The sequence below is a fragment of the Schistocerca gregaria genome, chromosome 1 (genome assembly GCF_023897955.1).
Source record: "Schistocerca gregaria isolate iqSchGreg1 chromosome 1, iqSchGreg1.2, whole genome shotgun sequence".
NCBI classification, from domain to species: domain Eukaryota; kingdom Metazoa; phylum Arthropoda; class Insecta; order Orthoptera; family Acrididae; genus Schistocerca; species Schistocerca gregaria.
In genome coordinates, this window is record NC_064920.1 from 715,067,342 (window position 1) to 715,211,520 (window position 144,179).

General features: G+C 43.3%; 3 protein-coding genes across 9 annotated transcripts in view; 1 reads left to right on the forward strand and 2 right to left on the reverse strand.

Moving 5' to 3' along the window:
• Positions 1-42,242: 42,242 nt before the first annotated feature.
• On the reverse strand, positions 42,243-117,509 carry LOC126365983 (lipopolysaccharide-induced tumor necrosis factor-alpha factor homolog). 7 transcript variants are annotated; one of them, XR_007566289.1, is made up of 5 exons: positions 117,382-117,509; positions 67,260-67,357; positions 66,937-67,082; positions 65,349-65,493; positions 42,243-42,687 (listed from the first exon to the last, which is right to left on the reverse strand). XR_007566289.1 is itself a non-coding variant. In XM_050008814.1 (4 exons), the coding sequence occupies exons 2-4, from the start codon at positions 67,079-67,081 to the stop codon at positions 42,516-42,518; spliced, it is 462 nt and encodes a 153-aa protein (XP_049864771.1). In that variant the 5' UTR covers position 67,082; positions 117,382-117,496; the 3' UTR covers positions 42,243-42,515. The 7 variants fall into 7 exon arrangements, 3 of the variants coding, with proteins under 3 accessions (XP_049864771.1, XP_049864754.1, XP_049864761.1); XR_007566291.1 differs by lacking the exon at positions 67,260-67,357 and adding an exon at positions 95,516-95,620 and having other exon boundaries at positions 117,382-117,504; XR_007566290.1 differs by lacking the exon at positions 67,260-67,357 and adding an exon at positions 95,516-95,623 and having other exon boundaries at positions 117,382-117,503.
• A 12,510-nt stretch (positions 117,510-130,019) lies between these two features.
• On the forward strand, positions 130,020-132,391 carry LOC126269907 (uncharacterized). Its single transcript, XM_049974032.1, has 2 exons — positions 130,020-130,203; positions 132,060-132,391. Exons 1-2 carry the CDS (start codon positions 130,020-130,022, stop codon positions 132,389-132,391), a joined length of 516 nt encoding a protein of 171 aa, XP_049829989.1.
• Positions 132,392-134,111: 1,720 nt separating this feature from the next.
• The window catches only part of LOC126270063 (lipopolysaccharide-induced tumor necrosis factor-alpha factor homolog), a 20,436-nt gene continuing 10,368 nt past the window's right edge, over positions 134,112-144,179 (reverse strand). Inside the window, exons 3-5 of the mRNA XM_049974045.1 lie at positions 137,513-137,536; positions 137,212-137,333; positions 134,112-134,265 (exon numbers count right to left, since the gene is read on the reverse strand). Coding sequence (XP_049830002.1) covers positions 134,112-134,265; positions 137,212-137,333; positions 137,513-137,536 — 300 coding nt within the window. The remainder of the gene's footprint in view (positions 134,266-137,211; positions 137,334-137,512; positions 137,537-144,179) is intronic.

Here is a 144,179-nt window from a genome sequence, read left to right on the forward strand (position 1 = left end):
AAGTTGTGGTATTCTTTTTGAATCACCCTGTAAATAAATTCCTTCTAGAGAGAGCCTATATGACGTGGCGGGAGAATATATGGAACTACAAAAGTCACCTGTGATTCTAGACCAAATATTAATCTAAAACTACTACTGAATTCTAGCCTAGTTGAACCATAATAATTTTCATTTATCTGCAGGAAGTGGCTGTGTTTTATCGCTTCCAAATGTAAACAACGCTGGAGATAAAAATAACACATTGGAAGTTTGCAAAAGTTTTCTAACGATCGGTAAAGATCAAGTGGAAGATCCCACACCCGTGGAACATAATACGGATACGTAATCTCCAACTGAATTATCCTCCTTATGTTGAATCTAGATCTTTTACGGCGCTCTAGTGAACTCATTCTCCCTGGCCTGGTGTACGAGCAAATCTTAGTCTATCTTGATCCTGTATTTGTGATGCTACGGATAGTGTCTCAGCATCGCAACGGCAAACAGAAGCAGAGCTTGGACGACTCGGCATTCACCTCAAAGGAAACACGTTTCGAAGAAGCGTCTATTACCAATCTCATCTGGCAGCTCACGAAATTAATATTCTCCCTTCGTTAAGCGTGACGGTTACTAGACAATTCATTACAAGTACAAATGCGAAACGTTCACGGGTTACTAATTTCAAATGTACACTAACGTCAATTATAAAAATCTTGACAGGAACACATAACCATCGAAGTCCCAATTAAAGGCTAATTTGTATTGAAATTATCGTTCCATTATCTGACAAGAAACTCCTTACATTTGATTACAATGATTGGTATTACAAAAATACGTATATTGTGTGTACTATGAACATAGTGTCTACCTTTTGGACACCAAAGTATCCCACTTGCAGAAAATACTGAATAAATAGTATGAGTAGTTTGGAATATAAGAAGTTTTTAATCTCTTGTAAAATTATACGAGATAAAAATGGCAGTTTTAGAAATTTGCGTGTTTCATTTGCTGTTCTCCTTTTCCCTTGGTTTGTTGTTGTTGACGTCTTCGGCCCAACGTCTGGTTTGCTGCAGCTCTCCGTGATGGGTCATCCTGCTCACGCCTCTTCATTCGAACCTGCGACCGTAGCAGCCGCGTGGTTCCGGACTGTACTGCCTAGAACCGCTCGGCCACCGCGGCCGGCAGACTATTGTGAACATGTTTTGCTAACAAACTGTGCTAAATAATCTGCACTGTGGAAATAGACCTTTCATGATAGACAACGCCTGATGCCCAAGGTTTTTGTGGTGCTCCGATCAAAAAGGTAGAAAATATGTAAGATAAGGTCAGTATAAGCTTGTACTGAATTTATTATCAAGCTGTAATCCAAAGATTCCAACACTGTAAACTTCTATCTCTTTTCGTCTAATATTAGGCATATAACAGCGGGAAATCACTTACAACTTCTAAAATGGATATAGATTTTTGTTCAGAGTTTAGGGACGAAAAATTGGCTAGGAACAATTTGTTAATGTCCATGTCAATTTCACTAATCGATCTTTCTACTACCTGACTATTTATCGCTATGTCTGTATCATCTGTAAACATTACAATATTCGTATTTTGTTAAGTTACTGATGGAATGTCATTTACATACACAAGAAAAGTTGAGTGCCCTGAAATGGGCCTTGTGGGAGACCAGATGTAATTAGTTCCCACTCTGATTGCTTAATGCACGTGTCAGCCTGTTGACACCCTTTGTTTCCTATACGAGGTACACGATTTGAACCATTTCCTCTTACACCATAACAATGTAATTTACTCAAATGGATACTGTGATTTTCACATTCAGATGGCTTTGTCAGATCACAAAATATACTAGTAGTCTGTAATTTATTGTCTAATTGATTAAGTACGTTCTCGCATGTACAGGTAGACTTCTCAACATGGGAACCCTTCTGAAATCCGAACTGTGTCTTTGATAATAAATTATAATTTTTCGTCAGATGGTTGAGAAGTTAACTGTAAGTTACTTTCTTCTAAAGCTTCCTAGAATGATGGTAAAAGTGAAATTGGGCGGAAATTTGACGGTAGTTGTTTGTCTTTTTTTGTCAACCAATGTTTAACCTCAAAATATTTCAACCATTCATGAAATGTTCCATTGATAAATAACTAGTTTCAGAAATAGCTTAATATGTTACTAGATTCAGATTCACACTTTTCAGCTAATATTTTTTTATATTTTACAATAACCACTAGAATTTTCTTTTAAAGATTTCATGGTTTACATAACTTCTACTGTTGTGGTGAGCATCATATTCATATTACTGAACTTATTTCTAATGACTGGTTTGAGATATTCAAAGGCAGTACCTACTGTACCTAACAACGCAATCGTTTGGCTAACAGTTGTGAAATGCTTGTCAAAAAATTTTGCAACACTCAGACATCTGTTAGCAATTTATCATCCACTCTTAATGCTATCTGCTCTTCTCCATCTCTGTTTCTACGGATCTTCTCCTTCACTAATCCCATATTGTCTTTATTTTGTTAACTGATGCGATTATCGTTTTCTTGTAACTAACTTCGTTTGATATCCATAATACTACATTTAATATTTCAGAGTGTAACTTTTAATGAGCAATAGCATCAGCATCAGAGCTTCTGTTTGATAAAATCAGTTTCGTTCGTGTTTCATAAGATAGATATATTCCCTGAGTACTCCATGGTTTATTTGTGGACTTTGGTCTAATCTGGATTAATTTTGGAAGCAAACAGTATTCAGAGAAGGTAAGGACATTGTTAATGAAAGTACTGTACTACCCATTATTGCTCTGAGCACTGTATACATCACTCTTGTTCTTGTCTTTGAGGAGTTCTAAGATAATTTATTTTTGTCTTACTGACTACTCTCTTTAACTGAGATTTGGTGGCTGTTATATCCTTTTCAGTCTAACATTTAACGAAAGGGACTGTGTGAGAGACCAGTGATTACTGCTTTTCTAAAATTATTTTGTTCATTAGAATTTTCTCTAAAGACATTACTAGTCACTGTGTTTGAGTATTTAGCTATCCTAGATGGGAGTTTATATTTGGAAATTTTACATAATTCTTGACAAATTACGCAGGACAGTGCGCAAATGGCCATTTTCATTCTTTATTACCCGTATCTTGCGAGATTATGGTTTACGTTATGATTCGCTCTCGATATAGCTTTTAACTACATCCTGTCCTATTCTTGTTGGCCCACATTACTTTTTATAAAAATACACTTGTTTAGTTTCTACTGATCAGAGCCAAAGGCCTTGGCAATGGTCATAAACTACAGGTCTTGTGGCAATCGAAAGAATTTCAGGTCAAAGATGTACATGGTAAAAAGAGTTTTGAACATAATGTGACAAAATTGTTGGGAATAGAAAATGTGAATCCTCAGCTTTTGGGCACCAAACGACAGCCTCAAACGTAGAAGAGCTCACACGTACCTGGTTGTGTAGTATATACTCCAAGGACGTTTGCAGTTGGTGCTGCGACGTGTGGTGCTGTTTGTGGCATACTGTCCTTGGGTTCTCCTATTCTGAAACACGTTTCGCGCTTGATTCAGTGAGATGTTTCGTTATTGCTCACTTTGAAAATCATGACACACTTAAAAACGAATTGCAGAAATGAAGGTAGTAAGGTACGAGCATAGAAACATTGCAGGAACAAGCCTGGGTTAAGAAGATGTGTGAAACAATATCGAAGGGTCTTAGAAAGAAGCTACCCGCTTGTTGGTTTGGACTGGCGAAGGATGAAGATAAGCACCTCACAGGCGTAGCCGTATAATATCGTCGCCCCATTATTAATGGCATCTACAGTAAGTTTGGGAGATGTTACTGCCTGTAGCTTTAATTCGAAATGCTAAAGAAACACACAAGGGCTCATACTATATCACACCCAGCTCATGATCACACGCCACGCCAGTACGTTAATATATAAAGGAACTGCTGTGTGGCATCACTATACGGCCGAAAATAGAGGTCCATGAATACAGGTTACGTACTGAAACATTTTTGGCAATTATGCGGAAAGACAGTTTATCTACGTTATTCCACTGTATCCTGACGCCCAACCGACTCCTCAGCCTGTTAGAATATATGTTTACGACATTACGTGTCTGACATTGTATGTAATGTTAAGCACAAAAGTGTTCAGTTGTCATCAAGAGTGTGTTATGAGGACACAGAACATCTCCCGTATATTGTAGTGTAATTTGTTTACCTGTGTATGGGCGTGTGCATAACGATAAAGAGGTCTCAGGGCACAAGGAAACAGCAGAAGATGGCACTGCACAACTTCTTTGAAATATTACTGTCACATCTTCATGGTGACAAGAAAATGAAAGTCATAACTAATTCTCAAATCACAGTATGAATCATATGTGTATTGTGGTGCATACAAGTACTTCCGTATTGTTGTATACTCCTCTGCAGGTCGTCATACACCAAAGAATTGCTCGGGATGATGTGGAGGTCTGTTTCTTTTCACCATACATGCGTACCGTACCAGTTACCCACCACTGTACTCTGTTGCGCGCCAGAGGATTAGGGTAGTCTTATATTCTATCAATACTAATGCTTTGCCTGTTAAACTCAATACTGAAAAAATATTTGTCAGAAAAATAAGACTGCGACTAACTACATCAGCATAGCATTGCGTCGTGTACTCGTACTAAAATTGACATTTACACCATCTATTAGATTATTCTGGATCTAAAGTCTCATACATTTATCTACAAGTAAATAATATGTTTAGCAATACCCTGCTTCTTATAGCACTTCATGGCGCCATTGGAAGTTTTGGTTTCTTTTGGTAATACACTACATTATAGATTGTGGCAAGTTGCCAGCTGGACACGCCCTGTTGTCGAACACGAGTGTTACGAAGTATTCATGATTTATTACAATCCTCAGACCGTTTTTACCCTTTTGAATAAACCATTTACCAGTGTAGAAAAGATGTTAACTTGAATGCTAAATACATTTTGTTTTTAAATCGAAGTACATGTTTACCAGTGTACAGAAACGAGTATCGTCCGGAAGAAATGTATCCAATTATTCTGGAATCCCTAATTTTTAGAGTGAAGTCTGGAATATAAGGACTTACGAAAGAAAATCAGGCGAAAATCAAACTGTATACTTCAAGAAGAATTTAATAGACACTTAATATTACGGTGTTGTACAGTCCAGCGTTCACCCATTGCACATAATCTACCTTGCTCGGGAGAATATCAGAGACTGACGAGATTGTTCTCTTATTTTGCTGTTGTAAAATAATATTAACAGATAGTTCCCACGTCACTCCTCGTACCCAAAAAATAATTCACTTTGGTTTGCCTGATCAGCAGTATTCCGCAGTGGATGTGGACTATTAACTGCTGTACACTATTTCTCGCCCTTCATACAAATGTGCACCTATCGTCGCGATAGCTTATCATTATTGACGCTGAAGCTGTGTATCTCAACGATTTGCGCAAGTTTTGCTGGAGTACCTGTCACTAACGCGGAAAAACGATACTTGTGGAAGAACATACGATCCTGTTATCGATACTTCTATAACAGCAAAGTAGATGGCTAATTATTATTTCCAAGAACTACAAGGATTTAACTAATTTCCACAAGGTCAGTCGCATTTTTCATTCATAATTTTCGTAAAATTACAGCTCTCCTAGTGCCTCTCGTGCAGCGTGGGGCAAATAAAAGTGGCCCGCATGGGTGGATACGAATGGACGTGAATGTATGCATATAACCACACCCTGTGACGCGCCCACCACGTGTACGTTCGCCTTGGGAGCCACGACCGTTGAGAGCGTAGCGCGAGCCCTGTCAGTGTGAGCGCTGCAATGCAAAGGGGACGATGGCACACACAGTGGAGGAGCAGGTGTTCGTTGTCGAAAATTACGCTATAACAAAGTGATGGAAACGGTGAGGGTGGTTGTTAGTTGAAAAGTTTAATGGTGTCAGAGCAACAGCAGGTAGTGCCATGGAACGCTTCGTCCGAAAGTGGCGTCAGGCAGGATCCGTCTCGAACAAGACAAAAAATATTCGGAAACGTGCCCACGCAGCAGAAAATGTGGTTGCCGTTCACTGGAAAATACTTCAGAGTCCTACCAAATCGGTGTGACGCCTGTCACAAGAGACCGGCATATCACATCGATCATGCGGACGAATACACCACACCTGGACGTATACGTGCATCCCTACCTAGTGTCTGTTGTTCATGCATTAAAACCAGCAGATGCTCCTCACCGCTGCCGTTTTGTGAGTGGCCGTTCACTGAGATAACACTCAATCGCTTGTACATGGATCTGTTACTTTTGTCTAATGAAACCTGGTTTCACCTGAGTGTCAGCTCAAAGATTCGCAGGTTCTGGACAGAGAAGAATCCGCATGGCTTCCACAAAAGACCATTACATGATCACAAGGTAGGTGTTTTGTGTGCAGTGTCTGCACGCCGCATCATCGTTCCTATCTACTTTCGTGACTTCGACGCTTTACATTGCCAACATTTTGAAAACATTTATGGAAGCATTAACGAAGGAGGAAAAGTCCTACAGATGCTTCCAACACGATGGAGCTACTGCCCATACGGCCGGCCGAAACTTGGAGAACGTTTACATAATAGTCATGCCTGACAGTTGTTAGCAGAGGTCGCCCTAGCTGGCCACCCAGGTCACCTTATCTGTCAGTGTGCGGCTGTTTTGTGTGCGGAGTCGTCAAGTCTAAGGCGTATCACAACAACCCTCGTAGTCTTCAAGAACTGCAGCAGAACATTTGGGATGAGACTGCAGCAAATCAAGTAGTCCAGCTCCGACCCACCTTCAACAACTTGCTGAACAAGGTCCTAAAGTCCTAACAGGTGAATGGCAGTCACTTTCAACATCTTCAATAGTCAGTTTAGTACTGTATTTTGTTTCCTTGCTGTGTTTCTTTGTACACTGGAACTCTGCTCTCCGGATCGCTTCTATCTGTCCCATTCTGTGAAAAGTATTGGTCGAGGTGGAAGAGACACTAAGTGGCAGTATGTTCTTCAGTTTTCTATACGGTTCAAACAAATTTTTAACACGTCTTCTATTATTCTCGATAAAATACCATGTATGAGTAATGATGTCAAAAATAACCACCAGGAGTTTCTGTGTGAATAAAAAATGCATCATTTATGTTGCCACCCTGAGATCAAGACATCACTTACACAAGTCAAGACATAAAATCTACGAGTCAGGTACTTGAAAATCGATATTTGTTGTTATGATCTTTCGACATTCCATCCAATATATGGTCGAATAGAGATTTTTCTTGATTGGGGAGGGGTTCAGGGGTAAGTTAAGGGCATAAACATATTCTCTCTGACTATGCCACCTTTAACGCTTTAGGAACATCCAACTGACGATAACCTCATATTCTGGACAATCGAAATACAAATCCACGGCCTCTCATCCTCGTCTAATTTTATTTCCTTTCAACATAAACGTTTATGGCGAATATCGGGCGCCACCTGATGCAAAAATCCACGGTTGGATCCAAATTCATTCCTCTTTCTTTACCGATAGTCCCTATGTTGCGTAACACTTTGTAGCATAAAACAGAGGTTTTCAAGTCCTGGAACTGCCACTAAGTTTCTTTTACACAAGCTGTTTTAATTTCAAAATTTTCCAAGTCTGCCTTTGAGAAACAAATCTTTTTACGGACGTTCGCTTCTCATTATCTGATTAATGACTGAAATTTATGGAAATGGAACATCTCCGTTCAGACATGACCTTGATACTGTGGCTCTCATGTCGTGGATGAACGCTAATATATCTGAGACATGACACCGGAATGTTTTCAAAATACCAAATTACTCGCTTCTGAGCGTTTCGTGCATTTCTGCTTCTCATAATTTCTTTTTTAAAATTTTATTTTACATCTTCAATTGTTTTTAAAATTGCTGTTTCAACTGTTTTATGGAAGAATGAAGGAAATGTTACGAACGTCAATACCTCCGTTCTTAGAGGCAACCACAATTTGCTGATTATGGATGGTGCAAAACAAGTACTCCAGACATTTTAGACTGGTACCAACTTCCAAAGGGACAGATGTGCGCTTTTAAGGCAGATCACAAGGATTTTTTCGGGCGAGTTCACGTTCACAATTGCGTTAAAGCAGATTAACACATTGATGAGATGTCTGCCATCTTATCTCAAAACAGAGTTCAGATAAACGTTGTGCAATATTCACAATGGCGACTGTTAGTCCATGTAATCAGTATTACACATCACCTGACAGCAAAAGTCAAGCACCCACACGGCCAGCTGATCGAATTATGTGGCGCATTCAGAACTGACAGTCAGATGTTGGACAGCTTAGGGACGTGAACATTACCACACGTCTCGTAGACGTTCCGGCCGACGAGGCCCGACAACCACAAGAGAGGCTCGCCGTTTTGCGCACCAAGCACATCGTAACCCCTTCACATCTGCGCTCAGCTATCCGATGACAGTTAACGGACTCCCTGCATTATGCTGAGTCTTCCTGCACAATTGCTCGGAGAATCGCAGTAGCCAGACTAGGGAATTACCGTCCAAAGCGTAGCCTGCTGTTAGTGCCACACGGAAATACGTTAAACTTCCAGTCACCCGAAAAATACAAAAAATGTGGGGTTTGGTTCACTTTTACACTGAATGCACAGGAGGCCAATATCGTCTACGACTTTCGAGTGCGAATATGACGTCATCCGAGGCACAGTCCTTTCACACTGTTACAACGACAACTACGTCAATAATATCAACAACGAAATATTAAAAAATACAATAATCCCTCTCTTCTCCACGACTTTGACACCGGAAAACACTAACATCAATAAAGTTACATGCCTACGGATAATCTGTTACGGTAATTCATCAGGAAACGTAGGCAAACAGCTTAAAAAGAAAAATACTGTACCGGCCTTTTTGATACCTCAAAACTTGGGCGTCTAGTGTAGTCATAGATGGGTTTCAATCGGTACAAGTGAACAGGGGTATATGTACCGATGTAGGCCTAGTTTCCAAACAACATCTTAGCTTACGGCAGAGAAATGAGCCTCTGGCCACTGGAGGTATTCTATACTGAAGCGCCAAAGAAACTGGTACAGGCATGCGTGTTGAAATACAGAGCTATATAAACAGGCAGAATACGGCGCTGCGGTCGGCATCACCTATACAAGACAACAAGTGTGTCTGTTGCAGTTGTTAGATCGGTTACTAGTGCTACAATGGTAGGTTATCAAGATTTAACTGAGTTTTAGCGTGGTGCTATAGTCGGTGCACGAGCGATGGGACACAGCATCTCCGAGGCAGCGATGGAGATTTTCCCGTACGACGATTTCACGCGTGTACCAGTAATATCAGGAATTCGTTAAAAAAATAAAATCTACGACATCGCTGCGGTCGGAAAAAGAACCTGGAAGAACGGGACCAACGACAACTGAAGAGAATCGTTCAAGGTGACAGTAGCGCAAACCTTCCGCAAACTGCTGCAGACTTCAGTGCTCGCCCATCAATAAGTGTCTGCGTGCGAACGATTCAACGAAATGTCATTGATATGGGCTTTCGGAGTCGAACGCCCTCTCGTGTACCCATGATGACTGCACGACATAAAGCTTTACACCTCACCAGGGCCCGTCAACACCGACATTGGAGTGTTTATGACTGGAAACATGATGTCTAGTCGGACGAGTCTTGTTTAAAATTAAATCGTGTGGATGGTTGGGCATAGGTATCGAGACAACTTCATGAATCCATGGACCTTACATGTCAGCAGGGGACTTTTCAAGCTGGTGGAGGATCTGTAATGGTGTGTGGGGCGTGTGCAGTTGGAGTGATACGAGACCCCTGGTACGTCTAGATATGGCTCTGCCAGGTGACATGTACGTAAGCATCCTGTCTGATCACCTGTCTCCATTCGTGTCCATTATACATTACGACCGACTTGGGCAATTCCAACAGGACAATGCGACACCCCACACGTCCACAATTGCTACAGAGTGGCTCCAAGAACACTCTTCTGAGTTTAAACACTTCCACTCGCCACCAAACTCCCCATACATGAACATTATTGAGCACATCTGGGATGCCTTGGAGCCTACTGTTCAGAAATCTTCACCCCCTCGTACTCTTAGGGATTTATGGACAGCCGTGCACGATTCATGGTGTCAATTCCTTCCAGCACTACTTCAGACATTAGTCGAGTTCATGCCACGTCGTGCTGCGGCACTTCTGCGTGCTCGTGGGGGCCCTCCACGATATTAGGCAGGTGTACCAGTTTCTTTGGCTCTTCAGTGTATTTTAGTTGTTTAATTTTAAACTCACATAAACGTTCAGTTTTTAGTCACAGACTTCTACGGTGCTATTTTCTGAAATAGTGCTATGTTTCTCCAATAGACAGTGCCACAAGGTACACCAAAGTCACTACTGAGATTGGCTGAAAGCAAAGAGAAAGTACATCCGTAATTTTTCCCGAGAGCATGCAGCTTAGTGTATGGTTAAATGATGATGTTGTTCTCTTGTGTAAAATATTCCAGAGGTAAAATAGTCCCCCATTCGGATCTCCAGGCGGGGACTACTCAGGAGAACGTCGTTCAAAAATGTTTCAAATGGCTCTGAGCACTGTGGGACTCAACTTCTGAGGTCATCAGTCCCCTACAACTTAGAACTACTTAAACCTAACTAACCTAAGAACATCACACACGTCAATACCCGAGGCAGCATTCGAACCTGCAACCGTAGCAGTCGCACGGTTCCGGACTGAGCGCCTAGAACCGCTAGACCACCGCGGCCGGCTTAGTCTTTACGTTGCAGCCTCCTCACAGACCTCTAAGACATCTAAATTAATCAGGCAAAGTGGAATACAAACGTCTCAAAAATGAGATCGACAGAAAGTATAAAATGGCTAAACAGTGTTAGGTAGAGAACAAATGTAAGGATGTAGAGGCGTATATCACTAGGGGTATGATAGATACTGCCTACAGAAAACTTAAAGAGACCTTTGGAGAAGAGAACCCCTTGTATGAATATCGAGAGCTCAGATGGAAAACCAGTTCTAAGCAAAGACATTTAAGCAGACAGGTGGAAGCAGTATGTAGAGGGTCTGTACAAGGGCGATGTACTTGAGGGCGATATTAAGGAAATGGGAGAGGACGTAGATGAAGATGAGATGGGAGATATGATACTGCGTGAAGAATTTGACAGATTACTGGAAGACCTAAGTCGAAAAAAGGCATCAGGTGTAGACAACATTCCATTAGAACTACTGATAGCCTTGGGAAATCCAGCTCTGACAAAACTACCCTCTTGTGAGCAAGATGCATGAGACAGGCAAAAACACTTTCAGACTTCAAAAAGAATATAATAATTCCAATCTCAAATATCGAATTTAATTTATGAAAGGAGAAAATATAATTTCAATCCCAGGTGTGAAAATTACCGAACTATTTTTTTAATAAGTCACGTCTGCAAAATACTAACACGAATTCCTTACAGATGAATGGAAAAATTGGTAGAAGCCGACCTCGAGGAACATCAGTTTGGATTCCGTAGAAATGTTGGAACACGTGAGGCAATACTGACCCTACCAATTATCTTAGAAGATAGAGTAAGGAAAGGCAAACCTATGTTTCTAACAGTTGTAGACTTAGAGAAAGCATTTGACAATGTTGACTTGAATACTCTCTTTCAGATTCTGAAGGTGGCAGGGGTAAAATATAGGGACACCAGATGGTAGTTAAAAGAGAGAAAGAGCATGAAAGGGAAGCAGTTGTTAGGAAGGGAGTGAGACGAGGTTGTAGCTTATCCCCGATGTTATTCCGTATGTATATAGAGCTAGCAGTAAAGGAAACAAAAGAATAATTTGGAGAAGGAATTAAAATCCATGAAGAAGAAATAAACATTGTGATTCTGTCGGAGGCGACAAAGGGCGTGGAAGAGCAGTGGGATGGCATGGACAGTGTCTTGAATGGAGGATATAAGATGAACATCAACAAAAGAAAAACGAGGATAATGGAATGTTGTCAAATTAAATCAGGTGACGCTGTGGGAATTAGATTAGGAAATGAACACTTAAAGTAATAAATGAGCTATGCTATTTGGGGAGCAAAACAACTGATGATGGTTTAAGTGGAGAGGATATAAAATGTAGACTGGCAATGGCATGGAAAGCGTTTCTGAAGAAGAGAAATTTGTTAACATCGAGTATCGATTTAAATGTCAGAAAGTCTTTTCTGAATGTATTTGTGTGAAGTGTAGCCATGTATGGAAGTGCAACATATACGATAAATAGTTTACACAAGAACAGAATAGAAGACTTCGAAATTTGCTACAGAAGAATTCTGAAGATTAGATGGGTAGATCACGTAACTAATGAGGAGGTTCTGAACAGAATTACAGAATTGGGGAGAAGAGGAATTTGTGAGACAGCTTGACTAGAAGAAGGGATCGGTTGGTAGGGCATGTTCTGAGGCATCAAGCTATCACAAATTTAGTATTGGAGGACAGCGTGGAGGGTAAAAACCGTAGAGGGAGACCAAGAGGTGAATACACTAAGCAGATTCAGAGAGGTTGTAGGTACAGTAGTTACTTGGAGATGAAGAAGTTTGCACAGGACAGTAGCATGGAGAGCTGCACAAACCAGTCTCTGGACAGAAGACCATGACAAGTGTCATTGTGGGAAGAGACGGGACACTAACTATCTAACTCCCTGAAATTTCCTACTAAAGGGTGTATTAATCTAAATGTTCGTGACTGAAGTGAACCACTATTTCCAATGTCACTTTCTACATCTACATCTACACGACTACTCTGCAATTCACATTTAAGTGCTTGGCAGAGGGTTCATCGAACCACAATCATACTATCTCTCTACTATTCCACTCCCGAACAGCGAGCGGGAAAAACGAACACCTAAACCTTTCTGTTCGAGCTCTGATTTCTCTTATTTTATTTTGATGATCATTCCTACCTATGTAGGTTGGGCTCAACAAAATATTTTCGCATTCGGAAGAGAACGTTGGTGACTGAAATTTCGTAAAAAGGTCTCGCCGCGACGAAAAACGTCTATGCTGTAATGACTTCCATCCCAACTCGCGTATCATATCTGCCACACTCTCTCCCCTATAACGCGATAATACAAAACGAGCTGCCCTTCTTTGCACCCTCTCGATGTCCTCCGTCAATCCCACCTGGTAAGGATCCCACACCGCGCAGCAATATTCTAACAGAGGACGAACGAGTGTAGTGTAAGCTGTCTCTTTAGTGGACTTGTTGCATCTTCTAAGTGTCCTGCCAATGAAACGCAACCTTTGGCTCGCCTTCCCGACAATATTATCTATGTGGTCCTTCCAACTGAAGTTGTTCGTAATTTTAACACCCAGGTACTTAGTTGAATTGACAGCCTTGAGAATTGTACTATTTATCAAGTAATCGAATTCCAACGGATTGCTTTTGGAACTCATGTGGATCATCTCACACTTTTCGTTATTTAGCGTCAACTGCCACCTGACACACCATACAGCAATCTTTTCTAAATCGCTTTGCAGCTGATACTGGTCTTCGGATGACCTTACTAGACGGTAAATTACAGCATCATCTGCGAACAGTCTAAGAGAACTGCTCAGATTGTCACCCAGGTCATTTATATAGATCAGGAACAGTAGAGGTCCCAGGACGCTTCCCTGGGGAACACCTGATATCACTTCAGTTTTACTCGATGATTTGCCGTCTATTACTACGAACTGCGACCTTCCTGACAGGAAATCACGAATCCAGTCGCACAACTGAGACGATACCCCATAGCTCTGCAGCTTGATTAGAAGTCGCTTGTGAGGAACGGTGTCAAAGGCTTTCCGGAAATCTAAAAATACAGAATCAACTTGAGATCCCCTGTCGATAGCGGCCATTACTTCGTGCGAATAAAGAGCTAGCTGCGTTGCACAAGAGCGATGTTTTCTGAAGCCATGCTGATTACGTGTCAATAGATCGTTCCCTTCGAGGTGATTCATAATGTTTGAATACAGTATATGCTCCAAAACCCTACTGCAAACCGACGTCAATGATATAGGTCTGTAGTTAAATGGATTACTCCTACTACCCTTCTTGAACACTGGTGCGACCTGCGCAATTTTCCAATCTGTAGGTACAGATCTATCGGTGAGCGAGCGGTTGTATATGAGTGCTAAGTAGGGAGCTATAGTATCAGCGTAATCTGAAAGGAACCTAATCGGTATACAATCTGGACCTGAAGACTTGCCCGTATCAAGCGATTTGAGTTGCTTCGCAACCCCTAAGGTATCTACTTCTAAGAAACTCATGCTAGCAGATGTTCGTGTTTGAAATTCTGGAATATTCCATTCGTCTTCCCTGGTGAAGGAATTTCGGAAAACTGCGTTCAATAACTCCGCTTTAGCGGCACAGTCGTCGATAACAGTACCATCGGCACTGCGCAGCGAAGCTATTGACTGCGTCTTGCCGCTGGTGTACTTTACATACAACCAGAATTTCTTCGGATTTTCTACCAAATTTCGAGACAATGTTTCGTTGTGGAACCTATTAAAGGCATCTCGCATCGAAGTACGTGCCAAATTTCGCTCGTCTGTAAATTTTAGCCCATCTTCAGGATTTCGCGTTCTTCTGAACTTCGCATGCTTTTTCCGTTGCCTCTGCCACAGCGTTCGGACCTTTTTTGTGTACCACGGGGGATCCGTTTCCCCTAGAAAGCTATCAACGGTCTCTACGCAACAAGACAATAAGAAAGCAACGTGTTTAACCCACTATTCTTCATACCGACGTCAAGGGTTCGTTCTGAACACATTCCACGAAGGGATTTACTGCGTTCTGCCGTGCGGCGCGATGGACACCACACAATGTGCATAGAAGAATAGGAATTTCACCAAAGTTTGTTCAGTTGATCTTGTAGTATAACGTAAAAGCTCATTCTACAGTCATTCTCTTCGCACTTTGTTTTCATTAGCAAAACGAAGGAATGTTATTTTACCAGCATGTGTCGATGGTCCACTTCAAGGTCGAAGCAACCGTTGCACAGTTTCTCAGTTGATAATAGGAGCAAACCTGCTACAAACTGCTTCATGGAGATTCAAATATTCCTTAACTTTTGAACAGAGAACTCCCTAAACGTTGCTGAAAAGATGTTAATCGTTGTTAGGTAAGACTGTGAGGAGGGGCTTATTACATTTGTCAACAACCTAAGAAACGTGGTAAGAGGGTAACAGCGCCATTAACGACTTGGTAGTTGATTGCGGGAAGAGCTTTCTGTGCGGGATTCAATCTAACTCATTTCCTAAGAACAAAACATGATTTGTGTTTCCGTGTGCATCTGTAATCCAGTAATCTGTAATGACTAAAGAAAGCGCATAGTCGGGCAGATGTTCTTCACCGTTATTGACTAAATTTTGAAGCTCACATACTAACACTGCCTGACATAAAATATCAAGGTATCAGAAGGGGATGATAGGGCATGCGATGTTATTACACTGATTACAAAGTCGAGCAAAATGTACAAAGAACTTGGCCCTATTGGCCCACTTTTCTGTGTAAGACTGCACTCTCTCTGGGCTGGATGCGTAAAATGATTCGGTTGGGAGGGGTATCATAAAACCATTCGATCCTCCCCTGAAGCAACATGGCACTCCTGGTAATGTTGCCGATGACAGTTCATCTAAACCGGAGTTCCCACACGGGTTATTCGAAATTCTTTCACGAAAGAAGACGAAGTAAATAGGGTACAGAGGGGCTATTTCGCCAATTTTAACTGTAATCCCCGTTTAGTATGACATGATGCTTGTTAAAAAAAATCGATCAATGTGATACAATTATCGTACGTTAATTGTGAATACATTCCAGTATATGAAAGATCGCCTGCCTGGGTGGCCGAGCGGTTCTAGGCGCTACAGTCTGGAACCGCGCGACCGCTGCGGTCGCAGGTTCGAATCCTGTCTCGGGCATGGATGTGTGTGATGTCCTTAGGTTAGTTATGTTTACGTAGTTCTAAGTTCTAGGGGACTGATAACCTCAGAAGTTAGATCCCATAGTGCTCAGAGCCATTTGAACCAATATATGAAAGATCGGAATTCTTTTACACGAAGAAATTATTAAACAACTGAAGGCAATATTTAAAATTGTGGGGCTATTCCACCAGTCAAGAAGTATTCACAAGTAATCGTTTTCGTCCTTTTGCATCCACACCCATTTCGTGGCACTTTATCCAGAGAAGTTCCCTATAGCTCTTGTCACTACTTGTTTCATATCTTCCTCGGACCATGAAGCACTCGGCTTTTCCTTTTGCATGTAAACATCATCTGAAAAGTAACCAAGCAAGCGTGTTCTCTAGAATTTCGTAGTAAAAGGTCAATGAAACTATATGAGAGGGCAGGTTTTCTCGGCAAATCTCGATGATATAATCTTTTCGGGTGGACAGTTGAGTCAATGCGTAGTTCTCCGTCAACGTTTAAGCAAGTTTCTTACTTGCAATCTTCAGTTCAAGAGTCGGGTTCACGTCTAGCCCAGGCCCTTGTAGCAGCTGGACCACGGGCTTCTCTTACAGAGGTACAGCACTCGTAATATTTGGAGACCCTCTGCGTAGCTAACGGTCAGTATAGACGGCTGCCAGGTAGCAGACTATTGTTCGATTCCCGGTACTGCCAAGTATTTTCCATTGTTGGGAGCACAGGTACGGGGTACGTACAATCAGCCTCGTCATGCCAATTGAGGAGCTGCTTGAATGATAAGTAGCGGCTCCAAGGTCTGGCAAGTTAGCAAAACGCCTGGGAGAACGGCGTACTTACAACACGATCCTTCATATCGCATCTGCATGGTGCCGAATCGCGTCGGATAACATTACGGCCGGTCAACATTCTTTGGGCGTTTAAGGCCTGGATGAGGAGCTCAGTAATATTTGGAAGTAACACAGTATGATCCCTTAATAGAAAGATAAAACTCTTAATTGTTAAAAACCGCTCAAAAGCCAATATTGCAAAAAATATTTTTTTATTCAGGATAACCGGTTTCAACACTCTTAGCTGTCATCTTCAGGTTTTAAACATTTTTAGTAGTAAAACGCGTTCATTTTATGATGGATAAAACTCAACACATTGTAAACGTTTGTCATCGCTAAAATATTTAAAAACACACAACGTGCTGAGTTTTACCCACTTGAAACGTTTTGCAGTGAGTTTCAGCGTAAAATGAACTAGTTTCACTGCCAATAATGTTTAAGGCCTGAAGATGACAGCTAAGACTGTTGAAACCGGTTGTCTTGAATAAAAAAATGTTTCGTGCGATCTTGGCTTTTGAATGGTTATCAACAAATAAAACAGATCGCACTTCAGTACTCTCATAGTGAGAAAATCCAATCTCGAGCATTCACAGAACTTCACATGGCACGCGGTAATGTGAATGTAACGAAGTTATGGAGCACTACACTTAACGTCGATTACCAACTCATTAACCTCTAGACTAATGACAAAACGCAAAGTGCTAAATTACGACACGTGTAGAAAGACAGATCTGTTAACGTGGAATATAAACTTAAATTTTAGACAGTCTTTGTGATGGTATGTGTCTGGACGGCTCAGATGAGAAGAGTACAGATACATTTGAAATTTCCTGCTACAGAAAATGCTAATGATAAGATGGTACATCGAATAACTAATGAGGACCTACTGAACCGTAGAGGGGAAAAAAGAAATTTATGGAACAACTTGAGTAAAAGAAGTGATCTACTGACACAACACATCCTAAGCCATCAAAGAATCGGCAGTTTTGTAATGGTGGGAAACATGGGGAGGGGGAAGGGGGAATTGTAAACGTATACCGACGCAAAACAACTATACGCAGGTTCAAAGGGAGTGCAGATGTTATGGAGAGATGGAGGCTGTACACAGCAGATTAGCTTGAAACTTGTTTTCGAGCTGCAGATCACAAAAACGACACATAGACGTTACCCAGGAGTGCTCCTCCCACGAGATTCATTCCAACTCCTTCAACTGTATACACCTCAGTAACGTACACTTCACAGCACAAAAAATGAACATGGTTGAAGTTTGAATTACGCGCCATATTACGCAGAAGCCAATAACACTACGGTGTGTACGGCACTGCTCATAAAAGCAAATAACTCTTGCACCTGTGAGAGCAGCAGAAAGATTAATACCTTTTTGGTATTTAGCATTAGAGCTCATTTCTAAAAACAAGCAAGGAAACAGCGTCGTGTCGTTGTTAGCAGACCTAAAAGATACAACATTTTGCGACGGGGAGCGGTAAGAATATCTAAATGACAGCAGCCGTAACATAACGCATTCACATCTCTTCGCCATAGTGGCAGTTAGTGGAGAACTACCTGGCGACAAGGTCTGGTTCTTGTCCGGTTTAGTGCAAGTTTTTTGCGTTACTCCGTTAATTTATTTAACCAATAGAGATCACGAAATTAATACATCAGTTCATGGTTCTTATTAAGATATTATCAGCCCTCAAAAGGGTACAGCATGAGCCTTCTTTATCACTTAACATCCCGTCCAAAGGCCTACAGTGGCTGTTTGCACTCTGAGAGCAAGGAAGTTTATGAGGTGAAAAAATAAATCTCATTTTCTGCCACCTCCTCCCACCCAGCTAGGGTGATGTTCCAAAATTCGTCACGTGTTCTTGGCGCGGATAAGGCCAATTTTCTGACATGTCCGTTTCGTCTCTGCCCATTCTTTTTTCAATAGGGTTTATATCTTGAGCAGAAGGAGACCATTTGAGGAGAGAAGTAAAATTTTGTTCTCCATATCACTGCTCCACCACTGCTGACATACAAGATTACTCCCTCAGTAAATAGCGGACCAAAATATTACTGATAATATGAGTATACTAGGCAGCATCAAGTCGAGCTTCTCAACAGTGAAGCATTCCAAGTCCACGGGAACACGTCTGGCCATAAACTGCCCGACAACGGACGGCCACTGCAAGATAACTGATGAATTAATTTGGGGTAGAAGCGGCACCTTGTGGCCTGTATACTCGTACTGTACCATCATTCGCTGACGCCGATACCGATACGTCAGAGAATATCACGTTCTGCCATCACGGCTGACACTTCAAACGCTTATCAGTAGAGTCGATGGTCACCAGGGAGCGCGGGATTAGCCGAGCGGTCTTGGGGCTGCAGTCTTGGACTGTGCGGCTGGTCCCGGCGGAGGTTCGAGTCCTCCCTCGGGCATGGGTGTGTGTGTGTGTGTGTCTGTCCTTAGGATAATTTAGGTTAAGTATTGTGTAAGCACAGTTGAACATTACCAGGGAGCCTCTTCCTGAAGAGCACCTGTCTGCTAAGCCTCTGTATGTTTATCATTTCAGAGATGGTTGCGGGACCTCGGCAGTTCTGCTAAGCAGTCCGGCCTTCCTAAACCGGTGACGAGCCGTATCTACCGAATCGAAAAGTAGAAGTACGTTTCAGTTGCAACGCTTTGGTGCGACGTGACGTCGAGTTAATAATTTTGAGCAGATGTTGCTACACAGCGAAGTCCAGTTCCCGCATGCCTACTGGATTCTGCACCATGCTCATAACATTTTATCCATCCAGCGCACTAAGAAATGCTACGTTGTGTTCCGGCCTCTGACCTATAAAATTCTTTTTCTCCACAAGAGTAATTACGCGAGGTCGGATAGCCTGTTGACGACGTGGTAAGCCCCAGGAATTCGACTTTGCACGTGTCCTGACATTGGCTACTAGGGTTATTCGGAAAATAAGGAACGATCGGTCGCGAAATGGAAAAGACAGTGAAAATCAGATGAAGCTCTGCACAGATGCGTTGGGCACTGTGTCTAGTACGCCTGTCGATCGCATCATGTCGCTCCTTACAGGTCTGAGCTCACAGTGAGAACGTAAAGATGGCTAGAAGTTAGCGTCATCCGCCAAGTATGAGGGCCTGGCGAAAGATTTCGCCTGAAGCTATGCAATCCACATAGCATAACTGTCTTGCGGTTCGTTCTACACGACAATTCTCGGCCGCACTCTGCAAGGGCAATGAAGATGCTCCTGCAGCATTTTCGATGGGAAGTGTTCGATCACCCACAATACAGCCCGTAATTGGCTACCCCTGAGGTTCATCTCTGCTCAAATGAACCGCTGGCTATCAAGACAATATTTTGACACAGACAACGAGTTTCAGCACTGGCAGCTGTCTTGTATAGCGAGGGAATTGAAAAGGTGGTACAGCGCTACAACAGATGTCTAAGTCTGAGCAACGACTGTGTAGAGAAGTAGCCGGAAGCTGTAGATAACCGTTGCTAATAAAATAGTTTTGATTTTCACTGTGGTTTCCATTTCGCCATCTATCGTTTTTTACTTTCTGAATAACCCTCGTATTATAGAATGAATCTACATCTACACACATAGTAAACAAGCAATCTTATGGTGTAAGGCGAAGGGTATTACGTACGATGCATCACTGTAAAATTCGTTTGTTGGTTGGTTGGTTCATTTTGGAGCAAGGGACCAGAAGCGAGGTCATCGGGCCCATCAGATGAGGGGAGGGTGGGGAAGGAGGACGGCGGTGCCCTTTCAAAAGAACCATCCCGGAATTTGCCTGAAGCGATTTAGGGAAATCACGGAAAAACTAAATCAGGAGCCGTCGTCCTCCTGAATGCGAGTCCAGTGTACTACCTACTGCTCCACCTCGGTCTGTGCTCATTTGTTGATCGAACATAAGGGTAACAAATCTGATAGCAAGCTTCTGAACTGCTTCGGTGTCGTCCTTCAACGCGAGCTAGTGGGGATCCCAGACGCACAAACAGTACTCAAAAATGGGGAGGGGCAGTCTTTTATGCACATTCTCTTTTGTAGAAAGGCTAAAACTCTACCAGTAAAACGAAGTCGAATATTCACCTTCCCCACTACCGTACTTACGTGTTCGTACCATTTTAAATCGCTTTCAACATTGTGCCTAGATATTTAATCGACGTGAATGCGTCAAACAATACATCACTGGTACTGTACTTGTACAATACAGATTTATTTTTCCTACTGATCAGAATTTTTATGTTTAGAGAAATACGACATTCTTCGTACCAAAGGGAATTTATAAGTACCACACCGTCATCAGCAAAAGTACAGATTGCTGTTCATCCTGTTCATCAGATCATTTATGTACACTCTACGACAAAAAAAGGGCCAACGGCTCAAGAAGGAAATATCCAAACGGGATGGAAATAAGCAGGTGTGATGTACATGCACAGAGAAACCTCTGGCCCTTATGCAAGCCGTTATTCGGCTTGTAATTGATTGAGTTGTCGGATGTCCTCCTGAAGGATATCGTGATAAATTTTGTCCAATTGGCGCGCTAGATCGTCAAAATTCCGTGTTGTTTGGAGGGCCCTGGCCAATATTCATTATAGTCCAAACGCTCTCAATTATATAGAGGTAACTAGCCAAGAAAGGGTTTGGAAGCAAGAAGACAAGCAGTAGAAACTTTCGCTGTGTCCGGGTGGGCGTTATCTTGCTGAAATGTAAGCCCAGGGTGGCTTGCCAAGAAGGGCAACAAAACGAGGCGTAGAATATCGTCGACGAACCGTTGTGCTCTAAAGATGCCACAGATGACAACCACAGGGGTTCTGCTGTGAAAAGACGACAAGACAAGCAGTAGAAACTTTCGCCGTATCCAGGTGGGTGTTATCTTACTGAAATGTAAGCCTGTGATGGCTTGCCAAGAAGGGCAACAAAACGAGGCGTAGAATATCGTCAACGTACCGTTGTGCTCTAAAGATGCCACAGACGACAACCAAAGGAATTCTGCTATGAAAAAAAATTGCACCCCAGTTGGTTGTCGAGCCATGCTGCGGGCAACAGACGGAAGGAGTCTTACACTACTGCTGACTGGGGCATCTAGCCAACCGCAAGTCTGAGAACTATTCATGTGCTCTGACCTCCGTTAGAAGTCTACACTAGGGCACAGAAACGCTTTCCGCAAATGTGGGAATAAGGTTTTTGTCTCAAAAAATTTATTATATTCTATCTTAGGTCAGCGTGCTGAAAAGTAAGGCTTCCAATTATTTGTATGAAAATTCTTGAAGTTTTTCAAATTAAACGAATACTATTCACAAATTACATTTTTATTTCTCTCGTCTACATATTTTTTTCTCAACGTAGTCGACCTGGTGACGAACCCATTTCTCCCAACGAGAGATAAAAAAAATGGTTCAAATGGCTCTGAGCACTATGGGACTCAACTGCTGTGGTCATTAGTCCCCTAGAACTTAGAACTACTTAAACCTAACTAACCTAAGGACATCATACATATCCATGCCCGAGGTAGGATTCGAACCAGCGACCGTAGCAGTCGCACTGTTCCGGACTGCGCGCCTAGAACCGCGAGACCACCGCGGCCGGCAACGAGAGATCACTTTGTTGATACCGTCACTGTAGAATGTCTGACTTTGTTGATGGAGCCACAAACTCACCTCTGCTTGCAACGCTACATCATTATCAAATTGAAGTTCTCAAAGGCGTTCTTTAAGTTCTGAAAACAGATGAAAATCCGATGGGGCCAAGTCGGGACAGTATGGAGGATGATCGATGACAGTGAATTCAAGGCGTAGTATTGTTGTGGATGTCGCAGAACTCGTGTGTGGTCTGGAATTGTCATTCTGAAGGAGAGGCTGTTCCAAGTGTGGACGAAGTCTAATTCGAAACTCGATTGCAGCACTCTGTTTCTCACGCGCCTAAATAGCTACGTTTCACACCGCCAAGATACAAGGTTCAGTTCGAAGTACTGTAGTAGCAGGAGGCTGCAAATATGTAGATATGAAAAATAAATACGTAGAATGTCAATTACACGTGTTTTATTTCAAAAGCTTAAAGAGTTTTCACAAAAAAAAAAAATCGGAGGCATTACTTTTCACCACGCACTCGTAGATCGTGTTCAAGCATTCTGTAGCATACCCATGTTAAGGATATGGATCTGTAATTTTGGGTCACGTTCTTTTGCCCTTCTTATATACGGGAGTCATCTACGTATTTTTCCACTCGCATACGACTTTGCACTAGGCGAGGGATTCGCGATAAATGCAAGCTAAATAAGGGCCAACGCTGTAGAGTACTGTCTGTAAAGCCAAACTGGGTTTTCTGTCGGGTTCTGGCAACTTATTTGATTTCACCTTTTTCAGCTGATTCTCTTTCTTAAACGCGATATTTAAGACTGGAGCTTTGGTCTTCAGTTCTAGTTTTGCTGTCTTCTGTTGCCATACCAGACCGGTGCGCTTGCAGACATAATTCACTGCAAAATACTGTCAGTCTGTTACTGTGTAGTATCAACGACTCACTTAGTAAGTCAAACAGTAAATTTAAGTTTTCGGCACCATGGAGGTCATTCTCCGGAAAAAGTAACTCTAACTGACTTGTAACTAAATCCCGTCGCATCTTCTAAGGAAAATCATATGACAGAGGAGAGTTCCATTCACTACAGACCGTTGGTCCAGAGAAATGGGTCGGCGAAGAAAGTTAATACAGATTCGAATATGAGACACTTTTCACGTAAAAATGGGCGTTATTTATTCAGCTACTGCCACCATTTAAGGACATAGCTACACAGCTAACGTGCACTATATCTATAGATAATACCAGCATATCTTATTTGCAATTTTTTTGTCTTTCTAGCATCTATCTAGAATACTGACAATATTAGTTTCCTATAACTTTTGAAGTGTCATTTCCTCGTCTGCGCGCCCGCAGCTCGTGGTCGTGCGGTAGCGTTCTCGCTTCCCACGCCCGGGTTCGATTCCCGGCGGGGTCAGGGATTTTCCCTGCCTCGTGATGACTGGGTGTTGTGTGATGTCCTTAGGTTAGGTTAGGTTTAAGTAGTTCTAAGTTCTAGGGGACTGATGACCATAGATGTTAAGTCCCATAGTGCTCAGAGCCATAGTGCTCAGAGCCGTCCTCGTCTGCGTGCTCCCTCGGTAAACAGAAGAAACTGACATGCAGTATTTCATTCACGTCAGTGCTACACCGGCATTTAACTCCGGCTGAGGTTCCCGCTGACCAATTTTTGTGCTATCAAGTGTACAGTTTCAAAAATCATTAGACAACTGCAACTGGAGTGTCTTTCAATTAGTCGACGTTTTAATAGCGGCATGTAAAAAATCTCAGCTATGCACTCTACAGCAGTAACAATTGCCCTGTATATTAGGGTAATGTCTTCAGTTGCAAAAAAAAGGATTATGTATGGTAAGAGAGGATTGCATTTTAGCTGACGATTTATGTTTAAATTTAATAAACTTTAAATGCTTTTGGTACTGACCCATGAGTGATTTGTTGAAGGTTGCCTGCTCGATAAAGATTGGAGGTAAATGGTCCGAGCAGCCTCTAAAGACTGACAGGGGCTTTTTAACGTGACAATCACCAGTTTCCTGTCTCTCCTCCATCAGAGATTTGGTGGTGTTGCACCTGTAACAACCTTACTCGTGGCAAGAAAACCTCTCGCATTATTAATATAACATCCAACGTTCCCTTACGAACCTATGTGGAAGCCTTCATTGTGGACTGACAACCATCGTTGTAAATGAAACGTTCTCTTTGTAGTTCTCCTCTAGCCAGTCCTGCTTTGCCATTTTGATGTTTCTGTCAATTCAGTTTTTAGACGTCTGTATTTCCGTTTGCTTACATAATTTCCTACATTTTCACGTATTGTCTTTTCATCAGTTAAATGCAGTATTACGTATTTCATGGAAGGCCTTCTACTAGGCCTTGTCGTTTTGCGTATTTCAACATCTGCTGCCTTCCCTATTTCATCTTGCAAAGCTATCCATTTGTCTTCAGTTGCATTCCTTTCCCATGTATGTCAGACTTGTCTAATACTCTTTTTGCAACTCTCAACAACCGGTTGTTCATTCTATTCCTCCAGGTCCGATAACCTTAATTCCAAGCCTTCCTGCAGTTTGTTGTTGTTGTTGTTGTTGTTGTTGTTGTTGTTGTTGTGGTCTTCAGTCCTGAGACTGGTTTGATGCAGCTCTCAATGCTACTCCATCCTGTGCTCGCTTCTTCATCTCCCAGTACCTACTGCAATCTACATCCTTCTGAATCTGTTTAGTGTATTCATCTCTTGGTCTCCCTCTACGATTTTTACCCTCCACGCTGCCCTCCAATACTAAATTGGTGATCCCTTGATGCCTCAGAACATGTCCTACCAACCGATCCCTTCTTCTGGTCTAGTTGTGCCACAAACTTCTCTTCTCCCCAATCCTATTCATTACTTCCTCATTAGTTATGTGATCTACCCATCTAATCTTCAGCATTCTTCTGTAGCACCACATTTCGAAAGCTTCTATTCTCTTCTTGTCCAAACTATTTATCGTCCATGTTTCAGTTCCATACATGGCTACACTCCATACAAATACTTTCAGAAATGTCTTCCTGACACTTAAATCTATACTCGATGTTAACAAATTTCTCTTCTTCAGAAACGCTTTCCTTGTCATTGCCAGTCTCCATTTTATATCTTCTGTACTTCGACCATCATCAGTTATTTTGCTCCCCAAATAGCAAAACTCCTTTACTACTTTAAGTGTCTCATTTCCTAATCTAATTCCCTCAGCATCACCTGACTTAATACGACTACATTCCATTATCCTCGTTTTGCTTTTGTTGATGTTCATCTTATATCCTCCTTTCAAGACATTGTCCATTCCGTTCAACTGCTCTTCCAAGTCCTTTGCTGTCTCTGACCGAATTGCGATGTCATCGGCGAACCTCAGTTTTTATTTCTTTTCAATGGATTTTAATACCCACACCGAACTTTTCTTTTGATTCCTTCACTGCTTGCTCAATATACAGATTGAATAACATCGGGGAGAGACTACAACCCTGTCTCACTCCCTTCCCAACCACTGCTTCCCTTTCATGTCCTTCGACTCTTATAACTGCCATCTGGTTTCTGTACAAATTGTAAATAGCCTTTCTCTCCCTGAATTTTACCCCTGCCACCTTCAGAATTTGAAAGAGAGTATTCCAGTCAACATTTTCAAAAGCTTTCTCTAAGTCTACAAATGCTAGAAACGTAGGTTTGCCTTTCCTTAATTTAGCTTCTAAGATAAGTCGTACGGTCAGTATTGCCTCATTTGTTCCAACATTTCTACGGAATCCAAACTGATCTTCCCCGAGTTTTTCCATTCGTCTGTAAAGAATTCGCGTTAGTATTTTGCAGCTGTGACGTATTAAACTGATAGTTCGGTAATTTTCACATCTATCAACACCTTCTTTCTTTGGGATTGGGATTATTATATTCTGCAGTTTATATAGTTTTAATATAGTTAATATAGTTTTTATAGTTTTAATATAGTTTTTAATATAGTTTTAATCCATAGTTCATTGCATGCAGCACTATACATGCAGTAGCTGTTACATTTATTGCACAATTCATTTGCACTCATTAGAGCGGCAGAACACTATCTTTACAGGCATAGTTATGGCAGTACATTTTATAGACTTCATTCATTGCAAGAACGACCGTTATCTTTACCGTACGTATACATTAACACAAGAAACAAGTGTTTAGTAATATCCTAGTAAGCAAATATTGTAACAGATGTTGGACTGCAGATAGAACCGTAAGCACTTCAGCTCTCAGGGTCATCAGTGCGATTGCTTAATAGCGTGCTTCCACATTTTCAGCCGAGTTGTTGTTTCTGTTTTGTGCAGAATGTTTCGACTACCGACCCAGCCGCACTCTTCCGCTGCTGGGAGTTGTGGTTTTACGTGTACTCTTAGCCTGGACCCCAACTTCTTCTGCTGCTTCTGGTCCATAAAACGAAAACAACAACTCGGATCAACACCCATCCTAATATAAATTCACGATGTAAACTGAAAACAATTCAGCATTCCATGAAAGTTGACGCTGACGCACTTCTCCGAGACACCTGAGATGACTTGACTGAAAGTCATTGAATTCACCATCCATTGTTTTCTGGTTTTTAGGCAATTTAAGTAAGAGATGACAAATTTTTCTCTGTGCAGAAATAAGGCGCAATTCATTATATTTTGAAGCTGCTCAGTAAGCGGTTTGCGATTCATGAACATGTTCACTGTTCAAATGTGTCCCTTTTGAGTAATTTTCTCGCTCCCATTGCGCTTTTAATGAGGTTTGCCATCTAGTATTGCTAGTCGAAAGTCAGATCGCATTATAACGGGATCGTTTACAATATCTGGGCATAAATCGTGTTCGTAGCATTGTATGAACACTGGTGTATAGTTTCAAATGGAGTGGCAGCTTGCAACTTGCTAGATGAAACAGACAGTAAAGGAATCCACAAGTAGCAAACGAAGTCTATGGTAATTGTGGAAATGGGTTACTAAACTACTGTTTAGTAGGTACACGTAGTCCGTTCTTGGCTGAGTTCTTTTCCAGTAAACCAGACCAAGTACAAAATTCATAGTTGTTTAACTATGAATTTTGTACAAAAGTGAAGCGTCATATCCCATTTTTTATAAGTCCATATGGGTTGCGACTAGCAAAAAAGCTCACTGTGGGAAACAAGATGGAAAGGCTGGATAAATATGGAATAGCAGAGAGATGTAAGAGAGAATAAAACAATCCCTTGGTCGTAGTTGGAAAGCAGGATGGCTCAAATTAGTATTAGATATTATGCGACTGAATAAAATAACAAGAGAAACGGACTATCCTGAAAACATAGACGGACTGCTTCATAAGTATGAGATTACTTGGTTCATGTTATAGTCGATCTTATATGTGGATTCTGTCAAGTGTTACTGGCGGTTGGTTCTAGGATGTACATTGCGTTCCTCTATAGTGGTAGATGCTACCGCCAAAGAGTTGTTCCTTTTGGATCAAATATTTCTGTAGCTCAATTTATTCGAGCCTTAGGCTTTGTGTTAAGGGCATGGACCAATGTCAGTCTATTCATCTTTCTGAAGACAGTCATGCTTAAACACACCTTTCATTATTTACTTCATATACTGGGTGATCAAAAAGTCAGCATAAATTTGAAAACTGAATAAATCACGGAATATTGTAGATAGAGAGGTACAAATTGACACACATGCTTGGAATGACATGGGGTTTTATTAGAATCAAAAAATACAAAATTTCAAAAAATGTCCGACAGATGGCGTTTCATCTGATCAGAATAGCAATAATTAGCATAACAAATTAAGACAGGAAATCCTCAATATGTCCACCACCATCCCTCAACAGTAGCTGTAGTCGAGGAATAATGTTGTGAACAGAACTGTAAAGCATGTCCGGAGTTATGGTGAGGCAATCGCATGGATTGAGGTCTGGGGACCTGGGAGGCCAAGCATGACGAAAGTGGCGGCTGAGCACACGATCATCACCAAACGGCGCTCATCTGTCGGACATTTTGTGAACTTTTTTTTGGTTCTAATAAAATCCCATGTCATTCCAAGTATGTGTGTCAATTTTTACCTCTCTATCTACATTATTCCGTGGTTTATTAAGTTTTCAAATTTATACTGACTTTTTGATCAGCCAGTACTATAACATATTTACAGATTTTCTTCAGTGGGTTATCTCGTCGTATCCGCTTTTCGAGAATACGGTTGATATGTTTGTGTTTCATAATTACTTAATATCTATAATAATACATCTGCTTGGATATCAATCAAAAAAATCACTCCAGCTCCAAGTTGTAAATTACAGTAAATTTTCGGTGTGTGATGGAGTAGAGGCGTTTCACCGTTCGAAAATGAAACAAAGACACAGATGTTTGGTCGAGTGTTTCGTGTTTAGTACTGCTTTCGATCTGTAAGGGCGAGTCAAATGAAAATTGTGCAGGTGGAACAAAGTAAGTAAACTGTTTATTATTTCAAAAGAAATCGCTTTTACTGTTGATACATTTATACCATTGTAAGGAAAGACGGGCAGTGCTGTGGTACCGATAGCAACGATGCCACAACGCAGGTTCGCTCTGCTAGGTTGGCACTACGAGAGACACCGACGACAGCGCCCTCTAGCCGGTGCTGTCGAACTCTACGAGCTCCGCGACTGCTTCGGCCCATTTGATCAGGTGCAGCCAGCCAGGACACTTCGCTTTAGCACCGCGCCTTCGTACAAAGTTATGTAATATGTTTACATATGTTAATCCACTAGTAAAGATGCTTTAACTGTATTGGCAGTATCGGCGTAATTTTCCTGTTCCTATCCACGCGCCGCCTCCCAGCGGGATACAAATAGTGCCGTCATGGAAAAGTCTCTGCAGGTGTCTACAGAAGTAAACGTGCAGGTCGTCGTCCGAAGCAAATCGACGGCCACGAATTTCTTCCTTCAGTGCTCCAAAAATATGGAAATCGCACTGAAGAGATCCAGACTGTATGCAGGATGTGTAATGACTTCGCAGCGAATCTTCTGCAAAGTAGTCCATACAACCTATCAGTAAATAGTCCATCCACATCTTGACAAGTCTGTCTCGACTACGCTGTAGAGCTTTCACCAGGAAGCCTTTACACATCCTACGTACACTACCTATCTCTGCTCATCTTTTTGGAGAACTGAAGGAAAATGCATGGCTGTCGATTTACTTCGAGTGTATATATGCACGCCTGGGCAGAGTCATTGTTCCGTAGGCAAATTTTTACACGAAGGCGCAGACCGTGTTGTCTCATAAGGGGGAAATGTAGTAACAGCTGTGACAATGACTTTTGAAGTAATAAACAGTTTACATACATCTTTCCCATTTGTCTTGTTTTCATTTGACTACAACTTATATGTAGAGTATTTGTAATTGTAATGCGATTTTTGAGCTGTTATTTTCCCAAAATTAGCATTTTGTATAACTATTAACTGTGGGGATGCAGGAATACTATGATTAAGTTAAAGGATGTCGTTTTTTTATTTAAGAGTGACCTCACCTTTTTTTATTATTAATTTGGTAGTGAGTAATTACAGTTACGCCAAACAGAGTTAGGTTTCAGTTTGATTTTTTTATGCGATCATGGCTAAAGTAAGTCTCTCTCTCTCTCCTAATAATCTGATTACAAACCATTAGGAACACAGTCAGGCATCTTGAAATTACGGGGGGTGAGAGCTTGCAGTGCTTGACCTCATTGCGTGAACTGCCCCACTAACATCTGGCGTCAGAGGAGCATGAAGTAGGATTCCTGATATTTTTAAAAATATAAGAAAGTATCATTATCGGCCCTCGATACATCGAAAACAAGTATCGACATATTAGTATACTGACGGCAAAAATACTGACGTACCTGCCTATAAAAATATTGGCTGCACATTCTAAATATACTGCCAGCTCTAGAGCTGTATATTTAAGTATTGTTTTATTATTAGATATTCTGTGCATCAGAAAGCCAGCAGCCTCCTGTCCCCCTTAGAGCAAGAACTGAAAGGAAAACGATGCACGTTCACGCTTGCCGATAAGCACTTTGCTATCAATGGTTCAAATGGCTCTGAGCACTGTGGGACTTAACATCTGAGGTCATCATTCCCCTAGAACTTAGAACTACGTAAACCTAACTAACGTAAGGGCATCACACACACATCCATGCCCGAGGTAGGATTCGAACCTGCGACCGTTACGGTCTCGCGGCTCCAGGCTGTAGCGCCTAGAACCACTCGGCCACTTCGGCCGGCGCTATCAATGGTAACTGTATGTATGTGGCACAGTAAAATGTGTCCGATGGGTCCATCGTTCGGTTTCGTCACATATCGGATTTTTCCGGAACACTTGATGTCGACTTCCCTATTTTTTTCATTTCTGCCAACGCCAGTGACCTAGCAGTTGTAGTGCCAAAATCACATGGTGAAGCTAAACGTTGCAGTTTCTGTTGGCAGCGCCGAGCGGTGTTTACGTCAGCAATTCCCCTCACACGTGTCCGCCCAACGCAAAGACCAATCTTGTCATTCATATTTTTATTGATTATTTTCAGCAACTGTTTTTGAAGAATGCCGACGTGAAGAAAAAGCACGCTAGTTACGTTTAGAATCGATTCTTAACGCCACTGGTGAGCTGCTTCTTCACATCGGAAATCTTGTTATTGCATTAATCCCCCTCCCCATCCCTCCCTCCCTCCCTCCCTCCCTGCACCGCCCCGGTGCAGTCTGACTGCTTCTTCTTTCTTCTTTTGTGCCACATATACTTGCTTCACATAGTCGACGTAAAAGATTGGACGTGATGAAAGTTCAAAAAGTCGGAATTAAAATTATGTTCATATATATAGTCAAGGCTCACCGGCCATTTGACCATCTTCTTCTGTGCGGATGCACAAACAGTGCCCGAACTCTTAAGTGAATCGGCGGTAAAGCCGCGAATAATGAGTATGGTGGACAGGGGCGCTAAGAATATAGTGCGGGACAATAAGTTGTGAATGTGGGTCCCACGGGAGGCGTGCCAGAGATATGTCCCTGCAGTCGCACTATTCTCTGTATCCTCGGTGTCTCAGATGGATAGTGCTTCTGACATGTAAGCAGGAGATCCCGGCTTCAAGTCCCGATCGGGGCACACATTTTCAACTGTCCCCGTTGACTCATATGCTTGCAACTACGCGTATTCATTTCACTGTAAAATTATGCTCAATTCCAATTCCAAAAGGTCAACTTCAAATACAACCTCTGACAATAAAGTTCGCTGAATCAAGTCAGAACGGTCGATCGGGGCCGGCCGGAGTGGCCGTGCGGTTCTAGGCGCTACAGTCTGGAACCGAGCGACCGCTACGGTCGCAGGTTCGAATCCTGCCTCGGGCATGGATGTGCGTGATGTCCTTAGGTTAGTTAGGTTTAATTAGTTGTAAGTTCTAAGCGACTGATGACCTCAGAAGTTAAGTCGCATAGTGCTCAGAGTCATTTGAAGCATTTCTTATGGGACCAAACTAATCAGGTCATCGGTCCCTAAGCTTACACATTACTTAATCTAACTTACACTATGGACCACACACCCATCCATGCTCGAGGGAGGAGTCGAACCTCCGACGAGGGGAGCCGCAGGGACCGTGACAGCGCGCCCTAGACCATGTGGCTACCCCGTGCGGCCCACCGTAGTTCACTTGAATATCGAGTGAGTTCCGTGTTACCACCTGTTCGACGAAGTGCTTGGTTAGTGCGTTGGTTCTCAACTGAGAACAGGAGAACGAACGAGCAAAGGATCAATTTAATTTTTTGTTTTAAGCTTGGCAAGCCACCAAAAGAAACGCATGCAATGCTGGTACGTGTTTATGGGAATCAAGCACTGCCAAAAAATGGTTCAAATGGCTCTCAGCACTATGGGACTTAACATCTGAGGTCATCAGTCCCCTAGAACTTAGAACTACTTAAACCTAACTAACCTAAGGACATCACACACATCCACGCCCGAGGCAGGATTCGAACCTGCTACCGTAGAGGTCGCGCGGTTCCAGACTGAAGCGCCTAGAACCGCTCGGTCACACCGGCCGGCCAAGCACTGTCCATGAAGTGCGTGTATGAGTGATTGGCCCGTTTTCGAGGAGACCGGGAAAGCGTTTCTGACAATCCCTGTAGCGGACGATCGGCGGCTGCCGTCAGTGACGAAAACATTGGGAGAGTGAGGGCATTAATCACGAACGACCGTCGATTAACTGTGTGCATGACAGCGGATGAACTGCAGATGAATCGTGAATCGGTGCGACAAATCCTTGCCCAGGAGTTAGAGGAGAGGAAAATTTGTTGTTGTCTTGTGCCACATCACTTTACTGACGATCAGAAACAGGCACATTTTTAGACGCTTCAGAGGATTTTGTCGAAACGATGGTTGCGACACCCAACTTCTTGAATTTTGTGACTGAGTATGAAACTTGGTGTCTACGGTACGACCCTGAAACGAAATGGCGAAGCATGGAATGGCGTTCTCCAACTCAAAATCACGCATCGAAACGATGCTCATCACCTTCTTCGATAGTCAAGGCATTATCCACGAGGAATTTCTACCTGCGGCAACGACGCTGAACGCTGCGCGTTACGTTGAACTTTTGACCCGTTTCATGCAATGTATACGCAGGGTACGACCCCCGGTATGCTCAACAAGGTTCCTGGTTGTTAGTTCACGACAACCTCGCCCACAGACAGCCACTATCGGCAAACAGTTCCTGGCAAAAGAAGGGTGTGGTGCAACTTGAACATCCACCATACTCGCCGAATCTCAATCCTCCAGACTTCTTCCCATTTGTATTCCCTCGACTCAAACTCGCTTTGAAAGGAAAGAGATCTGAGGACGTTCCTGACATACAACGGGCCATGAGGCGCCTTTTGAACACCATCCCAAAGGAAGACTTCGTGCAAAGTTTCCGAGACATGTATCGGATAGTTATGGGAGGTGAATATTTGGAAGGAGAGTGAGGTAACTGTAGTTCATCGTTCATCTACGTTAATGTTACAGGACTTTTCACCGAACTGTATTGTCAGAGGTTGTATTCACGAAAATTGTAGAAAAATATAAACTAAAAATATTGTCACTTGATATTGCCATTTTGATATCGATATATTGATATTATCAGGGGAAAAATATTGCCGATATATATATACACTCCTGGAAATTGAAATAAGAACACCGTGAATTCATTGTCCCAGGAAGGGGAAACTTTATTGACACATTCCTGGGGTCAGATACGTCACATGATCACACTGACAGAACCACAGGCACATAAACACAGGCAACAGAGCATGCACAATGTCGGCACTAGTACAGTGTATATCCACCTTTCGCAGCAATGCAGGCTGCTATTCTCCCATGGAGACGAACGTAGAGATGCTGGATGTAGTCCTGTGGAACGGCTTGCCATGCCATTTCCACCTGGCGCCTCAGTTGGACCAGCGTTCGTGCTGGACGTGCAGACCGCGTGAGACGACGCTTCATCCAGTCCCAAAAATGCTCAATGGGGGACAGATCCGGAGATCTTGCTGGCCAGGGTAGTTGACTTACACCTATTAGAGCACGTTGCGTGGCACGGGATACATGCGAACGTGCATTGTCCTGTTGGAACATCAAGTTCCCTTGCCGGTCTAGTAATGGTAGAACGCTGGGTTCGATGACGGTTTGGATGTACCGTGAACTATCCAGTGTCCCCTCGACGATCACCAGAGGTGTACGGCCAGTGTAGGAGATCGCTCCCCACACCATGATGCCGGGTGTTGGCCCTGTGTGCCTCGGTCGTATGCAGTCCTGATTGTGGCGCTCACCTGCACGGCGCCAAACACGCATACGACCATCATTGGCACCAAGGCAGAAGCGACTGTCATCGCTGAAGACGACACGTCTCCATTCGTCCCTCCATTCACGCCTGTCGCGACACCACTGGAGGCGGGCTGCACGATGTTGGGGCGTGAGCGGAATACGGCCTAACGGTGTGCGGGACCGTGGCCCAGCTTCATGGAGACGGTTGCGAATGGTCCTCGCCGATACCCCAGGAGCAACAGTGTCCCTAATTTGCTAGGAAGTGGCGGTGCGGTCCCCTATGGCACTGCGTAGGATCATACGGTCTTGGCGTGCATCCGTGCGTCGCTGCGGTCCGGTCCCAGGTCGACGGGCACGTGCACCTTCCGCCGACCACTGGCGACAACATCGAGACCTCACGCCCCACGTGTTGAGCAATTCGGCGGTACGTCCACCCGGCCTCCCGCATGCCCACTATATGCCCTCGCTCAAAGTCCGTCAACTGCACATACGGTTCTCGTCCACGCTGTCGCGGCATGCTACCAGTGTTAAAGACTGCGATGGAGCTCCGTATGCCACCGCAAACTGGCTGACACTGACGGCGGCGGTGCACAAATGCTGCGCAGCTAGCGCCATTCGACGGCCAACACCGCGGTTCCTGGTGTGTCCGCTGTGCCGTGCGTGTGATCATTGCTTGTACAGCCCTCTCGCAGTGTCCGGAGCAAGTATGGTGGGTCTGACACACCGGTGTCAATGTGTTCTTTTTTCCATTTCCAGGAGTGTAGATACTTTTTCTGGGAAAACTATCGATGTACCGATATTTTATCAACAGCCGTCGCATGAAGACGATCGGCTGCCTTGCTGTGGTGGCCACCTCTGCTGTGGATGACAGCGTCCCAGTGGTCCTTAGTGCGAAGCGCGATATTGCGCCCACCTTGCTGGTAGAAGACGGCTGCAGTGCATCGGATGCGACACGCCCTCTCCTGGGCAAGACTGTAGCTGCTACTGCAGTGATCCCAGAAGATCCGCTGCACTGTGGCACTAAGTCCGGAGGGTGGACTTAGTACTGCGAGCTGATACTGCGACGGAGATTCGAACTCGTCACTGCTGCTGGCGGCTCTGCGTGGTCCTCTAGTCTGGCATCGCCCCCTCCCCCCCTGCCCCACACCCACATTCTGGTAGACTACTTGGACGAAAATCAATCTGCTACGAAAATGCGAGCTATTTATACTCGGTAGCAGCGCACCTGTTATGCCACTCCGCCACCCCCTAGTCATGTTCACGGCAACATCACTAATACCTATGGAAGTGTCATTATACTGGGGAGGCCTTTATGCTAAATTTGAACAGTTCTTTGCGAATTGAAACAGCCAGGAAGAGCCAGAAAAGCGGTACTGGTCATTACAGCAAGTCAGTCTCTGGCAAGTTAACGAAACCAAGTAGCCTGCCAAAAACCGTGAAAATGAGCGCAGTTAGGTTGGCTACGAGCAATGGGACTCTGTGCTCAGTTGGCTGGTTTCTTCCAAACCTGAAGTTTCAATTAGCCGCCACAACAAAGAATTCTAGCTCGGGGTGGAGACTGTGAAACTGATTGCTACAGCCAACACAAGATCAGTAAAAGATTGGCAGTTAACTGGGCGAACAAAAATAATATTGAATAAAATGCTCTCGGGTTACCAACCGCGTCAATTGCTTAAAACCATAATCTTTTTGCTGGCTAGTTGGGAAAATGAGATCATCCGGAATTACGATAGCTATTCGTAAATAAGATAGTATTTGCAGCACTGACCTCGTCCCCCCTTCCCCCCCCCCCCCCCCCCCACTCATCCTCCGTGCTGTGCAGCGCTCAGCGCTAAGTTAATAGGCAAACCATGTTCCAACAGTAGACATTATTTCTCTTTTTTTCGCGCTCACTCGTGTGTTTCATTTCTTCATTTTGAAGGTGTATTCGGATTATTTGTATGTGTGGTTTTTATCATTGTCTGAGCAGTGTCTTCCTATCCAGTAACAATTGTGTTCTATCCAAACATTTTTGCCATGTAGTTCTTCGCCTCATTGTTCAATCATCTGAGCTTCATTATAAATGTACTTTTGGATCTGTAACTGAGTTTGCAGTAGACTATTACTTAAGTAGAGTTGTGCTATTCCCTTCTGTCCTTACTCGAACATCACATTTGATCTACTCCACCGTTATTGTGAACACAAGGTCATAACATATCTGTAGTAGGAGCTGACTTTGATGCTTTAGGCAACATCAGACAGTGAGTTGTGCAGCGACGCCTTGTCTGCAAGCTTCACGGAAAGGAATCCAGTTTCACCTTTTAATGACGTGAAGTAGCCACAAACCGATAAACTCAATATAGTAGCATTATATATTTATATACTGGGTGATCAAAAATTCAGTATAAATTTAAAAACTCAATAAATCACGGAATAATGTAGATAGAGAGGTACAAATTGACACGCATGCTTGGAATAACATGGGGTTTTACTAGAACAAAAAAAAATTTAAAAAAAGTCTGACAGAAGCCGCTTCATCTGATCAGAATAGCAATAATTAGCATAACAAAGTAAGACGAAGCAAAGATGATGTTCTTGACAGAAAATGCTCAATATGTCCACCATAATTCCTCAACAATAGCTATAGTCGAGGAATAATGTCGTGAACAGCACTGTAAAGCATGTCCGGAGTTATGGTGAGGCATTGGCGTCGGATGCTGTCCTTCAGCATCCCTAGAGATGTCGGTCGATCACGATACATTGGCGACTTCAGGTAACCCCAAAGCCAATAATAGCACAGACTGAGGTCTGAGGACCTCGGAGGCCAAGCATGACGAAAGTGGCGGCTGAGCACACGATCATCACCAAACGACTCACGCGTCTAGCAACATTGGGTGGAGCGCCATCCTGCGTTTTGGATCTAATAAAACCCCATGTCATTTCGAGAATGAGTGTCAATTTTTACCTCTCTATCTACATTATTCCGTGCTTTATTAAGTTTTCAAATTTATACTGACTTTTTGATCACCCGGTATATACAGGGTGGTCCACTAATAGTGACTGCACCAAATATCTCACGAAATAAGCATCAAACGAAAAAACTACAAAGAACGATAGTTGTCTAGCTTGAAGGGGGAAACAAGATGGCGCTTTGGTTGGCCCAGTAGATGGTGCTGTCATAGGTCAAACAGATATCAGTTGCGTTTCTTAAATAGGAACCCCCATTTTTTATTACATGTTCGTGTAGTACGTAAAGAATTATTAATGTTTTAGTTGGGCCACTTTCTTCGCTTTGTGATAGATGCGGCTGTAATAGTCACAAATGTATAAGCACGTATCACGTAACATTTCGCCAGTGCGGACGGCATTTGCTTCATGATACATTACCCGTGTTAAAGTCGACCGTTTACCAATTGCCGAAAAGGTCGATATCGTGTTGATGTATGGCTATTGTGATCAAAAAGCCCAACGGGCGTGTGCTATGGAAGCTGCTCGGTATCCTGGACGACATTATCCAAGTTTCCGGACCGTTCGCCGGATAATTACGTTATTTAAGGAACAGAAATTGTTCATCCACATGTGAAACGTCAACCACGACCTGAAACAAATGATGATGGCCAATTAGGAGTTTTAGCTGCTGTCGTGGCTAATCCGCACATCAGTAGCAGACAAATTGCGCGAGAATCGGGAATCTCAAAAACGCCGGTGTTGAGAATGCTACATCAACATCGATTGCAGCCGTACCATATTTCTATGCACCAGGAATTGCAAAGCGACGACTTTGAACGTCGTGTACAGTTCTGTCACTGGGCACAAGAGAAATTTCGGGACGATGACAGATTTTTTGCACGCGTTCTACTTAGCGACGAAGCGTCATTCACCAACAGCTGTAACATCAACCGGCATAATATGCACTATTCGGCAACGTAAAATCCACGATGGCTGCGACAAGTGGAACATCAGTGACCTTGGCCTGATAATGTATGTTGCGGCATTATGGGAGGAAGGATTTTAGCGATGGCAATCTAAATGGTGCAATGTATGCTGATTTCCTACATAATGTTCTACCGATGTTACTACAAGATGTTTCACCGCATGACAGAATGGCGATGCACTCCCAACATGATGGATGTCCAGCACATAGCTCGCGTGCGGTTGAAGCGGTACTGAATAGCATACTTCATGACAGGTGGATTGGTCGTCGAAGCCCCGCACGTTCACCGGATCTGACGTCCCCGGAATTCTTTCTGCGGGGAAAGTTGAAGGATATTTGTTATCGTGATCCAACAACGCTGGAGAACATGCGTCAGCGCGTTGTCAGTGCCTGTGCGAACATTACGGAAGGCGAACTACTCGCTACTGATAGGAATGTCGTTACACGTACTGCCAAATGCATTGAGGTTGACGCACATCATTTTGAGCATTTATTGCATTAATGTGGTATTTACAGGTAATAACGCTGTAACAGCATGCGTTCTGAGATATGATAAGTTTACAAAGGTACATGTATCACATTGGAACAACCGAAATAAAATGTTCAAACGTACCTACGTTCTGTATTTTAATTTAAGAAACCTACCTGTTACCAACTGTTCGTCTAAAATTGTCAGCCATATATGTTTGTGACTATTACCGCGCCAACTTTCACAAAGCGAAAAAAGTGGTGCAACTAAAACATTGGTATTTCTTTAAGTGCTAAACGAATATGTAATAAAAATGGGGGTTCCTATTTAAACGCAGTTGATATCCGTTTGACCTATGGGAGCGCCATCTAGCAGGCCAACCATAGCGCGATCTGGTTTCCCCTTTCAAGCTAGACAAGTTTCGGTCTTTGTAGTTTTTTCGTTTGACGCTTAATTCGTGAGATATTTGGCCCAGTCACGATGAATGGACCACCCTGTATGTGTGTGTGTGTGTGTGTGTGTGTGTGTGTGTCTGTGTCTGTGTGTGTGTGTACGTGCACGTGTATGTTTATTCTACTTGCAGCGAAAATATTTTAGGACAATAGTGTAATCTTTGTCGATAATACCAATAAAGATCTGTACCTTAGTTAATAAACAACTGTAGGGTACACGAAGAGAATTTTTCACTTATTTTGTTGGAAAATACGATCTGCAAATTACAGTCCACAAAATGACGTAAAATACTTGGTTCTGTTAAAATCATGCAAAAATCACACGACCATTGACTCAGGCAGCTTGTCCAGGAACTGCAGCCTGCTTTGATGGAGCCGTCTTCGATGAGTTGTTGTTCTGTAGCTGCTGGGTGACGTTTGATGACGACTCGCCGCCGGCCTGCTTCACATGACGTAGTCTGGCGAAGGGGGCCAACGAAGGTTTATATGTGCTTGGTTAAAATTTATGGAATGGAACAGAGTTTCAGGGACAGCTTTCAATACGTTCACTTGGTACTTGATTTGTAGTCTGGGATAATTACACTACTGACCATTAAAATTGTTACACCAAGAAGAAATGCAAATGATAACGGGTATTGACTGCACAAATATATTATACTAGAAGTGACATGTGATTACATTTTCATGCAAATTTGGGTGCATAGATCCAGAGAAATCAGTACCCACAACAACCACCTCTGGCCCTAATAACGGCCTTGATACGCCTGGACATTGAGTCAAACAGAGCTTGGATGGCGTGTGCAGGTACAGCAGCCCATGCAGCTTCAATACGATACCACAGTTCATCAAGGGTAGTGACTGCCGTATTGTGACGAGCAAGTTGCTCGGCTACCATTGACCAGTCTTTTTCATTTAGTGAGATATCTGGAGAATGGGCTGGCCAGGGCAGCAGGCGAACATTTTCTGTATCCAGAAAGGCCCCGTACAGGACCTTCAACATGCAGTCGTGCATTATCGTGCTGAAATGTAGGGTTTCGCAGGCAATGAATGAAAGGTAGAGCCACGGGTCGTAACACATCTGAAATGTAACGTACACTGTTCAAAGTGCCGTCGGTGCGAACAAGAGGTGAACGAGACGTGTAACCAATGGCACCCCATACCATCACCACGGGTGATACGCCAGTATGGCGAAGACGAATACACGCTTCCAATGTGCGTTCACCGCAATGTCGCCAAACACGGAGGCGACCATCATGATGCTGTAAACAGAACCTGAATTCATCCGAAAAAACGACGTTTTGCCTTTCGCGCACCCAGGTTCGTCGTTGAGTACACCATCGCAGGCGCTCCTGTCAGTGATGCAGCGTCAAGGGTAACCGCAGCCATGGACTCCGAGCTCATAGTCCATCCTGCTGCAAACGTCGTCGAACTGTTCGTACAGATGGTTGTTGTCTTGCAAACGTCCCCATCTGTTGACTCAGGGATCGAGACGTGGCTACACGATCCGTTACAGCCACGCGGATAAGATGCCTGTCATCTCGACTGCTAGTGATACTAGGCCGTTTGGATCCAGCACGGCGTTTTCTATTACACTCCTAAACCCACCGATTCCATATTCTGCCAGCAGTCATTGGATCTCGACCAACGCGAGCAGCAACGTCGCGATACGGTAAACCGCAATCGCGATACGCTACAGTCCGACCTTTATCGAAGTCGGAAACGTGATGGTACGCATTTCTCCTCCTTACACGAGGCATCACAACAACGTTTCACCAGACAACACCGGTCAACTGCTGTTTGTGTGTGAGATATCGGAAACTTTCCTCATATCTGCACGTTGTGGGTGTCGCCACCGGCGCCAAACTTCTGTGAATGCTTTGCTTATCACAGCATCCTCTTCCTGTCGGTTAAATTTCGCGTCTGTAGCACGTCATCTTCGTGGTGTAGCAATTTTAATGGCCAGTAGTGTAAAACCATTTCCAAGGGGTATGTGCAACAGATACCATTTTCTTTTGATGAATGACGATTACGAAAACGGGGACGTATTGTATGAGAAAATGATTAATAAAAAGAATAAATTCACCTAAAATTTAGCATTTTACTTAAACCTGAGCAGCTGTTTACAAAAGTTGCAAAACATATCACAGTCTTGAAACAGACTGTCGTTCGAACTGTACCAAGCAAGGTGCAGTGAGGACGATCTGTTCACGCTCATATGCGAAATAAAACATTATTCACAGAGACATATTTACTATTCACAAAAACAGAATTGCCTTCGCAGGGCGCTGGTTGCTCAGTCAGCCTTGTGGAGTGTGCGCCCTGTCACCAGTAGCAGCAGGCACACACCTACCCATCAAGTGGAGAAGTAGAGTCATAAGCAGATTTACCAAAGTGTTTATTAGCAAGTTCAAACATATGGTAGGTACGATAAGCAATTATATCACTATCATTAAAACTTTCAAGTCCAGTTACACTAGAAACTCCGCTACCACCCCTCACAATGGCGACAGTGAATCATTCATTTCCATGTGAGAATGTGTAGTTAATATCCAAACTAAAATTAAGTGAACATCCAAGGAATACATTAGGTCCATCGAGGAGAGCGTGGGCTGCCACACTCTTCACTGGAATACCATTGTTCTTGTCACCAGATGTTGTAGTAAGTTCTATGTTTTCTATATTTTTGTAAACTGTTGCACGACGACGACGTCGATATCTCCTGTAAGGCATATTGGCGGCGTTCAATGCAGTTGCCTGTGCAGCAGCAAGACGCAGAGTGAGCGTAGCGCGAGGGTGCGATCGCTTATATACTGTGCCAGTGGCCAGCGGGAGCGTTATCCCGCGCACGACTCGTGTGACAGCCTTCATCTCATGACCGGTCGGTGCCTTCCAGGTGTCGTGGTCGGCGCGGCCTATAGCCAGCCAGTAGCTCTGCAGGCTGATCTAAGAAGTCCTCTCCTTGACGGCGAACACATGCACCCAGGTGACTGGCCCTCCAGCCCAGTCTGAGGTATTCGTTGTCGTGCAGATGTCGACCTGTGGTCCCAATTAGGCGACGGGGGCCGGTGGCATCAGTGTCCACTGCTGTAATTGGGCAAGCAGCAACAGTGGCTCCCCCTCGTGACAGCAGATGGTGAACAGCTTCTTGGGTCCACTGGTGAAGCCTTAAGTAGGCTAGCAGGTTTGAGGCAGTCTCTGCATCCCACAGCTCACCAAGCGATAGAAAAGTACGTAAATATTCAAACATTGTAACTCAAATGACATTTTCCATCTTTTATTTCTTGTCTTGCATTACACAGTGGAACATGTATTGGTAAACTTAGAAAAAGAAAATCTGCAACTGTACTAACATAACACTTTTGGTACTTCGGCGATTTGATGGTTATAAATCGAAGTAAATCTTCACTGTTAGTTCAAAGCATCAAATAGATGGAGTGTATTTTTTGTGGGTGCCGTGGACGGAGTTTATACTCGAGCTGGTTCGTTCAGCTCACAGCAACAGAGTATTGAACAAGTGGACTCATTGGACAGCTATTTCTCGTAAGCCCCAATGAAAGCTTTACAGTTGGGGCAGTAGTGTTGCCTCACTTCATGGGTATCCGTATAGCTGTCCTCACAATCAGGGCAACAGCAGGAGTCGACAGAGTGGTCATGATGGTCGTCTTCAAACCATAGAAACAGCATACAGCAACAGCAGCAGCACCTAAGATAAAAGAAAAACCTTTAATTGTGAGGTGAAATGTCATGAGGGATAACTCCCTGCTGTTTGTGGCATGCATTCTGGTTAGGCAGTCACTCGCCAGGATATACAGCGATTATTACAAGACAGTATTGGGGAAGGGTGGTTCTACGGCAAAGTACCGTTATCCAAGATGGCGAGATGACGTCATCCAAGTTGACAACGAACACGTCATCCAAGATGGCGGCTTTTGGCGGGAAGTTTGAATTTTGGTGGGAAGATAGGTCATTTCGGCTACCTTCTCTAACCTACCCCCCCCCCTCCCCACCTCCCATCTCCACCCCTAGAAAAATGGCGGGACGTTCAAATTCCAACAGGATAATGCTTCACACTACGGTTACCTCTACTAACGTAAGAAAATCGCGAGACGATAGGTCACATGGGCTACCCCCACTAACCTAAGTCACCCCGACCGCCACCTCCTTCTAGCAACTGGCACCAAGATTGAATTTTGGAGGAAAAGAAAGGTCAATTCACGTATCTCTACTAAGATAAGAAAATAGTGCGAAATATAGGACACTTGGGCTACCTCCACTAACCTACGTCACCTGACTGTCACCTTGTCCTAGGAACTGGCGCCAAGTTTGAATTTTAGTGGCAAAGAAAGGTCACTTGGGGTTTCTCTACCAACCTAAGAATATTGCAGGAAACAAATCTCACCTTCACTAACCAAGTCACCCAACTGCCACCTCTTCCTAGGGACTGGTGAGAAAAGGTCTCAGCCTGCACTGGGCTGGAGAGAGGAAGGAGTGTACTTTATTTATTTGGAACAACTTATTTAGGGATGGAGTATATTTATCACAGTGATAAAGAACACACGCTCTGACATGCCACACAGCACACAGACCTGCAAACTACTCCTAAATAACTCATGTATAATGCTCTACACACGTCCTTGATAATTGTAAACTGTCACAATAACGCATTGCACAATCTACAGACATGCAAACCAATCGTAAATAATGCAATACATTTGCATCCAGAGAGCCAAACAACTCGTAAATTGTCAAAATAATAATCCATCTAAAAGACTTTGCAAACATGCCTGCTAATCGTCAGCTGTCAAAATAAAAAAATGTTCAGATGTGTGCGAAAATCTTATGGGACTTAACTGCCAATGTCATCAGTTCCTAAGCTTACACACTACTTAACCTAAATTATCCTAAGGACAAACACACACACAGCCATGCCCGAGGGAGGACTCGAACCTCCACCGGGACCAGCTGCACAGTCCATGTCTGCAGCGCCTTAGACCTTCTTGGCTAATCCTGTGCAGCAATTGTCAAAGTCATGCACCAGTCTTCATTTAAACAATTTGAGGCACTACCACCACAAGGTCCACACTCCAACTGACCTAGTACACAGTACCGCCAAAAGAGGACACTGTCGTCCATTCCGTGACGTAATTAAAGATGGCAGCCATGTCGTCAGCTGATGACACAAGTACCACTATCCAAGATGGCGACAAACAATGTGTTCACCACGAGATCTACACCTAGTAAACAGTACCATCACCAGAGAGAACTGTCGTCCGTTTCGTGATGTAATCCAAGGTGATTTTGGGGGGGGGGGGGAGAATGGCGGGAAAAAGGACTCTGCCTGTGCTGGACACTGGACATGAGTCTTTATTTTGCAGGCAGTCTCTCCACCACGAAATCTAGAGTCCAACTGACCTGGTATACAGTATTTCCCACCGGAAGGGAACGGTCATCCCTCCCATGACATAATCCAAGATAGTGGTCTGAAGGGGGAAAATGGTGCTGAAATGATGAACCTTCGCTGGGCTGCTGGGAAGAGTAAGGAAGGAGTGTACTCTATTTATTTTGAAACATTTTATTTACGGATGGAGTATATTTATCACACTGACGCAAAACACTCGCCCTGATGTTCTTGGTGTCATATACAGTCTGCAGATCTGTAACCTACTTCTAAATAACGGTCATAAGACACATAAACAACGCCTAATTTACCGAAGTAATCTCAGCACAGACATTCAAACTACTGCTAAATAATGCAGTACACTAATGTGTAGAAACGAAATCAACTCGTGAACTGTCCAAATAATGCATAGCACAGCCTACAGATCCGCTCACAAAATAATGCAACAGACACACAATCAACATGCACAAGCACCCTCCGCCACCCCCAGTACACTAGACCACACAGGAGGCTACAGGCAGCCCCATCAAATTGACGCACCTGTCAGCTGTCAAACCACGCAGAGTTGCCCTCAAGCTTGAGGCGGTGACATCCCTTTCATACTTGATACTTGGGAAATTCCTCTCAAAATGTGTTCACATGGGCACCGTTGCTGACGTGAGCTGGCGGGAGCGCAGACGCAGCAGGGGCGCGCGCGCCGTCAAAGACAGACGCGACGCGCCCAGAAGATGCAGGTGACAGTTATTTCTATTTTCAAGTATACAGTCAGAGTTACACCAATGTCATGGAACTCCAAGGCACGGTCATGCCAGTCACATACGCAAGATGCCTCTGGGCAGCAAGTGTCTTTACGATTGATGACAGAGTAGCACAGAGTGCATCGTTACTAGCTCAACATGAGAGGTGCATCTAACCATGCTTAACTGCCCAGCGTGACTAATGCAATGCCACGAAGTGCGCGCGTGTAGCTACAAACCCTCGCAAGTGCATCTAACAAGGTTCTCAATCTTATACTGATATCACATGACTATGTAAAACTAAGAATCGAGTCGACCTCATGGAAATTGTATAGTGGCCCCGAAATAGTTAACACTCGCTTTCTTGATGGCTTAGATTGTATGCACGGAAATTCTTGCCCTAACAGAAACTGTTTACAAAAATAGCGCACAATAACTTCGAATACAATCTTCCTCGTGGACGTAATGTGGTATACTGTCCATCACGTGTTTCCCTTCCTGCTTTCAACACACACAAACGCTCCCTCTGCTATGTAGAGGCTCCTATATCCCAGCACAAAGGGTGTGAATGAATCGAGCATTATGATTGGCTCTTATCGAATTTACCCGCCGAATTACTGATGCTGCTGGTTTGGAAGCACCATCCACCTTTTTTCCTTCTGCAGACGAGACTTCCAGCGGTTATTTTACACAGATCGTCATATTGCACTGGCAATTAAATCTTACAAACTACCATACATATTGTCAAACAGAGAAAGACTGCTCTCCCACTGAGGAGATGAGCTTGAATATTAGAACGTGAAACATATCTCTGGCCGAGCAATACATCACTGTATACCATGTCGGTGTAGTAATCACACAATTCGTATCCTGCACCAAACAACATCATACCTTTTACAGCATTCATACATATACCACGAAGATGGACAGTACAATATATATACTCCTCTTAGCACTACATATTTTCCCGCAGCCGATGATCACAAATCATCCCCCCCCCCCCCCCCCCCATGTGCGACCAGCACACGCACAGCGGACTGAAGTCGCTCTCAGAACTGTTCTACAAATTCGGGATTGTTTCCCCTCGGCACAAACATGTTACTGTTTTTGCTCCTTGCTTGCTCGATTTTCTATACACATCGCCAAACTCGGGGATTATAAGAACACATGTATTTTTTCGCTTGGTTCACCACAATATTATATCATTTTTGCGGTACTTCTCGATATCAAGCACTAGGCAGCATCCTACCGATCACTAGTGCAACATGATTCCCAAGATATAGACTGGAAATTAGTTCTCTACAAACCCAAAACCTTAGCTAGGTGGGGCACGCTATACACCACTGAATAACAAGAAACTTGTCAGGTCTGCAAAGACATTTATTCGCCAACTCGAAACTAGAGGAAACTGATATTTCCACTGTCGAATACCGATGTTGGTGATGTAGTAGATTCCAAATCATCGCCATAATGTACTAGGTCAAGTAAAATGTTTCTAATGTCTAGAGAACAGGCAGAATGTTGTAGCCTTAGGAACGTGTGTGTTTATGTTATCTCTTGAATACCTTTCAGATACCGATCCTAGACTCTAGAACAATACTTTATAATTGATAGCTTGGTTGATTTACGTAAAAATGCATCGAACTACACCTGTCTGAGGATCCATTGTGCATAAAAATCATTCATTTCCTATTCTTCTTAACCGTCTGCTGCTACATCACAACTCTTTGAAATCTGTTACTATACATCGATAAGGAGTGCTAAGGTCCTCGACATGGGCGCATTTCGATAAATGTCGTGCACTTGGATGGGTTAGGACTCACAAAGCTAGATTCATTCATGAGACGTGGAGTGTAGCGGCCTTCTTGTGAGCGGTTGCATATTAATTTGGTAACGCTGTTGCAGGGCGGGTTGGTCAATGACAGTGAGGATGCTCTGTGACTCTCATACTCGGAGAGATAGATTGTAAATTAAGCACTTTGATCGAGGTGTTAGAAATATGTAGAGTGCTTTCTGGTATACTTTGATGGTTTGTGTGTTCGAGAATTAAAAGTGAATGGGCATACTGAGCAGTCACCTACCTACATTCGCAGTGATACTCGCAAAATAGAGATGGGGCGGTTTAGCTATGATAATGAAACTGATGAAACATGCTGTCACATCACTGGCCGTTGATGAAGTTGCTGTAAAATTGCTAAGATTGTTTGAGCTGTCAGTTGTGTTGCTTATTATTACAGTACAGTGGTGGTGTCTTTTCCATCCCATCCGTGCATTGGTGCGCTGTTTGTTACCACATAATGATTGACTGACAATGCTTGTTTGAGTTGGGGTTGAGTTTTGTGGATGGGTGACAATTTCTGGGGGTTGCTATCAGCGAAACAGAGAGAAGTTTGCCTAGCGACCCACAGGTGCAGTTAAAAGATTGTCACTTTTATACTGACGTCTCACGTCTATGTAAATCTCCCTCTGGACATCCTATAGAAATCTGCTGCAATGCATTCAGAAAATGTTTACGAAAATGTCCCTGAATAACAGAATGCGTCCTTCTTTGTAATCCTAATGGGACAGCCCATCCGTCACATGTTACTCTTCCTGGAACTTGTAAAGCCCTGCTTTCAGCATACGTCTCAGAAACGGTAAACATTCGCTCCTATTCTCACCGCCAAAAGCCTTCATCACATCTGTGCATGCTTGCGAAAACACCGTTAATCAAAAAAGCATGATTGTTATTTGGAAAGAGAGCACTGTCTAAGCACAGACGGAAAAAACCAGAACAATTACGCAAACAGAATTCAAAGCACTGTCCTACAGAAGAAAAAAAAATAGCTGGAATTTTCGGTGTCCTACAGCTGCTCGTCTGGAGATGTCCTAATGCGGATGAGGGACAGCAGCCCACCATAGATGGAAAGTCTGTTTCAACTTGTTTTAGAACACTTGTACAAAGAAGACATCACGTTACTCTCAAAATGTTCCATAGATACTATTCCCCCATCTTGTTCTAACCAGCCTGTAGAGGCTCCGATGGCTTTGCATAAAGGAAGTGTAGCGAACAAATGGAATATTCTGATTGACTCTTACTGAATTTACCCAACAAATTGCTGTTGCTACCGGTATGGGAGCACTGTCTGTAGTTTTCTTTCTCGAGACAAGACTTTCAGCAGCAAAACTATTTTGTGCTGATCACCATATGGCACTGGCAGTTGAAGCCTGCAAAAGTGATCTGCAGATCATTAAATTTAGAAAGACACTTCCTCAATTACACTGCTCTGCTATTGTCATTTTTTCCCAGAAAAGCATCAGAGCCAGCAGTCAACTCGTGTGTACCACTATTACCTCAAAATACATACAGCAGAATGCTGCCAAAACGAAAAAAATGACTCTCTCTCTCGTTCCCGGTGCTTCCATGTCAACGTTTTCCCGTTTTCCTTTTCCTGTCGCATGTACAAGAGTTGTTCTGCGCCAACAGAAAGTCATGCAAGTACTTCCTCAACTACCCGCATTTTAATGTGTTTTTCGTCAATTTACGCATATTTGCCGTACTTTTTCGTAATTCTGTCGATTTTATGTCACTTCTAACCACGCGATCGTGACATCATTTTTCGTTCCGACGGAAAATACATACCATCAGGCTTATGATGTATGTGTGTTCCGACCTGTGCAAAGGAAATGGATATACCCTGTCGAAAGGGAAGGTATGGACTTGACGTGGAATACTGCGATAGCCGAAAGGGAATGAAAGATTTTGTTTTTCCACTTGGATAATTATGTCAAGTCATATGACTGGTACAGATATTTCCGTTTCCAGAGCCACAGTCGTCTAGAGGGGATATTTCCAATACTTCACGCGTTGTTGAAAGTCATCCGATTGAGACTGCAATCGCAATACTTAATTGTAAGTACAGCGATCAAATATCCACTACTGGTCATTGAAATTGCTACACCATGAAAAATGCAGATGATAAACGGGTCTTAATTGGACAACTATATTCTACTAGAACTGACATATGATTACACTTTCACGCAATTTGGGTGCATACATCCTGAGAAATCAGTACCCACAACAACCACCTCTGACCGTAATAACGGCTTGATACTCTTGGGCATTAAGTCAAACATACCTTGGATGGCGTGTACAGGTACAGCTACCCTTGCAGCTTCAACACAACACCACAGTTCATCAAGACTAGTGACTGGCGTATTGTGATGAGCCAGTTGCTCGGCCACCATTGACCAGACATTTTCAATTGGTAAGAGATCTGGAGAATGTGCTGGCCAGGGCAGCAGTAGAACATTTTCTGTAAGCAGAAAGGCCCGTACAGGACCTGCAACATGCAGTCGTGCATTATCGTGCTGAAATGTAGGGTTTCGCAGGCATTGAATAAAAGGTAGAGCCATGGGTCTTAACACATCTGAAATGTAACGTCCACTGTTCAAAGTGCCGTCGGTGCGAACAAGAGGTGACCGAGACGTGTAACCAATGGCACCCCATACCATCACCCCGCGAGATACGCCGGTATGGCGATGACGAATACACGCTTCCAATGTACGTTCACCGCAATGTCGCCAAACACGGAGGCGACCATCATGACGCTGTAAACAGAACCTGAATTCATCCGAAAAAATGACGTTTTACCATTTATGCCCCCAGGTTCATTATTGAGTACACCATCGCAGGCGCTCCTGTCTGTGATGCAGCGTCAAAGGTAACCGCAGCCATGGTCTCTGAGCTGATAGTGCATGCTGCTGCCAACGTCGTCGAACTGTTCGTGCAGATGATTGTTGTCTTGCAAATGTCCCTATCTGTTGACTCAAGGATCGAGACGTGGCTGCACGATCCGTTACAGCCACGCGGATAAGATGCCTGTCATCTCGACTGCTAGTGATACTAGGCCGTTTGGATCCAGCACGGCGTTTTCTATTACACTCCTAAACCCACCGATTCCATATTCTGCCAGCAGTCATTGGATCTCGACCAACGCGAGCAGCAATGTCGCGATACGGTAAACCGCAATCGCGATACGCTACAGTCCGACCTTTATCAAAGTCGGAAACGTGATGGTACGCATTTCTCCTCCTTACACGAGGCGTCACAACAACGTTTCACCAGGCAACGCCGGTCAACTGCTGTTTCTGTATGAGAAATCGTTTGGAAACTTTACTCATGTCAGCACGTTGTGTGAATGCTCTGAAAAGCTAATCATTTGCTTATCACAGCATCTTCTTCCTGTCGGTTAAATTCGCGTCTGTAGCACGTCATCTTCGTGGTATAGCAATTTTAATGGCCAGTAGTGTTTATTTCGTCAGTTTCCTAGGACGATTCTGTCTGGGGGTGTTAGGCACGCAGCGGCGGTGGCTGTGGCGATAACGAATCACGTTTCTGGCTTACGGCAGGAGCAGGCCAAATGGAGAGGGCGAGTGGGGTACAGGAATGTAGCTGACCTAACCATGTCGCCCTCTAGACGGCTGAATAACGAATTCATACTCAGTTTGTGTTGGAGAGCCTTCGCTGTTGCGTGTGCACTCTATGGAAATTTTAGAAGATTCAGTATGGACGTCTGTTTGCTCTGGAGCATTATTCCCTCCTATGTAAATTGCCCAGCTGGCTGCTACTGCACATTTCCCGTCTTTATTTGGCTGAAAAACATCAACTGTGGTGTGTGTTGTGTGCATCTAGCAGGTGAAGGACGGGTGAAAGACAAGTTTGCTGGTTCTATAGGCATGTGAAACACCTTTGTTGACTTTGTACATTATGAGGATGGCTTGGAATTTGTTATATCACCGTCATCGGTATTTGTGAGAGGTATTATTAGTTTTCACAATTTTTTTTCAAGTTTTCACGTAAAGCTCTTAGAAGAGGAGACATGTTCTCGTTCTCCATGTCTTACAACAGGTCCCTCCTTGCTACACCTCGTAAGGTTTCAGGTTTCTAGAGAAATAATTTGCAGTCTGTAACTTCGGAATTATACTGTGAAAGCGATACTGCTGTGCAAGTGATATTTCTGTGTGCTAGATATCGAGAAGTATCGCTTAAATGGTATGATATTGTGGTAAACTACATGTAAATACATATGTTCTTATAATCCCAGGGTCTGGAGATGGGTATAAAAAGTAAGCAAGTAAGCAGGTGGGGGTCAGAAAAAGTAACGCCTTTGTGCCAACGAGAATTGACCCACCTTTTGTACAACAGTTCGGAGAGTAACCTTGGTCTGCTAAGGGTGCTCTGGTCATGCATTGGACATGTGTCTGTTTGGGGGGCAGTTGACTTGGGACCGTTGGCTGCACTGGATGACCATCCAACCTCGCGGGAAATATATACTGCTGCGAAGAGTATATATGGTTCTTGTGCTTACGCTGTCTGACTTCATGGTATATATACGACTGGCTGTAGGTCGATAGCTATAAGCAGGATGCAGAAATGGTGATTTGGTATGGAGCTAGATAAGAGTTGTGTCCGTACTAGGCACTTCAGTCCGGAACCCTGCGACTGCTACAGTCGCAGGTTCGAATCCTGCCTCGGGCATGGATGTGTGTAATGTCTTTAGGTTAGTCGGGTTTAAGCAGTTCTAAGTCCTAGGGGACTGATGACGTCAGAAGTACCATAGTGCTCAGAGCCATTTGAACCTTTTTTTTGTGTACTGCATCGATATTACATGTGGTGATACCGCTAGGTTGGAGATCAGCTACAAGCTGAAATATTCAAGCTTTCCTCGGCAGTAGCAGAGTAGTGTAATTGACGAAGTGTCTTTCCATATTTAATGATCTGTAGACCACTTTTGCAGCCTTTAACTGTCAGTGCAATATGGCGATCAGCACAAAATAGTTTTGCTGCTGAAAGTCTTGTCTCAAGAAATATAAAAAAAATGCAGACAGTGCTCCCATACTGGCAGCAGCAGCAGTAGCAGCAGTTTGGTGGGTAAATTCAGTAATAGTCTATCATTATGATCCATTAGTTCACAAGACATTCTTTGTGCTGGAACAAAGGATCTTTCAGAGATTGATTCTACAAGATTGGGGAAGATGCCCATGGAAAGTTCTGAGACTAACCAGATATCTTCTTTGTTCAAGTGTTCAATGACACGTTGAAACAGATTATCCATCTCTGGTGGGATGCTGTCCCTCGCCTGCCACTGTGGCATTAGGACATCTCCAGACCGGCACCTGTAGGACACCAAAAATTCCAACTTTTTTTTTTACGCATGCTGTTTGCATTATTGTCCCGATTTTTTTGTCTGTGCCTAGAGAGAGCTCTCTTTCCAAATAACAAGAATGCTTTTATGATTAACGGCGTTTTCACAAGTATACACAGACATAATGAAGTGTTTTACAGGTAAAAACAGGAGCGAACGTTTACCGTTTCTGAGATATATGTTGAAAGCAGCACTTTACAATTTAAAAGTTCAAATGGCCCTGAGCACTATGGGACTTAAAAGCTGAGGTCGTCAGTCCCCTTGCACTTACAACTACTTAAACCTATGGAACCTAAGGATATCACACACATCCATGCCCTAGGCAGGATTCGAACCTGCGACCGTAGCAGTCGCGCGCTTGCGGACTGAGCGCCTAGAACCGCTAGACCACCGCGGCCGGCCTCTAGGCAAACATTCCGCTTGGCAATTAGACTGGCGCTGGACCCACAGGTAAAAAGGCGATGTGCCAGCACACCAGTGACAGTGGCTAGGTAAACACATGCATGCCCAGAGGCGTTTCGCACATGGGACATGTTGGACCGGCACGCGCCCCCGACACATCTGGTCATCATTTCGCGAAGGACTCGAGTCCAGGAAGTGAGGCGTTTTCACAACGAACAATGGCTAGGGTAAACCAACCACTACCAGAATTTCCAGTAGCGACATCCAGAGTAAAATTAACCCTGCAGCCTCGGAAGAATATAGGTCCATTTAAGATTACTGCTTGAGCTATTCCGTTGCCTCCAAGTTTATTGTCGAGGCTTATAATATGTTTGTAGACTGGCATGCGGTGGCGGCGTTGACGATACACACGTCGACGAGGCATAGTGGTTCAATGCTGTTGCAGACAGAGCTCCCAGCGGAATGGTTCCGCTGGCGTGCACTGCCCGCTTGTATAGAGTGAGTGGGTGACCCTGATTACGTAACGCGCTGATAACGGACTTAGACTCTGCAGGCAGCAGCAGGCGGGAGTTATCCCGTGAGTCACTCGCTAGGCGCTCAGCGGGCAGAGCAGCACTATGTTTTAGAATTTTTTCAAACTTTTGCATCCTTGAGCCCCCTTTTCTGGATGTACGTCCAGCGGTTACAGACGTCAAGGATCACACTTTATTAATATAGTACAAAGCAATGTCTACAGTTACTGTTACATTCTCAGCAAGTACACCAAGCACTACAGCGCGCGTTCGGTATAACACCAGTCGGCTGCTGCCTGCAGAGTAAGTCCGTTATCAGCGCGTTACGCAATCAAGGACCCATGTAGGGAATAGATCCTTATTACATTTTTATATGCAATGAGCGTTAGTGCAATGCATTATTTCGGCTGTTTAATCGTTGTTAACGTGTTTGCAGAGCGTTACGCATGCATTATTTTGCCAGTTTTACGCGTAGTGAACGTGTCTGTACATCAGCGTCCCCAAATTGTATAAATAAACAATGCATGCAAAATTCAGCAGTCCAGCATAGACAGTCCTTTTCCCACCAATTCCTAGGAAGAGATGGTCGTTGGATGACTTAGGTTAGTGGAGGTAGCCCAACTGACCTTTTTACCCGCCGTTATTTCACGTCAAAATTTTCCCACCATTTTCTTGGCGAGTTGAGGGGTGGGGAGGAGGGACTTAGGTTAGTGGAGAGAGCCCAGTTGACCTATTGTCCCGCGAATATTTGAACTTATCGCCATTACGACGTTGCTGCATCTATCACTGCCATCTTGGATCCACCATCTTGAATAAATTTGGCAACAATGTCACGTACTTCGTCATACTACTTTCGGCTGATTCATTATGCTCTGAGGAACATTCATAAGGGCATCTATGGATCCAATGGAGCTCATGCAAGGCACCATGATGGCCAAAGACTTTCGAAAACTGTTTGCAGACTACGTACACCTCCTCCTCTGGATCACATTTGCCAAAGGCAGTGACATTTTTCAGCAAGATAATGCGTTATGTCACAAGATCAGGAGTGTGATGGAGTGGTTCGAGGAATGCATTGGAGAGTTTCAATAGATGTTCTGACCCCTCCAAATCACCCGAATTGAACCGGATCAAATACGAACACATACGAAAGGCGATTGAACGTGGTATGAGATCTTATCGCCCCCTCAGAGGGGGCGTTTTGCGTGCAGATGTGCACCCAGTTCTCTCCAAGGCCTCATTTCTTCCATGCCATGAAGTGACGCTGCTGTTATCCATTCAAAAGTTGGACATAATGGTTATTATGTACGTTGTCATAATGTTCTGGTTGACCAGTGCATGTGCAAATGTGCATCAACGTCTTTTCCCAATTTTTTGTTAAACGAAATAAGGTACATACAGGTAATTACAAACATATATACCATTTAGCAGGTCTTTGGAAGAATAATACTTTGTTGAAAAACCTGAGTTTGTCTGGCCCTGGATGATAGTTCCCAGTAAAGAGACATGCCTGGGAGGGTGACAAATGAAGGGAATCAACGTCTTGTATGGCGGAAGGAGGTGATAATCCCAAAGGCAGATAAGAGGCTTTAACTTCAGACTGAAACTGAAACTAAAATCCATACATTGTATCTAGTGTCGAGGCTGTGACAGGAACAAACGTGATGTGTCTGTGTTTCAGAAGAGTCCCAGAAGAGTCAGAGATGTTCACCTTTGCAAGACTGACCTCTATATATCCTATAGAGCACACTACCTCAGTTGTAATCCCACTACTGCAACTGTAGTAGCTCAATTAATGCTTTGATTTTGGAAGGAGCCATGGAGTACATAATGAACAGTAATTTACCCCAAGGGTACTTAATCCTGCATAGACTCTGGGTGGCACAAACAGGCTGTCTTATTCTAGGGAGCCAGCCTCACCATGATAGAGAGAGACTGAATTCCCGAGTAGCACTGCATCCAGAATGAATCAGATGTTAGAGATAAGCCCAAAAAGGGATCTTTAAATTAAAAACCATTTACATACCATGACGAAGGCTAGCAAACTAAAACAAGTCCCTGATATAACACTTAAAATTTACAGGCCTACATCACATATAAGATGGCCCTCATCCAGTTCCACAAGACAAAAAATAATATGAAATTGAACAGAAGTTGTGAACAATAGCAAGTGCTTTCAAATTGCATTAATGTCATGATTTTCAAGCAGGATAAAAATCCAAGTTAACAGCACAACACACACACACACACACACACACACACACACACACACACACACACACACCAATCACAAATAAGGATAAGGGAGAATTTCCTACAAAAGTAATACTGCAGTCTTCATGGATAAATAGGAATACATCAATAACAAAAAGAGCTATTACAAAAAAAGTACTGGAGAATGAAAATCTAATTGAAATTTTAAAACAAGTATGAAAAACATATTGAAAGATGTCAAAAAACATACAATAACCCGAAAAAACTTTGTACAAAAGGTCCACGAGCACCAGTGCTGACAACCAGCCAGAAAATACGTAGGGATGATATTCGTTTCGCATTACAGAATTTGACAAATAAACTAACTACAAAACTAAATAACATATACCACCCTGGTATATGTTGGACAATATACACTCCTGGAAATGGAAAAAAGAACACATTGACACCGGTGTGTCAGACCCACCATACTTGCTCCGGACATTGCGAGAGGGCTGTACAAGCAATGATCACACGCACGGCACAGCGGACACACCAGGAACCACGGTGTTGGCCGTCGAATGGAGCTAGCTGCGCAGCATTTGTGCACCGCCGCCGTCAGTGTCAGCCAGTTTGCCGTGGCATACGGAGCTCCATCGCAGTCTTTAACACTGGTAGCATGCCGCGACAGCGTGGACGTGAACCGTATGTGCAGTTGACGGACTTTGAGCGAGGGCGTATAGTGGGCATGCGGGAGGCCGGGTGGACGTACCGCCGAATTGCTCAACACGTGGGGCGTGAGGTCTCCACAGTACATCGATGTTGTCGCCAGTGGTCGGCGGAAGGTGCACGTGCCCGTCGACCTGGGACCGGACTGCAGCGACGCACGGATGCACGCCAAGACCGTAGGATCCTACGCAGTGCCGTAGGGGACCGCACCGCCACTTCCCAGCAAATTAGGGACACTGTTGCTTCTGGGGTATCGGCGAGGACCATTCGCAACCGTCTCCATGAAGCTGGCCTACGGTCCCGCACACCGTTAGGCCGTCTTCCGCTCACGCCCCAACATCGTGCAGCCCGCCTCCAGTGGTGTCGCGACAGGCGTGAATGGAGGGACGAATGGAGACGTGTCGACTTCAGCGATGACAGTCGCTTCTGCCTTGGTGCCAATGATGGTCGTATGCGTGTTTGGCGCCGTGCAGGTGAGCGCCACAATCGGGACTGCATACGACCGAGGCACACAGGGCCAACACCCGGCATCATGGTGTGGGGAGCGATCTCCTACACTGGCCGTACACCTCTGGTGATCGTCGAGGGGACACTGAATAGTGCACGGTACATCCAAACCGTCATCGAACCCATCGTTCTACCATTCCTAGACCGGCAAGGGAACTTGCTGTTCCAACAGGACAATGCACGTCCGCACGTATCCCGTGCCACCCAACGTGCTCTAGAAGGTGTAAGTCAACTACCCTGGCCAGCAAGATCTCCGGATCTGTCCCCCATTGAACGTGTTTGGGACTGGATGAAGCGTCGTCTCACGCGGTCTGCACGTCCAGCGCGAACGCTGGTCCAACTGAGGCGCCAGGTGGAAATGGCGTGGCAAGCCATTCCACAGAACTACATCCAGCATCTCTACGATCGTCTCCATGGGAGAATAGCACCCTGGATTGCTGCGAAAGGTGGATATACACTGTACTAGTGCCGACATTGTGCATGCTCTGTTGCCTGTGTTTATGTGCCTGTGGTTCTGTCAGTGTGATCATGTGATGTATCTGACCCCAGGAATGTGTCAATAAAGTTCCCTTTCCTGGGACAATGAATTCACGGTGTTCTTATTTCAATTTCCAGGAGTGTAGTTCCTTGACCTCAAAATTACAAAATATAACAGCAGACACAGCTTCATAAAGGATGCAAACTCGGCAGAATACCTCTGAGCAAAAAGAAGAATCAAGAACAACTAATAATATTCATCAACATAACACAAAACAATAGATACAACAGAAACATAGTAGACAAAGTATGTAAATCCATTAAAAGGGAAGTACAGACAGAAGACAGCAGAACTGAAAACAGTACAGATATGGCAACACATAACAATAACAGAATGCACTTTCACACCAGAAAACAGGTCCCTCAACACAAAAGGCACATAACACAACCGTCTCACTGTGAAGATTAGTAACATCTTCAAAAAAAATTAAATTAACCAACTTTAGAGATAAATATATCAATACAAAAGAAAGTAAACACTGTGAAAATAGAGAAAGATAAATTCAACTGTTCATAACTATATGCATTAATATGTAACAGCTGCAACTCTAAATATATTGGGCTGCACAAAGAACATACAAGGGCACTGAAGCCAAATGCAGCCTCTCCCCATATTCAGAGCATCTAATAAAGGAAAATAACCAACACACTGGGATAAAAGAGTCATGGCAATCTTATGGTATATGAGAGAGAGAGAGAGAGAGAGAGAGAGAGAGAGAGAGAGAGAGAGAGAGAGAGAGAGAGAGAGAGAGAGAGAGCATGAAGGACAATAAATTGAGGCATGAATGGGAGATAAACAAATGTAACTATAAAAAACATAGCCATAGAGTTGCAAACAGCAATAGATCAAATTGGGCTACTCAGACTCACTACAGATCTCATATCAAAAATGTATATGTAAATTATTTTCTTTGTATTATAGACCACTGAAGACGCAAAGCATGAATAGCTGAAAAATGATTGGTACACACAAACAGAATTTTTCATATCGAAATGGCAAAGCGTGAAAGACCTGGACAGCATAAAGGAGTATGAAATCGGTGTCCCGACATTGCCAGAAACAAGATTCAAGGATGGGAACACACTGGAGTCAGAAAAATGTACAATATTAAAGGTAACACTATATTATAGGGTTAAGCAACAGGCTTTTATATCTGGCACAGCACTTTTGGTATACATATACAGCTTGGCTAATGTTACTGAGTGGGAGGGTGAGACGGAGATGACGATGAAGACAGGAGACAATACTGATACAGAGGCAACTGCAAATGCACCCACAAACAATAAAAGCAGAACAGACAAAGCGGAAATGAACCAATTCTGGAACACGCTGGATTATGTAGTGACACAAGGAGATAAAAGAGCAGTAACTGTTCTCTTGGGTGATTTCAGTAAACACAGAGAAGAGGTTCAGAGGCCCTGAAGTAGAATACATGACGCAGTGGAAGTCAGGGTAGTAGGTCTGTGCAAGAGGCTCATGATGTGTGTGATTCTTGAGCAGAGTATTCACTATTAGTAGCTGAAATTTATTGCAGAACTCTCTTAGTATTTCTCCTCTCTCAATCTTGCGAGCAAGCCCATGTCCTCCCGTAAACCTTTCTTCTACTCCTTCCCTTACAACCGCATTCCAGTCCCCTGTGACGATTAGATTTTCATCTCCCTTTACCTACTGAATTACCCATTCAATATCGTCATACACATTCTCTACCTCCTCATCCTCCGCTCGAACTTTTGTTGTTGGTGTTGGTTCGCTATCGATTCTGATAAGAAGAACCATATCACTGAACTGTTCATGGTAACTCACTCTCTGTCCTATCTTCCTATTCATACCGAATCCTACTTTCGTTATACCATTTTGAGCTATTGTTGTTTTTACCTCATACTCATCTGCACAGGAATCCTTGTCTTCTTTCGATTTAACGTCACTGTCGCCTACTATATCTAGCATTCCCTGTTTCAGATGTTATAGCTTCCCTATCCCGTTCTAACTTCTGACGTTCCATAGCCGACACCTAGATCGTTATCCTTTCGTTGGTTACTCAGTCTTTTTCTTGTGGTCGCCTCCCCCTTGGCAGTTCCCTCCCGGAGAAGCGAAAGGGGGCTATTCCGGAATCTTTTGCCAATGTAAAGATTATCATGACATCTTTCTCAGTTACAGACCACAAGTCCTGCGGATACACATTATGTGTCTTTAATTCAGTGGTTTCCATTGCTTTCTTCATCCTCACGCAGTTGATCATTGCTGATACTTCCACCTGTAGGTGCAGTTTCCTACCCCAAAGATAGCCGAGTGTCCTGAACCTCTGTCTGCCGTCTCTGACAAAGCCGTTGGCGGGATGAGGGTGAATTCTTAAGCCAACACTCTTCTGCCATTACTGATGATTTTTATTCAAAATTTAAGCACAGAGAGTTCGAACACTCGACCAAGCTCATTTTGATTTTTAACGAAAGACTGTATCCATAGACCTCGGGTACCTCATAATGTATCTTGTAACGAACAGACCTGGAATGAGGTAATTTGTTATAAACACATAGAGATAACCTCTCGCTATTCTACAGAGTGTTTCCGGTTATAAAATAGGAAAATGGGAGAAAAATACTTAAAACTGGGGAAACTACGAAAAATATGGGAAAATACACAAAAATGAGAGTACTTACATACATGTCTGGGCCTGGACGTGGCCTCTGGTGGTGTCATGTAATACTGGTATTTACAAATACGGCTGTGTTGTGTCTTATTAAAGTCGTGTTATACTTAATTTCGGCCGTGAGCCATTATCAAGCACATTTCCTGTGTCATGGTTCAAATGGCTCTGAGCACTATGGGACTTAACATCTGAGGTCACCAGTCCTCTAGAACTTAGAACTACTTAAACCTAACTAACCTAAGGACACGACACACATCCATGCCCGAGGCAGGATTCGAACCTGCGACCGTAACAGTCGTGTGGTTCCAGACTGTAGGGCCTAGAACCGCTCGGCCACCGCGGCCGGCCCTGTGTCATGTATCGTGCTCATCACATTCTTTTATCTAACATACATAAAATCAGAAGTCGTACTCCATCGCAACAGGCCCTATATGCAGCAGCCTGACATAAAAGAACGTGACGAGCAATATATGTAATTTAGAAAATGAGCTTGATAATGGCACACGGCCGAAATTACCCACCATCATGAGTTTGATAAAGTACAATACAACGGACAAGGTAGTCTTTTACGTAATTTGTTGTTAACAAATAGATACAGCATGATCCCCTAGCTATGCTGGCCAGCTGCAGAGTAACCCCTATCACACATACGTCCCAGTTACAAAAGATAAAGATGTGGAGGGTATTCATGATCCTCACTGGTCCATAGGGGAGGAGAGGCGGTTGCCGACATTTTTATGTTACGTGATCTTGAATATAAGTAGCACAATTGCCTGAGTGCTTCCTCTGGGTAACCTTGATCAGTTTCCGGTGGTTACCTGCGGGAAAGCGAGTGGAGGAAGCAAGGAGCCTAAATGTGTAACCCGATATTGGATTTCTGGCATGACAACGGATGCGATAAGGTCGTTATCAGGGCCCATGTATACCCTCCTTGCCTACTGTGGGAGACTACAGTACAGAGGAATTGTGAGACTCTTATGAAATTCGCTAAAGATGTGGATATTGCGATAGTGAATAGCTCAGTAGGCAGTAGAGTTGAAGAAAAGTGAACGACTCTAAAAAGAGCAATCACTGATGCTGGGCAGTCTGATATCGGTACAAGAAAGGTAACTGCGAAGAAACCGTAGGTAACGGAAGAAATACTCTAAATGATCGTCGAAAGGAGGAAGTACGAAAATGATCAGGGGAAGATAGGAATATAGCAATATCAATTCCCTAGGAATGAAATAAATAAGAAGTTCAGGGCAGCAAAGGCGAAATAGTTGCAGGGAAAATGTGAAGAAATCGAAAAAGAAATGACCGTTGGGAGGAATGACTCAGCACATAGAAAAGCAAAACAGTCTTCGGTGAAACTAAAAACTAGATCGCTAATGAAATGGGAGTTCCACTGTTAAACGCAAAGGAGAGAGCAGATAGGTGCAAAGAGTACATTAAAGGCCTCGTCTGATAACTGAGATAGGAAAAGAAATTGGACTCGATAAGGAAGACATAGGGCATCCAGTACTAGAATTTAAATTTCTCTTGAAGACATGAGAAAGCAGAATGGACAGCTGACGTCCCATTGTAATTTCTAAAATCATGGGAGGAAATGATAGCCTAACGACGTGATCTGCAGAATATAAGTGACAGACTTTCGGAAAAATATCAGGCACACAATTTCGAACATACCAAGGGCAAATAGACATGCGAACTATCATACAATCAGCTTAACAACTCATGCATTTAAAATGTTGACGAGAAATGTACAGAAAAATGGAAAAGAAAATCGAGGGCCTGTTAGATGATGATTACAATGCCTTTAGTAAAGGTAAAGGCGCCAGAGAGGCAGTGGAGTAAAAATGAAGAAGAATTACAAGAAATATTGAATGGAATGAACAGTCTAATGAGTACAAAATGTGGATGGAGGGTAAATCAAAGAAAGACGAAAATAATGAGGAGTTGAGAAACGAGAACAGTGATAAACGTAAGACCAAAATTAGTGATCGTGAAGTTGACGAAAGTGGGGAATTATTCTACCTTGGAAGCAAAACAGGCCATTACGGACGAAGCGAGGATGACATAAAAAGCAGACTAGAACAGGCAAAGAGTGCATTTATGGACAAGAGAACTTCACTGGTATCAAACATAGGTCATAGTTTTAGGAAGAAATTTCTGTGCATCTATGGTTGGAGCAGAGAATTTTATGGTAGTGAATCATGGACAGTGGGAAACGAGAGAATCGACGCGTTTGAGATGTGGTGCTCCAGAAGATGATTGAAAATCAGGTGAACTTACATGATAAGGAATGAAGTGGTTCTCCGCAGAATCGTCGAAGAAAGGAACTGAGCCGTGGTAAAAGTTGCTGTTTTGAAGAGAGCGCCGCAGCGCGTTGTGTGAAGCAGTCGCCCTCTATTCCTGGCGGTGGCGCCGCTGTGGCAATCGAAGCTTTGGTGTCTCCCTCTGGTGGGAAAGGGGAAAGGTTGCCTGTTCACATGCATTTAAGGGGCGCTATGAGCTCGCCAGTTGGTCAGTCTGGTTGTGTCTGGATTCAGTCTGGGTGAGTGTCTCGTCCCCAGCTTGCTATTCTGTGTCTCGTCCGAATTTGTGGCGCAGTGAGAGAACTCAACAAGTCGTCGCCCGGTCGGGGGCTTAGTTCCTGCATCTGAGTCTGCCACCAGTCTGCTCGAGTTGCTCAGGCAGCGATCATTGGCCGTTGGATAGATCGGTTGGTCGGTCGCGCACTGGGACACAAGATGAGTTGTCCGCCTTGAGCGTCGGCGCATGTGAGGTCGCCACGTAAGTCCAGTGGGCCGTATAGCGAGGGGTAGTGGCTTCGCGGCCGACACGAGAGCAACAGGAGTCAACCTACGACATCGGTCTGGCCGGTGCGAGCTGCGACGCCGTGAGACGGGAGATCGGCGCGCCTTCCTGCGTCAGTTGAAGCGGCTGGCAGCGGACGGTTCGGGAGAGCGTTTTGGGAGTGCTGCGCCAGGTCTTCGCCAGAAATCGCAGTTTGTTAGAAGTTAAGTGATTGGTGATATGTTGTTTCATTTACTTGTTAAATTCAATTTGTTTTCTTGGTGAGGTCACCAGCCTCTTTGCTTTGGGGTCGTCCCACCATTCTTCTCCGTTTGCCCACCCGTGGGAAGGTGGTTATTTATGAATTGAGTGGTTCGTTTTTTCCCTTGAAGAGTAGGGGCGGGTTAGAGCAACCTGCGGTTCGATTTGTTCGGTAATCTCCCTATCAATCTGCCGTACGTTAATAGCTGCTTCTGCCATGTTTGTCGGATTCGGTGTGTTAGCAAATTTATTGCTTTAAGTGTAACGGCCTAATTTCTGAAATATACTTTATCTTGGCTATCATCTTGAGAGGCGGTATATGTGTACTGTAGAGCATGTTTGGCTAACCTTTGTAAGTAGGCTGTTTAGGTTTTTTTATTGGCAACGCCGCCGCCACGTAGGGCTCTATATGAAAATCACTGGCTATGCTGTGTGCAGTCTGTGGCTGGTTTGCATTGTTGTCTGCCATTGTAGAGTTGGGCAGTTGGCTGTTAGCGGCGCGTAGCGTTGCGCTGTTGGAGGTGAGCCGCCACTAGTGGTGGACGTGGGGAGAGAGATGGTGGAGTTTTGAAATTTGTAAGACTGGATGTCATGAACTGCAGTATATATTATGACCTTTGATGATGTTAAGGTAAATACAGTGTTTGTTCTCTATTAAAATCTTTCATTTGCTAACTATCCCTATCAGTAGTTAGTGCCTTCCGTAGTTTGAATCTTTTATTTAGCTGGCAGTAGTGGCGCTCGCTGTATTCGAGTAAAGAAGATTTTTGGTGAGGTAAGTGATTTGTGAATGGTATAGGTTAATGTTAGTCAGGGCCATTCTTTTGTAGGGATTATTGAAAGTCAGATTGCGTTGCGCTAAAAATATTGTGTGGCAGTTTAAGCACAGTCATGTATAATTTTTCTGAGGGGACGTTTCACCTTGTATAATTTTATGTAAGATTGCATTTCATGGGCTTTTATTTAAATGGTTATTTTAGTATATAAAGTTGCCAACCTTCCACCGTAAGACTTTTCTTACAAGTTAAAATCAAGTTGCACCTTCGGTGGCAAGTTAATCTTTTAGTTTTAGTGTTTTGTACCATTTCCATCCCTCCTACGGGGTGCATAGTTTGTTTACTTGTGTGAATTGTGAAAACTTTTACTTTAAGGTAATCTGGTGTGTCGCAGATTTGCATCTGCGTAGTCTTTCAGAGGTTCTTGTCAGCGATCGTGACTACGGCCGTGTCAAAATGAAGCGGCAAGGTTCTCAACCCGAAAGCTCATACACTCAAAAAATTATTTATTTCTCCCTCTGAATAAATTTTAAGTTGATGTTTAGGGAGTGCGTTCTGCTTCTAATTTTAAATCAGTTTCTTAAAAAAAGTTTTTAGGGATAAAATTCCCATTTGTTAAAAGCAATTTCATTTTGATTTCATCAGTTACTCCCTGGCAACTACTTCCACGCTCACATAGTGTGATTAAATGTGTTAATGTTGTTGATGAATCGCTAGTAAATAAAGTAAATTCGTAATAGAAACTTTTGAAAGTAAATTCGCGGTTAAGAAACATATGGAAAACATGGACAAGGAAAAAAGGACAGGTTGATAGGACATGTATTACGGCGGCAGGGAATAATTTCCATGGCACTAGAGAGAACTGTAGAGAGTAAAAACTGTAGAGGTGGCCAGAGTTTGGGATACATCCAGAAAATAGCTGAGGACTCACGGTGCAGGTACTGCTCTGAGATGAAAAGGTTAACGCAGGAGAGGAATTCACAGTGGGTCGCCACTCCTCAGAAAGCTGAGGCTAAAAAAAAAATTATTTTGCACGCTCAAATGAAAGAGGAGTGACTGGATATGCTCGAGTAGTCAACATTGTAGTAGTTATGCACTGCAGTTCATACTTATTTTCTGGAGTTTTTTTATGACGTCCAACGACTCTAAGGCAGCACCTAGCTTTTTAATTAGTATTGCAATGTCTTTGTGTTGTCTGTGCCCTGAGAAAGCAGAAAAAGAGAAGGAGGAAGCCAGTGCCGCAATGTATCGGTTATTTTAGGGTGATGTCAAGGAAACAGGCCGAGCTTAAGATAATGACTATAGTAAAGTATAGGATAGGTTCTATGGCTGTTGCTCGTGATGACGTCATGAGAAACTGGGGAGCAGTTTCAAAATTTGTTACACCAATACGGTCACCAGAAGATATTAAAGTTTTAATTAATGCCATACTAAAGTAAAGTAACAGTAAAAAACATCACGGCAAGAAATAAAGTACTAACGAGAAGCTATTGGTAATTCAGTACAGTTGATCTTGTTGACAGAAACAGATGCAAACTCAGTATTACATTATTCAGTAGGTAGAAGATACGGAATACTCTAGATATAAATGTCGAGAATGGATGTTGAAATGGGAGCGTTTAGATCCAGCATTGCACTTAGGCCATAAATTAACTGAATCACGTTATTTACCTGTTAATGAGAATTAAATCATACTCACGAAATGAGATCGCATAGGATAGAAAGTACGTTTGTCTCGGATGTTGTTTTGACCTCCACGTGTGTCTGGATGGTTTGGTAACACGCTGGACATACGACGGTGCACGACTCAGGCCCCAGCGTCAGTGGGACCTTCATCATGCCGCCTGCACAGGAAATACAGAACAGTCACTCTGTGGTCTTCCAAAACTGACATAAAAGGTAGTCCAAGGACATAGAAAACATAATTTCATCATACACCCATGCTCATAAATTAAGAACAATGCTAATATATGGTCAAAGGAGTGGTGGGCGGTTGGAGGGTTAAACCACCTCGGGGTACAACTATGCGGTGCATCTGACCTGTGGTCGTCGCACGGTGGCGCTGGCAGCGGTCCACATACACAGAGGTGTGTTGGTGCATGTCAGAGTACGTTGCAGCGAGTAAGTGTGCAGGCGTTTTCAGACCTGCTAATGGTGACTGTGTGTTAAAATGGCTCAAAGAACACATATTGATGACGTTTTGACGGGTAGAATACTACGGCGACTGGAGGCTGGTCAAACGTAGCAGGTCGTAGCAAGGGCCCACCGTGTGCCACAAAGAGTGATTTCAAGATTATGGCGACGGTTCCAGCAGACAGTAACCGTGTCCTGGCGCTTCAGTATAGGACGTCCACAGTGTACACCACCACAAGAACACCGATATCTCACCATCAGTGAGCACAGACAGCCATGGAACACTGCAGGTAGCCACTGGAAGCGTTGTCTCAGGACACACAGTCTGCAGACGACTGAACAGACATGGTTTATTTGCCCACGAAAGGCAAAGGTCCCGAAATCGTGTCTCGGTCTAGCACACAGTTTTAAACTGCCAGGAAGTTTAATATCAGCGCACACTCCGCTGCAGAGTGAAAGTTTCATTCTGAAGATTAGTATTAATTGTATAAAGTATCTCATACTATTTCAGCCAATAAAAATAAGATGAAAAGACGCTAGACAGATGCGTAAGAAAGTGAAGAAATGCCAGTTTGAGTTTGTATGCAAATGGTAAACATGATGTCTGGGAATAAAAGTCTACAGCACACGAAGTTCGTCATCTCAGTTACTGCTCACTGAAAGTGAGGGGACCAAGGCTTTGAATTATAAGGGCACAAAATGGTTCAAATGGCTCTGAGCACTATGGGACTCAACATCTGAGGTCATCAATCCCCTAGAACTTAGAACTGCTTAAACCTAACTAACCTAAGGACATCACACACATCCATGCCCGAGGTAGGATTCGAACCTGCGACCGTAGTGGTCGCGCGGTTCCAGACTGAAGCGCCTAGAACCGCTCGGCCACATCGGCCGGCTATAAGGCCACAAATCATCACATAGATGAATCTCGCAACACGTACATTATTCACCAGAGCCGATAGCTTTGAGTGGTAGTCAAAGAATTACAGTTCTTGTGATAATCCAAAGAAATTCAAAACGAAAGATATGCATGACACAGAATTTTTAACATAATGTTACAATTGCATTGGGAATGAGTAATGTGCATCTTCTTACGTTAGGATACCAAACAGACTTGGCCTATTAGCGACAAATACAGAGTAGCTCAGTCGTACCGGGTATTAGAGGATCTTCTGCAGTGACGTTTCCAGTTGGTGCCTCACTGTGTGGCTTTCTAACTGGATCCCCTGCCGCATCATAACCAGTTCCTGCTGTGTCCTTTGATGCTGGCTGTGGCATACTGTCCTCGGATTTTCCCATTCTGAAACAAATGTTTACTTGAATTATGGTATATACGTCTCATGGCACATGGTAACGGCAGAAGTTGGGGCTGCAGAACTTCGTCGAAATACTAGCATAATATGTTTATGATAATAGTAACGTAAGAGATTGTGGGTAGTCACAAATCCTGATCCTCAAATCATAGTAAGAAACAAACCCGAAGTGCGATGCTTGCAGGTCTCTTCCGTATTATGGTACTCTTCACTGCACGTCGTTACGCTGAATGATGTGGAGGCCAGCTTTGTTCTCCCACACCTGCGCACCATATGTTATCCACGATTAGATTATTACACAACGAAAGAGTAGGGTTTTTTTCTACTTCTCCAGTATTAACGTTTTGCCTGTCAGGTTCAATACTGAACAAATATTTGTCAGAAAAAATAGCACTATATGATTAACTACCTCACATCCTAAGAATAGCTTTCACAGCCCCTGTTTCAAATAAATGACATCACTATAGCATTGCATCGTGTATTCGCACACTCGTATCGAAGTAGTCATTTGCACTGTACGTTGGATGCTTCTGGGATCTCAGTTCTTACGTGTAAGCATTTACCCAGTGGCACTCATGTAGATTTCAAATGGTTTAAATGGCTGTGAGCACCATGGGACTCAACATCTGAGGGCACCAGTCCCTTAGAAATTAGAACTACTTAAACCTAACCTAAGAACATCACACACATCCATGCTCGATGCAGGATTCGAACCTGCGACCGTAGCGGTCGCGTCGTTCCAGACTGAAGCGCCTACAACCGCTCGGCCACTCCGGCCGGCCATGTAGATTTGTATCAAAATGCTATAATGTGGTGGCTTATAGACATTTGACTAACTGAATTAATTATATAAATTTTATTTAGCTAAGTTAACGGTTTAAATATATTAAAATTTTTTCACTAAATCGTTTAACATTATGAGGAAAGAAATAAGGTGAAGAAAACCAAGGCGCAGGTATCGGACCAAAGCCAATGAACTGGCGGTTGGTGCACTTGACTACTAGGCTATGGGACTCATGAACGGCTGCTAAAAGATCCTACACACCCCATCTGGATATCTTTAGAGAACTTACGTGCTATTGATTGTGCTGACCCTTTCACTGCTGCGGACGATTTACTTCCATATCTCACTGAATAAAAAAGTTTCGAGTGTTTATCATATTATTTGCGTATTATCATTTGTAAATACCACGTTTCAGTATCTTGAACCGTTTATGAAATGTGACGATTGTTTGACCACATGATTCCCGATGCACAGGGATGCAAATGCACAGTCGACTGTCGAACATGAAGCCCAATAGCTGGAGAACGAAATTAGACATCGTTCTGTTCTCAATTCCATACATTCCATACACAGCAATGTGCAGGCTAAATTCAACCATAAGAAAAGTTTGCACAATGCGTTCGTTTTTATTAAACTTCTAAAGTACCGTTTTCTAAATCAATAATTTTTATCTTTAGGAAAGTACACAAAACAACCTAAATTGCTCTTGATCTGTGAATGTGCAAAGACATCTGTACTCTTCACCAACACCAGCCATGTAAATAAACAATTCTCCACCTGAAGCTAATAGTGTGAACATTCGAATTGCGTAGTGGCAAAATAAACAAGTGACCGAAGCAGAAACTGTTTTATTTGTATTGATCAACAGCCACAGCCCTCATAGTGCCGTCCCTTATGGACGAAATATTTAGCTGTCTAGCATTATCTTGTTTCTTATCCTACAGTATTTCATAGCACCAGAAGTAGTTTCTTTTCCTAATCATAGTACACTATATTGTAGTTTGTGCAGTCAGACATTTTACCAATCAGACATGCTATCTTATGACACACTAGTATTGTGAAGTATTCATGAATTATTATAATCCTCAAACCATGCTGTTTGGTCCTTTGAGCAAACCAATTATCACCATGTTTAATGATAAAATTTAATACAAAACAATTTAGTTTTTTAAGTCAAAATACATTTTTTATAATTCTTTATAGCTCAGCATCCCCCAAATATTGTACTCATTGATCCTCGAATCTTTAAACTTTTTTGAAGGCAGAAATAATAAATAAAGGCATTACGAAAGAAAATCTCTACGAAAACAAACTTTTAAACTTAGGGAACCATTTAACAGAAATTTAATATAATGATGTATGTTGCACAACTACTTTATAAGATGTCATTTAGTCCTAATATAGTAAGACTTTTGTCTTACGAGGGTTTTTGTTGACTTTGTTACACCTTTCACGTTTCGGCGTTAAGACATTTTAAAAGGATCAAATATGTAACGTACAATGTCTTATGGACCAAACAGTATCAAAATTGGATCTGCCCAACAATGTTAAGAGATGTAAATGGAAAGCCTCTATCTGCATGTCACAACATTATAAGAGCGACAAGACGCTGTATCTGTATACGTTGGACAGATTCATGTTTGCTATATGTTGCTCAGTAAGTACTGTGTTACGTATCTAATCCTTTGAGGATGACGTAACACTGGAACGCGTAAGGTGTAACAAAGTTAGTGATAGGTTACACTCACAAGGGAACCTCCCCGTCCCAACCCCCTCAGATTTACTTATAAGTTGGCACAGTGGATAGACTTTGAAAAACTGAACACAGATCAATCGAGAAAAGAGGAAGGAGTTGTGTGGAACTATGAAAAAAAAAGCAAAATATGCAAACTGAGTTGTCCATGCCCAAGATAGGCAACATCATCGATAATATGAGCGCAGGAGCGTCGTGGTCCCGAGGTTAGCGTGAGCAGATGCGGGAACGAGAGGTCCTTGGTTCAAGTGTTCCCTCGAATGAAAATTTTACTTTCTTTATTTTCGCAAAATTATGATCTGTCCGTTCGTTCATTGACGTCTCTGTTTACTGTAATAAGTTTAGTGTCTGTGTTTTGCGACCGCACCGCAAAACCGTGCGATTACTAGACGAAAGGACGTGCCTCTCCAATGGGAACCGAAAACATTTGATCGCAAGGTCATAGGTCAACCGAATCCTCCACAGGAAAACACGTCTCATATATTCTATACGACACTGGTGACAGCATGTGCGTCACATGACAGGAATATGTTGTCGACCCACCTAACTTCTACACTTGGCGAATGGGTAAAAAGATTCTTCTACCTTGCCCGACTTAGGTTTTCACTCCCAAAAAAGTGATGAAAACGTAATAGACGGACAGATAATAATTGTCTGAAAATAAAAATTAAACTTTTGAGTCGAGGGAACACTTGAACCAAGGACCTGACGTTCCGCAGCTGCTCACGCTAACCACGCGACCGCGGCGCTCCTGAGCTCACACTATCCTTGATGTTGCTTATCTTCCACATGGACTACTCAGTTTCTATATTTGTCTTATTTTTTCATAGTTCCACACAACTTCTTCCTGTTTTCTCGATTGATCTGTGTTCCGTTTTTCAATGCCTATCCACTGTGCCAACTTATAACTAAATCTGAGGGGAGTGCGATGGGGAGGTTCCCTTGTCAGAGACGATCTGCGCCATTGTAGCAGCAATCGCCTGGAGCTGGTGTCGAAACCCGCACCACTTATTTGAGCAGGCGAGTAACGACACCCGAGGGTTAATATGGATACCCATTTAAACGAATAGAATAACATGAAAAAAAAAGAAAGTTTTATTCTAGTGCAAAAAATACATGAAAGCGTACATTAACCCTTAAAAATACTACCAAGGGATACCATAAATCTATTTTAAGTACCAAAACTGGTTTTTGACAAATTTTCAAATTTTCAAAATATTAGACTAATACATGCAAAGTTTCCGTAATTATTCCTAATAATAATAATAATAATAATAATAAACGTTATTAATAGCACTGAGTTTCACTTTTCTTCTTCTTTTCTGCTTTCTCTTCAGCTTCCAAATAACTTCTTATGGAGAGGAGGTCAGTTTTACTGTTTTGTCCTTCCGGTATTGGTGATTTTCTTTGTACTTGCCACGAAATCAATCTTTGGAGCACGCATTAGAAGATGTCGTGATACACACAATGGCGGTGGCTTACGAGAAGTTAAATCAGTCGCAACCAATACGTCTGTCATTCCTGAAATCCCAAGACCAGCAACCAATTAATCTTGTGGATATTGAAATTTTTCTGTTGTAGAAGATTGATAAACTTTGTCCTGGAGCACAGTGGCTTGAGGTACGTCATCTTGAAGTGCTACTTCCTCTTGTGGTGTTCCGCCTTGCGGTTCTTTTCTTTTCTTGATCGACCCAGTTTTGGCCTACCTGGTGTACCCGGTTTGACCCATAGCGCAAAACTGAAAAACCTTGGCGTTGGAAAGTTAGCATTCACATTATGATTATCATACAAACATTGAAATACGCTGATAAACTTATTAACAGACTTAATTACTTACCTGCATCTTATAGGCTAATGTTTTTTAGTAAAACACTCCTCCAAGAAATGTCAATATCAAAGAAAATTTCAACAAAAACATTAAAAAAGTCTAGAAGGTAAGCAAACAGAGATCCGCTAATGCCGATTATATACAACTCCATGAAATGGTGGTTGCTAGCAGTTCCGAACGTTATCAGATCAATGGCATAGCTAGTTACAGTGATCTGAAGGTATCTGGTTTGATTCACATACCCCCTTTCATCCCCCTCTCTCCTACTACACTCACTTAATAGGGTAATATCCTGTAAAACCCGATCGAAGAACGCTATAAAATAACCAAGTACATCCACAGGAAGGGGACACAATACGAATCGGTATATGTAAAAGTGCCCTCCAGCAGACCAGTAGTTTCTGAGTTATTTCTTAACTAAGTTTTGTAAATAAAATGAATACCTTCCGATCTTCTTGGGTAGTTATGGCAAACTATGTGTCAACAAATAGAGGTCGAGGAACTTCATCGGAACATAGAAATGGAGGTTTTGTAAATATTATACACTGATCAGCCAAAATATTATGACCACCGCCCACAACGATGTTGGTTGCCCCCTGGTGGCGCTGGGGGCACGTGAAGCGGTAGCAATAATATGTAAGCGGAGCAGACACGGACAGGGAACCACAGTAGCGAAGATCTGGGCACGTGCAATCCATGGAGATAAGTGACTTTGACAAAGGGCAGATTATTATTACGCAGAACCTATGAACGACGGTCTCGAAACCGGCAGCTGTCATCGAATGTTCACGAGCTACTGTCGTGAATATCTACGGAAAGAGACAAAAGAATAATGCACGGAGCGCTCTGTATGAAAATCACTGACTGTGCTGTGTGCAATCTGTGGCTGGTTGGACTCATTGTTGGAATATTCGCTTGTGTAGTGTTGGGCAGTTGGATGTGAACAGCGCGTAGCGTTGCGCAGTTGGTGAGCCGTCAACAGTGGTGGATGTGGGGATAGAGATGGTACGGTTTTGAGAACGGACGATTTGGACGTGTGTCCGTCAGAAAAAGGAAATTTGTAAGACTGGATGTCATGAACTGATATATATGTTATAATATAATATAACATTTGAACACTATTATGGTAAATACATTGTTTGTTCTCTATCAAAATCTTTCATTTGCTAACTATGCCTATCAGTAGTTAGTGCCTTCAGTAGTTAGAATCTTTTATTTAGCTGGCAGTATTGGCGTTCGCTGTATTGCAGTAGTTACAGTAACGAAGATTTTTGTGAGGTAAGTGATTCATGAAAGGTATAGGTTATTGTTAGTCAGGACCATTCTTTTGTAGGGATTATTCAAAGTCAGATTGCGGGGATTATTCAAAGTCAGATTGCGCTGCGCAAAAAAAAAAAAAGTATTGTGTGTCAGTTAAGTGATAATGAGAATAAGTAAAAGAGAGAAATGTCTGAGTACGCTCAGTTTTGCTCAGCTGTTTGAAAATCAAATAACGTAAGAGGTTTACCAGCACAGTCAATTACAATTTTTCTAAAGGGACGTTACAAACTACCATTAGGCTATAAATGATTGGACGCCCACGACTCTTCACAGAACATGGAAGTTCGGAGGCTTATCTGCTCTGCAAAATAGGATCACTATCTAGTTGTCTGTGGCATCTCTACCGAAAGAGCACAATGCTGGTCCACGCACAAATGTGTCGGAGCAGCACATCGTTCATCGTACATCACTGAGCTCAGCAGCAAACGACCCCTACGTTTTGACTTATTGACACAACGAAATCATCAGTTACGTTCGCAGAGGGCACGGGACCATTGGGATTCGACCGTCGATCAGTGGAAACGTGTAGTGAATCACATTTTAACTATTCTAGGTCGATAGTCGTCTCCACAAACTCCGTCGTCGAGAACAACGGCTCGAAACATGAAGCACGCCACGGATGCAGGCCGGTGGGATTAGTATTATGCTATGGAAAACATTCTCCTGCGCTTCCGTGGGACCTGTGGTAGTAATTGAAGACACTCTGAAAGCTGCGAACCACCTGCATCCCTTCATGCTTGATGTCTTCACCGATGGCGATGTCATCTTCCGTGTCTTGGAGCCAGAACTGTGCTACAGAGATTTAAGGAGCATTGTAGTGAACTCGCGCTAATGTCTCAGCGACCAAATTCGCCTGATGTAAATCCTACGGAACCCAAAATCGGGCGCCATCACCGCGTACGCAAATCAGCGGCCTGTTACATGACCTGTGCGTAGAAATAGATCTACCAACATAGTCTCAGATCCCTAACACGCAGAATCATAGATGTATGTCGTTCCCCAAGGACGGACAAATAAGCTATTAAGCAGGTGGTCATAATGTTTGGCTAATCAGTGTATAATTTTAACAGCACGCCAAAAAACATATTCTGAGCTATAAAAACGTGAAGTACTCACAAAAATAAAAATGAACTGATACATGCAGTAGCGGCATCATAATTAATGAATCTAAGATATTTATCTACAACAGAAACGATTTCTACATATTCGTTATTATTAAACAGCATAATACCTTAAATTAACTTTTGTACTGACAAAACCACAATTTACAAGAAAACCAAAAAACTAAGCATAAAACTGCGGACGTTATAGAAAAGTGAAAATTTCTGTCTGATTTGGTGTGTTCTATATATGTTTAATACAAAGCGTGTGTCAAGAAGTATAGGAACTATTGTGTGAGAATTTTGGCAGCGGCAGACCGAGGGCTTATATAGTCGTGAGCAGTCGTGGCCTCATGGGCTGGAGCAGAGAAGACGAACGTATCTATGAGGTGCGAGAAAGCCGCAGTCTGAAGTGTTCGCAATTTTTTTTTACGGACGAGTTAGTTTACTTCAGAAAATCTCGTTCGCTTGTGGCGAAAGCCTTACAAGATTTTTGGGGAAAATTGGTAGAATATTTTAGTAAGTCTTCGGTCTTTTAATAATTCCTTGCTGGTTATCTGGTGCGAAAAGTTGATTCTGAATCCAAGCGCTTGGCCTTCTAATAATGTTTGTTATGTTACTGGAACTACTGAATTGTAATGGTGTGTCTAGTTGCTCATATCTATAAATTCGTTGTGATAATTCAACACCAAGAGACATTCAGTAAACCACATTAATGTTTATATTGAGAACATTACTTGCATTTTGCGACAGATGCGTTCGTTTTTCCCTAGCCGATCAACGAATCCAGATAACTTAAAAGCAACCACACATCCGGAAACCCTCTAAACAACAATTGTACATTATATACCGTACACTTGCTAGTTGAAGATGTATATCTCAAAGATTCGCTGAACTTTGAATGGAGTACCTATCACTAACGCAAAAAAAGGATACGCAGTCCTGATACCACTGACTCTATTATAGCAGCATGGACAACACATTATTTCTGAGCACCATTCGGATTTAGTTAATTTCCACAAGCCCATTTGCAATATACTTTCATTCGTGCAACGTTGAGTATCGACAATGACTTTAAGACTGCGCTACCTACTGCAGTGACGTTAAATTTCTGCTGAATGGTAGCTGTAGCCTGTAATGCCGTTCACTACTTTTTCTCTTGAGTCGTGTGTCGGCTCTCAACATATATCGCGCTGTTAAGATTGATCTGAGCCATTCCATCGTTAATTGTTTCTTTCATATTTATCGTTATGCTTCTTACGATTCTGTTGGAATTCCTCTGTGGCGGCGTGTCTGGTCTTATCGATCTTCGAGTCGTTGCTTCCTGTTAGCCTTGTGTAAGGAAATAAGATCTTTGGTGGGATGGCCGGTTGGTTGCCTAGCGGTGACGAGTCGGTCGGTCGGTTTTTAAAATCGGGAATTAGAGAATGTCGTACGATGAGACCGCGGCGTGGCGTGGTGGCGGAGAGTTGGCTGTTGTTCCGAGAAGCCGCGTGGTCTATCCTGGCGGTGCGAGACATGTGGGACGAGTTGACGGGACAAGGCTGTAAGCTCTTTCTGTGAACACCCGTGGGGCCACGGCAGTGGTTCCGAGTCACTATTCGGTGGGAGCGGCAACGGATGTCTGAATTTTCCGTCTGGAGGCGGGAATGATGGACAAGTAACTCGCCAAACCTGAGGAGTGGTATTTCGCCGCCGTGGGTGCAGAGAAGACGAGGGCTCCGGTGACAGAGTGCGTGGCTGCGCTACTGTGCCCAGTTGGATACGCTGGCGACGTGGACACTGTCGGGTGTGAGGAACCTTGCATCGGAGTTCACCTGCTGTTTCTCTGATAAACTGCAAGTTAAGTTGGTTAAAGGTTTAGATGTTAATTGAAGAATTTTGGTTTGTGCAACCAGCGTCTTTTCTGCCCTGTGGCCTCCTGCGTTCGGGTTTCCTGTCCTTGTCGCCGGCGTATTTATGGACAGTGATATTTTCCGCTTCTTATTAGTACTGTCCGGTAGGAAGTGTATTTTTGGGCAGAGATTATTGATTTAGATTAGTTTTTCTCCCTTGTGGCCTCCTGCGTTCGGATTTCCTGTCCCTGTCACCGGTGTAATTATAGACAGTGATCTTTTGTCTTCTTATTAGTACTGCCTGGGAGGGTGTGTTTTTGGGCAGGGATTATGAGTCCTGATTTGATTCCTCCTCCTCCTCCTCCTCTCCTGGCGTCGCGTGAGGTCGATGTGACTGCTGAATGTGAGGCGTTGTGGGTCTGTTAGTCCGCTTCTAGCGTGAGGATCCTTCGGGAGACAATTGTGGTCGCCGTTACACCCGGTCGGTTAAGAATTTCTATCCCAGGACATTTAGGTGGCAGGACATGGTATTAAAGTTGTTGGTTATTGTAAAAGTTAAATAGTTGAATTTTACTCTGTTTTTGGCCACTGTTTAAAGGGGTTAAATTCGCCATTCATTGGTGAGTTTTTTAAAATTACGTAGCTTTAAAATTGTTAGTTTTTGTAAAAGGTTAAGGACCTTACCTTTACTTTGATTGTTTTAATCTATTTGGCATCCTTTAAAATGCTAGTTCTGCCTCCCTGTTAGCGAGCCCTTATAATTTAATATCTTGTGCCAAAATTTAAAAGAAGTGGTTCCCTACATGTTCGGTAGCGAAATTGTATGCAAATTGGTGTTTCATTTCATTACTTAGAAAGTTTTAAGTTTGTTATTAATGCTTCATCAAAGTCTTTTTTAAGTAAGATGGCTTGGCTATGAACGGTAAAGTAAAGTTTTTAAATTCATTACTTGGAAAATTTTGATTTGTTATCAAATGTTTTATCAAAGCAGGTTTTAAGTGAAAATGGCTTGGCCGTAAACTGTAAAGTAAATTGTTTTGAAAAGGCACTCATGCCTGCTAGCTTTTTGGGTCGATTCCTGGTCAAGTGGTAAAGAAATGACTTTTAATGGTTGAAGTAATCAATAAAGAAATTGTAAATTGCAACTCGACAGTAACCAACTAATTTTGGCTCCGTTTCCCAACTGAAGGTTTTCCTTGATTAATCGTAACATCCGTCTCATCTCTGTTTTTATTTATTCAATGGAAACTCATGATTCATGAGCGTGTTAGTTGGTCACGGTTAAGTGACTAAACAGCAAGGTCATTAATCCCCCACTCAAGGGTTCGTTGATCTGGAGGTGGTGGTGTCCACTAGGAATGTTAAGCTGACAAAGCTTCCAATGGTTTCATTTTCCTGCACAGCGGCGCCCCGCCTCACTTTCACCATGAGGTGCGGCGTTATCTTAACACCACCAGCCTGCATGCAAGTTGTGCCACAAACTCCCCTGCTCTCCAGTTCTATTCAATACCTCCTCTTTAGTTACGTGTTCTACCCATCTAATCTTCAGCATTCTTCTGTAGCACCATATTTAGAAAGCTTCTATTCTCTTCTAGTCCGAATTATTTATCGTCCATGTTTCACTTCCATACATAGCGCGCCGGCCGCGATAGCCCATCGGTTCTAGGCGCTACAGTCTGGAACCGCGCGACCGCTACGGTCGCAGGTTCGAATCCTGCCTCGGGAGTGGATGTGTGTGATGTCCTTAGGTTTAAGTACTTCTACGTTCTAGGGAACTGATGACCTCAGAAGTTAAGTCCCATAGTGCTCAGAACCATTTGAACATGGCGCACTCCGCACAAATACTTTCAGAAACGACTTCCTGACACAAAAAGACTCGATGCTAACAAATTTCTATTTTTCAGAAACGCTTTCCTTGCCATTGCCAGTCTACATTTTATATCCTCTCTACTTCGACCATCATCAGTTATTTTACTTCCTAAATAGCAAAACTACTTTACCACTTTAAGTGTTTCATTTCCTAATCTAATTCCCTCAGCATCACCCGACTTAATTCGACTACATTCCATTATCCTCGTTTTGGTTTTGTGGATATTAATCTTATATCCTCTTTTCAAGACACAGTCCATTCCGTTCAACTGCTCTTCCAAGTCGTTTGCTGTCTCTGACAGAATTACAATGTCATCGGTGAAACCTCAATTTTTTTATTTCTTCTCCACGTATTTTAGTACCTACTCCGAATTTTTTCTTTTGTTTCCTTTACTGCTTGCTCAGTATACAGATGGAATAACATCGGGGATAGGCTACAACCCTGTCTCACTCCCTCCCCCTTTCATGTCCCTCAACTCTTATAACTGCCATCTGGTTTCTGTACAAATTGTAAATAGCCTTTCGCTCCCTGTATTTTACCCCTGCCACCTTCAGAATTTGAAAGAGGAGCATTCCAGTCAACAATGTCAGAAGCTTTGTCTAAGTCTACAAATGCTAGAAACGTAGCTTTGCCTTTCCTTAATCTATTTTCTAAGATAAGTCGTAGTGTCAGTATTGCCTCACGTGTTCCAACATTTCTACGGAATCCAAACTTCCCCGAGGTCGGCTTGTACCAGTTTATCCATTCGTCTGTAAAGAATTCTGTTATCGTGTTAGTATTTTGCAGCCGTCTGTAATAATCAACTGAAATTCGTTCTTTTTTTTTTTTTAAATCACCCTATATATCGATAGGTTAGAGAGCAGAAGTGCTCACGCAGGGCTCAGTTCCACCGGCATCTGGTGCCCGCCAACCCTTAGGGGTGAAGAAACTACAGAATAAAGAACGCATTCGAGTCAAGAGGTGGAGGAAAGTAAAAGGGAAAGGCTAAACATGAAATGGAAGTTAGTTGGACCGTCAGTAATGAAACTACATGAGACAGTTGAGGCAGCACTTGGGCGTCCTCGAGGATATGCATGTGAAGGGGGGTAAGCACTCCCATCGCCGTCCCATCCGCGATCCATCACAGGCAAAGCTGTAAAGAAGTGGATAGCGCTCACTAAGCAACAGAGTGCTACTCCTAAAAGGGAAAACAGAGGCGCAGCACGTAAAACAATTAAAAGAAGGAAAGAAGGAAACACAAAGGGGCAGGCAAAGGACGCACGATCGAGGGTCCGTCTGACCCGGTACGTTGCAGGAGATGTCCCAAAAACCGAACCATGCCGTTCCCCGCCCCCAAACAACGCTGGTGTCCAAATTTAAGAAACAAACAGAAATTTCGCAACGTTGTGTAGGTTGTGTTTATTTTGCCATAAAACAGTACAAACATCCGATAGTAAACTAGAAACAATATAAAGCATACAGGACGTAAACAACTGCAACACGCATAACGGTAGGCAAAAATGTTCTTCGTTTTTTTATTACTTCATGGATTTGCACACTCAGTCCGACAACTGCTTAATGTGCTCAGTTTGGAGTATAACCACCTCTGGCACCAATACAAATCTGACAACGGGCCACGCTGTGAATGATGTCATCAATCTCTTGTTGAGACGACAACTCCCATTATTCCCGCAGAGCTGCTCACAGTCTTGGAGACGGCCTGGTGGGTTCTGACGTGATGCAAAAAGTCTCCCTAATGCATGACAAAGAAGCTCTATGGGATTAAAATCGGGAGAACGAGCAGGCGACGCCATGCGTGCAATATCTTCCAGGAAAATATCAACCATCCGTGCTCTCTGAGGCCAGCATTATCGTCCATCAGTACGAAGTCTGGACTCACAGCACCTCGCAACAACCGCAAATGAGGTCCCAAGATCTCGTCTTGTACCTGACAGCAGCTAAACCTTGCTGATTCACCCGTACAGTTTCATGAAGAGGTGTTCGATTGGTAAGCCTAATCCCTGTCGACACCATCAGGGATCGTCCTCTGTTTCGGTTTCTTTCCACAATGTTTGTGTACCGAGATCATGTTGCACTTTCCATTCATCGAGAATCACTCTCCAGAGTAAATCGGGACTCATCTGTGAGAACAACATTGGCCTACTCTTTGACCATCCAGGTAGCATGTCGATGACTTCAATCTAGACGTTCCCTTCTGTGAAGACGCGTCGGAGACAGACATACAGCAGGTCTCCGACAATGGAGACCACTCTGCCAAAGCCGTCTGGGCACCATTTGTATCGATACAACACGTCCAGTGGATGCTGCGATCTCACATGCCAGTTGCCGTGTAGTACTAAGACGGTATTGTCGTGTCGGTACAGCCGAATAACGGTCTCAGTTCTGAAGTCACACATGGTAGGAAATGGCGTGGCCTTTGGGATACAAAATGGTTCAAATGGCTCTGCGACTTAACTTCTGAGGTCATCAGTCGCCTAGAACTTACTACTAATTAGACGTAACTAACCGAAGGACATGACACACATCCATGCCCGAGGCAGGATTCGAACCTGCGACCGTAGCGGTCGCTCGGTTCCAGACTGCAGCGCCTAGAACCGCACGGACTCTCCGGCCGGCTTTGGAATACAGTTTCGGTCTCTATAAACTCTCGCCACATCCGAGAAACAACAGAACGAATCACATTAAGCCATCGGGGCTAATCAGTTTGCGACTGTCCCGCTTCCTTTCTTTCTATTGTCCTCCACTGCAGAAAATCTGGTACGTGTCTTCTCTGCGCCACTGTGCACCGTCTGCGTCTATGTACGCAGTGATTGCGGATGTCGAGCTACCCAGCAAACAGTATCTGTTTCATACGTACCCTGACGTCATGATTGGCATGGTTGTCCGTTGACCAGAATGGCATCTTACATGCATGACACATTCGTACGGACATCTGGTTGACAGTTGGTATGATTATATCGTTAATTAGACACAAGATAGGGAAATAGCAGTTTGTTGCTTTAATTTTAGATTACAGTGTAGTTGACCTTAGATGCACCAGCAAATCCGCACCAGGGGGCGTAAGTAATCGCTTCTCTAGCCAAGTGGTTGGCCAGTTCATTGCCTGGGATATCTACATGACTTGGCGACTTGGGAACTGAGAAAGACAACTGAGCAGTCAGTCTTTCAGCGAGAAGATCACGAATAGTAGATATCACAGGGTGAAGAGTAACGTCGGTCAGTGACCTGGAGAGTGCTCAAACAATAACTACATATTAAAATGCGGTCAGTACAGGCCTGTTTAATATGACGGAGGGCTCTTAATGGGCGTCAGCTCTGCCGTAAAGGCACTAATGCCGCTTGCAATGAATAGTGTTTCTGCCTGGCAGATGTAAAAGCACAGTCCGCCAGTGGTTTTAGAGCCGTCAGTGTAAAAGACGGCAGTATACTGGAACTCCGAAATAAATGAGAGGAACAGACGCCGACAGGTCATGCGACTACTGACATTTTAGGTAAATATCAAACACCTTTCAGCCGTCTATTTTCGACCTTATTTTGCTAGGCAACCAGTTTCAGCGCTTTATTACGCCATCTTCAGGCCCCTGACCGACGTGTGGGAATAATCTACCTTGCTTGTGATCGAAGCAGCGGCCAGCAACATTGGTCTTAGAACAAGACTACTTGCTATAGCGACCACTTCAAACATCATAAACCGCTGAAATTGGTTGCCTAATAAAATAAGGTTGCAAATTGACGGCTGAAAGGTATTTCATTTGACATCCTCAGTCGAACAGACGAGTCCTGCCATCATCGCAAAAAACATGAACATACAGAGACTTTTACGTCAATGGTCGTCAAACTTTTTTGCTCAAGAGCGAATATTGACACTGTGGGGCGGCACTTCGGGCAGCATATCTACCGACCTACCGATCATATCTGCGATTGGTAACGTACACAAAATAGTACGTTATGAGCTTCGAACAGACTGCCTATAGTAAGGAGGCAAAAAGTTGGCCGCCGGTCCCCAAGTACTGATCGTTAAAATTCTGCACCATTCACAACACTTCCTATCGACTGTTCTGTATTCCAGATTACTGCTGCCACCGGCGATCCCAAAGTTTTGACGCTATAAGCCTGACGAAGCGTTGTCTGTGTGAGCGGATGAATGATTAATAACAGTATTTGTATATACATTTCAGTGCTTTATACAATGTGATACAGATCACAAAATCTTACTAAACGTTTAGAATGTCATTTGTCTTCTGCTAATTACATTGTATTACAAAAGACGTAATTTAACTTCATATTCCTTGCCACAAATACGAACCGCATTTGAAGATGACCGTCTCTGCAACGCGCTTTCATGAATCCATCTTACTTTCATTTGAAATTTATTCCATAGCAGTTGATCAGTACGAGGCACGCACGCCTGTGAGTCATCAGTACAGGAAAACAAACAGCAAAACATTCCCACTGCCACGTACTCCAACCCTGCACTGGGCGCACTACTTACTCCTCTGTCGCTGAGGTAAGCAGCTTACTGTGTTCTTAGCTCACCACCAAACTCGTCGACGTCAACTACAACTGAGCACATCTTAATATATTACTGTCTCCGTATTTGTTTGTTACTGAGCAGGAAATCTACTCTCTTAAGAATCTCTTAACGTTAGTAGACACTGAATTCCTCTGGTGGTTACTAGGTTTATATTACTGTACAAGGTGCGTCTGAAGAGTTCGGTTAAATGATCTCGGAAAATAAAGGAAACCGTTACTAAAAAATAACGTTGCTGGCCTTCAAAGTGACCACCAGAACAAACTTCTGGTATCAGTTGTAAAGCTGTTGTAAACTGTCAGCAAACGATTCTCGTGGAATCACGTGTAGCACCGTGGTCACCACGTCTGTGTGCTCAACTTTCTCGCCCAATGAGATGTGACTGTTCTTTTCATTTCTGCACCTTAAATTAGCTGTGAAAGACTTACACTTCCCATATGCTGTCCGTTATCACGATATTCCGAGCGATTCCACAAGAAGCGTTTCCTAATGGTTTCCAAGAGCTTTACAGCCGATGCCAGAACTGTGTTCCAGCTAATGGCGATAACTCTGACGGCCAGTAAAAGTATCTTGTTTGTAACTCTTGTTTCTTGATCCGCAGTTTGACCACCGCTGCCTTAGGTCCTTTAAAAAGATCGTTACTAAAACTTCCTGGCAGATTAAAACTGTGTGCCGGACCGAGACTCTAACTTGGGACCTTTGCCTTTTGCGGGCAAGTGCTCTACCAACTGATCTACCCAAGCACGACTCACGCCCCGTCCTCACAGCTTTACTTCTGCCAGTACCTCGCCCCCCTCCCTTCCAAACTTTACAGAAGCTCTCCTGCGAGTAAAAGTCTCATTCTGGAAACATCCTCAAGGCTGTGGCTAAGCCATGTCTCCGCAGTATCCTTTCTTTCAGGAGTGCTAGTTCTGCAAGGTTCGCAGGAGAGCTTCTGTAACGTTTGGAAGGTAGGAGACGAGATACTGGCAGAAGTAAAGCTATGAGGACGGGGCGTGAGTCGTGCTTCGATAGCTCAGATGGTAGAGCACTTGCCCGCGAAAGGCAAAGGTCCCGAGTTCGCGTCTCGGTCCGGCACACAGTTTTAATCTGCCAGGAAGTTTCACATCAACGAACACTCCGCTGCAGAGTGAAAATCTCAGTCTGAGATCGTTACTAATTTGTGGCATGGGTACCAACCCTGGCGGAGGTCCTGGCAGACGGCTGCGAGTCACATTGCAACTGGTAATCCCGCCCGATGGTGCGTGTCAGCAGGTCAGCGCCCATCTTACCCAGAAAGGATAGGATACGTTGGATGATGATAGAATTGTGGAATGACGATCACATAGGACATCAAATATTGGTACCGTCGGAACTGAAAAGGGGAAATCCCCGCTTCGGCAGGAGAATGTTTGACTGGTCTTATTTTTGTCATCTTAATCCATTGGTGCAGTAGTTGAATTTACGATAAGTACGTTGAATATTCATGGTATTGCTGCTTATACGGGATTATTCGAAAATCTTGTAGAGCACCAATGGAGAAGAGATGAACTGTAATCATGCTTCGAGCAACAAAGATGAACAGGTGGCGCGACAGCAGTAGCAGTTTGAGCAGCAAATATCTCGCAAATAGTAGCAACCGGCCGCGAGAAGAAGAATCGACGGCATCTGAAATAATGAATTAATTATTAAAAGTAATGGTATCGCTTTACGTTTGTTTGTGCAACTGGTGCGTAAACGGTTTAACGTTGGTCTTACAGTATTTATTCTGCCCGAATTGTCCTGGGCAGTCAAGTTTACACAAGGGCATTCTCAGTGTTGGTGAGATGCTGACAGCGAGTGCCGCACTAAGAAAAATCACTTGTTATGGATATGTACACTCCTGGAAATGGAAAAAAGAACACATTGACACCGGTGTGTCAGACCCACCATACTTGCTCCGGACACTGCGAGAGGGCTGTACAAGCAATGATCACACGCAAGGCACAGCGGACACACCAGGAACCGCGGTGTTGGCCGTCGAATGGCGCTAGCTGCGCAGCATTTGTGCACCGCCGCCGTCAGTGTCAGCCAGTTTGCCGTGGCATACGGAGCTCCATCGCAGTCTTTAACACTGGTAGCATGCCGCGACAGCGTGGACGTGAACCGTATGTGCAGTTGACGGACTTTGAGCGAGGGCGTATAGGGGCATGCGGGAGGCCGGATGGACGTACCGCCGAATTGCTCAACACGTGGGGCGTGAGGTCTCCACAGTACATCGATGTTGTCGCCAGTGGTCGGCGGAAGGTGCACGTGCCCGTGGACCTGGGACCGGACCGCAGCGACGCACAGATGCACGCCAAGACCGTAGGATCCTACGCAGTGCCGTAGGGGACCGCACCGCCACTTCCCAGCAAATTAGGGACACTGTTGCTCCTGGGGTATCGGCGAGGACCATTCGCAACCGTCTCCATGAAGCTGGGCTACGGTCCCGCACACCGTTAGGCCGTCTTCCGCTCACGCCCCAACATCGTGCAGCCCGCCTCCAGTGGTGTCGCGACAGGCGTGAATGGAGGGACGAATGAAGTCATGTCGACTTCAGCGATGAGAGTCGCTTCTGCCTTGGTGCCAATGATGGTCGTATGCGTGTTTGGCGACGTGTAGGTGAGCGCCACAATCGGGACTGCATACGACCGAGGCACACAGGGCCAACACCCGGCATCATGGTGTGGGGAGCGATCTCCTACACTGGCCGTACACCTCTGGTGATCGTCGATGGGACACTGAATAGTGCATGGTACATCCAAACCGTCATCGAATCCATCGTTCTGCCATTCCTAGACCGGCAAGGGAACTTGCTGTTCCAACAGGACAATGCACGTCGGCATGTATCCCGTGCCACCAAACGTGCTCTAGAAGGTGTAAGTCAACTATCCTGGCCAGCAAGATCTCCGGATCTGTCCCCCATTGAGCATGTTTGGGACTGGACGAAGCGTCGTCTCACGCGGTCTGCACGCCCAGCACGACCGCTGGTCCAACTGAGGCGCCAGGTGGAAATGGCATGGCAAGCCGTTCCACAGGACTACATCCAGCATCTCTACGATCGTCTCCATGGGAGAATAGCAGCCTGCATTGCTGCGAAAGGTGGATATACACTGTACTAGTGCCGACATTGTGCATGCTCTGTTGCCTGTGTCTATGTGCCTGTGGTTCTGTCAGTGTGATCATGTGATGTATCTGACCCCAGGAATGTGTCAATAATGTTTCCCCTTCCTGGGACAATGAATTCACGGTGTTCTTATTTCAATTTCCAGGAGTGTAATTTGATTTAAGGTTCTGTGTTTTCTAGCTAGTGTTCCTGTTTGGCAAGTTCAAATGCAACTAAGTACTGCTGAAATTTTGTGTATGTGGTGCCACTGTTGTAGAGAAAGGATGCGTTGTTGCATTGGCCAACAGTGACTGAATTTGTAACGTACTTTGTTCCACACGCAGTGGGGAATTTTTGAACGAAACTACATATTGGTCGTACAGTGTTGATCGCCCTTGAACTGCCAAGATCTTCCCCGTAATGTTAAGCAGTAACCCATTTAAATCACTTACGCAGGCACGTCACAGTATTAGCATTCGTTACAGATTTGAAGTGACGAGTGACAACTACAACAGATGAAGATAGTTGGACGTGATTTGCGAACACCAGAAGAAACTTAAATTTTGTTTGAATTGTATAACTTCAGGGTTCAAAGTGGTGGTGGCCCGTAGGTTTTTTGTTTGCATTTTTCTTCATGGGTCTTAAGTGGTTGTACTGGGGAATAGAGAATTTTGGCTCTCGTTCACTGTGGTCGACTTATGATGTGCAAGAAAGAATAAAGTTCGGTGGGTCGATCAAAAATTAAGAAGTCCCCAATATTATTTGAAAATAAATGCATTCTTTCCAGAAGTAGCATGAGGTCAATTAAAAAATTGAATCAGTAATAGAATTAATTTAAGAAGAGGAATCTTTGTTAATTTCATAAAAGAGATTTAAATATTAAAATATTATTGGTTTATTACTAATTCTGGAACAAAAATCCGGGTAACCCTCGTTTCACAAACTCTCCGCAAACGTGACGTCATTATGACTTTACACGCAGTATCGACAACTGCATGATCTACTATTTTAGCGTTCGATACGGGACACTCACAAGAGTTCATGCGCGCGTACCGGAGGTTTACAAAAACACGTCATTCTTGAAATGATTTGTTACAATTATTGCTATAATAACATGTTATATAATGATTTATCGACGGTTAATACCTTCACGTAACAGTGGTCTCTCAGAAGTGAATTATTATTGTCAGTAATTTACAAATTAATCACGAAACACGCTTGCTTTAAAACCTGCAGTACACAGTTTCAAGGCAATGGAGCACTGAAAATTTATTACAAACACGTCACCGTTATCACTAAATATCACTTAATAAGGCATCAACGATGTAGACCTTCAATAATCAAAACAGGAGGCTACCACCATATAATTAAATGCTATTATAATGGATAATGTCGTGGTTATGAGATTCGAAAGTTGTGCGTTCGCGTCCTGTCACATGCAAATATTTTTTATTTACATATTAGAGTTGTTAACACGTTCTGAAAATTTTTTGTGAACGTAATACAATGTATCTTCTGCAATAAACGATGTTATTTACATACCGTCTGATTTGAGAACGAAGGATGAAATAAATATTTAGCGTTTTCCGAATGGATGGTTAGGCAGGAGCCTAAGAGGACAGCTTAAATTGCTGCGAGAGAAACGAGGAGCATTAACATTCACATTCTTCCTTCTAACAAAGTCGATAGCCGATCATGCGGTCGTCGATATTGCGTGTGACATCAAAATAACGTCACGTTTGCAGAAAGTGTTGTGGAAAGAGTGTTACCCGAGAGAAACGTAACTCAAAAAATATTTCATGGAAAAATCTAGTAGGTATTAAATAAGAAAGAAAATACTTATACCGAAACGAAACAAGAGATTAACGGTGTCGATAAGAATTGTATGGCTTGCATAGTTTTCAGTTATCTCTTAAGTTTAAAGTGGTCGCTATTAATTCAAAAGCTAAGGACAAACTGTGCCATTACGTATATAAGTAAAGGAAACTCGTTAAGCGGTAGATCAGCTCGGTATTAATAAACTTTGAGTGATATATGTTTGCTGGATTTTATATTTAATTAGATAGATATCTACGTTCGTGATGCGAGGTTCACGAAAGGCAAAGTTATAAGGACTGTTGAATTGTGAATTAAGACGCACCTGTTTGTTACAGTTTCATTCAAAGAAATAAAATCAGTATTAATAATAATAAATTTTAATCGATTATTACTCTAAATGAATAACGTAAGGCTACGTATTCTTACAACATCATAGAGCTCATTCTTGAATAATTATGTTGAATACAAATAATTCTAACACACATACATGTATTGTGTAGCATCCTATTATATCTGCAGATTGCTTATCACTATATGCTGTTTCGTAGAACAAGAAATCAAAGGTTTTACGTCATTCAGTAAAGCATTTAATAGTAATGAATGTCATCTACTCCTTATTTAAACGTGAATCTACAACTACATAGACTACTTGCAGCTAACTAACGATACCTTGTGCTAATGATTAATAGACGGTTCAGATGTTCAATTGTCAAAATGCGATATTACGCACAGTTGCTTGTACGAAATTTAAATTAAATAAAAACTAAACTTGTGTTAAAATGTAATAACATCAAATTTACGAGAAGCATATATATATATATATATCATAAGGCGTTGCTTTCGGTTCAGCTTGTGAAGCATCGTTCGCTACTGGGATATACTCGCTGTAAAGCACTGCAAGAACTGTTGACTGCGGCCTGGATTGTGCAATTAGCCACATTTCAAGAAGTGGTGATCCTGAGTTTCCAGTGCATAAAATAACAATCATCTGGAACGTAATTACGTAAGTATTCTTCCGTCACAGTGCAAGACGGGCCGACCCAGGGTTTCCAGATTATGTTCAGATATAAGCATGTCCTGAAGCTGTAATTGTGAATTTTGAGTGGAGTACATTCCAGCCAGTTAAGCGAACGTAGAATCATATTTTCATGAAAATATCTATTTTTTTACTGTCTTAAACTATTCTACGGGACTTCTTCCTCAAATTGATGCAGTTCACGTTGTAGTACTGAAACTCTAACCAATTCATCATTTTTCCGAAATGATGCGCTCAGTTTTTTTCCCAGTCATGGTCGACTGCAGATCTGTCAGTCTTCCACTGTGATTTTAAGACTGCTAGTTTCTAGTGATTAATTTGTGTTACGTGACGTATTCTACTATTTGCCAGTGTGGAAAAGATGCTCCCTTGTTATGTCTTTGACTTCAGTGTTTGTTTAAGTGTCGTGAATACACGATGAATATGCTCGAGTATTGTTTGAATTTTTGTGTGAAGATGGCAGGGGCTAGTGGAAAGGTGTTAAAAAAACGCGTGAAATGTCAGAAGAAAACTAATAACAGGCAACACTCAATAGAAAAACTTTATTTCAATGTCTTCAACGGTGGAAGAACCAAGATGTGCCAATACAGCTAATCCACAGAACCCCAGCGAATATTTGTAGTAGTAGTAGTAGTACTAGTAGTAGTAGTAGCTTTATTCATCCGTAGATCTTTTTCTACAAGGATATAGAACATGTCAAAGTATTTACAAGTTTTGACCAATTTAATATAAGCTAATTCGTATACACATACATTTACTGAATTCCAGTTAGAGACAATCATTGGATTTACTGCTGGTATACAACGCTTCTGTCACAAATAACTTATTAAATAATGTAATGCCACACTGTTCACTCACATCTCACTATCAGTCACTGCACACACTGTACACACATTGTTTCGTATCACTCATTACACACACAAACACACACACTGGCCATTTTCCGTATCGCAGCTTTCCATTTGCTATCCTGAAAAACTGAGTGAGCATACCTCTATAATGAGTGAGATATTGAGTGGAGAAATAGGAATAGGTGTCAGCAATGTGCTATGCACCTTCGTCAGCTACTAGTGCGTAGGAAACTCAAAAATGCTGAAAATATGTATAAAAGGCTTGAAGATGTCAATGAAGTTTTTCAGATTATCGTCATCAGTAAATTGTCTGTAGTTCTTGAACAGAATCTGTGTTGCAAAAAGTATTATAGGGGAAACGTTCCTCTACATGTTGAACGCCATATCGGTCTGGCTGCTAAGTTTGTACTAATCTGCAGTGAATGTAATGACAGTTGCAAGTTTTCCAGTTCAGATTCAGTAAAATCAATGACGATGAAGTTTATAAAGTGAATATTAGATTAGTGTGTGGGCTGCGAGCTATCGGTACAGGAAGAACAGCAGGAGCTATGCTGTGTGGTGTAACGAATCTTCCTCCACCACCTTCAAAATTTGACATGTACAACTATGCATAAGGCTCTGCAGCTGAAGATGCAGGCAAAAAAACTATGGTTGAAGCTGCAGAAGAAGTAGTCAAAGAAAATGAAAATTCCCGTGACCTCACAGTATCTTCGGGTGGCACATGGTAGAAACGGGGCAATATCTCCAACAATGTCTTGTTATGGTACAGCTAGAAGTGTTGACACTGGAAAGTTGATTGACGAGGCTGTTATGTGAAAATACCATCACTGTGCTATTAAACTGAATAACGAACATAGTGATAAGTGTGCAGCAAATTACTCATGCAACAGTGGTGGTATGGAGGTTGATTCATTGATCACCCTTCTCAGTGGTATAAAGTAGGTTATATGTATTACTTGGAGGAAGGTGATTCAAAAGCCTTGAAACATATTATGGAAAGAAAATGTTGAGATACAGAAGGTCAAACGTGTTGACCACGTTCACAAAAGAATGAGAGCTAGGATTAGAGGTCTGAAGACGACAATGAAAAGTAAAATGCTAGGTGATGGGAAAAAATTAGATGGTAAATGGAGGCTGACTGATGCTGCGATAGACTGTATTCAGAACTGTTATGGTCTGGCTATCAGACAAAATACAAAGCTGTATGGACACTGTTTTTCCAGATTGCCCCTACAAACGAGCACACTAGTCACAGGTTATGTCCCGATGATCAAAACAGTTGATGTAAATAAATACAGGAAAAACAACAGGAGAGAATCACAATTATCACCACAGTTTACCTGCAGCAGTAATGGAGGAAATTAAGTCAGTCTTCAGAGATATTTTTGATGTAAACGTATTGAAGAAATGTCTTCACGGGAGAACTCATAAGCCAAATGAAAGTACGAACAGTGTGATATGGCTTCGTCTCCCAAAATCAGTGTTTATGGGTATCAACATGCTCCGTTTTGGTGTATATGATACCGTGGAATCATTTAACCAAGTTAACATCACAAATTGCTAGGTTCTTGAGCTACTAGGAATTCCTGTTGGCCCCCATATAGTGAGTGCGTTGTTGGCCTTAGATCAGGCTACGACACGAGATGCAGACATCTCAAAAGTTTAGTAAAGAAAAAACGGAAGATCAGAAGAGATGCTGTGAAAAGACTTCAGGATGCATTGAAAGATGAAGATGAAGACTGTAGCTATGCGCCAAGGCTGATTTAACTTCTAAGCCAATTCCTGAAGTTTCATTTCTCCACATTTAATGTACATCTTCTCATCTTTTACTGAAAACAGAACCATCAAATTTTCTGTGAGTTGTTAGACAGCTAATGTGTATGTACTGAAACAGTATTGTGTCCCTTACTCGTAAAATAAAAACTTACGGGCAATAACATGAAAAATCTTTTTTTTGAAAAGTGTAGCTCAGAGACAAAAAACATTAATATTCGAGTCTTCGAACAAGATTTTACATTGTCATTGTTTTAAAATTGACAGGATACATATGACTACAAACTTAAAAAAATTAACCCTCTAGCTAATATATATTCCGAGAAAAGGTATCTCATATCGCATATAATTTTACGTTGAGAAGCTGTCGATTCCGTGACTCTTTAATAACTGAGTAAAATGATGAACTCCTTTCCAACACATTGTTACGATCGTTATTCAAGAGAAATAGCGTGCAGTAGAGTGTTAAACCCTGTGTCTCATAAACTTAGTACTAAACCTCAACTGTGATACCGAGACGGTATTGTGGATAATACCCTAATTTAAGCATATTGTAAGGTCTGTATAGGTCAATGCAGATTATAAGGAGCGGCGGCCTTCCTGAGCGTGCTGATCTATGAAAGTTCAAATGGTTCAAATGGCTCTGAGCACTATGCGACTTAACTTCTGAGGTCATCAGTCGCCTAGAACTTAGAACTAATTAAACCTAACTAACCTAAGGACATCACACACATCAATGCCCGAGGCAGGATTCGAACCTGTGACCGTGGCGGTCGCTCAGTTCCAGGCTGAAGCGCCTAGAACCGCACGGCCACTCCGGCCGGCGATCTATGAAAGGCAGCACACACACTTGCTTCAGCAACGGCATCATTACAGTAAGGAGGAGTCATATTAAGATAAAACCTATAAATACTGAGAGCCCTCAGTTTTTAAACTACTGTGTTGTGTTATAGCGGGTGCTATACTTTGTGAGGAGTGTACCGTAGTTAATGTACTAATAATTCCAGGGACCACGAAAGGCTCTTTGTCTGTAGTGTTTACTGGATGAGACTGATTTTAACTATCCTGTTAGTTACATGATTATTGGGTAGAAGAAAGTTAAACTGGGACTTCGCAACAGATATCTATTACATATACAGGGTGTTCCAAAAAGGTACGGCCAAACTTTAAGGAAACATTCCTCACACACAAGTAAAGAAAAGATGTTATGTGGACATATGTCCGGAAACGCTTAATTTCCATGTTACAGCTCATTTTAGTTTTGTCCACCTACGCTCAATGGAGCACGTTATCATGATTTCATACGGAATAATCTACCTTTGCTGCTAGAGCATGTGCCTTTACCAGTACGACACAACATGTGGTTCATGCACAATGGAGCTCCTGCACATTTCAGTCGAAGTGTTCGTACGCTTCTCAACAAGACATTCGGTGACCAATGGATTTGTAGAGGCGGACCAATTCCATGGCCTCCACGATCTCCTGACCTCAACCTTCTTGACTTTCATTTATGGGGGCATTTGAAAGCTCCTGTCTACGCAACTCAGGTACCAAATGTAGAGACTCTTCGTGCTCGTATTGTGGACGGCTGTGATACATTCTCCAGGGCTGCATCAGCGCAACAGGGATTCCATGCGACGGAGGGTGGATGCATGTATCCTCGCTAACGGAGGACATTTTCAACATTTCCTGTAACAAAGTGTTTGAAGTCACGCTGGTACGTTCTGTTGCTGTGTGTTTCCATTCCATGATTAATGTGATTTGAAGAGAAGTAATACAATGAGCTCTAACATGGAAAGTAAGCGTTTCCAGACAAATGTCCACATAACATATTTTCTTTCTTTGTGTGTGAGGAATGTTTCCTGGAACTTTCGCCGTACGTTTTTGTAACACCCTGTATAGTGAGCTACAAAATGGATGAAACTGTAAAAGCCTTATTTGGCCCAGCTATTAGAGGGACGAAAAGACATAAGAAACGGGTAGGATGATCTAGATAAAGAAAGAATTTAAAGATGGTAAGGAAGATTTAAAGAAGGAGATACTTACTCTGTTCAAAAGGAGAAAGATGATAAAAATCTAATAATCGAACTGGAGGATGCGGGACAGGAGCAAGAAATAATCCGTTCTGGGGATGCCTTATCAGGTGTTAATGTTAGTGCTGACTTAGCAGTAGCAGAGACGGATAACTCATGTATGTTGAAAAGTGTGTGAATCGGTGGGTCACAATATAGCATTAGAGGAAGCTGTTAGCAAGGAGGTATTAACAAGTGAAGATGAAAAAGTAGCAGAGGACGAGGCTATCATGGTATGTGAAACTGGTAGCTATGAAGTAGTTTTATGTAAGACAGAAGTGGAGAATAGAAATTCTAAAGAATAGGCTGTGGTTAAGACTGACCAGAAAATTGCTTACCCTAAACTTCAGACAGAGGATCATGTTCTGATTAGAGATAATGTTAGAAGTTCTAGAGGCAGCACGTAGAAAAATTATTCCATCTTCATGTAGGTCCATTTGCAACACTATATGTTCCACATCCTACTACATTCACGTTAAAGGAAGTGCTTTCAAATATCATGATAGGGAACTTCCATTTAGGAAACTATGTAACTGTTCGTTTTCAATCTCAGTCCTTAGATGAGGAAGTCCAAAGTGTAACTAAATGTGAAAGGATAGATTACTCTGTCAACACCTTTGATGTGCACTATAAACCGAAAGAAATATGTGCAGAGATATAAGCAATATTGAGTCTAGTAATACTGGTTATGATAATAAAGAGACAGAAACGGAAAGTGTACCGAATGTATTTGAGGACTGTGTGAATAGCTTTTTAGTAAATTATGTGTATTTTATGTCGACAGAGAGAGAAATAATTTAGAGAAGAGATTAGTAGATTTTACAAAATACAAAATTAATTACTGTGCTGCTATGGAAATGACAGATCTCGTTGTGTTACTTGTGATTAGAATACAGAGACGAAAATAGGAGGAATTTGAAATAGAAGGAAGGAGGCCAAAAATCTACAAAAAATTGTAGATTTTATTTTGTGTCAGTAAGTGGCTACTGATATTACTGAAGCCAGGGGACTCAATGAAGCGCAGTTAAAATGCCCGTCCTAAAAGTGTAAGCTTTTTCCATAATTTTAGGAAATTTACCCTGATTTAGATTTTCAAAGCGGGAAATTTTTGGATTTAATCTGTCGAATGCTTGGAGAGTACTTATTTACTGATAATGGTGTTTATTCATAAATTCCGTAAGGTTATGGAGAGTAAAAAGTTAGGACTACTACACTCCTGGAAATGGAAAAAAGAACACATTGACACCGGTGTGTCAGACCCACCATACTTGCTCCGGACACTGCGAGAGGGCTGTACAAGCAATGATCACACGCACGGCACAGCGGACACACCAGGAACCGCGGTGTTGGCCGTCGAATGGCGCTAGCTGCGCAGCATTTGTGCACCGGCGCCGTCAGTGTCAGCCAGTTTGCCGTGGCATACGGAGCTCCATCAAAGTCTTTAACACTGGTAGCATGCCGCGACAGCATGGACGTGAACCGTATGTGCAGTTGAGGGACTTTGAGCGAGGGCGTATAGTGGGCATGCGGGAGGCCGGGTGGACGTACCGCCGAATTGCTCAACACTTGGGGCGTGAGGTCTCCACAGTACATCGATGTTGTCGCCAGTGGTCGGCGGAAGGTGCATGTGCCCGTCGACCTGGGACCGGACCGCAGAGACGCACGGATTCACGCCAAGACCGTAGGATCCTACGCAGTGCCGTAGGGGACCGCACCACCACTTCCCAGCAAATTAGGGACACTGTTGCTCCTGGGGTATCGGCGAGAACCATTCGCAACCGTCTCCATGAAGCTGGGCTACGGTCCCGCACACCGTTAGGCCGTCTTCCGGTCACGCCCCAACATCGTGCAGCCCGCCTCCAGTGGTGTCGCGACAGGCGTGAATGGAGGGACGAATGGAGACGTGTCGTCTTCAGCGATGAGAGTCGCTTCTGCCTTGGTGCCAATGATGGTCGTATGCGTGTTTGGCGCCGTGCAGGTGAGCGCCACAATCAGGACTGCATACGACCGAGGCACACAGGGCCAGCACCCAGCATCATGGTGTGGGGAGCAATCTCCTACACTGACCGTACCCCTCTGGTGATCGTCGAGGGGACACTGAATAGTGCACGGTACATCCAAACCGTCATCGAACCCATCGTTCTACCATTCCTAGACCGGCAAAGGAACTTGCTGTTCCAACAGGACAATGCACGTCCGCTCTAGAAGGTGTAAGTCAACTACCGTGGCCAGCAAGATCTCCGGATCTGTCCCCCATTGAGCATGTTTGGGACTGGATGAAGCGTCGTCTCACGCGGTCTGCACGTCCAGCACGAACGCTGGTCCAACTGAGGCGCCAGGTGGAAATGGCATGGCAAGCCGTTCCACAGGACTACATCCAGCATCTCTACGATAGTCTCCATGGGAGAATAGCAGCCTGCATTGCTGCGAAAGGTGGATATACACTGTACTAGTGCCGACATTGTGCATGCTCTGTTGCCTGTGTCTATGTGCCTGTGGTTCTGTCAGTGTGATCATGTGATGTATCTGACCCCAGGAATGTGTCAATAGTTTCCCCTTCCTGGGACAATGAATTCACGGTGTACTTATTTCAATTTCCAGGACTGTATAAAGATGCAGGGCGTTACAAGTACAGGGACAGATATTGTGATAATTGGTACCTTAAATATGTACCCAAGTCAGTGTGTTAGTTGTTTTTCTGTGGGTCTATGTCCTTTCGAAAACATACTGCATAATTTGTTACCTGATATTGTTTGTGCAGTTGCAACTGCGAAGCAGAGTGGGCTACACCTGTCAGCGTGGACTATCCAGTTTGCGTCCACGTATCCACACGCCAGGTCCTGATCTGCTGCTAAGGGTAAAATAAACATTAATGGCTTGCTTGTGCCATTTATAATTAGAAGTATTAACGACGCTAAAAACATACTACTCGTAGTAGTTGCAATTATTAGTACGCAAATGGATTTTTCAGTACACTGTCCTCAGTCATCAGTAGAAATATCTGTACTTATTCCCCAACACCCTGCATATTTAAAGATATGTCGGTTTGATACACATATGAATGCAAAAACACAGGAGGTGGGCTATAGTCTGAGTTGAAATATATTTACGTACTTTGCCTGGTATTCAGTTGTTAGTGGATGTAACAATAGTGAGGGATCAGGGTTAATTTTTGGGAGCCAGTACTAAGAACCTGGGATAAACTTTATACAGGACTGACGACCAGCACTATCCTGATTCCCAGTGAAAAATTGTCTGAGACAGACTTTTTCTTTCTTTCTTCGGCTCTGATCTCTTTTACTACGTTCTTTCTTTCTCACTCCCTCTCATTCTAGAAGTTCCGGACTGCACCTCCCTCTTTCCACTATGCAAACTCTTACTGAGACACTCTTTTCATTCTCGCCAGTATATGCTACACAAGTTTTCTTTGAAACTGAGAAACTGTTACGACGTAAAGAGCTATTGTAAAGTCAGTCAATAAGCACTCGTTTCCAAATCTAAGGAAGTGATTAAAAGTTCCGGTTTAGTGGAAGTGTAACACAGTTATTACTGTCGTTGGAAACTGGAGAAAGCTGCATTAAATAAAAATAAAATTAGAAGACTTTTTTTCTATAACAAGAAGAAAATCTTGTGTTTTGAGATGGGAAATTGAATCCGTCTGAAGAAATGAAGTACGGTTTTTCAAGCATCTTCGAAAATTAATTGGTATTTCGTCTCCTCTGCACGAAGAATAAGTGTCTATGTTTTCATGTGGAGGTAATTATTCCAAAAAATGAATAATGAAAACAGAAAAAAACTATCTCTGCTCGTAGAGAAAATTACAGAAAGAGAATAATCAAATTAAATGTCACTTCTTCAGTGGTTATCTAGTGAGTTATGTTTCTGAAGTACAATGAAACTAAAAAGCTTTCTGAATTACAACTATAACAACAAACCTTGAGGCACACAGAACAAAATTAAATTCGTGCTGGTTACTGGTTTAATCGTTGGAATTTAGTTGCCACTATTAGAATACGCCCATTACTGAGTGACATTCAGAAAGTTCGCTAACATCTGCACAGTTACGATGTTGTTGAGCGATGGAGTTTCCAGTCCATATGAGCACTAGATACTGCTGATGCTCTGATGCATAGCTCGACCAAGGCATGCACCATGTGGGCGATAATGTACGTAGTCGCCAGATGTTTTGTGGGTGGACACCGGTAATCTGTCAGTAGGGCTGCATCCGAGCTGAAACGTCAGGGAATCGTCTGATTAACCATAACAAACACGCCCACTGTGTGGTGTCCAATACCAGCTTCTGCTCTTAAGTGTCATCCTCCTGGCGTAAATACTACGACCTGGTAGATGTGAGACTGACTCGGTGCAACTTTGCTTTCGTTGGTTTGGTTTGATAGATACTTCTATACCAGGTCATCCTTATGTCGAAAGGTAAAATCGGGGATGTTTATTGTGTCCTCGAGTCGGAAATTTCTTTTCTATTCCCCTTAACCATTGTTAGAGGAACTCAAAGAAGGGGGGGGGCGACATTTAACATTATACCATTTTTTATAAGCTAGTGAACATAAAAAAACATTGTCAAAGGTATGAAAAAACACTACGTACTGTAACCTAAAGCACCTTGCTTGAAAATCACAAAAAAATGTATGTTGCGTCTTTTTTAAGTTTTTTAAAAGAAATGCTTACATATTTCCCGTTCTGCCCTACACACGGAGCGGAATGCGATAAGATACATTTCGTGATATTATTGAATAAACGTTGAAATTATTAGGGATATCCTCTTAAAACAAAGAATTAATTAATATGAAATCTTCATCAAAATCATATCGAGCGAGGTGGTGCAGTGGTTAGCACACTGGACCTGCATTCTAGAGGATGACGGTTCAAATCCCCGTCCGGCCACCCAAATTTAAGTTTTCCGTGATTTTCCTAAATGTCTCCAGGAAAATTTCGGGATGGTTCCTTTGAAAACCCTTTCCCCACCACCGGTAATTCAAGCTACTGTTACGTCTCTAATGATCTCACTGTCTACGGGACGTTAAACTCGAATCGCCTACTCCTCTCCCCCTCCAAAAATATCATTAACGACAAGAAAATATTTTAATGCCATTTTGGAAAATGTGCAGTTAATTTTAATACTTAATATGCAATTAATGTTAGTGCTACTTTATCGACTCTCGTCACTCGTGAACCGGGCATAATTTCTGGCTTGCGAACAGACACTGTAGTATGCCTACAGATAAATTCTATAACACTATCTTAGTCATCTAGACAAGTTTCTTTGTCAAAAATGTGTTGTAAGCCATTTCTATCTTTTGGTTGATAGACTAATGATCTGACAATGAGATGTTTCATCGTTGAATTAAAGACTCTGCTCTAGATATACGTTTAGCAGTTATTTTACAGTCACCGCTTAGGAGTGTAATGACTCGTATGTTAGACATCGTAGGTAAGTGCTCCCGTCGTTTCGGAACTAAAACAAAAGGCAGGAGGGATTGCGCCATCATTTTTAATTACGTTTGATATGTCGTGTTATATTACCTGTAACATCCAAGTAGGTGTGATAAAATTCGTCTGGCAACTCTCATTACCCGGCGATTTGTCACTTGAAAACGTTTTTAAGATGTCTTTCACGTCATCTGGAGTAGAGAGATCACTAACATGCTGTCGGTCGTTTCTCGTAAGAAGCTGCGAGATAATTTGTGAAAACTCTGATATCGCGATGTCGTCAGCGTCAGCCTTCTAGTATAATTGTGAAAAATGGCAGCGCATCTCGGCCTGAATCTCCCACACATACCAGCACCCGTTTCAGCATCGATAGTAGTCCTCGGCTGGGCTGCTTTGTACTAGGGACAGGGGTTGTCGCCAAAGCAACCAATTTCCGTTAACATAGATTTTTTTCATTTCAATTTTAAACTACTTTCATGCTCAGTCAGTCTAGTAGTTATAGCTCTACCTGACTGAGCTACACGTAATTTGCCTCACAGATCGCAGGAAATTCTATAAATTCTACCAGCAGGTGGGCAACCGTATTCCTGAATGAGATTTTCACTCTGCAGCGGAGTGTGCGCTGATATGAAACTTCCTGGCAGATTAAAACTGTGTGCCCGACCGAGACTCGAACTCGGGACCTTTGCCTTTCGCGGGCAAGTGCTCTACCAACTGAGCTACCGAAGCACGACTCACGTCCGGTACTCACAGCTTTACTTCTGCCAGTATCCGTCTCCTACCTTCCAAACTTTACAGAAGCTCTTCTGCGAAACTTGCAGAACTAGCACTCCTGAAAGAAAGGATATTGCGGAGACATGGCTTAGCCACAGCCTGGGGGATGTTTCCAGAATGAGATTTTCACTCTGCAGCGGAGTGTGCGCTGATATGAAACTTCCTGGCAGATTAAAACTGTGTGCCCGACCGAGACTCGAACTCGGGACCTTTGCCTTTCGCGGGCAAGTGCTCTACCAACTGAGCTACCGAAGCACGACTCACGTCCGGTACTCACAGCTTTACTTCTGCCAGTATCCGTCTCCTACCTTCCAAACTTTACAGAAGCTCTTCTGCGAAACTTGCAGAACTAGCACTCCTGAAAGAAAGGATATTGCGGAGACATGGCTTAGCCACAGCCTGGGGGATGTTTCCAGAATGAGATTTTCACTCTGCAGCGGAGTGTGCGCTGATATGAAACTTCCTGGCAGATTAAAACTGTGTGCCCGACCGAGACTCGAACTCGGGACCTTTGCCTTTCGCGGGCAAGTGCTCTACCAACTGAGCTACCGAAGCACGACTCACGTCCGGTACTCACAGCTTTACTTCTGCCAGTATCCGTCTCCTACCTTCCAAACTTTACAGAAGCTCTTCTGCGAAACTTGCAGAACTAGCACTCCTGAAAGAAAGGATATTGCGGAGACATGGCTTAGCCACAGCCTGGGGGATGTTTCCAGAATGAGATTTTCACTCTGCAGCGGAGTGTGCGCTGATATGAAACTTCCTGGCAGATTAAAACTGTGTGCCCGACCGAGACTCGAACTCGGGACCTTTGCCTTTCGCGGGCAAGTGCTCTACCAACTGAGCTACCGAAGCACGACTCACGTCCGGTACTCACAGCTTTACTTCTGCCAGTATCCGTCTCCTACCTTCCAAACTTTACAGAAGCTCTTCTGCGAAACTTGCAGAACTAGCACTCCTGAAAGAAAGGATATTGCGGAGACATGGCTTAGCCACAGCCTGGGGGATGTTTCCAGAATGAGATTTTCACTCTGCAGCGGAGTGTGCGCTGATATGAAACTTCCTGGCAGATTAAAACTGTGTGCCCGACCGAGACTCGAACTCGGGACCTTTGCCTTTCGCGGGCAAGTGCTCTACCAACTGAGCTACCGAAGCACGACTCACGTCCGGTACTCACAGCTTTACTTCTGCCAGTATCCGTCTCCTACCTTCCAAACTTTACAGAAGCTCTTCTGCGAAACTTGCAGAACTAGCACTCCTGAAAGAAAGGATATTGCGGAGACATGGCTTAGCCACAGCCTGGGGGATGTTTCCAGAATGAGATTTTCACTCTGCAGCGGAGTGTGCGCTGATATGAAACTTCCTGGCAGATTAAAACTGTGTGCCCGACCGAGACTCGAACTCGGGACCTTTGCCTTTCGCGGGCAAGTGCTCTACCAACTGAGCTACCGAAGCACGACTCACGTCCGGTACTCACAGCTTTACTTCTGCCAGTATCCGTCTCCTACCTTCCAAACTTTACAGAAGCTCTTCTGCGAAACTTGCAGAACTAGCACTCCTGAAAGAAAGGATATTGCGGAGACATGGCTTAGCCACAGCCTGGGGGATGTTTCCAGAATGAGATTTTCACTCTGCAGCGGAGTGTGCGCTGATATGAAACTTCCTGGCAGATTAAAACTGTGTGCCCGACCGAGACTCGAACTCGGGACCTTTGCCTTTCGCGGGCAAGTGCTCTACCAACTGAGCTACCGAAGCACGACTCACGTCCGGTACTCACAGCTTTACTTCTGCCAGTATCCGTCTCCTACCTTCCAAACTTTACAGAAACTCTTCTGCGAAACTTGCAGAACTAGCACTCCTGAAAGAAAGGATATTGCGGAGACATGGCTTAGCCACAGCCTGGGGGATGTTTCCAGAATGAGATTTTCACTCTGCAGCGGAGTGTGCGCTGATATGAAACTTCCTGGCAGATTAAAACTGTGTGCCCGACCGAGACTCGAACTCGGGACCTTTGCCTGCCAGGAAGTTTCATATCAGCGCACACTCCGCTGCAGAGTGAAAATCTCATTCTGGAAACATCCCCCAGGCTGTGGCTAAGCCATGTCTCCGCAATATCCTTTCTTTCAGGAGTGCTAGTTCTGCAAGTTTCGCAGAAGAGCTTCTGTAAAGTTTGGAAGGTAGGAGACGGATACTGGCAGAAGTAAAGCTGTGAGTACCGGACGTGAGTCGTGCTTCGGTAGCTCAGTTGGTAGAGCACTTGCCCGCGAAAGGCAAAGGTCCCGAGTTCGAGTCTCGGTCGGGCACACAGTTTTAATCTGCCAGGAAGTTTCATATCAGCGCACACTCCGCTGCAGAGTGAAAATCTCATTCTGGAAACATCCCCCAGGCTGTGGCTAAGCCATGTCTCCGCAATATCCTTTCTTTCAGGAGTGCTAGTTCTGCAAGTTTCGCAGAAGAGCTTCTGTAAAGTTTGGAAGGTAGGAGACGGATACTGGCAGAAGTAAAGCTGTGAGTACCGGACGTGAGTCGTGCTTCGGTAGCTCAGTTGGTAGAGCACTTGCCCGCGAAAGGCAAAGGTCCCGAGTTCGAGTCTCGGTCGGGCACACAGTTTTAATCTGCCAGGAAGTTTCATATCAGCGCACACTCCGCTGCAGAGTGAAAATCTCATTCTGGAAACATCCCCCAGGCTGTGGCTAAGCCATGTCTCCGCAATATCCTTTCTTTCAGGAGTGCTAGTTCTGCAAGTTTCGCAGAAGAGCTTCTGTAAAGTTTGGAAGGTAGGAGACGGATACTGGCAGAAGTAAAGCTGTGAGTACCGGACGTGAGTCGTGCTTCGGTAGCTCAGTTGGTAGAGCACTTGCCCGCGAAAGGCAAAGGTCCCGAGTTCGAGTCTCGGTCGGGCACACAGTTTTAATCTGCCAGGAAGTTTCATATCAGCGCACACTCCGCTGCAGAGTGAAAATCTCATTCTGGAAACATCCCCCAGGCTGTGGCTAAGCCATGTCTCCGCAATATCCTTTCTTTCAGGAGTGCTAGTTCTGCAAGTTTCGCAGAAGAGCTTCTGTAAAGTTTGGAAGGTAGGAGACGGATACTGGCAGAAGTAAAGCTGTGAGTACCGGACGTGAGTCGTGCTTCGGTAGCTCAGTTGGTAGAGCACTTGCCCGCGAAAGGCAAAGGTCCCGAGTTCGAGTCTCGGTCGGGCACACAGTTTTAATCTGCCAGGAAGTTTCATATCAGCGCACACTCCGCTGCAGAGTGAAAATCTCATTCTGGAAACATCCCCCAGGCTGTGGCTAAGCCATGTCTCCGCAATATCCTTTCTTTCAGGAGTGCTAGTTCTGCAAGTTTCGCAGAAGAGCTTCTGTAAAGTTTGGAAGGTAGGAGACGGATACTGGCAGAAGTAAAGCTGTGAGTACCGGACGTGAGTCGTGCTTCGGTAGCTCAGTTGGTAGAGCACTTGCCCGCGAAAGGCAAAGGTCCCGAGTTCGAGTCTCGGTCGGGCACACAGTTTTAATCTGCCAGGAAGTTTCAACCGTATTCCTAGTCTAAAAAGCTGGAGTATATTTCCTGGAGTTTAGTTTCCTACATTTAGGGTGGGGGGGGGGGGCATTTGTTATCGGCATGATTTTGTGCTGTCTGAGGTGGATGTAGGAATTCTGTTATCTTCTGTCTCTTCTTTCTGCTGAACATGTTACATAAAACCAGAAAAAATCCAGGGGAGACATAAAATATAAGGACGGCAACAGAAACATGATAAAGCAAAATTATTTCCATTTTCAACAGGCTCTGTACAATCATCCAAAAGTGTTAGTAATGGGGCCCCCATTAAGTCCCTTATAAGCTGAATCTTTTGTGGATAATTTTGAGCAAACATTTCTATATAAAGAGGCTCTAAGCTCTAAAATACAGTACAAGAATAGGTATGTGAATGATGTGTGGTGCTTGTGGACATGTACCACAAGAGAATTAAGTAAATTTTTTCAACATTTGAATTCAAACCACCGTAAAATCAAATTTACAATGGGGCTGGGAGGAGATTCCATTAACTTTTCAGACCCCACCATTGAAATCATTAAGTAACAGCATTTATTTAAAATGTACAGGAAAGTAACTTCAACAGACAACGTAATAACAGCCAGTTCCCAGCATCCCATAACACAAACAGCCTTCCACTCCATGGTGCACCACCTACTATCTACACCACAAACCAAACCAGGTTTTTGAAAAAAAAAACAGTTGAAAATAATTAAAGAAATAGCATACAGCAATGGTTATAGTCCTACCCTAATGGACAACATACTTCGCAAAGAGAAGAGACACAAGAACCTGCACTCCTTTATCCACCTTAGACAGCAAAAAACCACAACGATAACCAATGGGCCCGTGTATTATATGGGCGTAGGACTTCACAGGTTCTTGGCAGCTTTTTACGCTAAGAATAATGTTCCCATCTTTGGAACAGAGTGGAATTTACAGAATTTCCTGTAATCTGTGTGACAAATTATATGCATCTCATTTAGGCAGGGCATTAACTATTAAACTGACTGAGAATGAAAGGAGTTGGAGACTAAAGAAGGATTCTACATTTGCTGAACATGTTTAGAATGAACGTCAATCATATAATGTGAAACGTGATGTTCCCCATCAAGGAACTAAATGCAGAAAACTTAATTATTAGACATTATAGCCATTAATAAACGCCAGTCAAAGAATCCTGACCTGATCGTTAATGACCAAACACAGTTCCGTTACTCACCCTCATCAGAGTAACACCAGCCAGTTGTTATTACTCTTCCCATTAGACAATAAGCTTGTTATAACTTCCACACACACAATCTATAGACTTTTTTCTCGCCCCTCAAACCTCACCCTCCTTTTTTCGTTCTGTTCCTCACATACACCAGTTTATCCGTAAGACATAGTATCCTGGGCCTTTTTCACTTGAATAACATTGTTAGCTATTGCGTTCATGTAGTTTTAATACTTGAATATACTGTAATGTGAGATCTATTTCTGCAGAACCTCTTCAGGTATTACATTACACACGTGTTTTGTATCGATATAGTCATAGAATATCACATGTTTTTGTTCAACAATCTTTCTACAGGTATGAATTCTTACTGAAGTCGTGTGGACTATCTGTTTAGTATTAAGTTATGTGACAATGGCATACGAAGCCGAAAGCCAGTTGATAACGAAATGTTAAATAAATAACTCTGGAACACTAATATGGTATATTGAAGTTATTAATACGTCTACGATCCTCCAAGAACCAAGGGAATATTCTACAAATATTAAAAAAGAACTGTCATAACTGACACCAAACTATGACCGAATAGTACCGGATATTCAGAACTAAAACACTGGTGTCGGTTCTAGCCGCAGGTTTTTTCCCATCCCTCTTTTGCACTCCCGCATCTGATGGAACAGGGAGGGTTCCTCACCTGCCATGTGACCAAAGGTCTGACCGCCCCCGATATACCTTCTTAATTCTACTCTTCTTGCTGCCAGCAGGCTACTTTTCACTTTTTTGATTTGAAGAAGATGGGTAGAGTAGCTGTGACATGACTGAATCGTCCAAACAACGCTGGAAAATTTTTTGCACAGAGCTTGCCCAGAATGTGTCTGGTTGCTGTAATCTTGCAGTGTTTTGCGCAGCACAGACTACGCGTATTCTGTCCACCAAGACAACGTCGTCATACACTGACCCCATTTCTGAAAAGTTAATTACCAGCGGTTTCAAACTGAGGTCGCAAAGTTGACGCGTATTATTTTTCCACGGATTCGTGTTACTGCTGTTTTCTAAGCCAAATTGAAATGAGAGGCATTGGCAAAATGATCAGAGAAAACTCCTGGGTAGACATCAGTCGTGCTGACCCAGTTCTTGTAATATTTGATGACATAGATCCAATCTCTTCTACTCTTGGCATCTGCATGAAAGTAAATAAGTCGCGAGGTATAGGTGGAATCCAAGTTCGGTTTTACAGGGAGTTCCCTGCGGCCTCACCTTCTTACTTAGCTTGAATTTATAGCGCATCTCTCACCCAGTGCTAAGTCGCAAGCGACTGGAAAGAAGCGCAGGTGACTCCTGTACATCAGGAAGGTAAAAGAAGGGACATGCAAAATTACAGATCAATATCCTTCATATCGGTTTGCTGCAAAACTCTTGAACACATTCTGAGCTCGAATATAATAAATTTCGTTGAGACGGAGAAGCTTCTGTCCACAAATCATCATGGATTTAGAAAGCATCGCTCTTGCGAAATTCAGCTTGCGGTTTTCTCATATGGTACTCTCTTTCAAATTCTGAAGGTAGCAGGGATAAAATACAGGGAGCGAAAGGCTATTTACAATTTGTACAGAAACCAGATGGCAGTTATAAGAGTCGAGGGGTATGAAAGGGAAGCAAGGGTTGGGAAAGGAGTGAGACAGGGTTGTAGCCTCTCCCCGATGTTATTCAATCTGTATATTGAGCAAGCAGTAAACGAAACAAAAGAAAAATTTGGGGTAGGTATTAAAACCCTTGGAGAAGAAATAAAAACTTTCAGGTTCGCTGATGACACTGTAATTCTGTCAGAGACAGCAAAGGACTTGGAAGAGCAGTTGAACGGAATGGACAGTGTCTTGAAAGGAGGGTATAAGATGAATATCAACAAAAGCAAAACGAGGATAATGGAATGTGGTCGAATTAAGTCAGGTGATGCTGAGGGAATTAGATTAGGAAATGAGACACTTAAAGTAGTAAATGAGTTTTGCTATTTGGGGAGCAAAATCACTGATGATGGTCGAAGTACAGAAGATATAAAATGTAGACTGGCAATGGCAAGGAAAGCGTTTCTGAAGAAGAAAAATTTGTTAACATCGAGTATAGATTTAAACGTCAGGAAGTTGTTTCTGAAAGAATTTTTATGGAGTGTAGCCATGTATTGAAGTGAAACGTGGACGATAAATAGTTTAGACAAGAAGAGAATAGAAGCTTTAGAAATGTGGTGCTAGAGAAGAATGCTGAAGATTAGATGGGTAGATCACATAACTAATGAGGTATTGAATAGAATTGGGGAGAAGGGGAGCTTGTGGCACAACCTGACTAGAAGAAGGGATCGGTTGATAGGACATGTTCTGAGACATCGAGGGATCACCAATTTAGTATTGGAAGGCAGCGTGGAGGGTAAAAATCGTAGAGGAAGACCAAGAGATGAATACACTAAGCAGATTCAGAAGGATGTAGGTTGCAGTAGGTACTGGAAGATGAAGAATCTTGCACAGGATAGAGTAGCATGGAGAGCTGCATCAAACCAGTCTCCGGACTGAAGACAACCACAACAGCCTACAAACCATGTTTGCAGGGCAACAGGAGATTCCATATTCTTAGATTTCCGGAAACCGTTCGACACTGTGCCCCACTGCAGACTGTTGATGTGGGTCCCAGCAAACAGTTTTCTTTTCCAGATGTGTGACTGCCTCGAAGACTTTTAAAGTAGTATCAACGAGTGATCAACAGGAATATATATATCGTCCAGAATGTCCAGAGAGGTGTGACAGGACCACTCTTACTTTCTACACTCCTGGAAATGGAAAAAAGAACACATTGACACCGGTGTGTCAGACCCACCATACTTGCTCCGGACACTGCGACAGGGCTGTACAAGCAATGATCACACGCACGGCACAGCTGACACCCCAGGAACCGCGGTGTTGGCCGTCGAATGGCGCTGGCTGCGCAGCATTTGTGCACCGCCGCCGTCAGTGTCAGACAGTTTGCCGTGGCATACGGAGCTCCATCGCAGTCTTTAACACTGGTAGCATGCCGCGACAGCGTGGACGTGAACCGTATGTGCAGTTGACGGACTTTGAGCGAGGGCGTATAGTGGGCATGCGGGAGGCCGGGTGGACGTACCGCCGAATTGCTCAACACGTGGGGCGTGAGGTCTCCACAGTACATCGATGTTGTCGCCAGTGGTCGGCAGAAGGTGCACGTGCCCGTCGACCTGGGACCGGACCGCAGCGACGCACGGATGCACGCCAAGACCGTAGGATCCTACGCAGTGCCGTAGGGGACCGCACAGCCACTTCCCAGCAAATTAGGGACACTGTTGCTCTTGGGGTATCGGCGAGGACCATTTGCAACCGTCTCCATGAAGCTGGGCTACGGTCCCGCACACCGTTAGGCCGTGTTCAGCTCACGCCCCAACATCGTGTAGAACGCCTCCAGTGATGTCGCGACAGGCGTGAATGGAGGGACGAATGGAGACGTGTCGTCTTCAGCGATGAGAGTCGCTTCTGCCTTGGTGCCAATGATGGTCGTAAGCGTGTTTGGCGCCGTGCAGGTGAGCGCCACAATCAGGACTGCATACGACCGAGGCACACAGGGCCAACACACGGCATCATGGTGTGGGGAGCGATCTCCTACACTGGCCGTACACCTCCGGTGATCGTCGAGGGGACACTGAATAGTGTACAGTACATCCAAACCGTCATGAACCCATCGTTCTACCATTCCTAGACCGGCAAGGGAACTTGCTGTTCCAACAGGACAATGCACGTCCACATGTATCCCGTGCCACCCAACGTGCTCTAGAAGGTGTAAGTCAACTACCCTGGCCAGCAAGATGTCCGGATCTGTCCCCCATTGAGCATGTTTGGGACTGGATGAAGCGTCGTCTCACGCGGTCTGCACGTCCAGCACGAACGCTGGTCAAACTGAGGCGCCAGGTGGAAATGGCACGGCAAGCCGTTCCACAGGACTACATCCAGTATCTCTACTATCGTCTCCATGGGAGAATAGCAGCCTGCATTGCTCGGAAAAGTGGATATACACTGTACTAGTGCCGACATTGTGCATGCTCTGTTGCCTGTGTCTATGTGCCTGTGGTTCTGTCAGTGTGATCATGTGATGTATCTGATCCCAGGAATGTGTCAATAAAGTTTCCCCTTCCTGGGACAATGAATTCACGGTGTTCTTATTTCTATTTCCAGGAGTGTATATAGTACACTGCGGATGAGAAAGGATAATTTTTTCGAAACCCAGTTATTGTATCCCATTCGGACGAATAAGTTTTAAATTTCACTCAGATGTGCCTAGAACGTTCCTCTGTAATTATGCAAAAGTGTGACGCCCTGCGACGCCACTCTCAGACTGGACGACATTTCAATGATCAAGATATCGATACTGGTGAAAAAAGGCCACTCCTCAAGAGTTCATGTGATGTGTAAAGTGAAATATTATATCGGATTGCCACCAAATTTCAAACAATGATGTAAAAACGCCACCGTCTTCATGTCGCCCAACGGGAAGGTCATCACAGTTCCTCTTACCCACATTTCACCTCTTCTTTTGGTGCCTCTGTGAAGAATAACGCAGTGACGGAGTGGCCTAGGAAAAAAGTCCAGACAAACTGCCGCCGGGAACCGGTACGGAAAGATCTCATGTGATGGCATAAAGCGCGTCAATGAAGCTACTCTTTTCTCTCATGCACTGATTCCCACACATTTCGGGGACGAAAACGACAGTTGGCAGTGCAATGAGCAACAGGGCGATGCTCTTGACAACTTTTGACACTCCTGCCACATTCGCACGTTTCAATACCCTAAGGACATTGCGTGGCTCCATCCCCATTGAAAGTCATCGAACCCCTCTGGTGCGCAACATGATTGCAATTTCGTGCACAGGCTGGAACCACTACAGATAGTTCAAAACCATTCGCCGAAATTTGAACGTAATCAGAAGCAGCAACGGACGCTTGTGCTATTTCAGCCCTTCTATTTCGCGTCCTCCTCCGAATAATAGAAAAGAATCATTAATGATATGGAATGTTGCGCTGTTCTTCGCGAAATATTCATAGTGCCTTGTCATGTCGTGACTACTAGTTTTGCCACAGACATCAAAACGGCACTGAGTATCTTTTCCATTGATTTAGAAAAGGCGTTTGACGGGCTGAACCGTATTTATCTACGGGAATTTATGCAAAAATTGGATTTTCCTACAAAATTTACGGGTACAATCTTCTATATATTGCGCAACTCAAGCTCACGGGTATCAATGAGCAGCCTCTTCTCTGAACCGATACCTCTTAAAAGCGTGTCCTCTCTCCATGACGCTTTCTCTCAACCCCATGGAGCCTCTCATATAAGCATGAGTTGTTTGCAAATCGCAGAGACACGACGCTTCTGTCGGGCATATGCTGACGACCTCGCCATTTTCTTGTCCACACTCATCCACGATCGGGTGCCTCCATCAATCCTCGGAAAACGGTGCTCTTTCCAGTCATCAGCGCACATCAGAAAGTGACATAGGATGGTCCTTGGCTCTCCAAGTAGAACGAACGGAAGACACTTTGTGTTCGCATTCCAGCAAATTTAATGCAAACACCGGTTACAGACTGACGTCTTCATTAATTTCGAACTGGCGTCCTACTTTGTGTGAGATGATTTAAATCCTCGCTAAGGATAAGAAGTTGATCGTATCCAAGAAGCACGTGACAAAGTTTACAGTGAAAAGAAACGCTTCTAAAGCGCTTTTCAGGAGTGTCAGATGAAGAGTGGACATTGATAAACCGATCGTTCACAGTGCATGCCACGCCGATCCCACTGGGTTTGGTAGAGACGTAACAAATCTCTTATTTCTTTTGTCCGCAGCTCGTGGTCGTGCGGTAGCGATCTCGCGTCCCACGCCCGGGTTCCCGGGTTCGATTCCCGGCGGGGTCAGGGATTTTCTCTGCCTCGTGATGACTGGGTGTTGTGTGATGTCCTTAGGTTAGTTAGGTTTAAGTAGTTCTAAGTTCTAGGGGACTGATGACCATAGATGTTAAGTCCCATAGTGCTCATAACCATCTTATTTCTTCTTAATTGTGTAAGTAGGCTGTTCAGGTTTTTATGTTGGTAACGTACGTAGTGCCTTGTATGAAAATCGCTGACTGCTCTGTGTGCGGTCTGTGGCTGGTTGGACTCACTGTTGGAATATTCGCTTGCGTAGTGTTGGGTAGATGGATGTGAACAGCGCGTAGCGTTGGGCAGTTCGAGGTGAGCCGCCAGCAGTGGGGAGAGCGATGCCAGGGTTTGGGACGTTGCTCTGTGCAGACGATCTGGACGTGTGTCCGTCAGAAAAAGGAAATTTGTTTACTTGGATATCATAAAATTATATATATATATATATATATATATATATATATATATATATATATATATATATATATATATATATATAATGACTTTTGAACGCTGGTAAGGTAAATACATCTTTCATTTGCTAACTATGCCTTCCGTAGTTAGAAACTTTTATTTAGCTGGCAGTATTGGCGCTCGCTGTATTGTAGTAGTTCGAGTCACGAAGATATTTGTGAAGTAGATGATTCACGAAAGGTATAAGTTATTGTTAGTCAGAGCCATTCTCTTGTAGGGATTATTGAAAGTCAGATTGCGTTGCGCTAAACTATTCTGTGTCAGATTTGTCATGATCAGAATAAGTAAAGAGAAAAGTATCTGAGTACGTTGAGTTTTACTCAGCTGTTTGAAAAACAAATAACGTCAAAGTTTACCAGCACAGTCATTATTAATTTTTCAAACGAGTTTCAATTGAAACAGATGTGCCACACTTGGATTCTACATCGACGTTTAAAATTGACAGTGCCTGATGAGTAGACAGAGAGGTACAAATTGACACACATGATTGGAATAACATGGGGTTTTATTAGAACCCAAACAATACAAAAGTTCAAAAAATGTCCGAGAGATGGCTCTTCATCTGATCAGAATAGCAATAATTAGCATCACAAAGTAAGACAAAGCAAAGAGGATGTTCTTTACAGGAAATGCTCAATACGTCCACCATCATTTCTCAACAATAGCTGTATTGGAGGAATAATGTTGTGAAGAGCACTGTAAAGCATGTCCGGAGTTATAGTTGAGGCATTGGCGTCGGATGTTGTCTTTCAGCATCCCTAGAGATGTCGGTCGATCACGATACACTTGAGACTTCAGGTAACTCCAAAGCCAATAATCGCATGTACTGAGGTCTGGGGACCTGGGAGGCCAAGCGTGACGAAAGTGGTGGCTCAGCACTCGATCATCACCAAACGACGCGCATCTGTCGGCCATTTTGTTATTTTTTGGTTCTAATAAAACCCCGTGTCATTCCAAGCATGTATGTCAATTTTTACCTCTCTATCTACGTTATTCCGTGGTTTACTAAGTTTTCAAATTTATACTGACTTTTTGATCACCCGGTATATTGCACATCCTTGGTAGAAACCTCTTGGAGAAACAGTATCAGACTGAACATAGTGTAAAAAAAATTAAAACAGTTTTATCCTCGAAGTGATCCAATTTATGTTAATCGTTGTTAGTGAGGCGCTGGGCGCCTGCTCGCAATTGGAGAGAATGGTGCAGTGACATCAAAAATTTGAACGAAGTAATTTTACGTTTTCAAATCCTACAGGCAATCGCTCGATGGGATGGTCTGTGGCGTCCGTTCTTCCATCCTTATGCCTGTCTATGCAACCGACTGTGCGTCCACCTGAATTTCACAGTCAGCGGTGAGGAGGGGGGAGGGATGTGGGAAGTGTCAGTTTCCAGTGCTTGGATCATGAGGTGAGCGGTGTGCTCATGTGTGAGCCGCCGGTGGCGCCTGATATCAATTCTGGTACTAGTTGAACCCCTCTGACTGCGTTGCTAAGTAACGGATTATCGGGTATCTCCTGTGGTGAAGTTTTTGCAGCAACGCGAGGACGATGTACGTGTAAGTTGTCACACATCTCGCTGCATGGGGAAGGGTCTGCTCATGGGGCCGTTGGCAGGAGGTCGCCGGGGCTTGGCCGTTGGACGGAGTCGACCCTAGAATCGTGACTTGTGCCGAAGTGTCGTAGTGGGCTACTCCACTGGTTGGAATCGCTGGAGTTTACCTCACGATCCGCACCTTCACCCTCTGGAGAACCAACGCCTTGCTCTGTCTGCGAGATGACGAGGCCATACGCTTCAGTTCGTTTTGGGGAGTTCCCTAGTGCCTTGGCTGGTGGGCGTGGTACTGTTCGTCATACATGATTGGCTTCGATCTAATGCAGGAGCTGTGGTATGGTGTGTTCCACATTTGGCGGGCGTTGTCTTGTTTTTTGACAGCGAGACTAACTTCTGCAGGAGCCATGGTACGATTTGCTCCATATTTGGACGGTTAGCGAGAATAACTTCAACTCTGTAACCATTAAGTGTCGTTTGCTGTTCTTTCCCGATCATTCTAGTGGCCTTGGATCAGCAGGCTGAACGTAATTTAGCGTAATGCTCATTTAAATGTAATTCTCGCGTTGCAGTTATGGTGCGTTCATTTTTAAAGTTAAATATTTTGCATTTCTGAAGTTATACACTTCCACTCAAATTTAACACTTGTGTTCATTTTTCCGTGGTGGTTTCTTTTTTTTGGATGGGGGGCGAGGGGGGGGGGGGGCGGAGGGGAAGGCTGAACGGTCTTCCTCTTGCTATCTGATATGCGTTCCTAGTGTAAGTTTTAGTATAAATACTGGTCCCTTACTGTGCTCAAGAAATCAGGCGGTAACGAATTTTCGTAATTTGCAAGTTCGTCGCCTAGCGTAACGGTCTTTTCTGGCTACTTGCAAACAAGTCCATTTTTTTAAAAAAAAACTGTAATTTGGGCTACTAGCGCGTTTATTTTCTAATCTAGAAAAAGATTCACTCAGTTAAAGTACTTCCTTTGGTTCAGTATTTGTGGCCCAAAAATGACGTGTTGCATGTTCTCATGCCAGTGTTGTGTTTAAGAGACTAGTCGAATTGTGTGTGAATCTAATTTGTATTCCCTATGTTCTAGAATCTGTTGTGAATCTAGCAGCCGCTTGAAATTCTAAAAGATAAGCTGTTGTTAGTAACCGAAAAGTGTAAGTGCTATTACAGAATTCTGCTTCGTTGCTTCACGGGCAGGCTTCATTTACTTTCGTTTAAAACATTTTTTTTAACATCCTGCACTCTCTTCTTAACAAACGTGTTTGTTTCTTTTTCAAACTTTTGATTGCTTTACCAGTTCGGTTCAGTATTGGTCGTACCACATTCTACCTTGTCTTTTTCACAGACGTGTATAAAATGTTCTCTTTTAAATACTTTGAATTAATGTTTCACTGTCTGCTTCACAGACGTGTCAGCTACCTGTTACTGTTTGTGCTGATAACGTTTTGTGCATTTACCAGAAGACTGCTACTGTCGCAGGTTCGAATCCTGCCTCGGGCATGGACGTGTGTGATGTCCTTAGATTAGTTAGGTTTAAGTAGTTCTAAGTTCTAGGGGACTGATGACCACAGATGTTAAGTCCCATAGTGCTCAGAGCCATTTACCAGAATCTAAACATTTGTTTTCAGTTTGCTGTTCCTTGTAAACGTAAGTTTTCCCGTTGCAGCGAATCAGTTTTACTTGTTTTGGTGCTTGCAAGATAGTCCTATGTATTTCTTGAAATTAATTTATTCACGCTCAGCACGTTGCTACTACCAGATCCCAGCTCCTTACTAGTTCAACGTTATACCATTAATTATCTTTTTTCCGCGAAAGAGTGATTTTGGGAGCTGTTCCTTTTCCTGTTGTCTCAGAACTTCCTTCAGCTTTCGGACCATTGCGGTGCTTCGGGGCAATGCACTTGCTGAGCCTTTCTCTACAGATAATTTCAAACTGGTGAAACCACAGCTAAAATAGTATACATGACTGATTGAAAATTCATGCTGTGAACAATTTTTTAATAGAGGAGTTAAAATTATTAAATATGAAACTGAATGAAAAGTCTAATAGTCCGCTGTAGCTGTATTTAGTCAAATCAATTATAGACCACACAACTGGTTTCTCAATTTTTAACTTGCACCTTCTGATGTACAACTGTAAGGAAATTTTTTTAAAAATTAATCCTTTGATAATGAGGAACTGAAGTTAACTGAGATGTCTTAAAATACTGAATGACTAGACTTAAACATAGAAGAAAATATTATGTATCAAGTGTGGAAATCAGGTGTGGATCACTTACGCCCCACAAAGAATGGGCTTATACATATCTAATAAACACGATTTGTAATATCCGAACATGATGCGTAATATTTTCTTCCATGATTAGATATAATCATTTGGTACATTAAAATATATCAGATAACTTTAATTCCTCATTAGAAAAGGATTAATTTAAAGAACTTTTCTCAACAGATAAACGCCAGAAGATGCGACTCAAAAGTTAGGAAACCAGTTGGATGGTCTATAACTGATTTGAATAAATACAGCTACAGGTGACTACTGGACTTTTCATTAAGTTCTGTATCATGTACTTCTCCACGGAAGCAGTAGTCGAGGAGCTTGGTTGTTCTCTCCGGCAGTGCGCGCCAGCACTCCGACACCAGTGTTTTCAAAGAACGTTGTTTCAGTGTCTGACAACGTGACGGACAGCGATTTCTGAGAAAGCTGGCAGGAAGCTGAAACTACCGAGCCGCTGGCCCTGTGCCAACCTCACGGACTGCAAGAGATGTCAGGTCTGATTACAAGCCGGTTGCGAGACTCCGACTGAACTACGCCAACATTTTCCGCATCTACAGCCATGCTATTGTACATCATCTCGCAGAGGAGCGGCAGTTGCAATTTCAGTGGGGACAGCGGTTTCAGGGCGTTCGCCCTTTGCCCTGGAGACCGTTGTTTGCGCTTCCTCGACTGTGGCAGCTGCCGCGTTTGTGCCTCAGGGTCACACAACGCCGGTATGCTGACGACGTGACGCAACTCCAAGAATAGGCTGCACAGGGCACCGTCATTTCGGACAATTTTTCCTCAAATCGTCCTCGCTTTGCACAAAGAGCATGCCTCAGGTTGGCCGTAGTACGAAACAAATGCACTGTAACCGCCAATGACAAGGGACGGAATATGTCATTTCAACTCGAGGTAACACTTCCGTGTTGTAAACTTGCAGTTTAAAGCCACTAACCGATGTAATAGAAAATACTGTTTCATAAGAAACCAGGGCGCGAATATTCATTCCATTCCGAATTCCGAGAATAGTTGAAAGTCGTACGTCTGTGATTCTGCTGTGTACATGTGAAAACTCTGAGCCTGAGATATTATTATCGCGAGTAATAGACAGCGGACAGTTGTCGAGGGGAATCGAAAGTGAATTTCTGTGTATACAAATATGGCAGTAGTTTCTACAATTAGTCCATACATTGCACTTTGCATCGATCGTAGCATTGATTTTGAAATACTTTAGCTTGTTGCTGATCACGCAGTTGTAGCGGCAACACGAGGTAAGTTGTCTGTTGCATACAGGAACATTGCGGAACAGTTGTCATAAGATGTGGGAGAGTGTTTTTAAGTTGAGTACCCGTGGTCTAGGGGTAGCGTCTCTGATTCATAATCAAAACGTCTTCGGTCCCAGGTTCGATCCCCGCCACTGCCTAAACTTTGCCGGCCGCGGTGGCCGTGCGGTTCTGGCACTGCAGTCCGGAACCGCGGGACTGCTACGGTCGCAGGTTCGAATCCTGCCTCGGGCATGGGTGTGTGTGATGTCCTTAGGTTAGTTAGGTTTGAGAAGTTCTAGGGGACTTATGACCTAAGATGTTGAGTCCCATAGTGCTCAGAGCCATTTGAACCATTTTTTTTGAAGTGTTTTAAAACGCGCAGTCAGGTAGTTGAGAATTGATTTCTAGTGCGTAAGCAACCAACAACGTTCAGCAAAAAGGCAATTTACCACAAGTTTCGAACCGTCCAAACAAGGGTGACTAGAACAAATGGAAGGATTTATATGTTCAGTTAATTGGATAAAGAGGCAATAGTGTAGCATTTCAGTATTTCTATAAAGAACTAGGGCATTTAGCTGTGCAGATATGCATGTAAAAGAATTTTGGATCTGGTTTAGAAGAGTAGTTGACCATGCTCTTAATAGGTACGAGGGCGCCCTGAAAAGTAATTCCTACGAATTTTTTTATTCTGTTCTCTAGGTCGATTAAGGTATTACACGTCACTCATATTGCTCAGTCGACTTTCCCGCCTCGGTGTCGCAAGTTGCAACCCTCTGCTGCTAAAGGGCTCCGAATTCTAGCGTGTAACGTGGTCGTTGGTAACGTAAATCTATTGATTAGTGACTCCATGGAATGTTCTGTGCACCACGACCAGATAAAGGATATAAATGGAAGGAGAAACAGTATTGGTCGTATTTTTTTGTTTTATTACCCGCAAAATCGATTTTCGGTCACTTAGTGACCATCCTCAGTGCTGTAAGATACAATTAAAATTGTAAATACCAGTGCCTAACAATTTTAATTGTATCTTACAGCATTGAGGATGGTCACTAAGTGACCGAAAATCGATTTTGCGGATAATAAAAAAAAAAAAATACGACCAATGCTGTTTCTCCTTCCATTTATAACGTAGATCTGTCGATGTACTGCGAGACACTTAGAAAACTGAAAGCAGGAATTCGAAGAGTTATTCGTCACATGGGCAAATAAGCACTTTCTCCTTCAGCACAACAACACTAGAAGTCACACAAGCACTGCGACAACTGTAGCAATCCGACGCCTTGGGTTCACCGTCACCGATCATCCTCCACACAGTCCCGAATTGGCGACCGTCCGATTTTCTACATCTGTTTTCAACAGTTAAAGACCACCTTTGGGACTTCACTTTGTTAATGATGAAGTGATGCAAGCAGCCATGAAGTTGTGGCTCCGTCAACTATGCCAAACATTAACTAAACAAACGCCGTTTTTGACTTGTTTCGCAAATTTTATTATGGTTACCGCACAACCTAGGTTTCGGACTATAAGCTCTTTTTCAAATACATTACTGATTCCAAAGGTGATAAAGCAAAACAGGCAAAGCATGTATTTGAAAATGGGCGTATAACCCTAAAAATAGGTTGTGTGTAGGTTTGTGAAACAAGGCAAAAAACACAGTTTGTTTTGTTAAGCACGAATCAGGAACCCACAGTTTGACTCAAAATAAGTCAAACGTTCAACAATGACACTATAAAAAATCTGGTCTCTCGTTGGGAGAAATGCGTTGGGCGCCAGGGTGACTAAGTTGAGAAATAAATATGTAGACATGAAGAATAAAGATTTCAAAGACCGTTAAGAGTTTTCACATAACAAATTCGGAACCATTACTTTTCAGCACACCCTCATAAATCACACACTTCCCCGTCACAATACTTAAATTTTCGACTGCGTCCGATTTCAGACATAGTCCTTTCGCAAGAATCAGAATCTAGCAATTTCATAAATAATACCACCACACAGCGTAAGTATCATTATCAGTTAATCCAAGGTCATTTATTATCCAGTCAGAAATCTCGTAAACCGATAAAAGCACAGCATCCCTACTGAAGCGAACACCATGCGCACGGTGTTGGAACGGTTATTGCCTTCCATGTTTACTTACAGTTACTGGAATACACGAACACAAGAACAGCGTCGCAAGCTCCGCTACGTACACGGTGCGCTCCGCCGAACGCGACTGCCGGTCCACAACAAAAACAAAATGGCCTGGCGACGGCTGCGCCGCCATGTGCACAGGCGGGCTGCTAGCCAACTAGTAACTGCGTCCGCCGTTGCTTAGCTCCGACGATGATGCGGGAGCCGGTGTAAACATCGAGGCACAGCCGTTGCCCAATATCACGATTAGCCTGTTCTTCTATTGAATACTTCATAAACTTATGACTTTCAGAAGCAATAACAGTTGCTGTGGTATATAGCACCAGTTCCATGCCAGCCGCTGCGACCGAGCGGTTTGCCGGCACGGTTGCTCAGCGTATTGGGTCCCAGAGGCGCTGCCATCCATAATATATATATATATATATATATATATATATATATATATATATATATAAAGGGAGTAAAGGAATCAACGATCAACCTGAAAGGGTGTCATGTGACGTCCGCCCACACCAAACACGACGCACAACACCGAACAAAATGATTTTTTTTTAAAAAAAAAGCTGTTCTAGGCGCTTCAGTCCGGAACCGCGCTGCTGCTACGATCGCAGGTTCGAATCCTGCCTCGGACATGGATGTGTGGGATGTCCTTAGGTTAGTTAGGTTTAAGTAGTTCTAAGTCCAGGGGACTGATGACCTCAGATGTTAAGTCCCATAATGCTTAGAACCATTTGAACCATTTTTGAACCAGTTCCATTAAAAACATTTTACCAAAGAGAACCTGCGATAGGGGCTCTAAATAAACTTCAGGGATTTTTTCACGAGGAGTTACATGTACACTAACAGAAAAAATTGCAACACCAAAAATTAATTAAGGTAGAGTAATGAAGCTTCGGGAAGACATTTGTCTAGGTAACACATTTGATTGATCACATGGTGATGTAGGCGCGAGATAAAAAATTGAAATACTGGTACATTAATAACTGTGTAACCTCCAGAATATTGGAATGCAAGCCCGCAAATGTGCGTACATTGTGTTGTGAAGGTGACGGATGTCAGATTGTGGGATGGTGTTCCATTCCAGTTGCTCTTGGTCGGTCGATACAGGGACGGTTAATGCTGGTTGTGGATGACGCTGGAGCCGTCTGATGTTGTCCCACATGTGCTGGATTGGAAACTGATCTGGTGTCCGAGCAGGCCGAGGAAACATGTTGATACTCAGTGGAGCACGGTCAGTTACAACACAGGTATGTGGGCGAGCGTTATCCTGTTGGAAAACACCCCGTGGAATACTGCTCATGAATGTCAGCACAACATATCGAATCACTAAGTTGTGAAGTCAGGGTGCGTGGGACAGTCGCAAGAGCGCTCTTGCTCTCATACGAAAACGGGTTGGTCGAATGCCCTAAGCTAGCCTCATCATAACCAACACACAGCCATCACTGGCACAGAGGCAGAATCAGCTTTCATCAACAGACAGAACAAACCTCCACGCTGCCCTTCAATGAGCTCTCGTTTGACACCCCTGATTTCGCAAATGGCCGTGGTTTGGGATCAGTGAAACGCATTTCCTTAGGATTCTTCCAATGAATCTCAGTCTGGTATCTGCTTTACCAACAATTAATTTTATAAGGTCACTTCATTTTAAATCACTCCTAATGCATACTCCCAGATAATTTATGGAATAAACTGCTTCCAGTTGCTGACCTGCTATATTGTAGGATCTTTCTTTCTATGTATTCGCAGCACATTACACTTGTCTACATTGAGAGTCAATTGCCATTCCCTGCACCATGCGTCGTTGCAGATCGTCCTGCATTTCAGTACAATTTTTCATTGTTACAACCTCTCGATATACTACAGCATCATCCACAAACAGCCTCAGTGAACTTCCGATGTTATCCACAGGGTCATTTATTTATGTATTGTGAATAGCAACGGTCCTACTACCGTCCCCTGTGGCACACCTGAAATCACCACATCCAGTCTGAAAGGTAACTAACGTTCAAGATCCTTACAGCGTGTATTTAAAGCAAAGCTGATTTGCATCTTCATAATGAAGCTGCTAGCGCCACTCTTATGCGACTGTCGCGAAATTTGAATAGACAGCAAATTTCAGATATAGAAACACACCTACCAAATTTTCTCAAGTCACGAAACTCCATCTTGATACTGCTATTTTTTCTGTCAGTGTATTATAGTTTTCATGTAAATGTCTTGAAAATACACTTTAGGCCTTAGGCCTAAAATGCAGCATTTAATGTCTTTAAGAAACAGATACTTATTCAAATTAATTTTATTGTATGCAATTATTTTGGTTATTATACACTACTGGCCATTAAAATTGCTACACCACGAAGAGGACGTGCTACACACGCGAAATTTAACCGACAGGAAGAAGATGCTGTGATATGCAAATGATTAGCTTTTCAGAGCATTAACACAAGGTTGGCGCCGGTGGCGACACCTACAACGTGCTCACATGAGGAAAGTTTCCAACCCGTTTCTCATACACAAACAGCAGTTGACTGGCATTGCCTGGTGAAATGATGTTGTGATACCTCGTGTAAGGAGAAATGCATACCATCACGGTCCCGACTTTGATAAAGGTCGGATTGTAGCATATCGCAATTGCGGTTTATCGTATCGCGACACTGCTGCTCCCGTTGATCGAGATCCAACGACTGTTAGCAGAATATGGAATCGGTGGGTTCAGGAGGGTAATACGGAACGCCGTGCTGGATCCTACCGGCCTCGTATCACTAGCAGTCGAGATGACAGGCATCTTATCCGCATCGCTCTAATGGATCTTGCAGCCACGTCTCGATCCCTGAGTAAACAGATGAGGACGTTTGTAAGACAACAACCATCTGCACGAACAGTTCGACGACGTTTGGAGCAGCATGGACTATCAGCTCGGATACCATGGCTGCGGTTACCCTTGACGCTGCATCACAGACATGAGCGCTGCGATGGTGTACTCAACGACGAACCTGGGTGCACGAATCGCAAAATGTCATTTTTTCGGATGAATTCAGGTTCTGTTTACAGCATTATGATGGTCGCATCCGTGTTTGGCGACATTGCGGTGAACGCACATTGGAAGCGTGTATTCGTCATCGCCACACTGGCGTATCACCCGGCTTGATGGTATGGGGTGCCATTGGTTACACGTCTCGGTTACCTCTTCTTCGCTTTGACGGCATTTTGAACAGCGGACGTTACATTTTAGATGTGTTACGACCCTTGGCCGTACCCTTCATTCGATCCCTGTGAAACCCTACATTGCAGCAGGATTATGCACGATGTTTGCAGGTCATGTACGGGCCTTTCTGGATACAGAAAATGTTCGACTGCTGCCCTGGCCAGCATATTCTCCAGATCTCTCACCAATTGAAAAAGTGTGTTCAATGGTGGCCGAGCAACTGGCTCGTCACATACGCCAGTCACTACTCTTGGTGAACTGTGGTATCGTGTTGAAGTTGCATGGGCACCTGTACCTGTATACGCCATCAAAGCTCTGTTTGACTCAATGCCCAGGCGTATCAAGGCTGTTATTACGTCCAGAGGTGGTGGTTCTGGGTATTTATTTCTCGGGATCTATGCACCCAAATTGCGTGAAAATGTAATCAAATGTCAGTTCTAGAATAATATGTTTGTCCAATGAATACCCGTTTATCATCAACATTTCTTCTTGGGGTGGCAATTTTAATGGCCAGTAGTGTACTTTAACGTTAGGTGGGACACAGACGCAGTTTATTAAGCCACTGTAGGGCTTGATTCCATGGGTCCCACAGAAAAATTAGAGATATAGCGGCTAGACAGAATATTGTTAACACGAAAAACACAACACTCTTCCATAACTGATATGACGTAGCAAACCAGCTGAGATACAGAACAGTTATCAGGTGCCTCGGAATGGATAAACACAGGCCCTCTACGGTTTTCGAGGGAATCTGGTACCATTCTCCCTGCTCAGTAGTGGCAACTTCACGTAACGGTGGTGGAGGTGAATTGCAATTCGCAGCTTTTTCTCCAAAGTATACTACAAAGGCTCAACGATATTGAAATCTGGTGACTCTGGTGACGAGGGAAGATTCGGCAATTCATGTTCGTGCTCACAAAACCAATTCTGGAGGATGCGGGCAGTGTGAACAGGGGCCCTGTCCTTTGCAACACAACATTCCTATTGGAATACAAACATTGTACCGTGGGATGGCCAAATTGCTAAAATAATCTTTGGCAGTATTGCTACCTTACAGAGGAACCAAGGAGCCCACGGATGCCAATATGTGGCTTCCTAAATCTTAACCGAACCCCAGCCATGTTTCAATCGTGGGACGTAAACTCTACCAGAAGTTGAAAACTAATCGAAACCAGACTCATCCGACCAAATGACATTCTTCTGTTCTCCAAAGTCCAGGCTTTATGGCTTGGGCACCACGTTCTCCTGTCACGGACAAGTGCAACACTGGTGAGTCGTTTTGGAATTCCACCTCGCCGTGCTGACATGGTTCACGGGAGCGACATTCAGTTCTGCAGCGTCTTCTGCAGCCGTTGGCCCCTTACTTTTCGTCACAATGCTCTTCAGTGACCGTCTGTCACGATCACTCAACGCACACTTTCGCCCGCTGTGACTTAGCGGATGATGTACTTTCTCTTTTCCTGTATGCAGCACAAATCTTCGATACGGTGCCTCTTGAAACACCAAACAGTTCACCTACTTTGGTTTCGGGAGCACCTACCGGACAAGCTCCAACGATTTACCCACGTTCGAATTCATTTAATTCCGACAACCACTCGCAACTGCGCAGAATACAGTTGTGACCACGACTTGACATTTGCAACATATTGAGGACATTGCACAGGTGCCGTTAGAGGTCAAATACAACAGCGCCACCTGTAGGCTGGGCTAGCATCACAATTTATGTTCAAGCACGCATTTCTCGCAGTGTTTTTATTTTTTCACCGTACACCTATACGTATATTAATGTTAATTAATGACCATGGAATCACTGGAAATACACTCCTGGAAATTGAAATAAGAACACCGTGAATTCATTGTCCCAGGAAGGGGAAACTTTATTGACACATTCCTGGGGTCAGATACATCACATGATCACACTGACAGAACCACAGGCACATAGACACAGTCAACAGAGCATGCACAATGTCGGCACTAGTACAGTGTATATCCACCTTTCGCAGCAATGCAGGCTGCTATTCTCCCATGGAGACGATCGTAGAGATGCTGGATGTAGTCCTGTGGAACGGCTTGCCATGCCATTTCCACCTGGCGCCTCAGTTGGACCAGCGTTCGTGCTGGACGTGCAGACCGCGTGTGACGACGCTTCATCCAGTCCCAAACATGCTCAATGGGGGACAGATCCGGAGATCTTGCTGGCCACGGTAGTTGACTTACACCTTCTAGAGCACGTTTGGTGGCAAGGGATATATGCGGACGTGCATTGTCCTGTTGGAACAGCAAGTTCCTTTGCCGGTCTAGGAATGGTAGAACGATGGGTTTGGATGTACCGTGCACTATTCAGTGTCCCCTCGACGAACCCCAGAGGTGTAAGGCCAGTGTAGGAGGTCGCTCCCCACACCATGATGCAGGGTGCTGGCCCTGTGTGCCTCGGTCGTATGCAGTCCTGATTGTGGCGCTCACCTGCACGGCGCCAAACACGCATACGACCATCATTGGCACCAAGGCAGAAGCGACTGTCATCGCTGAAGACGACACGTCTCCATTCGTCCCTCCATTCACGCCTGTCGCGACACCACTGGAGGCGGGCTGCACGATGTTGGGGCGCGAGCGGAAGACGGTCTAACGGTGTGCGGGACCGTAGCCCAGCTTCATGGAGACGGTTGCGAATGGTCTTCGCCGATACCCCAGGAGCAACAGTGTCCCTAATTTGCTGGGAAGTGGCGGTGCGGTCCCCTACGGCACTGCGTAAGATCCTACGGTCTTGGCGTGCATCCGTGCGTCGCTGCGGTCCGGTCCCAGGTCGACGGGCACGTGCACCTTCCGCCGACCACTGGCGACAACATCGATGTACTGTGGAGACCTCACGCCCCACGTGTTGAGCAATTCGGCGGTACGTCCACCCGGCCTCCCGCATGCCCACTATACGCCCTCGCTCAAAGTCCGTCAACTGCACATACGGTTCACGTCCACGCTACCAGTGTTAAAAGACTGCGATGGAGCTCCGTATGCCACGGCAAACTGGCTGACACTGACGGCGGCGGTGCACAAATGCTGCGCAGCTAGCGCCATTCGACGGCCAACACCGTGGTTCCTGTTGTGTCCGTTGTGTCGTGCGTGTGATCATTGCTTGTACAGCCCTCTCGCAGTGTCCGGAGCAAGTATGGTGGGTCTGACACACCGGTGTCAATGTGTTCTTTTTTCCATTTCCAGGAGTCTATAATGAAAATAATGTGAATGCTTCACTAGTTAAATCACTTCCCCCCCTACCGCAAAATGATCTTCCCCTTTCTCTTTTCACCTAAAGTGTGACAAAGTCTTCTACGAGATGGACTTCTCACATATACAGGGTGATTCAGAAATGCATGTAAATATTTTAAGGGTGTATTTGTGAGGTAAATATAAGACAAAAATGTTCTATAAATGTTTTTCCATAAACGTTTAATTCCAGAGTTATCGTTAAAATACGGAAGTCATGTCCGTATCAAAACGACGTCAGTGCAAGCAGCAGGATGCCATATTCTGGTACGTAATGCACATACGTATCTCCCAACAGTTGATTCGAAACTGCATGAATAGTGTTTGTTTGTGTTTGCAATTGCTGTTTACTCCTACTATACAGAAGATGGCGCTGATGTTGTTGGTAACGGAAACGTACTTCCTGTCGTTCATTCATCGATGGAAACGCACTTGCAGCAAGACGAAGGTACAGTGAGCTGTCTCCAAGACGACGGTTACCAAGTCATCAGACGTTTGTATCTGTGGACAGACGTATGCGGGAGTATGGCATTCGTCCTGGGCCACATTCAGGTCGACCACTTGAGCATGCAGTGAACGTCGAGGAACATGTTTTGGACCTGGTAGACCAAGATCCAGCCATCAGTACGAGACAAATTAGTGCAGCTGTACGACTTCCACAATCTACTGTATGGCGGCTGCTTCGGAGACAACAGTTGCATCCATTTCACCTGCACAAAGTGCACGAATGGACACCTGCAGACTATCCTCGCCGTCAGCAATTCTGCCAGTGGTTACAAGAGCGTCATTTGAATGATCCAATGTTCAAAGACGAATGGAATATTCCAGAATTTGAAACACGAACATCTGCTAGCATGAGTTTCTTAGAAGTAGATACCTTAGGGGTTGCGAAGCAACTCAAATCGCTTGATACGGGCAAGTCTTCAGGTCCAGATTGTATACCGATTAGGTTCCTTTCAGATTACGCTGATACTATAGCTCCCTACTTAGCACTCATATACAACCGCTCGCTCACCGATAGATCTGTACCTACAGATTGGAAAATTGCGCAGGTCGCACCAGTGTTCAAGAAGGGTAGTAGGAGTAATCCATTTAACTACAGACCTATATCATTGACGTCGGTTTGCAGTAGGGTTTTTGAGCATATACTGTATTCAAACATTATGAATCACCTCGAAGGGAACGATCTATTGACACGTAATCAGCATGGCTTCAGAAAACATCGCTCTTGTGCAACGCAGCTAGCTCTTTATTCGCACGAAGTAATGGCCGCTATCGACAGGGGATCTCAAGTTGATTCCGTATTTCTAGATTTCCGGAAAGCTTTTGACACCGTTCCTCACAAGCGACTTCTAATCAAGCTGCGGAGCTATGGGGTATCGTCTCAGTTGTGCGACTGGATTCGTGATTTCCTGTCAGGAAGGTCGCAGTTCGTAGTAATAGACGGCAAATCATCGAGTAAAACTGAAGAGATATCAGGTGTTCCCCAGGGAAGCGTCCTGGGACCTCTACTGTTCCTGATCTATATAAATGACCTGGGTGACAATCTGAGCAGTTCTCTTAGGTTGTTCGCAGATGATGCTGTAATTTACCGTCTAGTAAGGTCATCCGAAGACCAGTATCAGCTGCAAAGCGATTTAGAAAAGATTGCTGTATGGTGTGTCAGGTGGCAGTTGACGCTAAATAACGAAAAGTGTGAGATGATCCACATGAGTTCCAAAAGAAATCCGTTGGAATTCGATTACTCGATAAATAGTACAATTCTCAAGGCTGTCAATTCAACTAAATACCTGGGTGTTAAAATTACAAACAACTTCAGTTGGAAGGACCACATAGATAATATTGTCGGGAAGGCGAGCCAAAGGTTGCGTTTCATTCGCAGGACACTTAGAAGATGCAACAAGTCCACTAAAGAGACAGCTTACACTACACTCGTTCGTCCTCTGTTAGAATATTGCTGCGCGGTGTGGGATCCTTACGAGGTGGGATTGACGGAGGACATCGAGAGGGTGCAAAGAAGGGCAGCTCGTTTTGTATTATCGCGTTATAGGGGAGAGAGTGTGGTAGATATGATACACGAGTTGGGATGGAAGTCATTACAGCATAGACGTTTTTCGTCGCGGCGAGAGCTTTTTACGAAATTTCAGTCACCAACTTTCTCTTCCGAATGCGAAAATATTTTGTTGAGCCCAACCTACATAGGTAGGAATGATCATCAAAATAAAATAAGAGAAATCAGAGCTCGAACAGAAAGGTTTAGGTGTTCGTTTTTCCCGCTCGCTGTTCGGGAGTGGAATAGTAGAGAGATAGTATGATTGTGGTTCGATGAACCCTCTGCCAAGCACTTAAATGTGAATTGCAGAGTAGTCATGTAGATGTAGATTCGGCGGATATTACTCACAGATGAGGCCATGTTTACTCGTGCGGGTGTAATCAATTCGCATTATATGCACCAGTGGGCTGTCGAGAATCCTGGCGCGAGAATTGTGCGTGGATATCAACATCAATTCTCCATAAACATTTGGTGTGGTATTGTGGGTAATGACTTACTCGGACCTCATGTTCTACCTCCAAGGCTGACTGGGCACGCTTACCGCGAATTTTTGGAGGGGGAATTGCCTGGATTGTTACAGGATGTCCCTCTTGCAACACGAGCCACCTTGTGGTTTATGCACGATGGTGCTCCTGTCCATTACAGCCGCAACGTAAGGGCGTACCTCAATGATGCGTATCCACATCGATGGATAGGTCGCGGAGGACCAATTGCTTGGCCAGCCAGATCACCTGTCCTGAACCCTTTACACTTTTATTTATGGGGCTGACTAAAGACATTGGTGTATTCTTCTTCAGTACCGAACAGAGAAGTGCTACAACAAAGAATTGAAGGTGGTTGTGAAATTATTCGTGGAGAGTTGAACGGACTGTGTAATGTGCATTGCGGCACGGGTCTGTCTGCAAGTTCAGGGACAGCATTTTGAACATGCATTGCATTAAGATTTGTGCAAATACAGTACAGTACAGTCTGTAAATTCTTCACGTATTTTCCTTAGTTATTTTGCATTGATTTAGTTCAATCAACAGGAACTAAAGTAATACAGTATTCGCGAGGAATTGTTTCAGTTTGTTACGTCACGTTTATTTACCAGTTTGCGTTTTTAGTCCAAATGCACTGTAATTAAACTGTGAACTCTGGGAAGTAAATACTTTACGTTGTATTGAATGTATTATCATGTTTTATTCATAACTCTGTAATAAGCCAAGTATAGCAAAAATTGTATAGAACATTTCTGTCTTATATTTACCTCACAAATACACCCTTAAAATATTTACATGCATTTTTGAATTACCCTGTATATGCTGCATGCCGTTCGATAAGACATAGCTGCCGACCTGCAGCCAACTAGGCCACTGCCGACATTTGCTCAGAGCAGCGAACCCAGTCTTGTGTGTACTTGCAAAAATGATTCAAATGGCTCTGAGCACTATGGGACTTAACTGCTGAGGACATTAGCCCCTTAGAACTTAGAACTACTTTAACCTAACTAACCTTAAGGCATCAGGATTTGAACCTGCGACCATAGCGGCCGCGCGGTTCCAGACTGAAGCGCCTAGAACCGCTCGGCCACTCCGGCCGGCCGTGTGTACTTGCAGATAACTAACAATGGTATTGTATTGTATGTTAACCGGGGACCTAGAAACGACGGAGAGGCTCCGTCCCCGCCGTAGCCGCAGTGGTCCACAACCCCACGACGACTACCGCAGTCCACTTCACCCCTCCGGTGCCCCACACCGAACCCTTCTTGAGACAGCTACAGCACAGGCCGTCTGGCATCACCATTCAAGGAACAAAGACCGCGGTAGGTGCTTACGCGGATGATGTAGGCGTAATCATCAGAGACCAAACAGACGTGACACAACTAGAGATCATACTTGCAAAATACTGTTCCGCATCAGGTGCGAGTGTAAATGGAAACAAAAGTAAATTTCTAAATATAAAGCGGCTTGCTAACTTGCGCATTGATTAGGCGAACCATGTTAATGAACACAAAGCTCTTGGAATGGCATTGACAACTTCCCTTTTAAAAAGGATTGTAATAAATTGCCTGGAGGTGGCAAGAAAAATCATGGGAGCTTTGATTGAAAACTGTCAACGTAGCATAGACCAGTTCCAGAGAATACTGTTTATCAACACGTATATTTTATCCAAGGCCTACTACATATCGCAGGTTCTCCCCATTCCATCAATGGTTGCGAAGACGATCATGTCCACCTTAGCAAAGTTCTTGTGGAAAGGGGAATTGTTTCGAGCGCCGGTGAAGACAGCAGTTTGGGATCCAAGCAATGGAGGAATGGGTCTAACCGACATCAAGTCTAAAGCTATGGCATTGTATGTCAAACGAACATGGAGCATAATGTGTAATGATCCAGGGTGCATTACAGCAAAACTATACGATATTGTCAGGCCAGAAAGTGTAGAGCCACCGCTAAATATACAAAAAATAAGTTTTAAGCTGAAACACACTAGGGAGTATTATCTTGAACTAAGTTATCTCAGCAAAATGCTTTTAAACTCCAAAAACGTTACAGCAAAGGCGATTTTAACTGAAAGACGGGAACATGAAAGGACAAATAACATAGAAACTAAATATGCTGGAATAGCATGGAATGTGGTCTGGAAAAATGTCAGTAGTGATGTTCTTTCGTCTGACGTGAGATCAGCGTGGTACAAGGTAGTCAATAACATCATCAGCACTAATGAGCGTCTCTTTGCCATCGGTGACACTAACCTCTGCAGCAAATGCAACCTCGTTGATAGTGTGCCTCATCGTTACACATGTGGAGAACGGATTATCAACTTGAGGTGGACCAGGGAGAAAATTGCTCAAACTGCAAGAACTTCAGCAAACGATGTACCAACATTTTCTTCAGACCAGAGGAAAGTTACTACCCCTCAGGCAAAAAATAACGCAGTAATTTGGGCAAATATACAAGTTATGTTTTTAACAATATTGGGAGCGATGAACATATTGAATACAAGATGTATATGGAAAATGAATTCGTGAAAATACTTAAATATCAGAATCACAATAAGAAATATGGTAACATGCTCCGAATTGTCTTCAACAGAATGGGTATAGGTTAGGAACTGGATACCTAGTAGAGAGGGAATGGGTTGGGTCACGTTCCCGACCCTAACCTCACCTGCAAGTCACACATGGAAAAATAAATCAGTAGTACATCAGACACAAGAATATGGCGACAAACATCTGGTGTCTGATATAAAGAAAGATCTTGAACTCCCTATGGATGCGTTTTGAAGGCTGGAACTGACAAAAATAACAAGACAGTGTAGTATTTCGCGATGTCGCTGTTCGGGACTGCTGCCCACGTAATTTACCCTGGAAGGAAAACTCATCAAGGATTTACTGAATCATTAATTTGGGTCTGGGAAATGATGAGCAGGAACCGGCTGCAGAAGAAGAAAATGTGCTGCTGATCTGCCACCAGTTGAAGGTGACAGTGAAGGTGCTAAATTGTGCTACTGCTAAAGACTCATTTTTTGAATGCTGTACTTTATTACTGCAATTATCTGTCACCTTATTTATGTCATTTCATCGTAGCCATTTTTGTTACTATTTTTGTGTAATTTAAAAAAAGAGGTCCGTGGATCGAAACCACGCTCTGCTTAAAAAAAAAAAAAAAAAAAAAAAAAAACATTGTTATTATTCGGTTCGGCCCCCGGAGGACCCCCCAGGGAACGTCTCACACCAGACGAGTGTAACACCTATGTTTGCGTGGTAGAGTAATAGAGTAATGGTGGTGTACGCGTACGTGGAGAACTTGTTTGCGTAGCAATCGCCGACATAGTGTAAGGCTCGTTTCACACTGGGACACTTGTTACGGTCACCGCTGACGGTTACTGATAGGGATACGTTCGTTTGAATTGGAGCATTCACACCGGGACACTGCACTGAGTCACCGAGTCACGGTGACCCAGCAGTGACTCACTCTCGCCACATGTGACGGACACCGACACTGTGTTCGTTGAGGTTACCGCCGGACAAGCATTAGCTTGTATTGGAGTGTTCACACTGGGACACCGATCACAGACCCAGCAGTGCAGAGTTGCCAACAGACAGGCAGCCGTTGCTGAGCCCAGTGGTTCTCCACACAGTGCAGCCATGAGTTTAGAGTTCATCAACACAGAAGATTTTATAAGTGAAGTGGAAAGTCGTCCCGTTATTTGGGATATGAAAAGCGATGACTACAGTAACAAAGTCATGAAAATGAAAGCGTGGCAAGAAATTATTACGAAGTTCGTGCCTGATTTCGATGAAAAGAGCATAGATGAAAGAAACAAAATTGGTAAGTTCTATTTTTTTTCACTTTAATACCGTATTTTTCGGACCAGAAGAATAGCGAAATATATTTTCTAGCCCTGTACGAGGCTAGGAGGGTAATAACCTACAAGGAGAATGCTATCCCTCACCCCTTTTCTTTTGCATTACCAATAGCAAGTGTACTGTTATGCAGTCTCAGTGCCAGAAGAATGGACAAAATGGATGAGCGCAGAAACCATGTACTCACCCCTACAGGGAGAATGAAAGTAAAATAAAATAAATAGTTTTATTTTAACATTTTCATAACAAAATTAAGGGTACGTCTTTTCGTAGTCTAATAAGGCGCTCCGTCTTATGGTCCGAAAAATACAGTTAAAATATTATTTTAAACAAGAATAATTTACGCATATGTTGTTACTATAATAATGAATTTTATTTATTTACCATAATACTATTGGCTTACAAGTTTTTGACGCCCGAATGAGAACAGTGCTCGTGCTTGGGTTCTGTTCAATTGGGTACACACAACTGTAATACAAAAAAGTACATTGTAATTATAATTTTAATTGCAAGTTTTAATCAGTTCAGTGAACGCAACAGTATGATTTGTTACAGTTAACATGGTAATAATTGAACACTGCACGTTTCAAATACAATTCCAATTAACATTTAGGCCTAACGACATTAATGTTCACATAACATTTCTAGCACTTAGATTTTTTGCAGCTGCCATGACATTTCGCCTTCAGGGCTGATGAAGTAGTTTGCGAAATCTTCTCTGATACTGTTCGCAATATTTCCTCCACGGACCAAGCAATGTGTCATGTCCTCCAATCCCTGAATAGTTAACGTATCCTCAAACTGTATTCCATCACGATCACGCACAAAGTTATGGAGGAGGCAACATGTCTTCACAATAGACTATGCCAAATCTAATTTAACATCCAGTGGTCGATAGAAAATGCGCCACTTGTTTGCAAGAATTCCAAAATTACACTCGATGTACCTTCCAGCTCTGCACAGTCTATAGTTGAACACACGTTTTTTTATGTCTAAATACTTTCCACCATAAGGGCGCAAAATGAATTTTGACAATCCGAAACCTTCACCTCCTACTAACATGAATGGCATAGGTCTTTCAAACGATAAGTTTTGGTGCAGGTAAATCTAGCGTACCATCTTGTAGTTTATTATTTAACGCTGTATTACGAAACACAGTTGAGTCGGACGATTTCCCATATGCTCCATCGTCTATAAATAACAATTTGTACGTCGAATCACAAACAGCTAACAACAGAATGGAAAAATAGTTCTTATAATTATAGTAGAGTGAACCACTGGAAGTGGGTTTTACAATTCTGATGTGCTTCCCGTCCACTGCACCCACACAACGAGGGAAGTTGGCCCTCTTATGGGATCCTTCAGCTGAGGGAAGCCATAGATCTTTCGAGAGGCCAGGAAAACATTTCGACTTCATTTTACGCCATATGGCAGAGCAAACGTCTCGTATAATATACGAGATAGTTGATACTCCAATTCTGTACTGAAAATGTAAGTCCATCATGGATGATCCGGCCCCCAAGAACCTGTAAAAATAAGATATGGCATATGGAGCAAAACTACAAAATTATGCAGGTTACACACAAGCATACACACGCACGCACACGTAGACATTATAGATAACCAGCTGAAACACCTGGCAGCTATAATTTTAATAAATGTTAATAATTGTACTATGCCTATAACTTTCGCGCAAGAGACAAAGTTTCATCGCAATCGGATGAACGGTACGGCTGCGCATAAAATACGAACAAAACCAAACAAACATTCATTTTTATATATTAGATATTACAATACTATGGTGGTTTTTGTTTGTTGCAGGGACAATCCTTCAAAGGAAATGGAAGATCTTAAGGTCCAGTTTTACCAGAGAGTTATCAAGGCAAAAAACAGAAAAGAGTGGTTCTGCAGCAACTGGTAGGAAGAAGTATATCTACTTCGAGCTGCGATTCCTAACAACTGACTGTAAGAACACTACTTCTAGTATTGACAATGATGATGATGAAGACAGAAATGAGTTTGATGAAGGAGAAAATTTAGAGCAGGAGGCACTTGAAAAAACTGCTGAGCGACCGCAAAAAAGGCCACGTGAAAAGAAGAGTTTTGAAGAAGAAGATATCCTATATAACATTTTGAAGGAAAAGTACGCCTGAAAAGCAATTCATCACAGGAAGCCGACGAAGATAGCTTGTTTATGCAGTCTTTAGTACCTGAATTAAAAAAAATTACCTAGTCATGCATGAAATTGAAATCAGATTTGATGAATGTCATTATTAATGCCCAACAATATTACAGCGTTTCTGCCTCCTCTTCGTCCCAAATAGGATTTGCGCCGGTACCAAATTACGCTACGGGGGATCCTCATCACGACCGTGCATACCATGGAACAGTTCAAGGCTACACTGGAGGACAGTCGAGGCTGTCCGATCAGTCACCAGCTGTGTGCTCGCCAGCGGCCTCCGAGTACAGTGACGACCCCTTAATATACTTCTCAACAGCACAGGCAGAGAAACAATGAACTTAAAACTATCAGTGAAAGTTTTAAAATATTTTGTAATGTATATTAATACCAGTTAAAAACTGTAAAATGTGCTTTCAATAAAATAAAATAAAATAACACTACAGTACCTACCTTAATGTAAGAGCAAGTTTTTCCTCTGGTGGGATGGCCTTCCTTAGTATAGTGTCTTTTCCTCTGATTGCTTCTTTCACATTTTCTAGTAGTTCATCAAATAAAGTTTTTGACATTCGAAAATACTGAAAAAACGTCTTCTCAGATTGTCTCAGATCGTCAAAAAGGGTGTAATATGATCCTTTCTCCAGCCGATCACGTAGCTGTGGATGTATGTGTAATGAACGTTTTGTCCTCATTCTCCTCCTCTTCCTCATTACAAGTACCAACAACAGCTCCTCCTCGCTCGAGTCCATTTCACCAACTAATCAGTTGGCAACAGCTGCAGTGTGGGACACCAGTCACCCAGGAGTGATCGCCACAGTCACCGGTGACCGTCACCGGTGACCGTCACAAGTGTCCCAGTGTGGAACGAGTCTAACTGAGGCGGGATAAGGGGAACCAGCCCGCATTCGCCGAGTCAGATGGAAGACCGCCTAAAAACCATCCACAGACCGGCCGGTTCACCGGACCTCGACACAAATCCGCCGGGCGGATTCGTGCCGGGGACCAGGCGCTCCTTCCCGCACGACCAACCGGGCTGGCAACAATGGTATTACGTTAAGAAGAATGGCGCACAGAATGGCCGACCATTTTCAATAACAACTGCTGAGGTTTAAAATCCCTGGTAAGGCATTTCTGATTTCCTCTTTTCTAAAGTACAACAAATACGTTCAAAGGTGCAGATATTTTTCAATGTATTTCACAATAATTAATAACAATAATAATAAATACATCAGCATATTTTATGTCTGTATTAAATAGCTTTTATCCTTAATGATAAATGTATAACAATATTTACAATCAATTGATTCCGTTTAGTAATTCAGCTTTACGTTATTTGTGATAAACATCTCAAAGAGATCAAAAACTGTCGCGTTGTTCACATAAGAAATGTAAGAAATTTGTGAAAAAACTTTATTACGCTGCGAATGACACCTGAAGCAACTGCTGGTTGTCACACGTTGCTGAAAGTAGCCATTGAAATGACCTACACGTAAACATCAGCAATCACCAGTTACTAAGTAAGTACCTCGATAGAGATGAGCTTTGTCATCATAGTTCCATTGAGACTATGTTTTCTCCACGTGGTAACTTCGATATGTTTCCAAGTGATATAGTGTTTTGCTGTCTCTGCCCAACATAACAGCGTTTCTTAACGATGACATTATGAGGCAGCTTGTGAATGAAGTGATAAATTATCAGATCGTCTCTTGGTAACAAAGCACATTATAACTAGATTCACAGGGCAGCTGTCTATCGTAAGCGGCTATGAAAGCCTTACATTTAGGACAGTAGAGGTGCTTAGCTCTCAAGCTGTCCACATAGTACGGGACGCAACAGCATAAGCAGTATCTGAAACAGAAAAGAAATTTCTTAATATAAGATGGAGGGGAAAGGTCGTCAGGGAAGATCGCCTAATCCATACAAAATTTCTAACTTTACAAACAGTTGTCTTCAACAATCGTTCTACCATCAGACATTACCTCGTTTGTTATGAAAGATATGTACACATAAGATAGAAACACACGAAATTAAATAAATTGAGAACACATGGAAATATGCGTACATAGCTAGTTGGCCCTCCTTGGTTTATATAAAGGCACTTCGATTTTCTAATTTCATTGGCGAAAAATGAAATGGAATATCTAATGCTTTTCCTTCTGTTACTGTCTGCGTTAGTTGAATTTCCGTTATAAAGTAAAATTGTATGGCCTACACTTTGGTTTCCTGAGTGTAAATGTTATATGTAAGTTCCTCAATAAAGGAATGATGGAAGCCCAAAACATGCTTCTGATAAGCATTACAAGCCTTTTTTTTTTTTTTACCAAAACTTTGTTACTCTAAGACAAATCGACTTTGCAGAGATCTCTGCCAATGAAGCAGGTGTTATATTTTGATAATCTCTGCTTATATCCAAAGCGCAGCATGCTAGCACCAAGAACTTCTTTATGACAACAACTACCATAATTTTTTAATTCTATACAGTGACTGTCTTTGACTCAATTATCCTATACGTTAATACCTTAACATAAGAAGTAACAATCCGTGGGTATCCTCAATTGGGAAAATTGAGAGCTGCTGACACTCTGCTGGACTGTGGTTATTAATAAACACTTAGTTATTTTTATGGGTGATTCGACTTAACAGCAATTCTAAGGAAGTGTCCCTCCTTTACTTCAGCGGAGTGTGTCGCTTACGCCTGGGCGTGTTTAAGTGTGTGTGTGTGTGTGTGTGTGTGTGTGTGTATGTGTGTGTGTGTCGTGCGGATGACTCTGTAGAGGCTTCTACAGTTGTCTGTTGTCTTTGTATTGTTTGTTTAAATGCAGAGAAGAAGGGAGGATTAAGGTGGGGTCCACCACAGTAGCTTATCTTACTGTTTTCGACGAACAGCAACGAGTAAGAGGAACTAAACATAGACATAATCCGAACTACTGTATGAGAACAGCACTCTGTATACTGTAGTTCCTGTAGTGTAGCACATAGTTGGATCACGAGAACTGCTGGGTACTTAAACTTGGACGTTGGAGGCGGAACTAAACTGCATCTCTCCCTTGCGTGTCTGAAAATGGTGATTTGTATATTTTTCTGATCACGAAAAATAAAATAAGTGAACAGCTTTAATGTCTACCTACCTTTTTGTTTTACCCTTATGTCGAAATCTCTAGCAGCATTTTCACATTTACTTCAACTAACATGCACATACTCCGAAAACTGTGTTTTAAAATGACTGTCTAATGCCACCTTGAACGGTGAAGGCAGAGTAATACTTTCCGAATACGACCTAATTGTTTTGAGAACTAATTTTAGAATGCAAAGGTAAACACGCAGTTGTTGGCTAGCATTTTTTATGCCATGCAGGTTGTCCCAGGGGCAATGGTCAATATACAGAGAAATCACATTCGAAGCACAGCATACCCTTAAGAGCAATGAGCATTTGTTCATCTTCGCTACTGTAAAACATATCTCTTCTACACAATAAGTGCTCATAGCTCTTTCCTGGTCCATACTACTTCCTCCTAAAATATTGAAAATATTTGGAAATTTGTGTTAAGATTTTATGAGACCAAACTGCTGAGGGTGTAGGTCCGACTACTTAATCTAACTTAAACTACCTTACGCTAAGGGCGACACACACACACACACACACACACACACACACACAGACCCATGACCGAGGGAGGACTCGAACCTCCGACGGGAGGAGTCGCGCGGACCATGACAACACACCACAGATCGCGCGGCTAAAATATGCAAAGCAAAGAGATTGCAGAAGAAAAGCTTTGTTTCACAACATCGAAGATGAAGAAGTGCTCTCAGCTCATAAGGTAGGCATTTTACAGCCCATGTATACTAGATATTTTGCTTCGAATGTCTCAGTCTTATACCTGGATATCGACCATTCCTCCTCGGATATCCTGTATATCTATGGTTGATGTACAAATCCTCGCCCATTATCAGTGCCCAGTATCAAAGACAGCATATTGGGACCGAGCGAGGTGGCTCAGTGGTTTGTACAATGGACTCGCATTCGGGAGGACGACGGTTCAGTCCCGCGTCCGGACATTCTGATTTAGGTTTTCCGTGATTTCCCTAAATCGCTTCAGGCAAACGCCGGGATTGTTCCTTTGAAAGGGCACGGCCGACTTCCTTCCCCATCCTTCCCTAATCCGATTAGACCGATGACCTCGCAGTTTGGTCTCTTCCACCAAATCAATCCAATACAACAGTGTATAGGAAGCTCACGTGTAGTCATTTCACATATGAATTTTGCAATAATATGAGGGACGTATAATGCCAGACTATAAAAATAGGGATCAAAGATGTTAACGCTCTTGTTGGAAGCAAGATACATACTGCAAATAACAATTCACAAATTTACCGTGTGGTTATTCTTATTATCTGAGACACACGGAGCCGGCCGCTGTGACCGAGCGGTTCCAGGCGCTTCAGTCGGGAACCGCGCGACCGCTACGGTCGCAGGTTCGAATCCTGCCCTGGGCTTGGATGTATGTGACGTCCTTAGGTTAGTTAGGTTTAAGTAGTTCTAAGTTCTATGGGACTGATGACCTCAGATGTTAACTCTCATAGTGCTCAGAGCCATTTGAACCATTTTTGAGACACACAGGAAAACCAATATTGAATCATCTAAGAGGTAACAAGTACAACCAGGCAGACAGAAGACATGAGGGATCTTCGTCCGGGTTCACTTAGGTCTGCTATTACACTCTTAGCAGAGACTAAATCACATGCTACATACACACTTTATTTCCATGTTACCTTCAGGTAACTCATACTCACCCAAAGGCGGCTAGGAGAACGGCCGACAGGTGCGTCTTGGTAGTTGAAACGACCTTGACGTCTGTATGTACGGTTTGGTGACACGTGGGACATACAACAGTGCACGAGTCTGGACCCACAGTCAGTGGCAGTATCACCACGCCTGCTGGACACGAATACAGAGGAAATCAGTCAGTGGTCTCCCAACTTACTGTCAAAGGGGATAAATTAAGGAAGAAAATAAGAAATGAGGTACGCGATGAGGCTGGTCCCGACGGAGGTTCGAGTCCTCCCTCGGGCATGGGTGTATGTTTCTGTCCTTAGGATAATTAAGGTTAAGTAGTGTGTAAGTTTAGGGACTGATAATCTTAGCAGTTAAGTCCCATTAGATTTGACACACATTTGAACATTTGAGATACGCGATGAAGAAATACTTGTTGCTTTAGAAGCACAGGCACACTCTAAGCGCTGCACGACGCAACACACACACAACAACTCACAACTTTATTACCGTGTCTAATCGATTACATTCTCCCTCATTCAACTTTGGTGAATTTGCACATTTGATGTAAGTCTCTACAATCGTCATTATTCCTTTACTGTCCTGCATGTACCACTGTAATTAGTTTTCAATTCTTCACCCATTGATCTTGCAGCTTGTGTTGAAACTCGTATATGGTATAAATACCATTGCTTTGTAATGAGTCACTTTCCCGAACTATTTTACTATTAGCGTGCACCTGTATTAATGTTTCGTCTGTAAAGATTCTACCTAAGTAAATTTCTTAAATATTCCAAAGAAGACTGAAAGAGATGAGATCCACTAACATTCCAAGAAAAGCTTATAAACAAAAACAACTTCACTGCAGTTCGAGTCGATACTGAGAGAATAGTAGAACAACAATATAGAAAGGCCAATCAAGCGAAAAAAGTAATTGATAAAAAATAATGAATTCTGAGAGAAAGATAACAGGAGAACTAGAAAGAGTATCTCACAGTAGATGCTTACTTCCATGAGAAATCTAAGTTTTTAAGTGTATGGTTACTTGAGTATTGATATTATCAGCTGTGTTAGAATACTTACTACAAGGGGCAGTCAAATGGAAACCGAACACTCGCTACAACGCGACCATAGAATGGTTCCATTCAAAAGCAATCGCTATACGTGCTAAGACATTTATCCCACTGGGAGACAAGACGATTACTTTCTATTTTGTATAAGTAGATCGGCCACTGACGGATCCACAACCGCACGGACTCTTACACTTCCTGTCCGACTGAAACCGATGTCCACGCATGTCTATCTTCGGGTCTCCAAAGATGTTAAAATCACACAGTGAAAGACACGGGCAGTACGGAGGATGTCTCAGTGTTTCCCAACCAAATCGGTGAAGCGTAGCCTTCGTCCTATTGGCGGCGTGGTGGTGGGCGTTATCGTAACCTCCTCCTTCGACTGCGGGGGCTCTGTTCGAGCGTGGAACCACAATCAATGCGCAACACTACGAAAACACTTTGCAGAAACTGCTATGCGCTATAAAGCCAAAGTGCACAGGAAAGCCGTCGAACGCAGTCGTCCCGTTACACAATTACGTCCGACCTCACACTGACAAATGGATGAAGGCTGTGCTTCAGCGATTTGGTTGGGAAACACTGCGAAATCCTCAGCTGTACCCGCATATTTCACTGTGTGGTCTTCACATACTTGGCAACGTGAAATAAGACGTGCATGGACGTCAGTTTCATTCGGACGAGGAAGTGCAAGTTGTGGATCCGTCAGCAGCCGACCACGTTCTACAAAGTAAGAACTGATAATCTTCAGCTTCCAGAAGGATAAATGCCTTAACACGTGTGGTGACTACTTTTGAATGGAAACCTTCGACGGACCTGTTTTCGCGGATGTTGGGTTTTCATTTCACTTTCCCTCATACAACATTCTTTGGACACAACAACATGAAAGAGCTGCAAACTCTGATGTGCAAACTGCAGTAGCCAGCAAACAGGAAGACGTACTTTTAGAACGTAGCCATGGTATTACATCAAGTGCTTCAGATGATGATATGCTAGGGAACAGAAGAAAGATATAGTGCTGCAACGTCGCGAGTCAATACCCAATAGCATTTATTGCACTACTTTGCAGTATGGCTCGTAGCTTTGGAGCCGTTGAGGTGATAGAAACAGCCTGTTTGTATCTTAGCGTGACTCATTCGCACCTGTCGCTAGCCTAGCCGTGGGAAGCGGTACCTGTGTCAACTCGAGCGACAGAATATTCACGCCCCTAAGAATCTAAATAAACTAAATTAAATATTATTCAGTTTAGTTAAAAGTCAATATACTGCCCTTCGTTATTAAAAAGAAGATTGTGTAAAAATCTCAGCTTTCTAGCTGGCATACTTTCAGAGTTAGAGAAAATTACCTATAACACCTCAAACCGACGCTTGTAAGATTAAAGTTAGTTAGTATTCATAAGATTTTGTCTTTCAGTATCATGTGGAATCATTTCTGAAGCTCACAGCACATTAGGTCAATTTGTTTATGTATTTGGTTATATATATTTCACTGTTACTGTCTAATATGCTTTCAGAAAACACTCGATAATGGCACTTTGAAGCCGAAATCGTGATCGTGTAAATGTAACACTGCAAATAAAAAACAGTCTAATGGCGGTAGTTACTTTAAAGAAATATATTATGACCGTGGCCCTGCATTAGGAAAAAAAATTAAATTTGTTTAGAGTTTCATAATTAAAAGTGTTAACTATTTGGCATTTTTCGTTATATAAAAGTCAGAGAAGATCAGTATTTATTTAATACGTTGTTGTGTGAGTAAATGAGAATGAGTGGGACAAACGAAAAAATTCAAAATTATCTCATGTTACACCTTTACGTAAATGTATCATGGGAAAGTTGTGTTTTACCCACATTGCTGATGACGTATGTCTAAGTGTACTTGCTGTTGTAAGGAGGCAGCCAGAATGGCCGTTTGCAGAGTAATTAGTTTTTAAATTTGTTTCAAGTTTAGTTTTCCTTTCGTTTGGTTTTGTTAAACAGTATATTAATATTTGCATATTGAAATGACGTAAATGCTACTGGGAATAGTGACTGGCGTAGTACAGTTTTGGTGCGAGGATAATCTCGAAGGATAGTTCTGATTGGCTGGTCATTTTGATCAATCAATCAGAGTTAAGCAGTTCCCACGCACTGCTGAGTAGTTATACTGGGAGAGGAGACTGAAGAGGAGTCGTTAGTCAGCTATCGGACGTGCAGGTCATGTTGAAGGCTTCCGTCTTTATTACGTGTAAAAAAAGAGAAATAATTGCTTTCTCGCGTCGATATTGTGTGGCCGTAATAGCAGTTGCATTTACAGACAGTTTTGTGAAGTTTGGAAGTTTTTGGATTGTTTTGTTGGAAAGAGAACCGCATGTGAACTTTCAGCCTTTGAAAAATTCCACGTAGCATGTTTCATGTTCATCTAATGAATATCTTTATTAGATATACACTGAAAAAGGACCGGATGTAGAACTCGTATATTGTAGCAGAGTAATGACTGTAAATCGTGTTATAATTTGTGTTGAACTTAAGTACATTCGCGGCTGCCTTGTGTGTGTACTGGGTTCTATGAACTGTGAGCTGAGGACAGTGACATTATTCGTTAATTAAATACGAGCTGATGGCAAGTTTTATTTTGAACCTAAAGAAATGAAAGAACTTGTTGCAGAATTTTAACATTTTTCTAAAGAGATAAAGCAATCGCCCTCCATCCGATAATTGTTATAAGATATTACAGAATAGTATGAAACCAGAGTTTACGCGGACTTTGCAAACGTAAGTATTGACAGTGTCTCTCTTCAATGCTGCTTCTAACATCGTCTGGACAGTATCTACGTATGCAGAGAAACGGACTGGCGATCAGACGCCGTACTGAGGTACGTGGAATCTGTGTAGTGCACAGTACGACGAGAGACAGTGATCAAACATTTACGCCACAAGCCTAACCCGTCCCGCCTCATTGCCAACAAGTTAATGTTATACGTATCTCCCATAAGAATATCCAGACTACTTATCATTAGCATCATTAGCCGTAATCTGACAGAAAGAATACCAGGTGAGTGGAAATTATCTGCAGTTACATCTCGTTTGGGACTGTATTATATTTCTCCTCTGGATGTAAGGCTAGATACTTTTAACGATGATAAAAATTGGTATTAAATAATAATAAAATTAATGTGTACCACCAGGAATAATAAAAATGGAAATTAAGACTCAAGAGTTTGTAACAAAACAAACAAGTATCACTGTGAAATCTCATACAAATGATAAATGTTGAAAGACGCCTGAGGAATAAGATATTCATCACAATCATACCTCAATACTTTCTATCATTACGCTACATACCGTCAGGTATACGAATGTTAGACTACATATATTATTCATCAGAGCCAAACAATTCACAGCATTTCAAAATAATATGTATATATGAGAGAGAGCCTTGGCCATAATGTAGCAGTAATGTGATAAAACGTATCTTCACAGCGAAATATCAATCTTCCGCTCTCTACTGAAAGGTACAAACAGTTAAACAGACATACAAGTTTTGGAAAGAACGACATTCCATTCGTAATGGAGACTCCGGTAATTATTTGATTTGAAAATAATTTATTGTCAGATGACGTGCGAAACCGACAATTTTGGATTTAAATCACTATGTTAGTACAGGATAGTAAGATTATTTTCGTGAAATACAGGTGCTCTTGCGTACCAGGCTGTGCAGGATATCCTGTAGCGGCGTTTCCAGCTGGCACCCCATTATACGGATATTTAGCTTGTACTGGATACCCTGACGAGGTTTTGTCAGTTGGTGCTGCTCCGTTGTTTTCTGGCTGTGGCACGCTGTCTTTACACTTTTCCATTCTGAAACATAAGCATGCTTATTACTATGTATTGCGGTGTGTAATTGTAGCGGTGTCTCTTTCCAAAAGAAAAAAAAAAACAACTTATATATCATTGTGTAGTTCCAGTAGCATATATGAAAAAGATGACACACATTTTACGATACAGCGACATTACCCATGGGTGCTAACCACACAAACCCTTCTCACTTTCTCAAGCAGGGCACCTATCTCCCCATAGCAGCTGGATTATTTAGATGATTAAAAGAATTTCACTGACAGGTCCTTACCGTGAATTACTCACACTATTGGCACAAATGATGAGCTTTTTATTGTTAGCTCCCTGTTGAAGGGTACTCGAAGTTCTGAGACACGTCCCACTAACATTTATATAAATCATTCGGTGCTTCATCAGGTGTCTCATGTTCCCAACAAATCTCGAAAGTGTTACATTGTCCGCAAGTCAGTGACACTATCAGGTCAAAAATTAATTTATAGCTTGAGTAATGGAGAGTGAAAATATAGATGTCTAAGGACACACCGAGACGGCTGGAGTTAAGGCATCTGAACTTGGTTGATGCACTGTTGCGATGTGATCATCTTGACAAGATAACGAGAGGTTCTAGGGAGTTACAGAAGCGGGTCTCAAATCACAGTATTTGGAATTTGTGAAGTACGCACGCCTCATCGGTTTTACTGTATTGTCGTCTAGATGTATTTATACACCAAAGAATCGTTTTGAATGATGCTGACGTTGTACGCCAAAAATTAGATCTTATCTTTTGTTTCGTCAGTATTAACGCTTTCTTTGTCAAGTTCTACAGTGCACGTATATTAAAAAATGTATACTTTGTAACCGATTATAATAAACCTCACGAATAGACTCCAATATTATCGGGTAAGTCGAATCACTGTGGCGTTTGCCCGTCTCTGCTCGGACATTTACGCGGTATGTGGAGAGTTTCTGGACATCAGTTCCTATTCACTGACTAACAAGTCATCTATTTAGCTGTAACTTTTTTCCTTTCTTATATTCCCTCATGGTACAGAAGCCACTAAGATTTAATATCGTGGAGCGCTTTTTGTAGCCCAGTTACACTACTGGCCATTAAAATTGCAACACCACGAAGATGACGTGCTACAGTCCCAAAACTTAACCGACAGGAAGAAGAACTGTGATATGCAAAATATTAGCTTTTCAGAGCATTCACACAAAGTTGGCGCCGGTGGCGACACCTACAATGTGCTGACATGAGGAAAGTTTCCAATCGATTTCTAATACACAAACAGCAATTGGCCGGCGTTGCCTGGTGAAACGTTGTTGTGATGCCTCGTGTAAGGAGGAGAAATGCGTACCATCACGTTTCCGAATTTGATAATGGGCGGGTTGTAGCCTATTGCGATTGCGGTTTATCGTATCGCGACATTGCTGATCGCGTTGGTCGAGGTCCAATGACTGTTAGCAGAATATGGAATCGGTGGGTTCAGAAGGGTAATATGGAACGCCGTGCTGGATCCCAGCGGCCTCGTATCACTAGCAGTCGAGATGACAGATGGCAGTTACGGATCGTGCAGCCACTTCTCGATCCCCGAGTCAGCAGATGGGGACGTTTGCAAGACAACAACCATCTGCACGAACGGTTCGACGACGTTTGCAGCAGCATGGACTATCAGCTCGGAGACCATGGCTGCGGTTACCCTTGATGCTGCATCACAGACAGGAGCGCCTGCGAAGGTGTACTCAACGACGAACCTGGGTGCACGAATGCCAAAACGCCATTTTTTCGGATGCGTCCAGGTTTCTGTTTACAGCACCACGATGGTCACATCCGTGTTTGGCGACATCGCGGTGAACGCACATTGGAAGCGTGTATTCGTCATCGCCATATTGGCGTATCACCCAGCGTGATGGTATGGGGTGCCATTGGTTACATCTCTCGGTCACCTCTTGTTCGTATTGACAGCACTTTGAACAGTGGGCGTTACATTTCAGATGTGTTACGACCGGTGGGTCTACCGTTCATTCGATCCTTGCGAAACCCTACATTTCAGCAGGATAATGCACGACCGCACGTTCCACGTCCTATACGGGCCTTTCTTGATA

Bases quoted from the DNA above. Each gene is read 5' to 3' on its own strand.
- LOC126365983 (XM_050008814.1), bottom strand. From the start codon at position 67,081: ATGGGAAAATCCGAGGACAGTATGCCACAGCCAGCATCAAAGGACACA. The intron at 65,494-66,936 runs GTACGACTGAGC...TTTCCTGTGCAG, and splicing joins AGAAGATCCTCTAATACCCG to GCGGCATGATGAAGGTCCCA. The intron at 42,688-65,348 runs GTGAGTATGATT...CTTTTATCTTAG, and splicing joins ATCCTATGCGATCTCATTTC to GTGCTGCTGCTGTTGCTGTA.
- LOC126269907 (XM_049974032.1), top strand. From the start codon at position 130,020: ATGAGTTTAGAGTTCATCAACACAGAAGATTTTATAAGTGAAGTGGAA. The intron at 130,204-132,059 runs GTAAGTTCTATT...TGTTTGTTGCAG, and splicing joins AGATGAAAGAAACAAAATTG to GGACAATCCTTCAAAGGAAA.